This window comes from Arvicanthis niloticus, chromosome 13 (assembly GCF_011762505.2).
Source record: "Arvicanthis niloticus isolate mArvNil1 chromosome 13, mArvNil1.pat.X, whole genome shotgun sequence".
Classification (NCBI taxonomy): Eukaryota; Metazoa; Chordata; class Mammalia; order Rodentia; family Muridae; genus Arvicanthis; species Arvicanthis niloticus.
The window spans coordinates 47,761,812-47,884,157 of NC_047670.1; the positions used below are offsets into that span (position 1 = coordinate 47,761,812).

General features: G+C 42.6%; 1 protein-coding gene and 1 non-coding gene across 4 annotated transcripts; both read right to left on the reverse strand.

The window, feature by feature from the left end:
- Nucleotides 1-60,274: 60,274 nt before the first annotated feature.
- On the reverse strand, nt 60,275-60,339 carry LOC117719477 (U7 small nuclear RNA). Its single transcript, XR_004608195.1, has one exon. It is a non-coding gene; the product is annotated as a U7 small nuclear RNA (small nuclear RNA).
- Nucleotides 60,340-73,834: 13,495 nt separating this feature from the next.
- Kcnk9 (potassium two pore domain channel subfamily K member 9) lies at nt 73,835-114,474 on the reverse strand. Of its 3 annotated transcripts, none has more exons than XM_076911448.1 (3): nt 113,795-114,215; nt 79,945-80,952; nt 73,835-74,820 (listed from the first exon to the last, which is right to left on the reverse strand). In XM_076911448.1, the coding sequence occupies exons 1-2, from the start codon at nt 114,075-114,077 to the stop codon at nt 79,988-79,990; spliced, it is 1,248 nt and encodes a 415-aa protein (XP_076767563.1). In that variant the 5' UTR covers nt 114,078-114,215; the 3' UTR covers nt 73,835-74,820; nt 79,945-79,987. The 3 variants fall into 3 exon arrangements, with proteins under 3 accessions (XP_076767563.1, XP_076767562.1, XP_034373197.1); XM_076911447.1 differs by lacking the exon at nt 73,835-74,820 and adding an exon at nt 74,840-79,813; XM_034517306.2 differs by lacking the exon at nt 73,835-74,820 and having other exon boundaries at nt 74,840-80,952; nt 113,795-114,474.
- Between the last annotated feature and the right edge of the window lie 7,872 nt (nt 114,475-122,346).

Here is a 122,346-nt window from a genome sequence, read left to right on the forward strand (position 1 = left end):
CAGAGCTTAATAAACTTGGCAAAATATCAAAAAAAAAATTTCAGATGCCTGTATAACACTGGAGGAAATACCCTAGAATCACTTTCATAATTATTTAAGAAAATATGACTGCAAATCTGTTGGCTGGGTTTGTATTGCTCTAGGATGCTCCGACCTTAAACCTATACTCATGTCATACATTGGGGCCCTTTTCCATTGCCCTGATTAACAGCATGAGAGGACCATCTGGGACTCACACAAAGTATTTCATAGCTTGATGGGGGATCAAAGGGAATTAAATGATGGAAGTGTTGGAGTGTGATGATGGGAAGTAATGTTCATTAAGTTCAAAAAGACATGAGAAAAGGCATAATGTCTAAGTAAAATCTGCACTCTTCTGCAGGGGTAACAGAGACATCAACAGAGGTAATAGTTTTTTTTGGTGAACAGATGTTTCCATGTTTGGTCCTTTCATTTCTTAAAGGCACCTCTCTTTTCTTTCAACATGTACTTAAGTAGAGACGTGGAGATATTAAGAAAGCAACCTATTTCCCTTTTCTTCTTCTTTTTTTTTTTTCCCCAGGAGACGCGGGAGGAGGCGAGCAGGAGCGAGCAGGATTTGAACACTCGGGGTAGAGAGAGAGCACAGAGGGACCTGCGCCCTCTGCAGGCAGACGCCTTACGTGCTGCGCCACAGCCAGTTCACTCCCTTTTCTTCCTATAATGCAATTTTCTAACATAGAATGGTAGGAGAATTTTCAACATCAAAATGGGGATAAATGGAAGCAACTGCAAGAACATATAAGAGTTGAACTGGGGAAAGTTTCAGGAGAGGAGGCAAACTATTTAGTGAGTTTCTAACACTCTTTCCAAACTCTTCAAGTGTGTCCTCCTTTATGCTATGGTTGGAAACTCCAACCATACATACACTGCAATCTCACACTACACCTAGCACCTGCCTCATGCAGATTATAATTCAACCACACCTTTTTATGTTATGCCAACCAGGTCCCTTGGATATATGATAAGCACCTGAATAAATAGTTGTTTATATTGAGTAATGACCATTTTCAAAGATAATGTTTTAAAATTATAACTTGTATAGATCTCAGATGTATGGTCTATGTTTTGAGCTAATTCAACTATAGTGAGACCAACAGTACCACTGAGGCTGAGAAGAAGCTAGTTATTATTTGGAAAATCAGGAATCCAGATACAGCAACTGGTATGATGCTGGTTGAGAATGTTATGGTGTCTGGAATACCCTCAATGTGAAAAAGCCAAGGTACTCTTGGAAGCCAAAAGGAAATATATTACATTATTCCTGCGAAGACATTAATAAAAATGTCTATTCACCTATGATAGGGAACAAGTGACAGACCAAAATAATGATACCACCGAACTTTACCTGGTTAACCAGTGAGTTGATTGGGGACAGTTAAGAGAAGAATAACCAACTCTCAAAGGCAGCTGGACTAAGAGTCCACCCAGCATGGTTGATGACTCATGAAACCCAGAACCCTCCATTTCTCTGCATGGTTTGCAAGCAACTGGGGTTAGAGACTTTGCTCAGCTGTTTTCTGATGCTAGATCTTTGGGGAGAAAGCAATTGTTTAGATCTTGTAAGTTTCAGGAACTTCCTGAGACTTGTGAATTATTTCCAATTTTTAAGGAACTTCAGCTGAGCAGGAAATGCTAGAAACACTATCTCTATTTCATCTGGCTTTGTCATGTTCATAACTCTCCTCTAAAGCAACCTTCTCAAGGAAGTCAGCAATGTTTTCTTTACTTTCAAAACTGCTTAGTTCCTTGATCAGGTCATATTTAGTATAATAGTCTCTGGTTCACTTGTCATACCACGAGTGATGTGATGGTCTCATTTTTTTTTCTCTACTCAGATTATTGGCAACATAGCGTGTTCTTGACAAAGTACTCTACTCTTCCCATAAAGGATGTCATGGTTCCCTGACACATATAGGAAACACTTGACTTTGGCATCAAGAAGGTACTACCTGAGACTGACTGAGTTTAAGTATCTCAGTAACAGGAAAGGGCTGTCTTACCTGGTACAAAATTGCCAGTTTTCCTAAAGCTATCTTTTTTTTTCAGATTCTAAACATGCAGCTGTGATAGTTTGGATAAGTATGCAGTGGCACTATTAAAAGGTGTGGCCCTACTGGAGTAGATGTGTCACTCTGGGTGTGAGCTTTAAGACCCTCATTCTAGCTGCCTTGAAGCAAGTATTCTGCTAGCTGCCTTCAGATGAAGATATAGAACTCTCAGCTCTGCCTGCACCATGCCTGCCTGGATGCTGCAATGTTCCTACCTTGAGGATAATGGACTGAACCTCTGAACCTGTAAGCCAGCCTCAATCAAATGTTGTCCTTTATAAGTTGTGCATTGGTCATGATGTCTGTTCACAACAGTAAAACCCTAACTCAAACAGAAGTTGGTACCAGGGACTGGAGTATTGCTGTGACCATGCTTTTGTTTGGAAGAATGTGGACTTGGGGACTTTGAATTTGGAAATTGGTGGAATGTTTTAACTGTGTCTTAATAGGCCATACTATTAGGAATATGGAAGACTTTGTTGCTGAGAGTAATTTGAACTGTGCAGACCTGGTCCAAGAGGTTTCTGAGGAGAAGAATTTCAGTATGTGGCATAGAGACAGTTTTTGTGGTATTTTGGTGAAGAATGTGACTATTTTTTGCCCTTGTCTGAATAGTCTGCCTGAGGCTAAGGTAAAGAGACTCAGATTAATTGCATTGGCAAAGGAAGTATCAGAAACCCCCATCATAGACTTTATTCTCTGGTTAAGTCTCAAGAAGAGTGTTTCTTTTTGTTTCTTTTGTTTGTTTTGTTTGTTTGTTTGTTTGTTTGTTTTGGGTTTTTTTAAAGACAGGGGTTCTCTGTGTAGCCCTGGCTGTCCTAGAACTCACTCTGTAGACCAGGCTGGTCTTGAACTCAGAAATCCACCTGCCTCTGACTCCCAAGTGCTGGGATTAAAGACATGCACCAACACTGCCCAGCTAAGAAGAGCATTTTAAACAAGCATAGCAAGCTGAGAAAGAAAAAATATAAAATATATGGTTTGAATTTTTAAAGTGGTACCAGGAAGTGAAATGGAAATGAATCCTGTGTTCAAGGATATTAAATTAAATTAAGGAAGTAAGGACGTTGGGGCAAGATCCCATCCAGCTAAATTTAGGTCCAGGCATGGTAGTATATATGCCTTTAATCCCAGGAGGCAAAGACAAGCAAATCTCTGAGTTCAAGGCCAGTCTAGAGTAAGTTCTAGGTGAAGAAAAACTTAAATCCATTCTTGCTGGACCATAGCTTTAATCGCAGTGTTTAGGAGAGGTGAGCTCATCTGGGAAGTGTTTTTTTTTGTTTGTTTGTTTGTTTGTTTGTTTTGTTTTGTTTTTTTTTCCCCGCAAAAAGAAGCTGTGTTCCAGAGATAGCCAAGTTTGTACCGTGTGTTGCAGCTGTACTTGGTAATGTGTAAGAGTCACCCAGGTGGTGCTGGTTTTGAAGGCATGAAGATGTCATGAAGAACAGCTGGGGCTTGGCACTGTGAGAGGCCATGGAAGGCCATTGGTGAAAGGGTAGCCTCAGTTGCAGTTGATGGCCCAGGACTGAAGGGGTCATGCAAAAGGAGTTGAGGCTTGGTACCCTGAAGAGAGCCTATGAGAGGCTATTGGTGAAGCCTACTTGCAGCAGAAGACTCCAGTGTATTGGAGATGCCAGTACCATGAGATGATCACCAAGAACAGCAGCAGCAGTGGAGTGGATCAACCTGAGCTTAGAGTGCTACAGAGGGCAGAGCTGGAGATGTGACGCCAGCTCATTGGAGGAGCCCAGATTATATGTGGATCCCAGAATTAAAATAGGAAGCTGTAACATTGAAGTTTTCTTGGAGACCCCACGGCATTCAAGATGCCAGAGCCATGGGCTATCTGCTGAGGACAGCTGCTTACAGGGAGTGGAACCAGCCCAGGAGAAAAAAGTTCGTTAGTTAATAAAGATGAAAAAGGAGTTGGAGATCTGAAAATTGTTTTGACATCAGCCATGGAGATGCAGAGTTTGGAGTTTGCCCAACTGGTTTCCTGTCTTGCTTTGGGAATTACAGTTAAGTGATTGGATGAATCTCAGAAAAGACTTTGAACTTTGGACTTTTAACATTGTTGAGACTGCTATAGACTATGGGACTTTTGAAGTTGCTTTGCATTATGCTATATTTAGTTATGACTCCCATAGACTCAGGTTTGGACAAGCTTGTGGAGGCCAAGGAGTGGAATGTGATGCCTTGTATATGCTCAACGCAGGGAGTGGCACAATTAAAAGGTGTGGTCTTGTTGGAGTAGGTGTGTCACTGTGGGTGTTGGCTTTAAGACCCTCGTCCTAGCTGCCTGGAAGCAAGTATTCAGCTAGCTGCCTTCAGATGAAGATGTAGAACTCTCAGCTCTGCCAGCACCATGCCTGTCTGGTTGCTGCCATGTTCCTGCCTTGATGATAATGGACTGAACCAATGAACCTGTAAGTCAGCCCCAATTAAATGTTATACTTTATAAGACATGCAGTCATAGTGTCTGTTCACAGCAGTAAAACCCTAAGACGACAGCCTTCATGCAATGTATTTATCTGGTCAATTTATTTATCCTGAAAAATCTAGTTGTCACTTCAGATCCCAAAATTTTAGTAGGGACAGTAATACTAGACCCCTACCTTGCCACTATTTTGTTCTTTTAAAAAATGTTATTGGTGTAAATTCACAGTGTAAAGCAATAGACTTCAGTGGGCTTCATAATGCCATTATCAAGTGTATTATCTACTTTGACCACAGACACCTTCCTGCCCTTTCCTGCTCCCATTCCTTGCTAATCTTAGTCCCAATCCCCTTCTCCACAGCCTCCTTTCTGCCTTAATGTGTGTATAGCCTCTAGGTCACACACACGTCATTTCTTCTGTCTGGTTTATTCTGATTAATATGATAATGTGTAATTGTATTCATCTTTCTACACATAATCTTGTTCTTTATGGCTGAGTAAAGTAAAGTTCCTACACCCATTTAAACTAACTCATGTGAACCTCTAACCCAAGAGACAGCATGGACCACAGATCATGGATACTTCTCTTTCCAAAATGAAACCATTTCAAAGTCCGGCACTCCTAAAGCTGGATAGGGCTCTAGATACAGGGACAGCATCTGGATAGACCATGCAGAATTGAAGTACTTGTTCTCTTGGGATGGGAATTACTTCTCCACTTAAAGCTATTTCTACTTTATTTTTACTATTCAGAACCAGTGTTGGCAAATTATTTCTTTATTCAATTATCTTTTATTGGTGTGTATTATACATAGTTTCATTATGACATTTTTATACATTGATATTTTATTACACTCACTCCCATGAGCCTCTTGTATCCTACTCCTGGCGATCACCTCATTCCCAGGTATTCCCTTACTTTCATAGGATTTTTTTCCTTTTTTTAAAAAAATGTATTTTAATGCAGTATATTCTGATTCATTTTCCCTCACCTAAATCCTCCTAAATTGTCCCCACCCACCCAAATCCATTTTATTTTTCTCTCATTAGAATGAAAATGCATGTAATGACAATAATGAAGATGATGATAATAAATCAGAATAGAAAAAAACAGAAGAGTCGAAGAAAAAAACCATAAACACGTACAGATGTTGAGAGAAACACATTTGCCCACACTGAAAATGCATAAAAATAAAATTAAAAAAAGGATATATAAGCAAAAGATCTGTAAGGTAAAAATGCCCAAACAATGCATTGTAAGCGAAAAACAAAGGAACAAACTCCCCAGAATACCACTGAATTCATTTTGCGTTGGCTATCTATTGCTGGGCCCTCCCTTGAATGTGGTTTATATACTCAATGAGACTTCCTGGAGAAAACTAAATTTTCCTTTGTGAGTGATTGTCAACTAGATACCTTCTGTTTTAGGAATAGGGCCTTGTGTCCACCTTCCCTCTCAGCACTGGGACTCCATCTGGTTTAGACCTGTGTAGGCCCTGTGTGTGTTGCCAATGTCTCTGTAACTTCATAGGTGTGTGTGTCTTAGTTAGGGTTGATATTGCTGTGATGAAACATGACCAAAGCAAGTTGGGGAGGAAGGGTTTATTTTGCTCACAGTTCCATATAACAGTGGAACTGTTTTATCATCAAAGCAGTGAAGACAAACTCACACAGGGCAGGAACATGGAGGCAGAAACTGATACAGAGACCACAGAGGGGTGCTACTTCCTCATGGCTAGCTTCTCATGGCTTGCCCCTCAGCCTGCTTTCTTGCAAAACCCAAGACCACGACCCATGGATGGCACCACCTACAATGGAATGGGCCCTCCCTAATCAATCACTAATTAAGAAAATGCCTTACAGCCTTACCTACAACTATCCAACACAGCCTCTCTCTCTCTCTCTCTCTCTCTCTCTCTCTCTCTCTCTCTCTCTCTCTCACACACACACACACACACACACACACACACACGCACACACACACAACTGTCTCTTTTTAAAACAAAAAACGAACATGGAAGTCCATGCCTGTAATTCTAGCACCAGAGAGACATGGACAGCTGGCAAGCTCATCTACCTGATAAAATGATCTATTGTGAGATAGCGATTGAGGAAGGCATAAGACATCCCTGACCTCCACATACAAAGACAGCTATTATAACTCTAAAATGAACATTAAATATTTAGGGGGAAAAGAGCCAATGTGAGTCACCCTGAAATTCATTAAAGATTATTAGATCTGTAATAAAGCAAGTATTAGGAAATATATAAATAATGACTAAATGGTAGATTGCTATAAAACTGATTTCTTCCATATGCTAGCATTTTTAGGATATATATATATATATATATATATATATATATATATTAGTGTAAAAAAGGAAATAGTCCAAATAAGTGCCTGGAAGTCAAGGCTGAATGCTTAACACCCCACACATTAGCCTTTCCACACTTAGAATCACAAAATTTCCAGAAACTACATAGCCCTTTTCTAATTGATTGCATTAAACCATAAATCATTACTGTACTGCTGGAAATAAGGAACCTCAGATTGTGTGAAAATAAATTATCGTCATCCATCACCTCAGACATTGTGGGTAATAGTGAAATGGAAATACCAGCCACTTAATTGGCCAGCACTTGACATCATCTTAATTCCTCTAACAGACCCCTAGGCAGCTATTCTAACCCTGTTTCACTCATGTGGAAACTTGGGCACAAATCATTTGAGTTCAAGCAAATTAGAAACAACTCAAGCCTTTCCCAAGCTCTTAATAATTTAACATTTTATGCAAATTGGTAATGCGATTGAATATTACTTAAAAAAAAGTATTATGAGGTAAGTTCCTTTATGGTCAAGATGTGGAAATGTTCTATAGTTTTTTTTCCTTGGATTAATTTGCTACTTTTCTGTACATACTTCATCAGATGTAATGATCATGTCAAAAACTGGTAGCAAAAAATAAAATAAGGCAGAATGCAAATAAGTTGGGTGTTGATTTCCACTAGAATGGTGTCAAATGACCAATGAATTGAAGCAAATTCTAAGTTGCCAAAAATAGCACAGCACTGAATTCTCCAGAAGGAAATTACATGGACCAAGGTGTGGCAATGATACCAGCTGAGCAAGCCTATTTGCAAAAGGACTCTGTAGGGGGTCAACCAGCCTGAATGACATCTTGCCTCTGCTGCCATAGCTGATGCCTGGAGCTCTCTGCCCACCTTAGAGTGGATACTGCCCTTCTCCTGATTGTTCTGGTCATTGATGAAAGGAACTGGCCCATTAGGAGAAAGAGAGCTCTTAATAGAGGCTATCCTATTTTTGATGAGACTCTATTTTGTGGCTGAGAGATTTGCCACAGGATGGATGTAGCTTAGTGAAGAGGTAGGTGGGTCAAGTCCATTCATCTCCAAGTTCATGTTAATTCCTAAATATATGATCTTATGAGACTTCCAAAATGACATCTATGCATACTGTGTATTCCCAGTAAGGAATATAGGGCTGGGAAGTGTAAGGTGAAAGAAACCAGTTTGTAAAAACATGCCAAGGATGTGGATAATCAGACATAACTGGGAATGGGATGTGAGCTTCTGGGCAGAGACAAGAATTCCTGCCACAGTTAAACATCCCAAAGCTTAGGGAGAAAGGATAAAGTTTCACCAGGCCCTGGCTTGGGCAGGAAAAGAGCAGTTTAAAGTACAGGTCAGAGATACTTAGATGATCCTTCAGCTCACACCAATATCTGCTGGCTCTCTCTGCCCATGGTTAGAGGCCATCTTTAAGCAAGCTAACCATATATGTATGGCACTTCCCACTCAGGGTCTTCACAGACCCCTAATAGAAGATGACCAAGATGACGTGTCCTTGTTTTAGGGAGCTCCTTGGCATACAGAAGGCCAGTGTCTCCTAGAGAACTTTCCAGGTCTTTCACTACTTAGCCCCATTCTAGTTATAATAGGCTGTGGTCTTGATACAGAGCTGCTCAGGGAGTCATCAGTGAACAGCTGGACTTCAGAAACAGTAGTATTTCCATGATGTGAGTCCAGGAAAGAGATCAAACCATGACATACTGAAGTAATATTTAAATGTGCTCTTAAGGAGAACAGGTGTGCAAAGGTTGCTCTCTACTACATCTCCACTTTGTTCATCGGTCTTCTACCAAGGTCCAGGCTGGAGTCAAAAGTTACTGACTTTTGGCAATCTAACTCTCTCTTGCTATTCTGGGGCTCAAACAAAATCAATATCTCTCTCTCTCTCTCTCTCTCTCTCTCTCTCTCTCTCTCTCTCTCTCTCCAGAAGCTGATGGCTTCTAGCAATTTAACTCTTGTTGATAGTATCAAGGAATTAAGAAAAGAAGCTTAGATAATTATTAGGCTATTTTCTCTTTGACTGGGGGGATGGGGGGCTTCTCACTGGCCAGGTGAGAAGCTCAGAGTTCATTAATTCTTCCTGAGTTAACAAAAGATGAAAGAAAGAAAGAAAGAAAGAAAGAAAGAAAGAAAGAAAGAGAGAGAGAAAGAGAGAGAGAGGGAGAGAGGGAGAGAGGGAGGAAGAGAGAGAAAAAAGAAAGAAAGAATGAAAGAAAGAAAGAAAGAAAGAAAGAAAGAAAGAAAGAAGGGAGGGAGGGAGAGAAAAAGAAGAAAGGAAGAAGGGAGGGAAAAAAGGAAGGAAGGAAGGAAGGAAGGAAGGAAGGAAGGAAGGAAGGAAGGAAGGAAGGAAAAGTCAGAAACACACAGACATATGCACTCTAGGTGAAGCAGAAAAGGGCTACACCTAAACTTGATTATTGTACACCTAAACTTTATTATTGCTTTCAGTTTGTTATAGCTCTTTAGATAAAAGTTCTCTATGTAAGAAAAAATTACCTCATAAATAAAATGTTAAACAAAAGGGGAGTTACAGAAGGATGTCAATAGTATGTTCAAAGCAGTGTTTCATTTTATAAGCTCTTTATAAGTTCAAAGCAATAGTTTCACGTGGCCTTGCTTTATCATAGTGAACACCTGTGGCTTCATCTTGACCCTGATCTGGAATGAATCACAAATCTGTCCCAAGATTATTGTTCTTCTTAGTGTAATTTATGAAAGTTCATTGTATTACTCATTATGAAGCCTTTACTTGTTATTCTATGAGGAGGGGACACATTCCATTCTTGATTCTAACTTTATTACATCTTCCTGGCAAAACAACTAAAACCATCTCCATAAACTTTCTTCCTAACACTATTTGAATCAAACCAGGAATTCTATGAAGTCATTGATTCATCTAGATAGCATTAATTCATGAATGTTCATCTTCATGTTGATCTATAGGAAATTTTCCCAGTACGGTGAGCTGATGCTCAGGAATCATTAGGCTATATAATAGTGGCAGAAAAAGAATATCAGCAGCAAGAAGCAACCCTAGGACAAAGTCTCTAGGGCTGTGTCTCTCTAGAGTGTACCCATCGCAGCCATGCAAAATAGTGAACCATCTCCAGGAAACTCATTTGCTTGTCATAGCCTTTCCTAGATGGCTTTTTATCAGTCTTCCTTCTTCAGAGAGGGAGAACTATTTACAGAATGACTCTAGATTTCCAGGAACTCAAAGTTAGGGTCCCAGTTGACCTAGGAAATTCTGAAACTGAATTCAGGCTGCAAAAGGAAAAGACAGATTGTAGCATCTCTCCTCTTTACCACAAAGGAGCATATCCTGGTTGCCAGAGGAGGACCAGCAACATTCTCTGAGAGAAGAAGATACTATGTCATCAGTTATCCACTTGGACACAGCTTGGTCATCTTTCCCAGTTTGTGAATAAACAGGTACAAAACCTTAGGCTGAGAAGTAACCAGTCACAAGGGACCTCAAAGATGAAGGTCTGAGCACACCATCTATGCTGAAGGTGCTTAGAACTATAGACTCCAGCACTTCATGCATTAAACCTTGACCTCTGAAGAGATGAACGTGAGAACAATCAGGTTGAAACACCAGTTTTTGCCCTAGTGAACACAAAGGATAAGCAACATCTACGTCAAGTTGTATCTGCTGTGACTGTGTATCCAGAAGAGCATGGTATGAGTTTTTTCATCTTTCTTAACATTACGTTTCTCCTCCTCAATATGTTCTCACTCTGGTTGTGTCCAGACATGATGAAGGCACGACTATTTTAGTAAATCAACTGGGAACTGCCTAATGATAAACCTCTCCTATAAGAGCCTTGAGCAGAGGTGGCCAAGCCGTTGTGCCCCAGTATGCATGGTCATTGGCAGAGGATTCTGGGAACGCAATCTCCAACCCAAATGCCAGTATCCTGGGGACTGAGTTTCTAAACTATGAACTTTGATTCAATCTGTAGCTCCACTGTAAGCCAGTTATACCCCATGTCCAGCTCTAGACAGATACTAACCTCTGTAGAAATCAATTCTGGACACTTAGTAAATTGAATTCTGTAGCATGTGGCCTCTGGTGTCTTTCTTCCACATAACACAATGCTGCTAAAATTCATTCAAGTGGTGACACTTATTTTGCTCAGCCTCTGAGGTCAATGAAACATGCAAGTAATTCACCCCACCACATATTACACAGCTGGCTTTGACAAAGGACTTTTAGCAAGAATTGTAACCTGTCATGTAAAAGAAGCACACAGACCCTGAAGAGCTGGCTGCATCTTCAATTGGAGACTTCTACAACATACCAAAGTGAGTCTATGACCTCAGGATTGAAGCATTCTCCAAGGACAAATGCCACTATGATGGAACCTTTGACTTGTTACTTAAAGGCAAGAAGTACTATTCACAGTCTGAGTCCGGAGTGGGAAATGCCACAGGCTTTTAGATCTCCCAATTAAAGGTCTTTGTCCCACAGGCCAAAGCAGCATGAAGCACTCAGAGAATGATCTAGACTCCTTTTTGGGTGTACCCAGAGAGCCCAACTCAGGGTTTAGGTTCTTTTTGCTATAACTACCACCTTTGCCCCTTCAGTAAGTCCAGAAGCAGAGTAGAAAGAGCCTAACATCTGCCTATAATAATCACTTGCCCTAACGGACTGGACACTGTTCTCTGTGTAGCTGGGAATAGCTCCCTGGTCATAGGTTAGGCAAGACAGAACTTCCTAAGGAGGTTGTTCTAGTTATTTTTCTCATTACTGTAACTAAATAACTTCATGATAAATGGTGTAAATGGTTTTCTTTGACTCATGATTTAAGATACAGTATGTTATGCCAGGAAAGTCATGGCATCAAGACAAACCCATTTGTGGTGGCTGAAACATGAGACTACACACTTGCTCACAACTCCATGGGCCAGCAAGCAGACCAGGAACAGAAAACGGGCTTATAAAGCTATTCCTTGAGCTAAAACACCCTGTTTCTAAACATTCCAAAATAGTAGGGCCAAGTAATCACACTCAAAAAGTTGTAGGAGACATTTCCTATCCAAACCATAACAGAGGCCATGGGGTGGGTTTTGGGGGGCTGTCTAAGCTGGCTAATTGAGGCTGCAGAGTACAAGTATGAAAATTCCAGAGATGCTGGTCCTCAGGATAGCAAGATCAACTGTGGGACCCTGCTGACTTTAGAGCAGTTATTTGGGCCACTCTTCGGAAGATTCAAGAACTTGGCAACAAAATGCTCAACCCAAGTTGGAAAAACCAAAAGAGTCCAATCTCCATGTGTGGGTGATCAGCAGATGAACAGGTAACTCTATAAAGGTCAGTAAAGCTCTGGAAAGACAACAGACTACTTATACACCGAGTTTTGTGGATGACCTAAGACTCTCTATCCAGACTTGACTCCCAGGGCACCTGCTTCAGAGTTCTATAATTGCCTTTTGGAAACACATGCAACATTACAATATCCAAGAACTGTAAATAAATGATGTGTGTCAGGTAATGGGGTCATCCTCAGAATTAGGATTTCTGTTGTGGATTGCTTGAGGTCACAGTGGTATGACCCACCCCCCCCCCCCCTTGCTGGTGTTCTATGCCTTTGGTCTGCTCACTTGTACTGAAAGATAGAGAAGACATGCCATATACTCCCATCTTTTTTGAGGCTTCCAACTTATTTTTCTTATATGACCTTGAAAGTGGTGGCTCAAATCATCTTTTCTAATAGAAATTGAGGCAAGAAATAACAGAAAAAGACTGAATAAAGAGCATGCATTTGGTTTCTCACCTGTGCTTTCTGACAGATTCCATTGTGCAAATGTGGGTTCGGGAAAGAAATGCAGTCTTGGTAACAGGGTTTTAATGATATCCCATTGACTTCAAATACATTTCAGGAAATCATCAATTTTAAGTTATTTCTGATCAAAAGTTGAGAGAGGCTGTAAGAATTCCTATTCATTCCAAATGCACACTCTATAAGAAGAATACAAAAGGATTAAAACAAGATGCTCTGAATGTTCCAACCTCTCATGGACCCTCAGTGGAATGTAGAGCACAGCTTAGAAGTGCCCACCCCAGCCGTAGCAGACACATCTTATATTGTTCTTCACTGACTGCACTTTCTTTCTCTCTCTCTGTCTGGTCTCTAATTGTTTCTGAATAGAAAGGCAGAATCAGCCCATAGAAGAGTCACATCAGTTCAAGGAGGAGGAAACAGATGTCTATGAACATAGGGCTGAAGGTGCAAGCGTGTTAAAACTATTTGAAGTCCCTGGTAGGAATTTAGGCAGCCACACCTTTATCTGAACTACTGCTAGTTCATTATAGTCTTAAAGTCAGGGGCTGCTGGGCAAGGGAGAATAGGAGGGAAAGGAGGTCGTGATATAGAACTCTTAGCATTTCAGTTGGCTTGAGCTGTATTGTTCCCACCTGGCTGCCTGCTCCAACAATGTCTGTCTGGTTAGGACTCAGTCCAGTAAGTTTCATAAACTCAAAGAATCCAGAAGGCTTCCCCTCCAGACCTTCAATTCAGGGCTCCTTTGGGGGAGTGTTGAAGAAAATTGTTCCTTGGTTGCTTTGGCCTGTATTTGAGAAGAATGAAGGTTCCGTTCTTAGTTCCAGGCCAGGTGCAGCAAAGCCTAGCCTAAGTAACTCAGCAGGAATACGAAAATGGATCTCTGGTGTTGGAGGATTTCCTAAAGGTAGGTAGATCCTGTGCCAGGCATCCTAACAACTGTTTTATATACTAGTTACCAAGTATAAACACACTTCATCAACAATTAATAAATGGGACTTCATGAAATTGAGAAATTTCTGCATGGCAAAGGATACCATCACTCAAAGTGTCAGCCTCCAGACTTGAAAAAGATTTTCACCAACTCCATAACCAGGAAAGGGATAATATCCAAAGTATATAAAGAACTCAGAAAAACTAGAGATCATGAAAACAAACAACCCAATTTTAAAATGGGATACTGATCTAAACAGAATTCTCAGTAGAGGAAACCCAAATGTCTGGGTAGCACTCACATCCTTAGCCATCAGAGAAATGCAAACAAAAAGTACTTTGAGATTCTATCTTACACCTGTCAGCATGGCTAAGATCAATAACACAAGTGACAGCTCATTCTGGTGAAGATGTGAAAGACAAGACGAAGGACACTCATTCATTTCTGGTGGGTATGCAAACTTCTACAGCCACTATGAAAATCAGTGTGACAATTCATGAGGCAGCTGGGAATCTAGCTATCTCAAGATCCAGCTATACCACTCTTGGGCATATACCCAAAGGATGTTTGATCCTGTCACAGAGACACTTGCTCAATAATGTTTATTGCTGCTCTCATAATAAACAGAATTTTTGAAATAATCTCTATGTCCCTCAACAGAAGAATGAATAAGAAAAAGTGGTATATTTTTACAATAGAGTATCACTTAGCCATTTTGATGGCATGAAATTGGCAGCAAAGGGATAGAACTAGAAAAAAAAAACATTCTGGGTGAAGTATCCAAGATCCAGAAAGATAAATATGGTCTGCATTCACTTAACTGTGAATATTAGCTGTTAAGTCAATAATAACCAAGCTACAGTCCATAGAAATGCAGAAGGTAGGTATAGAGTAAGAAACTAGAGGTAACAGATATCATTAGGAAAGGAAATAGAATAAAGATTTATGGGTAGATGAGAGCAGTCAAGAATGAGAGAACCATTTGCAAATGAGGAGTAGTGGGAGAGAATAAAAGAGAGACAACTAAAAATCCAGGGGCCTTCTGTGGGGAGCAGAACTCAAGATGGCACCTGGCTGGGTGCCTGGCTGGGTGCCAGACGCCCCTGGCATGTTGGTTCACCATTTCAGAAAGCCTGGGTGGCACGTAGGCTAGGCTTTACTGCACATGCATTTTGCTTGTTCATAGTTTATGTAAAATCAGGCCATGTGACATATGTGCTCAGCACCAATCGTGAATGACTTCGTGGCAGGTTCTGATTGGATAGGATGCAGAGATTTAAGGGCTGGGAGCTAGAGCTTGGGGGGCTTTTGCGGTAATTCAAGGTTCCTGAATAAACCATGTTGGGAAGGAGATCCCGTGTCTGTTGTCTTCTGTCTGCTGGTCGGTTCAGGAGGTGACAGCCTTCAAAGGGTATTATGGAAACCTAATACAGTAGGTACCTCCTAAAACACACACACACACACACACACACACACACACACACACACGAAGGTGATCTAAATAAAAATGCCAAATAATGAAAGAGAACAAAGACCAATTGGTTATCTCTTATCACCAAACATGCTTCCAGCACCAGATTTGGGCTACATCTAATTGTTGTTGACTAAAAGGGCCCCAAAGGAATTCCCAAATAATTCAAGCCATTGTCAAGATGCAAAATCATCTCTCCACAAAATAACAGCAAGGCTCCATTGCTAAACACACCTACGCAACTCGTTGAACGAGAAGCTGGTGCCTACAGAGAGCCTTCACCTTTATGTTCCAGTGTCTTTGTACCAGGAAGATACTCTACAGACTATCAGAAGAGAAACAAAAAAACCATGCCAGCCACAAAGCCTTTCATCTAAAATAGTGTATTGTCTACAAGTGTGCTATTTTATCATTTTGTGCAATGGTGGCACATAGATAGTGGGAATAACCAACCCCACAGCAAAAACAAGTCTGCGTTGACCTAAGGCCCATTCTATAAGATAAAACCCACACCTGACACTGCAGGTGACCAAGAGTCTGAGACTAAATAGCCCAGAGACCTATGCTGAATCTAATATGCACTGAGAAAGAAAGACACACACACACACACACAGAGAGAGAGAGAGAGAGAGAGAGAGAGAGAGAGAGAGAGAGAGAAACAGAGACAGAGACAGACAGAGACAGACAGAGAGAGAGAGAAAGAAGAAGAAGAAGAAGAAGAAGAAGAAGAAGAAGAAGAAGAAGAAGAAGAAGAAGAAGAAGAAGAAGAAGAAGAAGAAGAAGAAGAAGGGAAGGACGGAAGGAAGGAAGGAAGGAAGGAAGGAAGGAAGGAAGGAAGGAAGGAAAGAAGAAAGGAAGAAAGAAAGAGAAAGACAGACAGACAGACAGGCTTAGTGACAAAATGACTCCTAATGATATTCTGCTATATGCATAGATCTGCACCTTGTTTAACCACCATCAGAGAAACTTCCTCCTGCAGCATATGGGAGAAGATATAGAGGTCCACAGCCAGGCATTATGCATTAAGTGAGAGATCTAAGAACTCTCGGTCCTCACCAGGATGTCTCCATCAAATCCATTCCCTCAGGAATCAGGAACCCCATGAAAGAGGAGGCAGAAAGAATATAAGAGCCAGAGGTAATGGAAGACACCTAGAAAATAAGGCCCTTCAAAGCAACATGAGCAAAGCTTGTATGATCCTACAGAAACAGAAGCAGCAAGCATAATATCTTTTGGGGTCTGCACCAGGCCCTCTGCATATATGCTGTGGTTTCCAGTTTACAATTCCTTGGCATTCCTGAGTGTGTGAACAAATGGGACACTGACCTTTCTGCCTTCTTTTGGGCTCTTTTCCTTCTGTTTGTCTTGTCCAACTTCAGTGTGATAGTTTTTGTTTTATCTTATTTTGGGGTTTTTTTTGTTTGTTTGTTTTTGTTTTTTTAGTGAATGAGTGGAAACCTAGTCACTAGAGTAAAAGAGAACTGAGCTGTCTTTTATACTTGCTGAGAGAGGGAAAATCAGTTTTCTCCAAGGGAGTGACACTGACTATATCAACCACTCCAGGGTAGATCTTATGTTTAGGAATATTTAAACAACAAATAATGGACTGCACAGGTGTGTGTGTGTGTGTGTATGTGTGTGTGTGTCCGTCCATGTGCATGTGTGTAGGAGTACAAGATTTTATTCAGTTACAGTTTGACAGTCTTGTTTGTGGTTTTCTTTTTGGTGTATTTTATTTTCCAGGTTTCTAGGTTTGGAGTGTTTTGTTGTATTGGGTTTGGGGGTTGTTTTGAGGAGTTTTGAGTGAGGGTCTTTTGGGGTTTTGTTTTGATTTTTTTGTTTTCTTTTGTTTTAAGAAGGAATTTGGAGTTGAGTCAGTAGGGAGGAAGAAGGCATCTGAATGCACTAGGAGAAGAATATGATCAAAATACATTTAAATTTAAAAATTGTTTTAAGTAATTAAGAAAAAGAGGTCCCTGGCTTATGCCATTCTTTCCATAGAGTTTAGTAGCATGGTGCCTCACAGATGTCAGACTCCTGGATGACTCCAGACAAAACACTGCACAGGGCCCAGCCACATCATCACATTTTTTTTCTGCCACTTACAAAGATAGCTTCATTGCCTCTCTTATTTTAAGACTACAGAGGACCTAAAGAGTGTACTTTGCCACACTATGTTGTCCATTTGGGATTTGTTTCTAAAAACTTAAAATGAAAACAGGCTATGTGGCCTCTCAAGGACTCCCAGTCTAATAATTAAGCCAAAAATAGCTAGGAAGGAAAATTGTTCATAATTGGTCACCAATTTGTGCACCACGTTTGCTTTCTTGGCAGTGCTGTTTTTCAACTTTGTATTCATTTCTAGCTACCACTGAGTAGGTTAGGTATATTGCAGTTTGGTTCACATTCAATAGTTGTCAAAGGCCAGCAGCTGACAAGACCCCTTGCTGACAGTGGCAGGTACCTTACAGGGTCAGCACTGATAGTGCTGACAGGATCGCAACTTAATTACCCGGGGCTGCTTCTCTCTGTGACCAATGAGAAACTCTGAACTCTTTTAAATCTTAAAGTACTGATGAGAAAGATAAGGAAAGAGAGAAAATCACTCACACTAGAAGAAAAGCAAGTTCTTACAAGCCAATTCCATCAAGCTAGTTCTAACGGTTTTACTTATACATACACATACATCACACATATACATACATACGTACACACACATAGACATATATGCATATATACACATATACACATGTATGTATATTTACATTTCACGGGTCGAGCAAACCTCTAACAAGCAGGCTCTAACAACTTTTATTTTTGCCTTTAGCCTTTTGTAGCTTTTCAGACAAAAGCTCTCTATGTGAGAAAAAAAATACTACACAGATAAAATGTTACACTAGAGGGAGTTACAGCGGGATGTTAATAATAAGTTCAAAGCAGTTGTTTTGTCTGTGTCTCGTTCTATAAGTTCAAAGCAACTGTTGTATATGTACATGGCCTTACTTCATCATAGTGCATGCCTATGACCTCATCCTTGGACCTGACCTATAATGGATGTTCTTCTCGATCATTGCTTTATTCCAAGCCCATTTCTTCCTAGTGCAATCTACAGGCTTGCAGTGCATGTGAGCTCTACTCTTCATGCAGCCTTTACTGACTCCTCTCTGAGGAGGGGCCGCATCCGATTCTTGATTCTAACTTTATTATAGATTTCTGGCAAAACAACCAAACCCATCTCCTTAGACTTCCTATCAATTATACTAACTTCCTAAAATTATTTGAATTGGATCAGGAATTCTATAAAATCATTAATTCGTCTAAACAGCATTACTACATGAAAGTACATCATCATATTGATTCTGCAGGAAATCTGCCCAACACAGTGGGTTAAAACCCAGGAAATAGTAAGTTACAACGGACATATGAGGGATACAGAAGTAGCAGGCATATCAGGAGCAAGAAGTGATCCTGGGATGAAATCTCTGGGGTTTGTGCCTCTCCAGAAAGCACCTATCACAGCCATGCAAAATGATGGGCCATCTCCAGGAAACTCACTTGGTTGCCATAGCACCCCCTGCATTGCTCATGCCATAAAGTGGCTTCTGTGATGCTCTTGTGTATACAACTCAACATAGATTATTTTGAGCTCAGTTGTCAAACAATGTATGGTGTATATTTCTAAAAATCACTTACATATTTAAATTTAATGGAGCATTCTGTATTTTTTTATTTACTTAGCCTTACTTTAAATACTAAGACAAAAAAATTAGTTTCTCCAGCCTTTACACAGCAATACCCTCAAAGTATTTTTAAACTTTTTACATATTTTATGTGTATAGAGTTTGTCTACATATATCTCTGTACCACAGGTGTGCCGGGTATCCTAGAAGGACAGAAGAGAATGTTGGACCCCATGGGTCTGGAGTTACAGATTGATGTGAGCAACCATGTGGGTGCTGGGACTTGAATCTGGGTCTCCTGGAAGAGTAGTCACTGCCCTTAACTGCTGAGCCATGTCTCCAGCCACATTATCCAATTTGGGGATAGAGGACTAGATGTCGGTGCCTCTAGTGAAAGGAGGCTCTGGAGTCAGAGGCCATCAGAGGTTTAGTGAGAGTCAGGTGCTAATAGCTCAGGGAACCTAGATAAAGCTCTTTTAAAAACTTGCCATCCAGTGCCCACGTTTCCATTGGGCACTGGTCATGTGGTTTTTAGGACCAACCTGGATCGTGAGCCTCAACCTGAAATAGCGGCATCAATAACACAGTGATCCAGTATACATCTTGGTTCTAAAAAATCAAATGAAGGCCTCTTAGTTTTTCAACTTGGACACCACAAGTTTTTGTTTTACAAAAATTAGAATCTTACATTTTTCATACAATATATTTTGATCATATTTTCCCCCAACTTCTCCTCGCTCACCCAATTTCAGACTTGACTCCACCCTCTGTCTCTCAAAAGTAAAGAAAACAATCAAAGCCAACTCCAATAAGACAAAATAACAAAACAAAAAGTGCACAAAAATATGGAGTCTGTTTTATGTTGGACAGCTGCTCCTGGGCATGGAGCCTGCCCTGTAGTATGGTTGATAAACCTAGTAACACTCCACTGGAGAAAGCTAATTTTCCCTTTGCCAGAAGGTATCAGTTGCAAATGGCTTCTTGGTTAATTAGACCCCATGTCCTCCTCATATCCTTTTTCATGTTGGGATTTTTATCTGGTTTGAACCTGTGCAGGTCTTGTGCATGTTTTCAGTCTCTTTAAATACACAGAATACATACATATGTGTGTATGTGTGTGTACGTACATACATATGTATGCGTATATATACATATATATGTATGTATACATCATATGTATGTATGTGTGTATATATATACATATATATGTATTATACATCCATATATATGTATGTATACATATATGTCTATATAGTGTATATATAGTATATATAGACATATATATGTATGTGTGTATATACACATATATACACATATGTGCATATACATATGTATTCAAAGAATATACATATTCAAAGAATATACATATTCTTTGAATACACATGTATATATATTCTCTAAATATTGTTTCTTTAGCAGAATATCAGCAGTTCTTCCCTAGTGGCCATGACCTATCTATTAAGTACTTGGATACTTTAGCAATGTCAGTTATGGGTTCCATCTTGTGGAGTGGGCCATAAATTCAATCAAAAAATGGTTGATTACTCTCATAACATTTGTGCAGCAGTTGCAGGCAGGTTGCTGTTTTCGGTCACAGAGTTTGCCACTAGTTAATATTGATGATAGCTTTTCTCCTCTGATACTGTGCAAAGTACCATCCAGCACCATGAACATTAGTTCTAGTTGGGTATCAACCAACTTCACCAGATTCAACAGGAGATGTGGCATCTTTAGCAACAGGACCTGACTTTCAGGTTATACATGATAGCCAATTATGACTTAGTATATAAAACATGATACTCTCCACTTTCATTTGTTTCTGGGAGAACTAGATCTTTGCTCCCATGTGGTTGAATTAATTGGAGGGTCTATCCTTTTAAACTATATTTCTATTATTTAAAAAATATATTTAATTTAAATATATTTTGATCATATTCTTCCCCTCCCCAAGTCCTTCTAGATCTTCTCCTCCTCTCTACTCACCCAACTTTAAGTTCTTTCTAAAAAAAAAGGTCCAGAAAAACAAAAAAAAATCCAATATAATAAAAACTCTCAAAACCAAGAAAACAAAACTATACCCCAAAAGAAAAACCACCTAACTATTCTAAATAGACACACACACACACACACACACACACACACACACACACACACACTCTCTGTGGAATCCATTATACATTGGTCAACTACTCCTAAACATAGGCCTGACCTAGAGCAGTTGATATATTCAGTGTCAGTCTATTAGAGAAAATTGATTTACCTTCTCCTAGCAGATAGACGTGATAATTCAGCTCTTAATCATTGGCTAGGTTTTCATTCATAAACAAAGCAAAATATAAGAAGATGAAAACAAACACTATCACGTCTTTCAGATAGATCCCAAAAGTGTGATATAACTGGATCTAGAGGTAGATGGGGTCCTGGAATCTTCTTCAGGAACTGCACACACTGTTTTCTACAGTGGCTGTACAAATGTGCACTCCCACCAGCAATGTCTGAGTGGTCCTCTTACTCCATATCCTCACCAGCATGAGCTGGCACTGGGGGTTTTGATCTTTCCTTTCCAATGAGTGTGAGATGGAATCTCAAGGTGATTTTGATTTTGATTTCCCTGATGGCTAAAGATGTTGAAGATTTAAACGCTACTCAGCCATTTCAGTCTTCTTTGTTGGGAATTCTGTTTAGACCTGTCCCCATTTTTAAAATGGGTTATTTGTTTTCTTCATATCTATTTTTTGAGATCTTTATATATTTTGGATAGTAGCCCTCTATCAGATGTAAAGTTAGTTTAAAAAAAAAAAAAAAAATCCCGTTCTGTAGGCTGCCACTTTATCTGAATGACAGTGGTCTTTGCCATGCAGAAGATACTCAATTTCATGAGGTCCAGTTTATTAGTTGTTGGTCTTAGTGCCTGTACTAATAGTTTTCTGTTGAGAAAGTCTTCTCCTGTGCCAATGAATTCAGGGATATTCCACACTTTCCCTTCTATAAGGTTCAGTGAACCTGATTTTATGTTTGAGGTCTTTGATTGATTTGGAGTTGAGTTTCGTGCAGAGGAATAAGTATATATCTATGTGGATTCTTCTACATGCAGCCATCCAGTTTGACCAGCACCATTTGTGAAAGATGCTGTCTTGTTTCCAGTTGTGTATTTCTGACTTCTTTATCAAAAATCAGATGTTCATTAGTGTGTAGATTTATGTCTAGGTCTTCGATTTGTTTCCATTAATCAATGTATCTGTTTTTATGCCAATACTAAGCTGTTTTTACTACTACAGCATTGCCATGTAGCTTTTAATTGAGGGTGGTAATCCCTCCTGCAGTTCTTTTATTGTTCTAGATTGTTTTAGCTATCCTAGACTTTTTGTGTTTTCATATGAAGCTGAAAATTGTCCTTTCAACATCTGTGAGGAATTATGTTGGAATTCTGATGGGGATTGCATTAAATCTGTACATTGCTCTTGATAGGATGGCCATTTTTACTATGTAAATCCTACTGATTCATGAGTATCCATTCTCTGATACCTTCTTTAATTTCTTTCTTCAATGACATGAAGCTTTGGTTAGAGTTACCCCAAGATACATTATATTATTTGAGGCTATTGTGAAAGGTGTTGTTTCCCTGATCTCTTACATCTCAGAAATGAAGCCTGCTTGATTATAAAGAATAATCTTTTTTTATGTGTTCTCAGATTTGGTTTGCAAGTATTTTATTGAGAATTTATGCATCTATATTTATAAGAGAAACTGATCTGCAATTCTCTTTGTTTGCTGGGTCTTTTATGTGGTTTGAGTATTAGGATAACAGTAGCCTCATATGATGAATTGGGCAATGTTCCTTCTGTTTCTATTTTGTAAAATAATTTGAGGACTTGGCATTAACTTTTCTTTGAATGTCTGGCAGAATTCAGTGCTAAAACCATCTGCCCTTGGGCTTTTTGTTGCTGTTGTAAGACATAATGACTGCTTCTGCTTACCTAGGGGTTATTGGTCTGTTTAACTTGCTTATCTGATCTTGATTTAACTTTGGTAAGTGCTATATATCAAGAAAATTATCCATTTCTTTTATATTTTTCCAATTTGGAGTACAGGATTTTTAAAGAATATCCTTATGATTCCCTGGATTTCCTCAGTGTCTGTATGTCCCCATTTTAATTTATAATTTTGTCAATTTGCAAATACTCTCTCTACCTAGCAGTTAATTTGATTAAGAATTTTTCAATCTGATTGATTTTCTCAAAGGACCAACACATTGTGTCTTAGTTAGGGTGTCTATTGCTGTGAAAGATACCATGGTCACAGCAACATTTAATTGGGAAACATGTAATTGGGCTGGCTTACAGTTGAGAGGTTTAATCCATTGCCATACTGGGAAGCATGGCACCATCACTCAGGAATACATGGTGCTGGAAAAAGAAATGAGAGTTATATATGTGGATACACAGGCAGCAGGAAAAGGCTATTGAACTAGGTCTGGCTTGATCATTTGAGACCTCAAAGCCCGACCCAGTGGCACACTTCCTCCAACAAGGCCACACCTCCTAATAGTGCTTCTCCCTATGAGCAAGCTAAATTCAAATACATGGGTCTATGAGGGCCATTCCTAATCAAACCACCACACTTTGCTTCATTGCTTATTTGTATTGTTTTTATTTCTAGTTTGATTTCAGCCCTGAATTTGATTATCATTTATTGTCTACTCCTTTTGGTCATGATTTCTTTCTCTTTTTTTTTTTTCTTCTGTAGTTTTTGGGTGTGCTGTTCAGTTACTAGTCTGAGATCTCTCCAACTTATTTTTCTTTTTTGGTTTTGGTTTTTGTTGTTGTTTGTTGTTGTTTTTGTTGTTTTTGTTGTTGTTGTTGTTGTTGAGACAGGGTTTCTCTGTGTAGCCCTGGCTGTCCTGGAACTCACTCTGTAGACCAGGCTGGCCTCAAACTCAGAAATCCACCTGCCTCTGCCTCCCAAGTGCCGGGATTAAAGGTGTGCGCCACCACTGCCTGGCTCCATTTTTTTTTTTTTTTAATCTAGGCACTTAGTACTATTAACTTGCCTCTTATAATTGCCTTCATTGTGTTCTATAAGTTTGAGTAGGTACTTTATTCATTTTCATTAAGTTCTAGAAAGTCTTTGACTTCTTTTTTAATCCATTTTTTATTCAGTAGAAAGTTGTTCAGTTTCCATGAGTTTGTAAGCTTTCTTGCTTCTGTTGTTGATGGTGCCCAGCTTTTTTTTTTTTTTTTTTTTTTTTTTTTTTTTTTTTTTTTTTTTTAGATAGGACTTAAGGTGTTACTTCAATTTTCTTGTATCTATTTTGACTTGCTTTGTGGCAGAGTATGTAGACAGTTTGAGGGAAAGTTCTATGAGGTGCTAAGAAGAAGGTATACTCTTTTGTGTTTGAGTAAAATGGTGTGTAAATGTCTCTTAGATCCATTTGGCTTGAAACTCAGATCAATCAGTTTTCTGTTTAGTTTTTGTCTGAATGACCTATTGACCAGAGTGTGGAATACTGAGGTCTTCCACTGTCATTGTGCAAAGATCAATATGTGATTCAAGCTGTAGAATTGTTTCTTTTGCAAACTTGGGTTCCCATGTATGTATGACACAGGTGTTAAGAATTGGAATGTTCTCTTGGTAGATTTTCCTTTGAGTTTATGCTATATCCTTCCCTATTTCTTCTGATTAGTTTTGGTTTGAAGTCTATTTTGTCAAATATTAAAGTGGCTACATCAGCTTGTTTCTTAGGTCCATTTGGTTGGAATATCTTTTTCTGACCCTTTAGCCTATGGTGATATGTATCCTTAATGTTAAGGTATGTTTCATGGATGTAGCATAAAAATGGATCCTGTCTTTGTATTCCTTCTGTTAGTCTGTCTTTTTGATGGGGTAAAGTGAGAACTTAAGGGTTCTTTGGAAAGTCAGTTGTATTTAGATGGTGTTTTATTTGGACAAACATGTGAAGGAACATTTTCCTGAAGTGGACACCGGTAAAAGACTAATGAAGACTCACGAAGAAACATTTAGCTGAAGCAGACACAGGAGAAAGGATGTTCTGCTAAAGCAAGCATGTGAAAGAACATGTGATGAAGGATTCTTCACTAACAACATAGAAAGAAATGCACCAAAAACTTCGGGTAGTGTACTGAGCCTTTTTTTTTTTTTCTCCTGTGTCTGCTTCAGCTAAATGTTGGTCTTACATCTTCCTTTTCCTCTTTCTCTCCTTACTCCTCCCACCTTAGCTCCTCCTATAGTTTTGTGTGTGTGTGTGTGTGTGTGTGTGTGTGTGTGTGTGTGTGCCCATGCATAGATGTGTGTACACATGCTTTCTTTTCTTTGACTTTGCAGATCTGAAATTATTTATTCCTTGTGTTTTCTTGGATGGAATTAACCTCTTTAGGTTGGAGTTTACCATATAGCACCTTCCATAGGTCTAGATTTTCAGATATTGTTTAAATTTAGTTTTATTATAGAATGTCTTATTTTCCTCATCTATGGTAATTGAAAGGTTTGCTGAGTATAGTAATATGGGATGGTATTCACGGTCTCTTAGAGTCTGCATCACAATAATCTAGTCCCTCCTGGCTTTTAGGGTCTCCAGTGGGAGTCAGATGTAATTCTAATAAGTCTGCCTTTATACGTTATTTGATATATACTCTTACAGCTTTTAATATCTTTTCTTTGTTCTTTGTGGTTAGTGTTTTGATTATTATGTGCTGAGGGCACTTACTTTTCTTGTACAACCTCTTTGGTGTTCTGTATGCTTCTTATACCTTTATAGGTATTTTCCCTTTATGTTAAGGAAATTTTCTTCTATTATTTTATTAAAAATATTTTCTGTGTCCTGGCCCAGAGCACTGGTTCCTTCTGATCTGGGCCCAAGCACTAAGCAGATCCCGGGCGGCAGCTCTAACCCCAGTAGTAACACCCACCCCACACAGTTCTGATACAACCAAAATAATAGGAAAGACAGGCTCCAGTCAGAGACATGGCAGGTAGCACTAAGGAGATCCAGATGATGAAAGGCAAGCACAAGAACATAAGCATCAGCAACCCAGGGTAATTGGCATCATTAGAACCTAGTTCTCCCACACAAGAAAGTCCTGAATTCCCCATATCACTAGGAAGGCAAGATTCAGATTTAAATTCACTTCTAATGATGATGATAGAGGACTTTAAGAAGGACATAACACTCTCAAAGAATTTGAGAACACGGGTAAATAGGTAGCAGCCCTTAGAGAGAAAGCATACAAATCCCTTAAAGAATTACAAGAGAACACAACCAAACAGGTGAAGAAATTGAACAAAACCATCCAGGACATAAAAATGGAAGTAGAAACAATAAAGAAATCACAAAGGGAGACTACCCTGGAGATAGAAAACCTAGGAAAGAAATCAGGAGTCATAGATGCAAGCATCACCAACAGAATACAAGAGATAGAAGAGAGAATCTCAGGTGCAGAAGATACCATAGAAAATATTGACTCAACTCTCAAAGAAAATGCAAAATACAAAAAGTTCTTAACATAAAATATCAAGGAAATCCAAGACACAATGAGAAGACCAAACCTAAGGATATAGGTATAGATGAGAGTGAAGATTCCCAACTTAAAGGGCCAATAAATATGTTCAACAAAATTATAGAAGAAAACTTCTCTAATCTAAAGAATGAGATGTCCATAAACATACAAGAAGCCATAGAACGCCAAATAGACTAGACAGAAAAAAAATACCTCATAGGTATTGTCCCTATATAATACATGTGGGAATACAAGGCTTAGACCCAGTCCTTCTATAACTTTCCTAACTGATTTGCTATGGTTAGCCTGTGAGTTAAGGGCCTATAGCAAATTCATGGCTTGAAATTTATTGCTAGGGTGTTTTCTATATTTTATTTAGAAATAGCTGAGAGGAGTTAACAGACAACAGTCCAGATTCCCTTACGTGGATAGTTGGTTTTCAAAACGTCAGAAGTCCACAGAATTGGCATTACAAACATTTCTGTATTAATGTTCATTTTGATTAGAGACCTGTCTGCTCCTGACAGCTTCCTGTCTTGGATTCTAAGAAGAAATTGAGCATCTTTGGAGTTATTCCAGTGGTGGTGAGACAGTCACTAGGCAAGAATTGCCTCTTTTCATCTACAGACAAATCACTGTCCAAAAAATGACACACTTGCGGAATAGTCAACTGATTATATCTGCCAAGACAGTGTAATCAGCCCTTAATAATTCTGCATCACTAGGTCTGTTATTTGATCCTGGGCCAGAAGGCTGAAGATCAGATGCTCCAACATTTTGTAGTATAGGGATTGTCCAGGTGTTCAGTGGTCTCTATAAATTGGCTAAGTTTTAGAAGCTATGCTTTGTGCTTCCCATAATTTCAGTTAACTCAGTCATTCTGGATTTCTGATGGGGTTGAAGACTTATAGTCTCATAGCCAATCCTGGCTATTTACTTTGAGAGAAAAGATTTGAGAGGATGGTTTTCAGCTGACATTCATTTTATAGCCAAGAAAAAAAGCCAGGTTCAGAACTAAGTCTTTTAGTTAGGAGAGATGACAGAGGTTCTAGTTAGTCAACAAAATGATGGATTGGGTATTAGGTTTATCTTGTACCTTACTGACACAAATTGGTATAGTTATGCTCTAATTGTATTTTAAGAGAAAAGTTTTATTTTAACAGAAAGGGTGATATGTAGGAGGAGCTAAGGTGGGAGGAGTAAGAAGATGAAGAGGAGGAGTAAGGAGAGGAGGAGGAGGAGAGAAGGAGCTAGGTGATGGTGGGGGGGACATGGAGGCAGATGTTCATGTGTCTCTGCCAGTCAAAGATAGTTGATATATCTAGGTTGGGTATGGGGTTACACTTCCGATTGTATGGGCATCTTGTTATTGAGCATTACCAAACTTATAAAGTCTTTGATTAATATTTTTAAAAAATTGTATAAAAGCAAAAAGGAGAAGGGGGATGGGATGGGGGTTTTCTAGGGAGGGAAAATGGGGAAAGGGGATAGCATCTGAAATGTAAATAAAATGTCCAATAAAAAATTAAAAAATATTTTCTGTGCCTTTGACATGGGTTTCTTCTCCTTTATTTTTTCTATTATTCTTAGATTTGGTTTCTTCATAGTGTCCCATATTTTCTGGATGTTTTCTACCAGGATTTTTTTTTAGATATTAATGTTTTCTTTGATCAAGGTCTTCATATCTTCTATTGTAGCTTCAATGCCTGAGAAGCTCTCTTCCCATCTCTTACATGCTGTTGGTACAGTTTGCTTCTGAAGTTCTTGTTCAAGTTCCTAAACTTTTCACTTCTAGATTTCCTTCAGTCTGGGTTTTCTTTATTGATTCTATTTCTACTTTCCATTCTAGAATGGTTATATTAATTTTCTTCCACTACTCATTTATGTTTTCATAGATTTTTTTTTAAAAAGAGATTTGTTTCCTCTTTAAGGACCTCTGTCATATACATAAAGGCTATTTAAAGTCTTCTGCTTGTGCTACAGCTATGTTGGAATATTCAGAGCCTGCTGTGGTAGGGTTGTACTGGGATCTAGTGGAGATATAAAGTCCTGTTTGTTGTTGTGTTTATGCTATAATCTAAGCGTCTGAGATTGAAATGATGGTAAAATTCTAGGTGCTGGTATCTGGTTTTGTCTTTGTTGGGTATGTATCTTGTTCCTTAGTTTCTGTTTCTTTTCTTCTTCTTAGGATGGTGTGGTAGCTGTGTATTTTCTGTAGGAAAATCTTGGCTTCTTAATAGGTTGGACCCTGGAGGTTCCAAGTAAAATGGGTTTCTGGGTACTGGGACCTGAGGCTTAGGAATGGGGAGGGGCTGGGCACAGTAGAGGGGATTCACAAGAGGGAGAAAAGCAGGATGTTCCAACAGGATCTGCTTAGTTAGGCCCCTGGGAATGAGGGCAGAGAGTGGGGAGAAGCCACTCCAGAAGGTCTGCTGCAAAGCTAGGGGGTTGGACGGAAAGGAATAAAGGGAAATATGGGCATCTGCAATTATCCTACCTGCTCTGGTCAGTGTCCTGTGGGTTCTTAGGGACTGCCCACTGGAGCCGAAGTTGTGACAATGCAATGAGGGGAAGGAGAAGATATGCACAATCCACTGGAGATGGGTGCAGGAGGGGAAGGGAGGGAGTGCAGCAGGTATTCTGCTGCGGACTTGGAAGCGAGACTCTAGAGAGCTTCAAGGAATAGAGGGAGAAGTAAGTATCTGCTGTTACCCTACTTGCTTCCCTGATTTGTGGTACCCTATGGGTTCCCAGGAAGTGCCTGCTGGAGTTGGGGAGGCGGGACAAAGCAGTGCATGAGGGAGACTAGGAGGGGGAAGACCTATGGCATCCACCAGAGATATGGTTGGCAGAGAGCATGGCTGCCTCCAATGTTCTGCTGCAGAGCTAGGAATGAGTCTGTTAGGGGATTGGACCTGGGGGAATGAAGGGAGAGGTAAAGATCTGCAATTAGCTTACTTGTTCCCTGGCTAGATTGGCCTATGAGTTCCCAGGGAATGTCTGCTGGAGTTGAAGGCGGGGTCTCTTATTTATATTAATTACTTTTCTCACTGTTGCATCAAAATTACTGACAAGAAGAACTTAAAGGAAGGATTAACTTCAGCTCCTAATTTATCCTGTGCATCATGCAGGGAAGGCATGGCAGCAGAAACATGAAGCAACTGGTCATATTACACCTGCAGTTAGGAAGAAGAGAGAGATGAATGTGGATGTTTAGCTCATCTTCTCCTTTCTATTTATGCAGGAACACAAGCCCATAGTTGGGTTGGGTTGGGTCTTGGCGACTTAATTTCAATGAACCTAATCTAAAAACTGCCTCACAAGAAGTTTGTCTTGTAGGCAATTCTAGATCTGACCTTATGGACACTAAGCATCACAATGCCCTCATGACAACTTTAATTAGGGTTACTGCTGCTGTGATGAATACCATGACCAAAAGCAACTTGGGGAGGAAAGTGTTATTCTCACCTTACAGCTAATAGTCTATCATCCAGAAAACTCACAGCAGAAACCTTAAGGCAAGAACTAATGAAGAGTCCATGGAAGAGTGCTGCTTACTGGCTTGCTCTTTATGGCTTGCTCAGCCTGCTTTCTTAAGGACCACTAGCACCCACAGTGACCTGGGCCCTCCCACATCAAACATCAAGCAAAAAAAAAAAAAATCACCACAGGATAATCTTATATGGGTAGTTCCTCAATTGAGATTCCTTCTTCCCAAATGACTGTAGCTTGTGTCAAATTGACATAAAATTAGCCAGCACATTGACCAATCTTCCTTCTACTCCTAAACATTCCACCTATAGCCTTACCATAATCTAGGGATCAAGCATTCTACATGGGACTTCCCCAGGACAAACCATAGGAAATTACTTTTTAATGATTTGACTCAGAGGATCAGAAAAAAAAAAAGATCAGAAGTACCATGGCATCATATTCTGTAAGGTTACATTTTAAAATTCTACAGACTTTTACAAATGAATGCCCTATATCCATGAGTTACAGTATTAGAAAATAATTCCACCACCCTCAGAATCTCCTTTATTTATTTGACACCCCCACTTGCCCTGTTGCCTGGGGGAAATACAACATTTGCTATCTCCATGGTTTTGTCTTATGTTGAAATCATAATTTTAGGAGGAAATGACAACCTTTTAAGATGGACTCCAGCTAGCATTGTTCAAGGTAGTTTCATGTCTTTAAGTATAGATAGCCCACTTCCTTTTATTGATGAATAGTATTATATGAATGTACTTCAGTTTGTTTAATGAGTGAAATCATGGCTGCTTCCAGGTTGAAGAAATGATCACTACAGTTGCTATACACATGCACACACCCTAGGTTTTGTATGATATGTTTTTGTCCTGGCCAGCAGGGCATTAAACAGGGGTCCAGGGGGGTCACCTGAAAGAGACAATGGGGGACTCTGGCAAACACAAAGAACAGCAGCTTGTCTACAGTCTGATCAAACCTCTGATTTTACTTTTTCACACAGGGGTTATACACACAAAAAGGTAGGATGTGGGGAAGGTGATGACACAGGAGCGTACATGTTCAGAGGGAGTACAGATATTTTGCAGAACAGAGTATCGGCTGGGTGAAGGTTCAGGGGACAGGTCGCTATGACTGTATGATTCACTTGTCCTTATCTAAGTTGGTACTGTCCACCAAGGCTACCTATCCACAAGGTCTATGACTATCCACAAGACCTATGACTACTTGTCCTTATCCAGGCTGGTAAATTTCCACCAAAGGTGCCTGTTTACAATATCTTACAGCTATCTGTTTCAGTGTTTTTCCACAGAGACCCAAGACTTTGTGTTAACAAGCTGACTTAGGCTTGTTGCTGATTTTAGGCTTTCAGTATATAAGCAAGGCTGCCTCCGACATGTTTTCATGTGCAATGTCTATGAGAACAATTTTCAGGCCTCAGGCTGTACAATAATAAGTCTTTAAACACTTCTGTAAAACACTGCCAAACTGTCATCCAAAGTAGCACTGTTTGCATCCCTTACAAACAATAAAAGTGTGATCCAGTCTTCTGCAAATGTCTATCTTTTGTATTCATCATTTAATAGTCTATGTCCTTATGCCTCATTGTTTAAATTTATAATTTTCTAAAGACAGAGATGTTGGGCAACCTTTACATAGCAATAAATCAAATGGTTGAATTCCTATTAGTACACCTTAGTTCTTGAAGGATCTATTTTGAGTTTTGCTGTTTGTTTGTTTGTTTGTTTAACTGGACTATTGTTGAGTTTTAAGGGTTTTCTACACAAAGTCACCAGTGTTCTTGTCAATTTTTCAGAGTCTGTTCTTTGCCTTTGGAAGAGTATCTGTGTTCAGCCTATTGATTTCTAATAGTTCTTTCATGTTTTAAAGAGTTAAATTTCTATGTTTAAGCTTCTGGGCCAGTTTTCTTCATATTATTCCATGCTATGGATAAAACTTAGAGCTGAAAGTGTCCATGATTCGCCAAAGAATGATTCCCTGGACTCAAAAATAGTATGTAAGTGTAGAGTGTTTTATTCTGCAGAATGCTGGGGTCTCCTGTAGGACTTTCAGGTCTTTTCCGGTTTAAATTTAAGATGAAAAGAATCCCACTGTCCCAAGACACATCCCAAGAGGGGCACATTTCTTAGTCAGAGAACACTTGCTAGATTAACATTCAGAAGAGGAAGGGAGAGGCTGATTAACATTCCTCAGACCACAGGGAAGAGAACCCACCTGTGGGTTCAGGGTGCAGAAGGCCCAGAGCACAGAGACACATTCCAGGATGGGAGGTGGTCTGGAAGAAAGTAATGTGTGAATCTGAGTCATCTATAGACCGGACCTGAGAGGTCAGCCTTTGGGGTCCTTTGTGGTTGCCCTCGTGTGCTCATGTACTGTATAAGAACCTCTCCCAGTTTTTGTTCAGGGCTCTCTTGCCCGCATGCGAGAGAGTCCTGGTGCACCAGTATCATTAAAACTCATGTTGTTGCAGTGACTCCTCTGTCCGAGTATGATTCTGGGGGAGCACGTCCCCTGGTTTGGATCTTAGAATCCAACACTCCGATTACCAAGATAGAGAGACAACCAAGTGAGCTCGCAAGCCTGATTTAAAACACATTAGGGGGAATTCCAAGGTAGGTGACCTCCATCTTAATCTGTTGGGTCCATCTCTATGAACATTCAAGAGCCATTATCAGGGATGAAAACTGTTGCTGGGGAACTCTGGAAATTATTGCTGTGGAAGTCTGGAAGCTACTGCTGACCCATTGTTCTTGCCTCAGGCCAGGTGGCAAGGCAGTTTGTAACTATCTGCCTGAAGCCTGTGGGGTTTTTCCTAGTAAGTGATTTGCCTGGGTGGCCTGGACTTGCCCAGTTCTTAGGCCTAGTCTCCTAACCTTACAATTTGAGGCCTGTCATAAAGTCAGCCTAGCTTTCTCAGAACTTTAGTTCAGAGTTTGGCATTAAACTCGATCAATACTCTTAGGTGAAATAAGAAAATGAAGAAATTAAAACTAAAAATTTAGGTACGTCAACATAAGAAGGTTTATGAAGAAAAAGTTAAGAAACTGGTCCACATGAACTTCAGGAAGGTGCTCTTACTATTCATAAATTAGATCTGGAAAAAGCAAGTGTTGGGGCCTGTACTAGTTATTTTGCAAGGAGTAAGTACCTGACAAAAAAAAAAACATAAGAGAGGAACTGTTACTTCAGCTTGCCGTTTGGAGAATATAGTCTGTGGTGGCAGGGAAGACCCAGTAGTGGATAGGTCCATGAGGCACTTCTACTCACAAAGAAGTGGACCATGGAAAAGAAAGCAGACAGGAAGCATGACTGGGACTGTACACCTCAAAGAACTATTCCCTCCAATAATGTTCTACCTCCTAAAGGTTCTATAGCCTCCTAAAACAAATACTAGTAGCTGAGGAACAAGTGTCCAATAGGCACAACCAAATTATACCATAATCTAATAGCTACTTTGGCATTACAGTAGTGCTTAAAAGTATACTTGTATTATGTTGGTATGCCAAATCAATGAATATACACACACACACACACACACACACACACACACACACACACACACACACACATATATATATATATATATATATATATATATATATATATATGTATGTATATATGTGTGTGTATGTGTATATATATGAATATATATTGGTTTCTACAAAAAATGTTTAAATATACAGACACAGGATATTATTTACTTGTATTGCATCTGCTCAAATTTTTGCATGGCTTACCGTAGGAGAGACCTGTACTTCAATTTTGTGGGGTTTTTTTTTTTTTTTTTTTGCATTTTTGAAGGTAAAGCAAGTAATCACTGCTAAAATCATTGAAGCCCATTAGCACTTGACTACAGAAAGAAATACTTCCCTAACTCAATTAGCAGCCTCTGGGTAGGAAATTGCCAGAATGAAATCTTAAATTTCTCACTTGAATTATACACAGTATTTTAATCGTTTTTAATTATTCACATTTTGAGTATTGAATATTTTCATTATTTATAGGACTTAAGGAGAATTTTGAAGGTGAATACAGTGACACACATCTGTAATCCCAACAACAGAGAGAGAGGGCCAGGAGGATCAAATTCACAAGGCTATCCTCCGTTACATACAGAGTTTAAGGCTAGCATGAGATATATGAGACCCTATCTAAAACCACAGCATAACAAGAGAAAAATAATCAGACTAAAATCAGATCAACTCCCACACTCTTATTCGTCAAGAGACCCAAATAAGAGTTTGTAAGACTTGCAAATATTTTCACTTTATTTTTTTGTACTGAACCCAAAGCTTTTATCTCTTGATTATAAGCTCATCCTTAATTCAGACTATGAAAGATTGCTCTATAAAAAATGCATTATTGTGGTGATTTGATGTGTGGTACTTGGCCTAGGGAGTGGCACTGTTAGAAGGTGTGGCCTTGGTGGTAGAAATGTATCATTGTGGGGGTGGGCTTTGAGACCCTCCTCCCTGCCTGGGAGACAGTCTTATGTCTGCCTTTAGATCTAGATGTAGAACTTTCTCAGCATCTCCAGCCCACTGTCTATCTGGATGTTGCCATGCTTCCAGCCATGTTGATAATGGACTAAACCTCCGATTTTGTAAGCCAATCCCAATTAAATATTCTCCTTTATAAAAGTTACCTTGATCATGATGTCTCTTGACAGCAATGGAAACCTTAACAAAGACAATCATCTTAAATGGAAAATTAAATTAGGAATCAACAGAATTATGGATATAAATTAAATCCTACCTTGCCATTGACAATTCTGCAAAGCACATTTTGCTCTGGGGTACTGATAAACCACAGATCACTAATTTTTCTGAGTGAATAATTAAGAAACTCATAAGATGTATCAAACACACAACTTGACCAAGACACAAACATATTCTTTTTTTTACTGTAAACATATGTACATGTGTTTATTTTTTAATATTTATAATTCTCAAAAATTAATTTTTAATTACATATTATACTTACATTTCAGATGTTATCCCTTTTCCCCATTCCCCCAACCCCCCATCCCACCCCCTCCTCCTGCTTCTATGAGGATGTGCCCCCCACCCACCCATCCACTCCCACCTCCCTGACCTCAAATTCCCCCATACTGGGGTATCTAGCCTTCATAGGACCAAGGACCTCCTCTGCCACCTATGCCCAATAAGGCCATCCTTCCCTACATATACAGCTGGAGTCATGGGTCCCTCTCTATGTGCTCCCAGGCTGGTGGTTTAGACCCTAGGAGATCAGGTTGGTTGGTATTGTTGCTCTCCCCATGGGGCTACAAACCCCTTCAGCTCCTTCAGTCTTCTCTCTAACTCCTCCATTGGGAACCCCTTGATCAGATCAATGGTTAGCTCTGAGCATCTGCCTCTGTATATGTCAGGCTCTGGCAGACCTCTAAGGAGACAGCTATATCAGGCTTCTGTCAGCATGCACTTCCTGGCATCCACATCAGTGTCTACCTTTGGTGACTGTACATGGGATGGATACACAGGTGGAACAGTCTCCAGACGACCCCTCCTTCAGTTTCTGTCCCACACTTTGTCTCCAACTTGCTCCCTTGAGTATTTTGTTACTCCTTCTAAGAAAAACCGAAGCATCCACACTTTGGTCTTTCTTCTTCATGAGCTTCATGTGGTCTGTGAATTGTATCTTGGGTATTGCCGAGCTTTTGGGCTAATATCCACTTATCAGTGAATAAATACCATGTGTGTTCTTTTGTGATTGGGTTACCTCACTCAGGATGATATTTTTTCGTTCTATCCATTTGCCTAAGAATTTCATGAAACATTTCATTGTTTTTAATAGCTGAGTAATACTTTATTGTGTAAATGTACCACATTTTCTATATCCATTCCTCTGTTGTAGGACATTTGGGTTCTTTCCAGCTTCTGGCTATTATAAATAAGGCTGCTGTGAACATAGTGGAGCATGTGTCCTAGTTATATCTTGGAGCATCTTCTGGGTATATGCCCAGGAGTGGTATAGCTGGGTCCTCAGGTAATGAATGCTATGTCCAATTTTCTGAGGAACCACCAGACTGATTTCCAGAGTGGTTGTATCAGCTTGTAATTCTACCAACAATGAGAAAACTCAAATGGCAGAGAAGCACCTGAAGAAATGTTCAATATCCTTAGTCATCAGGAAAATGTAAATCAAAACAAACCTGAGATTCCACCTTATACCAGACAGAATGGCTAAGATCAAAAACTCAGGTGATAGCAGATGCTGTTGAGGATATGGAGAAAAAGGAACACAAACATATTCTATGTAGGTGACTCTGAAATAAGCATCTGACAAATTTAGCAATGGAAATTTCATGTCTTCAATTGAGTGTTGTAATTGATTGTTGAGAAAATGTCTTTCCAAACAATTACTTTCAAAACTTCACAAAAGCTGAGCACTAATTTCATCCAATTATCTCTATATGTATCAGGACAAAAGGAAATCTAAGATCAAGGCTCTTTAGTTAAAAAAAATAAAAATAAAAGCTTTTCCTTCCTGTCTGTTTTACTTTTTTTCCCCAAATTTGGTGTTTTTTTTTTTTTTTTTTTTTTTTTTTGACCATTTCAGAACTTCTGCATTTTTTTAATCCAATAGACTCCATAAATTATTCTTTGTGTCGACTCTTATTTGCTTAAATGAAACCAGCCAGAATTCACTATATCTCCTGCATCACAGGAACTAGAAGTCTAGAAACTGTATCTTCCAGGACCTCATACCTCTGGGGCCCTGAATGTAATTTACAAGTTTTTAATGAGAAATGCTCATGCTAAAGCCTCAAAGCAAAATTGAACCTGATCCACTTATTCCTTGCTAGTATATTGATTTGCCAGAGAGAAGCTTCACTGTGCTCAGTTCTCCAGAAGACCTGCCTGAGGACTAGAGAGGAGCTGTGACATTTCTAGTGGTAGTTGCCTTAAGGATCTAAACTCTGGCTGGCAGGTGCCACCTAGCTCTCTACAGCAGTGTGCCTCCAAATTACAGTTGGTTCTCATAATATTTGTTTCTCTGTTTACTCAGGTGGTTTTGTAGGTATGTGATTTGATTCCTTGAATTAAATCATTTCTACTTTAGATGCCTAAAAAGCTTTTTTTTTTTTCCTGGTATTTTTGTACCCTAAATCACATGATATTGATGTTATCATATCCACCTGCCCAGAATGATCAGCTTAGATGCCTCCATTGCCTTTGAATGGATTAGTGATCTGAAAATGAGAGCTGTAGCCCTTTATGTTGTAGATACAAAACATTCCTGGAGAATGTGAGTGCTTCTAAGTCTTCTTTTTATTTGTCATCTCCCATAGGTGCACAATTCATGTGTTGTAAAATCAAACCCCAATTGTGGTCCTTTGGGTTGTGAGATAACAGTTAACTTAGCATCCACATTGGAACTCATGTGAAAGTCAGGTTTGTTTGAATACCCTCATTGCAATGCTCAGGATACTAGTATTTTCAAATTAATCACAAACTCCCAAATCCTACTGGGCATCAAGGCTTATTGAGCCCCTATCCTCTTGTCTGAATAGTCAATCTTTCCCTTGCTTCATCTGATGAAGTAGCCCACCGAAGGAGGTTCTCAACCTCCACAGACCCTACCTTTACCAATCAATATGCTAGATCTTCCTCAAGAAAATGTGGAGGAAAAAAAATCCAGAGACTAGAAAGCTGTGGGTGTTGACATATCCATTTCATAACCTCTTATGCACCATCTATCACACTGTTAACCTCCTCTTCGTTTCACTAATAGAAAGATGTCCTAGCAGCATCCCATCTGATGACCCACATGAGCCTAGCCTTCCCTTCTCCTCCAGCACTTTTCAGAGCTGCTGTGTAGATCTTCACGTGTGTTCACATCTCCATGTTTGACTCAAATGCAAACCTGGAATTTTAAGGTAGTTATTACCTGCCAAATAATGAAAGAATTTAGCAAAAGTATAATCCCACATTTCATACAGTACATTCAACTTCGTTCTCTTGTTTCAAAAATAGTCCAGTTTCTAGCAGTGCGAATTCCAGAAATCCACCAGAGCAGAAGCAGTGAATGTCCCCCAACACTAACACATCTGTTTTCTTCACCCACAGCCATCTCCAGCCACTGGAGCCTGCTGTGATTATATGTACCACAGACACACAACACCTGAGACTCTGTACCTCTGGACAGCATCCTAGACATGAACTGATAGTCAATCAATGAGATTTGCAATGCCCTTACCACTTAGACTGAGGTAACCTTGAGCTGCTGATTCTCCAAGTGCTCCAGGTGTAATCAGTCTGGTTACACGTGGATTAACTTGTTTGATAACATACATTTTATACGAAGAATGATCCTAGGAAACACTCATGAGAATAAAAACTGAGTACCTAACTGGTCCAGGAATTCTTTTCTCAGGGCCTGCTTGTAAAACCTTGCAGTAGTTGCCTACCAGAAAGACCCTCAGAGTGAAAGTCTCAAACAGGGTCAACAACTGGCAGATGGCAGTGAGGACCTCAGTACTATAGTAAAGGGGAGTGACCCATGAGGTGCCAGACATCATATGACAAGAATTCTTAGTTGAGGGTCATTGGGATGAGACCAAGGAGGAAGATGTAGACTGTCCCATGTATCTTATTTATATAGTGTATTTGGCAATGTCTATGAAAGCTTGTGTTGTCACACTGGGTAGAGGGTGTTATTGAATCATGTCAGCGGTAAGAATAATAATACAAATTCATATGTTTATAAAAATAAAGAGGCATGGGATATGTTCTATGGGTGTGTGGTAAGGTATGGGAAAGGGGGCTATCTAAGCATGCCCTTGATGAGGCATCTCTTCCCCCTGAGGGACCAGCCATAGGATGGTATAGTATAGAATAGAGTTTATTCAGGGCATGGGGAGGGGAGTTAAAAGTGTAGTAGAGGCAGAGAGAGGTAGAGAGAGAGAGTAGAGAAGTAGAAAAGTAGAGCACAGCCATGACCACGTGGAGAGAGGGGGAAGGGAAGAGGAAAGAGGCAAGGGGACTGAGTGGGAGCAAGAAGGTGCTAGACCTAAAGATCCAAAACTGGGGCACACGCTCCTGCAGAGACACCCACAGACGGGATTTGGTGCCAGAACATGAGGTTTATTGATAAACTGATAATAACCAGTACACTGGGGTTCCCTTGTATGTAGGCAAGAAGAGCCCTGAACTAAAGCTAAGGGCAGTTTATATACCATTTTCACAGAATTCACAAGGACAGTTAATTACTTCTGAAACAATAACCATAGAGGATTTCAAACACCGGTTCCCAAGCCCAGTTTCTAAGTAACTCAAATTTGCACCTTATCTTTATAACAAAGAGGGTCAGCTTAAGTGGCTTCTGTTTACCCCGGTGTACTGTGTTGAGGGCTTATCTTGGGCCCTCCCCCCTCCCCCAATGTTTGTGTGAGTCTTTGGAATGTGCTCCTCCCAGGATGTGCCTGGGGGCAGCTAATATTTGAGTGTAAACCGAAACTCAAACTTAAGGATCTTTAAATTTTAAGTTCAAGCTGAGACCTGAAATTCTTACATTCAAGCTGAGGCCTGAAATTACATTCTTACAAAGGCAAGAGATCAGGAGAGCAAAATAGCAAGGAGGGTGCAAGCAGCCCCTTTTATAGTGGGCCAGGCCTACCTGGCTGTTGCCTTTGTATTGTATCCAATACAATAAAGAGAAAGTTCTTGGATATATGTGTGTGTGTGTGTGTGTGTGTGTGTGTGTGTGTGTGTGTGTGTATGTATACATATATATGTGTATATATCCAAGAACTTTATATATATATATATATATATATATATATATATATATATATATATATATAAAATTTGGATATATATAAACTTTATATATTTGAATATATATATGTATATATATGTGTGTATATATATATATATATATATACACATATATACATGTATATATTCAAGAACTTTCTCTTTATTGTATTGGATATTTTCTTTACATTTCAATTGTTTTCCCCTTTCCAGGTCTCCCCTTCAGAAACCCCCTATCCCATCCTTCCTCCCCCTGCCTCTATGAGGGTGTTCCCCCACACACCCACCCACTCCCTTCATTCTGCCCTGGCATTCCCCTACACTGGGGCATCGATCACCCTCAGGCCCAAGGGCCACTCCTTCTACTGACGTTGGTCCAACAAGATTATCCTCTGCCACATATGTGGCGGAGCCATGGGTCCCTCCATGCGTACTCTTTAGTGGTCCAGTCCCCAGAAGCTTTGGGGATTCTGGATGGTTGACACTGTTGCTCTTCCCATAGGACTGTAAACCCCCTCAGCTCCTTCAATCCCTTCTCCAACTCTTCCATTAGGGACTCAGCACTTAGTCCAATGGTTGGCTGCAAGCATCCACCTCTGTATTTTTGGCTCTGGCAGAGTCTCTCAGGAGACAGTCATATCAGGCTCCTGTCAGCAAACATTTCCCAGCACCCACAATAGCATCCATCCAGGTTTAGTGACTGTATATAGGATGGATCCCCAGGTGGGGCAGTCTCTGGATGGCCTTTCCTTCAGTCTCTGTTCCACACTTTGTCTCCATATTTCCTCTTGTGAGTATTTTGTTCCCCCTTCTAAGAAGCACTTAAGCACCCACTCTTTGACCTTCCATCTTCTTGGGCTTCATATGATCTGTGAATTATATCTTGGATATTCTGGACTTTGGGGCTTGTTGCAGCCCTCTCCACTCCACGCCTGGCGGCCACTGTTTCCCGGCCCAAGCTGCTGCTCCAGTCTTCAGGTCAGGGTCTAGTGAGAGAGAGAGTGGGAATAAATGGGAAGAGACACGAAGAATGGAGACAAGACAGAGGTTCTGACCAAGTCTCAAGTCTCGTTTATTGAAGGGAAATCTGGGGTATTTATACACTTTTACCACATGCCTTGTAGGCTCATGGATACCACGTGCCTTACAGGTGTTGATATGACGTAAGCCTTGCAGGTGTGGATACCACATGCACCTTACAGGCATGTATGACATGGATAGCATGTGGACAGCACATGAACCACATGCCTTGTAGGCATGGCTACCAAGTGCGCCTTGCAGCTGGGGGCAGTAAACAGCAAAACAAGATATGTGGGATATCAGAGTGTGCTTCAGCTGTTGTAGGCTGTTGAAAAACAAGTCTCACGTCAGGGTATATGGCTCAAGATGGCTGCAAAGCTGATAGCCGCTTTCTGCTAAAAGTCGGCTCCCAACAGGGGCTAATATCCACTTACCAGCAAGTGTATACCATGTGTTATAGGCAGGTAGATCTAATTCAATAGCTGACCTATTGGACTAAAGCCTGTTTGGTTTCAGACCCTGGAGCAAGATACCGAAGTGCATATTTTACATAGCAAAACACATCTGGCCTCAAGGTTCTCCTATCTTCCCTCAGTCCTTACTTGGCACATCCTGTCCCCAACCCTGAACTTTCCAGCCCAGATACTCTTCTCTATATAATCAGGTATTTGATTTGCTCCCCACTTCTCTCTCTCTCTCTCTCTCTCTCTCTCTCTCTCTCTCTTTCTATCTCTCTGTCTGTCTTTCTCTCTGTATCTCTCTGTGTCTCTTTCTGTCTCTCTGTCTGTCTCTGTCTCTCTCTGTCTCTCTCTGTGTCTCTCTCTCTCTGTCTTTCTCTCTGTGTCTCTCTGTGTCTCTGTCTTTCTGTCTCTCTGTCTGTCTCTGTCTCTCTCTCTGTCTTTCTCTGTCTCTCTCTCTCTCTCTCTCTCTCTCTCTCTCTCTCTCTCTCTCTCTCTCTCTCTCCTTTCTCTCCCTTCCCATAGCAGCTTCCCTGGCCTCCTTCCCTGGGGCCAGTGAACTCCCTCCCCTACCTCCCCAGAACAGCTTCCCAATAAACCTTTGTTTAATCTAATCTAATCCACCTTGAATTGGCTCATTTCACAGGTGGAGAAATAACTTATCAAAGCCCTATTCTCAATAGGCAAGGTACAGAATCAGCCTACCTGTCAAGAGGAACACATAAAGGCAAAGTGCGTATACACAATGGAGTTTTATTCAGCCATAAAGAAGAATAAAATTGTATCATTTGTAGTAAAGTGGAGACAGCACTATTAAGCAAAATAAATCAGATGCAGAAAGGAAAACATTTTATGCCTTCTCTCAACCATGGGCCTAGGTTTTATGTAGATGCATAAATTCAATCTCTTGCTCAACCCAAATTCTTTTATATCTCAGTGAACTTTGATACAGTTAGATTAATCCTTCTAAGGCCATGGGTCTTTGCTTGGGGGTTTGCACTTTTGCCATCCATTACATTTTTATATACTTAGCCACCACACAAGAAAGAAACTAGAAAACATAGGCTTCTTTCATAGCCTATGTGTCCTTTCACCTGCATTCCGCCCTTCTCATCACCTAACCTTACCTTCCTAAGGCTCCCTTCTAAGTGCTGTGCAATGCCTACACTTACAGCTGTTTGCATAGGTACATGACTACATCATAGGCCACAATCCAAATACAAGCGAGAACATGAAGATTTTTTTTTCTTTCTACATTTGGGCTACCTCACTTAATATTGCATATTCTAAGCCCATCAATTTAGCCCAATTTTAAAGACTTACATACCTATATAAGAAAAACACTTAAAATTCTCAAGTAGGGAGCAGATGGTGTAAGGGTCCAGGATTCTCAGAAGAATGATACCCTAGACTGAAATAGGATGTAAACACAGAATGTTTTATTCTGTGGAAGTCCAGTATGGGGGAGGGGAGAGGTCTCCCATTACCAAGACAGAGATACAATTAAGTGAGCTCACATGCCTGATTCAAAGTACATTAGAGGAATTCCAGGGTAGGTGGCCTTATTTTGCTCTATCTCTTAAGGACATTCAGATATTGCTGGGGTTTGAGGGCTGGAAACTTTGCTGGCCCATTGTTTTTGCTTCAGGACAGGTGGTGGGACAGTTTCTGACTAGCTGCCTGAAGCCTGGGTTTTTAGGCCTCATCTTCTGAACTGCCAATCTGAACACTGTCATGGAGTCAGCCTGTCTCATCAATGGCATGTGTGGGTTAGCACATGGCTGAAATACATGGGGCAAGAGATGTCCACTACCAACAAAAGGTCCAGGCAGAGGACTCAGTAAGACAACAGCACCCTGTAGAGTTCTTGTTAAATCAAGGTCATCCAAAGCTCAGCCTCTGGTGCCTAAGTCAATGAGAACAATGGCTTTTGTTTCCTTCCAAATCTTGCTACAGGGGTTGGGCTTAAACAAGCATGCTGCCACAAAGGGATTCTGGGAAAATGTAGCTTCTAGTCGAAGAAGGAAGGAGAAGGTGTAATATAACCAATAAGGTCATACCTTAAACAAAAATGGCAACCACAGTCAGCTATAATCCAAGATGCAGAAATCTGACAATGCTAATCACTTTCAGGAAGTGGAACAAAGTCACTTCTATTGTGAGTTTGTTTGGTTTCCAGTTGGAAAATGTTGACCCTTACTGCTGGTGTAGTGACTGTTACATGGTCCCTGATCAAGGTTTAATTTTAAGATATTTACAAACACATGAGTTTAAAAAAAATTAAGTATACATGCCAGCATGCTTTATGGTGTTTTGAAGACAGCAAAACATAAATGTCAGTAAATACAATTTAGTTTTAGTAGCTAACCAGCATATGAGTATCCTAAAGCCATTATACATAATGAAAAACACTCATATCTACCAACACATGACTTTTCTGTAATTTATATTGTCCTAAGTTTAAAAACTCTTATCCTTACCTATCAGCACATGATGCCCCTTTCACCTCTCCAACGTTACCCATGCTTTTTTTGGTTTTTTTTTTTTCTCATTTTTTATTGAATATTATATTTACATTTTAGATTTTATCCCCTTACCCCATTGCCCCCCCACCCAAGAACCACCTATCCCATTGCCCCTCCTCCTGCTTCTATGAGGATGTGCCCCCACCTCCCCGACTCCCACCTCCCCACCCTCGAATTCCCTCCCCCCACTGGGACTCAAGACTTCATGGGACCAAGGATCTCCTCTCCCACCTATGCCTGACAAGGCCATCCTCCCCTACATATACAGCTGGAGTCATGGGTCCCCCTCTATGTGTCACAGGCTGGTGGTTTAGACCCTGGGGAGCTCTGGTTGGTTGGTATTGTTGCTCTCTTCATGGGGCCACAAACCCTTTCAGCTCCTTCAGTCTTCTCTCTAACTCCTCCATTGGGAACCCCTTGATCAGATCAATGATTAGCTGTGAGCATCTGCCTCTGAATATGTCAGACTCTGGCAGACCTCTAAAGAGACAGCTATATCAGGCTCTTGAAAGCATGCACTTCCTGACATCCACATCAGTGTCTGCCTTTGGTGACTGCACATGGGATAAATACCCAGGTGGAACAGTCTCCAGACGACCCCTCCTTCAGTTTCTGTCCCACACTTTATCTCCATATTTGCTCCCTTGAGTATTTTGTTACTCCTGCTAAGTAAGACCGAGGCATCTACACTTGGTCTTCCTTCTTCATGAGCTTCATGTGGTCTGTGAGTTGAATCTTGGCTATTCCAAGCTTTTGAGCTAATATCCACTTATGAGTGGGTGCATACCATGTGTGTTCTTTTGTGATTGGGTTGCCTCACTCAGAATGATATTTTCTAGTTCCATCCATTTACCTAAGAATTTCTCAAATTCATTATTTTTAATAGCTGAGTAATACTTTATTGTGTAAATGTACCACATTTTTTGTATCCATTCCTCTGTTGAAGGACATTTGGGTTCTTTCCAGCTTCTGGCTATTATAAGGCTGCTATGAACATAGTGGAGCATATGTCCTTGTTATATGTTGGAACATCTTCTGGGTATATGCCCAGGAGTGGTATAGCTGGGTCCTCAGGTAATGCTATGTCCAATTTTTTGAGGAACTGTAAGACTGATTTCCAGAATGGTTGTACCAGCTTGCAATGCCACCAACAATGGAAGAGTGTTCCTCTTTCTCCACATCCTCACCAGCATCTACTATCACCTGAGTTTTTGATCTTAGCCATTCTGACTGGCGTCAGGTGGTATCTCAGGGTTCTTTTGATTTACATTTCCCTGATGACTAAGGATGTTGAGCATTATTTAAGGTGCTTCTAGGCCATTCAAGTTTCTTCAGTTGAGAATTTTTTGTTTAGCTCTGTACCCTATTTTTAATAGGGTTATTTGGTTGTCTGGAGTCTAATTTCTTGAGTTCTTTGTATATATTGGATATTAGCCCTCTATGGGATCTAAGATTGGTAAAGATCTTTTCCCAGTCTATTGGTTGCCATTTTGTCCTACTGACAGTGTCCTTTGCCTTACAGAAGCTTTGCAATTTTATGAGGTCCCATTTGTCAATTCTTGATCTTAAAACATAAGCCATTGGTGTTCTGTTCAGAAACTTTCCTCCTGTGCCTAGGTATTTGAGGGTCTTCCCCACCTTCTCTTCTATTAGTTTCAGTGTATCTGGTTTTATGTGAAGGTCCTTTATCCACTTGGACTTGAAGGGGATTGATTTGCATTCTTCTACATGCTGACCTCCAGTTGATCCAGCACCATTTGTTGCAAATGCTGTCCTTTTTCCACTGGATGGTTTTAGCTCCTTTGTCAAAGATCAAGTGACCATAGGAGTGTGGTTTCATTTCTGAATGGAATAAGATTTTCAATTCTATTCTATTGATCTTCCTGCCTGTCTCTGTGCCAATGCCATGCAGTTTTTATCACTATTGCCCTGTAGTACAGTTTGAGATCAGGGATGGTGATTCCCCAGAAGTTCTTTTATTGTTGAGAATAGTTTTCACTATCCTGGGTTTTTTGTTATTCCAAATGAATTTGCAAATTGCTCTTTCTATCTCTGTGAAGAATTGATTTGGAATTTTGATGGGGATTGCATTGGACCTGTAGATTGCTTTTGGCAAGATGGCCATTTTTACTAAATTAATCCTGCCAATCCAGGAGCATGGCAGATCTTTCCATCTTCTGAGATCTTCTTCGATTTCTTTCTTCAGAAATTTGAAGTTCTTGTCATACAGAGCTTTTACTTGCTTGGTTAGATTCACTCCAAGATATTTTATATTATTTGTGACTATTGTGAAGGGTGTCATTTCTCTAATTTCTTTCTCAGCCTGTTTATCCTTTGAGTAGAGGAAGGCTACTGATTTGTTTGAGTTGATTTTATATCCAGCCACTTTGCTGAAATTGTTTATCAGGTTTAGGAGTTCTCTGGTGGAAATTTTAGGGTCACTTAAATATACTATCATATCATCTGCAAATAGTGAAATTTTGACTTCTTCCTTTTTATTTGTATCTCTTTGACGTCCTTTTGTTGTCTAATTGCTCTGGCTAGGACTTCCAGTACTATATTGGATAGGTAGGGTGAGAGTTGGCAGCCTTGTCTAGTCCCTGATCTTAGTGGGATTGCTTCAAGTTTCTCTCCATTTAGTTTGATGTCGGCTACTGGTTTGCTGTATACTGCTTTTACTATGTTTAGGCATGGGCCTTGAATTCCTGATCTTTCCAAGACTTTTAACATGAAAGAATGTTGTATTTTGTCAAATGCTTTCTCAGCATCTAGTGAGATGATCATGTGGTTTTTTCCTTTAAGTTTATTAATGTAGTGGATTACATTGATGGATTTCCAAATATTGAACCATCCCTGTGAAAGGGTTAAAATTTTTCAAAAACTCCTAACAGGCAGAGCAGAACCAAGAATGCAGGTCAGCTTGGTCATGAGCTCTGTGTTTCAGGAACTTGGCTGACCACAAGATAGATAGTTGATTATGAATAGGCTCTTAGAGAATAGCCTATACAAAATGTTCCCCATGACTGTTCCTTGGACCCTGTCACAAACTAAATAATGGGCTGGGACTTTCCACGGGTACTCTCCAATAACCCTTTTTTACATCCCCTGGGTTGTGGTTCCCACCCCCTCTGAGTTGTGGTTTTTGATTTTAAATTCTCTCTGTCTCCAATGCCCCGGGGTCAGACCCCATAGCCCCTGCATGGGCTACAGGTCTTGACCTCAACATGTTGATCGAAATATACCTCTTGCTGATTGCACCAAGTTCAGTGTCTTGTGAGTTAATGAGAGGCCTCGAATTCCTGAGGCTTGGGTGAGGTCCTCCCTTCATGGGGACCTTACACCTGCATTCCTGGGATAAAGCCTACTTGATCATGATGGATGATTGTTTTGATGTGTTCTTGGATTTGGTTTGTGAGAATTTTATTGAGTATTTTTGCATCAATATTCATAAGAGAGATTGGTCTGTAGTTCTCTTTCTTTGTTGGGTCTTTGTGAGGTTTAGGTTTGAGCATAATTGTAGCTTCATAGAAAAAATTGGGTATTGTTCCTTCTGTTTCTATTCTGTGGAATAGTTTGAAGAGATTTGGTATTAGGTCTTCCTGGAAGGTCTTATAGAATTCTGCACTAAAACCATCTGGCCCCGGACTTTTTTTGGTGGGGAAATTTTTAATGACTGCTTCTATTTCTTTAGGGGTTATACGACTGTTAAGATGGTTTATCTGCTCCTGATTTAATTTTGGTATCTGATATCTGTCTAGAAAATTGTCCATTTCATCCAGATTTTCCAATTTTGTTGAGTATAGGCCTTTGTAGTAGGATCTGGTGATTTTTTTTAATTTCCTTGGTTTCTGTCGGTTTAATTTCCTCCCTTTTCAGTTCTGATTTTATTAATTTGCACACTGTTTCAGTGCCCTTTGGTTAGTCTGGCTAAGGGTTTGTCTCTCTTGTTGATTTTCTCAAAGAATCAGCTCCTGGTTTTGTTGATATTTTGTATAGTTCTTTCTGTTTCTACTTGGTTGATTTTAACCCTTGAGTTTGATTATTTCCTGCCATCTACTCCTCTTGGGTGTATTTGCTTCTTTTTGTTCTCTTTCAGTTGTGCTGTCAAGTTGTTAGTGTATGCTCTCTCCATTTTCTTTTTGTGGGCACTTAGAGCTATGAGTTTTCCTCTTAGTACTGCTTTCATGGAGTCCCACAAGTTTTGGTATGATGTGTCCTCATTTTCATTAAATTCTAAAAAGTCTTTAATTTCTTTCTTTATTTCTTCCTTGACCAAGTCATCATTGAGTAGAGCATTGTTCAGTTTCCACATGTATGTGGGCTTTCCATTGTTTTTGCCATTATTAAAGACCAGCCTTAGTCCATGGTGTTCTGATAAGGTGCAAGGGATTAGTTCAATCTTTTTGTATCTGTTGAGGCCTGTTTTGTGACCAATTATATGGTCTATTTTGAAGAAGGTACCATGAGGTGCTGAGAGAGAATAAGGTATATTCTTTTGTTTTAGGGCGAAATGTTCTATAGATATCAGTTAAATTCATTTGGTTCATAACTTCTGTTAGTTTCATTGTATCTCTGTTTAGTTTCTGTTTCCATGATCTATCTATTGCTGAGAGTGGGGTGTTGAAATCTCCCACTATTATTGTGTCAGGTGCAATGTATGCTTTGAGCTTTAGTAAAGTTTCTTTTATGTATGTGGGTGCCCTTGCATTTGCGGCATAGATGTTCAGAATTGGGAGTTCATCTTGGTAGAGTTTTCCTTTGATGAGTATGAAGTGTCCTTCCTTACCTTTTTTGATTACTTTTGGTTGCAAGTAGATTTTATTTGATATTAGAATTGCTAGTCCAGCTTGTTTCTTGGGACCATTTGCTTAAAAAATTGTTTTCCATCCTTTTACTCTGAGGTTGTAGTTTCCCTCCTTGTGTTGGAGTTTTCCATCAATTATCCTTTGAAGTGCTGGATTTGTGGGAAAATATTGTGTAAATTTGGTTTTGTCATGGAATATCTTGGTTTCTCCATCAATAGTGATTGATGGGTGTAGTAGAAATAGAATTTTGCTGGGTATAGTAGTCTGGGCTGGCATTTGTGTTCTCTTAGGGTCTGTATGATATCAGTCCAGTATCTTCTGGCTTTTATAGTCTCAGGTGAGAAGTCTGGTGTAATTCTTATAGTTCTGCCTTTATATGTTACTTTACCTTTTCCCTTTACTGCTTTTAGTATTTTTTTCTTTGTTTTGTACATTTGATGTTTTGATTATGTGATGGGAGATATTTCTCTTCTGGTCTAGTCTATTTGGGGTTCTGTAGGCTTCCTGTATATTCATGGACATCTCTTTCTTTAGGTTAGGGAAGTTTTTCTCTATAATTTTGTTGAAGATATTTACTGGCCCTTTAAGTTGGGAATCTTCACCCTCATCTATACCTATTATCCTTAGGTTTGGCCTTTTCGTTGTGTTCTGGATTTCCTGTACATTTTGGGTTAGGAGCTTTTTGCATTTTGCATTTTATTTGACAGTTCTGTCAATGTTTTCCATGGTATCTTCTGCACATGAGATTCTCTCTTTTATCTCTTGTATTCTGTTGGTGATGCTTGCATCTATGACTCCTGATCTTTTTCCTAGGTTTTCTATCTCCAGGGTAGTCTCCCTTTGAGATTTCTTTATTTCTTTACTTCCATTTTTAGATCCTGGATGGTTTTGTTTAATTCCTTCACCTGTTTGGTTATGTTTTCTTACAATTCTTTAAGGAATTTTTGTGTTTCCTCTTTAAAGGCTTCTACCTGTTTACCTGTGTTCTCCTGTACTTCTAAGGGAGTTATTTATGTCCTCCTTAAAGTCCTCTATAATCATCATGAGAAGTGATTTTAATTCTGAATCCTGCTTTTCTGGTGTTATAGGGTGTCCAGGGCTTGCTAAGGTGGGAAAACTGGGTTCTGATGATTCCAATTAACTTTGGTTTCTGTTGCTTATGTTCTTGTGCTTGCCTTTTGCCATCTGGTTAACTCTAGTGCTACCTTCACTCACTGTCTCTGACTAGAGCCTGTCTTCCCATTATTTTGCTTGTGTCAGAACTCCTCAGGGTTCAGATGTCTCTGTGATCCTATGATCCTAAGCTCCAGCTGCTCTGAGTGCAGTGGCTCCTCTAGGATGTCTCAGGATATGGTGTCTTTATGGGAGCAGACCAGCTAGGTGTCTGCCCCAGTCACAAGGACCAAGCAAGGGGCAGAAGGGGAATGGTATTCTGCAGGGGTGGGGTTTGGGTGCCTGGTGGGTCCTGAGTGCCCCCTGCTCCCAGTTGTAGCTCTGGGGCATAGGGTAGTAGGAGAGTGTTCTTACCCGCTGCTCTGAGTACAGTGGCTCCTCTAGGATGTCTCAGGATATGGTGTCTTCACGAGAACAGGATGCTTTTCTTTGTTAAGTAAGGGATAGCTGACTCCATTTTTTTTCTTTTTAGTTAAACATAATGTTAGGTTTTAATTTATTTTTATATAGTTCCTTATGGTGTTTTTCTATTTTCTAATCATACCCTAGCTAAAGGTCAACTGAGACAGGATGACTCCATGACTGGCTTCAAATTGGTAGTTCAGGAAAGTAGGCCTAAATCTCTGTTTCCAATAACCGGGCAAGTCCAGGCATGCACGTGTACTTATATAGTAATACATATACACAATGAGAAAAAAATAGCAAATGAGTTCTTAAAAGATGTGGGTTGAATGGGTCTGATTGCAATACACTTGCCTGGCATGATCAAGGTCCTAGATTCCATCCCCAGCATCATGGAAATAGAAGGAAGATATTTTTGTACTTTTGTTATGCTTATGTTTGTCACTCTACAGAAGCTTATTAAATTACTTTGCAACTCCATGACTGTTAATTTGAAGGTCCAGAAGAAATTATCTGTGCAATTTGGGAACAAATTTTCGTATCTAGTGAAGCAGATGCTTTCCTCTTAAAGCATGTAAGATAGATAGATAGACAGATGATAGGTAGTAATAAATAGATAGTAATAGATTATAGATAGATAAATAGATAGCAATAGATGATTTGTAGATAGATAGATGATAGTAATAAATAGTAATGGATGGTAGATAGATAGATAGATAGATAGATAGATAGATAGATTTCATTCCTTTCTTTCATTTTCTTTTTGAGATCTAATATAGCTCAAGCTGAGATTGAACTGAAAATGTATTCCTGGCCTACCTCAAACTCAAAGTTCTCCTGCCTCAGCTCTCCCAGTTCTAAGATTATAAGTGTACACCATTGTGCCTAGGTAGAAGTTTTTAACCTGGAGTCTGTACTCCCCTTGCCCAAAGACCACACATACAAGTACTTCAGACTCTGGATGGCATCTTTGCACAGTGGCTTTTATATCAGGTCTTTGGTGCAGAGTCACTTGAAGAATCCCAGTATTTTCACCTGGTTGTATTTAATCTTCAACACCATTCACATGACAGGTTGATCACATTCATCTGAAGCTTCCAATGCAAATTTTCCACTTTGGTGGAGCAAAGGGAGCAGAACTAAGGTACTGTTCTTAGATTTGAATTGGGCTATTGACTCTGGCTTCAGCCTTCAGTGCCACAATCTTGGGATTGTGGTCCTGGTCATCATTTCTATTTCTTGAAGTCAATTTTGCTATGGGAAAAGAGAGCCAGTTATCCCTGGCTATGTGCTTTTTTCAGAGCCAGAATTTCCCTAGGAGTACATGGAGAGGTCTCAGATTTCATCACAGTTTGAACATCATTCCAAGATCATTCCAAGGACACTCACAAAATGTTTGATGTGCCATCAAGAAAGCCAAGTCCCTGAACAAGCCTGTCTATCAGCTCTCAAAGTACACTTGTACCACTTCAAAATGTTTATTAGCTGCAGTCAATTTACAATATCAGATGTATTCACTCCCCCTCCCACCAATTCCATATCAGCTTCTAGGTCTTTGCTTGTTTCTGAAGGAAACAGTTTGGTGGATTCTTGAGGAAAATTCTTCCATTGATGATTCCTTTACTTCATTGTTTATGGATTTATGGAAGAATGTTAGCTTTGACTTGAAGGCACATTCCATCATGGTGAGGAAGGCATGATGAAGAATAGGAAATGCATCTGTACTCAAAAAAGGAAAGAGATGAATGCCCACCACCACCACCCCATGCCCACAACTTTTTAACATTGTAATATGTGTGAATCCTCACACTGCCTCTCTCCAGACTCACAACCATGCACACACACTCACTAAAGTTACTGTCACAGGAACTCTGCCAAGCAGGGCCCACTCAGCTGTACCTTGTCAAGTCCCAGAACCAAAACATATAACCTGAGCTGCTCTTGTGTGACTTATTCTGTGGACAGGAATAACTATCTATTTATTTAGACAGGGTACCAATGTCAAACCAAAGAAATAATTCCAGCCATAGCTTAGTGAACCAGTATGTTTGCTTGGAGTTCCTTACAGGAGTTTGGGTGGTGCTAGGTTTTAGGGTTGGAGAGGGGAAGATTGGGACTTGAGAAAAAGGAGTTAAGTTGATTACTCCTTCAAGCAAAAGCTGTATTCATATTGCAGGTAAACAGAAAGCATAGCATAACAGGGATCTAAATAATAATTTTAAGCTCACCACAGAAAGCAGAGCCTGTAAAGTCACCTGTAATAGAGTAGAGTCAAGGGAGATGTTGTCATAAGGAAATAGGTCAGTTGTTATCACTTAAGCAGATTGAGACACTAGTTTCTCATTTTTCTGATGGAGGTAGGTATTTAAACCATTCCAAGGACAGTTCTAGAGAAGGGACATCCAGAAGAACAATGAACCTAGTTAGTCTATAATGTGACAATAGTTATTGTCCTACCTGTATCCCTTCTACATTTATGACTTTTCTAACAAGAAGAGCCCATTCCTGGGACACAAGGAGATAGATTCACTCCCTGTGTGATCTGAAGTTTTCAATCTTTTTTATTTATTTGAAGAGAAAAGAAGATATGATAGAGAGAACCTAGGATTGGGGTGGCTAAAGATCTCTGACTACTTCCTGTTGAGTTGGGCATCACTAAGTTAGGGAACTCCCCTGCTCAATAATGGGTAATTAGGCCTCCTCTGGGATAGAGCATGGTATCTGTGTCTGTGTACCATCAGGATATTGTCCACACGAGTGTTGGGTGGTGGTATGGGCAAATTGGATCAGCGGACAGACTAGTGAGGAGGAGCTTGTGGATATTAGAATCAAAATGGCTATTAAAAGAGTGGCCACCACTATCAGCCAACAATTCCAAGACGAGCTCCAAAAACATTTATTTTGAGATTCCAGTGACCATTGTACAGAGAACCTGTTCAGTCAATAAAAGCAGAGCCCTTTCTTTTAGGGTCTAATGCAATGCCTGTAAATTTTACCCAAACCATCAATAAATCTGTGTATGGAGATGAGGGAAGTGAAGACCTAGTAGGTGGCTCCAACACCACTTTGACCAACAGGCTATCAAACAAGTACTGAGGCCAAGAGCACTTCTGATTGTTGAGAATTGAGCTCTTTAATTGGGCCTGTGTATCCAAAGTGAAGAAAAGAGGGAGAATAAAGTCGGGAATGTCCATATATATTCAGAATAGTTTGTTCACAATTTAGGCTGAGCTCTGGCACGAGGCAGGCAATGTTTCTCAGTGGTTATCATACCATAATCTAGTTAGAGTCTTGTTGCTGTCCCCTTATCTTCTCTGAGACCTTGGAGGTTCACTTCGAATTCGAGAGTCTCTGTCACAGTAAGCTTAAACATGTAATGTTTTATTTAGCAGATTTCTGACAAGATTAAGAGCCAGTATCTATTAAGCATATCCAAGTTAGACAATCTGTGTTTGTTTTTAATTATCTGTTCTAGAACATACTTAGTAAACAAAGAGCGTATATTATAACTTAATGACAATAACAAAACCAAGGCTAAACATACCTTTAAGGCAATAATCTTTAACCTTTTTATTGTTATAAATCTTTAAATTAATATTAAAATTATTTACCAAGGCAGGATAGAAATCCTATGAAAACCTTATCTTAATTGAAGTATCTTTAGAGCCCTTAAGTTAGGCTGTTCTAAAGTGTGAAGGCAATGAGGTGGGAACTGCCCATAACAAAGATGACAGACAACTGTGCGACTGCCCTTAGCTAAGTTGGTGCTGAAGCAATAGCTCCACCTGTGGAGGAAAGTCACATGTTGTACCTTAGAATGAAGTGACAGAAGTGTTGCTATGTGTCGGCAGAGACAAACAGACATGTTTTGTCTAGTGGACAGGAGTTCTCTCCCTGTCACTGCAGGCAGCCTCTGTCACTGTACAGGGAGCAGTGGCTCAGCTGATCCTTGCTGTGCTTAGAGATCCTTCCTCCTGCCACACCTGGCTTAGAGCTGGTGGGGCCCTGAATGGAAGGAAATTAAAGATTAGAGATAAAATTTTCCCAGGAAGTAGAAATGTAAGACTGCCCACTAGAGCAAACAGCTGGCAGTGGTGGAGGTGGAGGTGGAGGTGGGCAGGAGCGGGTGCGGGAGCTCAGGGGAGCAGAGGCAGAGCAAGTTAAGTTCAAAACAAGATCTGGAGAGTGCTTTTTAAAAGTCAAAGGGGAAAATCCTGGAGTAGAGAGCAAAGCAATGAAGTAGTTGGGAGTGAAGGTGGGGAAAAGCCTACGGAGAAATCTTCAATTTTTTAGATCACTGGTGAGAGCTGTAAAAGCTTTTTTTTTAAAGAAGCTCTGTTAAGCAGCCATTTAGAGTTATTATCTAGTGGGTATTGGGGACAGATTTAGCCTGTGAATTTGGAAGCCTTTATGACCAAGAGGCATCCCAGTAGGGAGTCTGTAAGTAGCAGTGAAGACCCAAGACCCGTCCCTTTGAGTTGAGGATGGAGGCATCCTAGTGGGGAGCCTGAAAGTACCCATTGGGTAAGAGTAGAGGCTATTAATTTTATAGCTTTCACTGTCCCAAGGATAAATTAATAGCTAATAACGAGCAGTTGGACTTGATTTACCAAGTCATCACATGGTAATCTAGAGGCTGAGCTGTGGGACCAGAGCCCAAAGGAGAATGGTTTACATAGGCCTAGGATTTTCCAGCAGTGTGAGAGAGAAACTGTCCTGGAACCATCTTAAGGAGAGAGAGAGAGAGCTCAGTCAAGGGAAAAGGTCCAAAAACAACACTATGGATATGGGAAGCTTATCAATTTGTCGGTGTTTCGATGGAGAGTTCTAGTGATCCAATGGCTAGAAAGTCCATGTGGCAATGGGAAATATGAACTCATGCAACTGGAGAGTTTGTAAATTTGAGTCATGCTACAAAATGTTGTTTTATTAAAAAACAAAACAAAAAACAGCATATGTTTTCTAGAGCACAGTGTAATGTGGTAGAAGGGGTGCCTCGGCAGGCCCATTCTGAGGCATCCTTTCCCCCTGCGGTACTAGCCATATGATGGGTCTAGTATAGGGTACAGTTTAGGGGCATGGGAAGGGAAGTTGAGAATGAAGTAGAGGCAGAGAAGGAGAGGGGGCAGAGAAGAACACAGAGGGCCTTTGTATGTGAGCATCAGTTATAAAGACTAGCAGTTGGGAAATTTTGAAAACTGAGAATATGTTATAAGAGAATATCTTAGTTCAGGTTATCATTTCTGTGATAAAACATCATGGCCAAAGAAACCTGGGAAGTGTTTATTTGGCTTACTCTTCTATATCAGTGTTCATCACTGAAGGAAATCAGAACAGAAACTCTAACAAGGCAGAAACCTGGAGGCAGGACCTGATGCAAAGGCCATGAATGAGTGTTGCTTATTGGCTTGCTCAGCCTACTTTCTTATACAACCAAGGACTACCAGCCCAGGGATAACACCATAGGTTGGGCATTTCCCCGTCGATCAGTAATTAAGAAAATACTTTACATACTTGCCTAGAGCCCAATCTTCTCAACTGAAGCTCCCTCTCTTCTGACTCTAGTTTGTGTCAAATTGACATAGAAGTAGCCAGCACAGAAAGCTAAAAAAAATATTATCTGGAAGGTGGTTTCTGTCTAATGATCTAGAGACATAAGAAACATTGGAGGCAGAAAAAGAAACTTTAATCCAGTTGTTCTTGAAAGAGGGTATAAGATCTTCCAAAAGGACACAGGAGTATATGGAATTATCTATAGAGTGATTTTCCAGGGGTGACTCTGGGATTTAGATCAAGAATTGAGTTGTATCTGGTTCAGGAAGAGGATTATGCTGTCCTTGTGAACTCAAAGCCAATCTCAATCTAGAAAAATGAATCCAAGAGCTGAGACCTAATAGTGTAGTAGCAGTGGGGATGATAATGGGAATCCGATGGGGTTGGAGTCATGGAGACGGGAGAGATTTGAAACCCAATAATTTTAAAAAATAGGCCTAAGGTACAGTAACAGGATAATTGGGCAGGATGGTGAATCAGGCTTTGGTAGGTATTCCTGATGCAGAAAGGCAGAGAAAGACTTAGCTAGGATGAGCTCCAGCATGCAAAGAAATTTTATCCCAGAAGAAGTAAGCAAGCCTTTATGCAGAGATCTAATATAATAAGGGACACTCCAAGAAAAATTATGACCCAGAACAGGGTGTGCCTCAGAATGTCCTGATGAATCACCACTTGATGAATTACCACTCATCTGTTTGATTGGAGTGTCTTCTGAAGAATTTCATATCTTTTACTGATTCAGAGAAGTATTTTGACTGAGAGAAGCTTCTAGACTCTTTCAGAGCAGAATTCTGTCATAAAATGTCAGATCACAAACAAGGAGGGGGGCAAAAATGGCTGTTTAAAGAACTTTCATACCCAAGATAATTTGGCTTTGGATCTGTTAACATTTTGATACTCCACGATCATGGCAATGTTCATCAGCCTTGGCTATTTAGTCCAGGTGTGGCTTTTGTTGGGAACCTTCCGTTCACAGCACCTCTGTTGGCCAAGCATCACATGCAATGTGGAAGCTGTAGAAACTGACCTAATGGCATGACTGTTCCTTGAGATGGTTAAGGGGAAGAAGAAAGAATAAGTAGCTGTGAGGAAAGAAGTCTGTGAGTGGGAGGAAGTTTAGGGTAGGATAGGAAGTGAGAAGGTTTTTGAAGTGTATAACAGATATTTATTTGTAATACTGAAGAAGCCTGGTGTCACAGGTAGCCATATTTCCCTTCTCTTTGTATAGAGAGTAGGCCTCATAAGTTTTTGAGGAATTTTTGGCTTTTATCTAACTACCAGAAATCCTCTTATAGTCCAAATTGAGCCCATTTTTGGATATCTGGAGTGCCTTTTGGAGTTTGAGGAATTGGAGTTTCCTTTGGGCCTGACAAAGGCCAAATATTGTATGTCCTTTTTGCTATAAACTCATTCTTACAATCTGATAAAAAAGAAAGCTGCTTGGGAAAGAAGGCAGTCTTCCAGAGAGAGGAAGTAGTTAGTAATACCACTGAGGAAGAAATCCTGGGGTAATATCAAATCTACTCTGCCATTATGACTCAGGTCTGACTTATTTTTACCTGGCCTTTGGCATACCACTTGCATAATGACATAATGTAAGTATTACATTTAAAGTTAGAATAAGGAACATCACTGTGTAGCTGAAGAAGTAAAGGCATCTTAATCAACTGATACTGTGTTCACTCAAGCTCCAGTTCTATCTCAGGGTATTGACTTTTGACCTTAGGAATGTTAATGATTCTTAATTTGAGTCAACTTCTTGATACCTAGATTATCTAAGTTTTAAATTCCATAATACTTTTACAGAGTAATTTAATCTTTTAGTGGTGTTCTTTATTGTCTATTCCCATGTTGGAGCAATCCTTTATCTTAGGGGATAATCTTATCACACAAAAATTAGTTTCTTAATTGTTATCAAAACCACATTTTATACCTATAAGTTTATATTCTAATTAAATGTCCCCTTTGTTTTTAAATAAGTTCCTTGAAATTTACACACACACATATATATACATATACATATACATATACATATACATATACATATACATATACATATACATATATATATATATATATATATATATATAATCATTTCCACCAACTATTTGCCTCCTCCATCTCTTCCAAGGTTTTTCTCCAACCCACCCTCTCCCAATTTTATGTCTTCTTTCCTTTCTTAATAACCCACTAGGTCCCATTTACTTCTACACACATGTACATGAATACCGGGGCCAGTTACTGTCTTATTTTTGTTTACAAGATCCTGAAAATACTTTTACTTTCAATAAAACAATTATAGTTAAATGAAAGCCTGGAAAGCTGGGACTGAAATTGGGAAGCATAGACATCATATTCCAAATAGCTAATATTCATAAACACAGACAAAACTGGTTACATCTGAAAGTACACACAGTTAAGTCAGTGTAAAAGAGGAAATATATTGAGATCATAATGAGGCACGTTAGTGTCACCAGATAGTTTTGTATGTCTTTAAGTGGGTGAACCAGGTTTTTTTTTTTTTTATTTTTCAGGGCAGGAGGATGAGGCAGGGTCTATCTGCATCAGCCTAGCTGTCCTGGAACTCACCAGGTAGACTTCTGTCTGTCTACCACTGTTCCCCAAGTGCTAGTGCTAGGATGTGTGTGCCACCATACCCAGGGTGCTGCTGTTTTTTTTATGACCATTTTTCCAGATTTTAAAATTGTATCATGTCTTGGCTTGACAAAGGTAAGAACCCTGAAAAATCTGTTGTTGGCAACTAAAAATTATCTTAGAAGGATAGACTGATGGCTCATTGGCTTAGAGCACTTTCTACTCTTGCAAAAGAAGCAGGTTTGATTAGAACACCCACATGGTGGCTCACAACCATCTGTAACTCCTGTTCCAGGGAAGCCAACACCTTGCTCTGGATTCCTGGGCCCCAGATGTACATGGAACATATGCATACATGCTGGCAAAATTACAAACATAGAAATAAATCTTTAAAATTTTTTAATCATTTAAAAAGTATATATACACATACACCCAAACATGCATACCTCTTAAAATTAAATATATAACAAGACTGGTACTCAATAACTTTTAAAAATGTTTAAATGAAGTAGACACAGATTTTGTTATTCAGTTTTTCTTAGAATGTAAAATAAAAACAGTTACATGAAATGTTTGCAGTTACAATTACTGCAAACACATTCTAGCCCACTAGCATGTGGAAGGGCTTGTAAGCATTTGTGAGCAATGAAATAAGAAACTCCAAAAAAACAAAACAAACAAACAAACAAACCACCTAACATCATCATGTTTCATTACTGTTCCATTAATAAAAATAAGCTACAAGATTTCTATCTAAAAGGCACCAAGCTTGACTCAGACTTTGAGAGGGCCCAGTGAAAAGAAAATCTTTTTTCAAATTTTTTCAAATTCCAAAATTTGCTGTGAGAGGAGTAAGGAAAGTTTTCACTTTCACAAAGAGGGAGGCAGGAACAAGAAGGGGTGGTTTTTAACATGAAGTTCTCAATTATGTAAGTGGGTCTGTGTCTACAGGGGGACAGTCTTAGCACTTCAGATGGCTCTGCTGTGGAGAAGTGTGACCTTCTTAAGCTGGAGGCATTTCTGTACATCATTGAGAAGCTATCTGGAACTCTTCAAATCAACTGAGGTCAGTTTTCAGGATGTTTGCTGTCAGCACTGGGGAGCCGGGCTTGCAAATTGTAATCAGCTATAAATCAGCTGTGAGGGAGAGTGGAACCTGCCACCCTGGGGAGTGCTGAAACCTGGGGTCTGTGGAGTGATCTAGCAGGAAGTCTGGCTGCAAAAATGACAAGTGTGAATGCTGCCAGCCATACACCTGGCTCTCTCCCTCCCACCACAAATAAAATAAAATATAAAAAATAAATAAAAATCCCACCATCAACATTGCTACCAACTGATGAATACCAGACCAGAAAAGATAAAAGACCTGAGTGAGAGAGTGATTTCCAGAAGGCAGCAAATCAGCCCTTTCCCCTCCAACAAGGGCCAAATAAAACTTAATTTTACCTTCCTTCCTCAGGTAACCAAGGAAGTGAAAGAAGGAAGCTTGACTGTAAGAAGATCACTATCTACTACACAGAATGTAATCAATAGAAAAGGGGTAGATCCTTAGACAGACAAAGTTAGCATCCATTAAGGATAGTAGAGACTCCTAATGGTGGCTATCTACTAGGGATTGACCTCCTATAGTCTGAATCCAGAAGATCTGGAGAAAAGAGAGAGAGAGAGAGAGAGAGAGAGAGAGAGAGAGAGAGAGAGAGAGAGAAGAGAGCAACCATTTTGATAACTTTAGAGTTCCCCCACTGGAAGTATGGTCACACCACAGTAATCAAACTTATATTCTAAGCATTCCAAGAGTCTGATGTTTTGAGCAAAGCATAGACAGGCTACTGACTCAGAGGTAAGGTTTGTGATCAGTGTTATGGAAAGAAGTGTTCTGGTGAGCCTAGGGAGACTCACCAAAAAAGTCTAGGGCTGGAGAGTAGAGTAGACTTAATAAATATATTAAAAGAGGGATGATAAGGACCAGCCTTGGCTTGGAGAGGGGCGCTTGAGGAAGGGGTATTTGGGAGCGGCTGAAGAAATTACTCAAAGTCAGTGATAGATTCAAGCTGACAGCTCTGTAGTCTGCTCAAGATAGCTCCTTAGACAGCTCTGTAGACAGCTCTTGGCTCTGTAGTCTGCTCAAGATAATTCTCTGCTCAAGACAGCTTTCTCTACTTGAGATAGGTCTTGAGTTTTCTAACCAAAATCAGAAAACCTGTTAGAAAAAAATTCTAAAAGAGCTGTAAGATCTCTCTAGGATAGCTTTTGGGTTTTCTGACTTTGGTCAGAAAATTTCTAAAAGAACTGCATTAGTTCTCCAAACACTTCTCTCTAGGTAGCTCTCTCTTGCAGACCAAAGCCTGGTCTTTTATTTGCATATCAATTCAGTCATATACCCCAGGTTCCCTTTTGATTATTCCACAAAATCAGCATTTTATGACCTTAGCCCCTTGATTCATAGAAAAAAGATAACAAGTAACTTTTAAAAAAAAACACAGCAAATGAACTCAGAGATCTACCTGCCTTTGTAAGCACAAACAGTAATCGTAACTGGGTGAGATCCTGCTCTGAAATCACCATTCCCACCATGCCTGGACCTAAACTCGATCTGTCCCAGGATGACTTTGAACTCAGAAGTTTTCCTGCCTTTGTAAACACTCCTTCAGTTCCTGGTGTCCCTTTATTACTTGAGCCATGAGCCTTGCTTTTTAATTATTCCTTTCCCTTTATTGACTCATTAGTGCAGCTGTCTCTGTTCTTTCAGGTCTATGAAGCCCCTCATACAATTTATATTGTATCCTTGCATTTTGTATAGTTGAGAAATCCTGTTTATCTGTCCTTGAACTCATGTTTTCAGAGTTCTTTCCAACAACCTTAAGGGCTGGCTCTTCTGAAGTTCACTTGTTGAGGAACACCAGACAAAACTCTCACCTCCTGACTCAAGCTGTTTCTAATATTGTAGAATCATTAAACTTAGCAGTAACAACATTCCCTGATAACATTGGCAGGGAGAATATTTCCCAAAGGAAGAACATGAAGTGAAATATATGCATTATTATACAAACAAGACTTATACCTAGCTACCATCAACACTTGTGAAGGCCCATTCCCTGCTGGCTCTGCTCCAGGAGTGGGAACTCTGCCATGCCATCCCTTCCACAGCCATGCAGGACTTGGCAGAGGGATTATTTAATCAGCCTATGAAATATTTCTGAAATAGTCCAGCAAGAGCTATCTTGAGCCTAAAAGGCTAAGATTCAGTAATTGCTCAGTCTATGAAGCTAGGTACCACAGCAGTCCTGATACAATACCAAAGGCCTATAGACTTCCTGGATAGCACTAGTCATTAGTCCATAGGAAAAGCCAGGAAAAGACTGTTCTAGCATCAGTGAAGGAATTAATGGTGGCAGCAACAGGGTAAAATGACCTGGTGGGTTGGAAATCAAGCAAGTGAAGAAGGTTCCTTCTTCTACAACTTTTTTTTTTTTTAATCTAGACTGCAGCAATCAGAAGTCTCTATCTACATTTGGGGTGAGTCTTCCCTCATCAATTAAGCCAGCCAAGACAATTCTCCACAGAAGCACTCACAGGCCAACCTGGTGTATATAGTTCAATTGTAGCTCCCTGCTATGTGACTCTAAATTGTGGCAAGATGATATTAGAAATCAAGTTTCATGTTCACTGGATGTGAACATGTATATTGTTCACAGGATGGGTGCTAAGACGCTCAGGTGTCTTGTTTTAACTTGCTTTATAAGAACTAGATATAATAATGTGACTATAGTAATCATTTCACTACATCAAACACTACATGTTTTAAATGCACTCAATAAATTAAAAATACTATCCAAGATCAACATGCAAACAGGTGTTCCATCTCAATGCACTAACAAACTATCCAAATGAAATTAAACACTTACAATACAACCCTAAAAAACAAAATTCTTAGTAACAAATTTAACCAAGAGAAAGATCTGAATGTACCCTTAATATCTATGAAAGAAAATGAAGATACAAAAAAACAGCCCTAAATGTCCAACTGATTGGTAGATACAGAAAATATTAAATAATAGTTGGTTCTGTATTAACATTTCAATATTCTAATATGATAGAATATTCTGTTAAAAATAATTGCAAGAGAGTGAGTAGCATTTATAATTGCTGTATAATATTCCCTTATTATAATATATTGGACAAGCCTATTTAATATGATTACTTATATGTGTGTGTATACATACAAGAATGTTATTCATCCTTAAAACCCTACCATTTACAGCAGTGCAGATAAGAACTTAGAGAACAACATTACATTTAGTGACACAAAATCTTAGAAGCATAAGTATGCATGTGGGTGTAAAGAAAGCATTTTAACTCACCAAAGCAGAGTAGAACAGTAGTACTGGGAGATGAGGGGTCAGCTCTACAGCTAATTAAGTTCCAGAGAGCAAACCTTTGCCAGAGCAATTCTAATTAACACTGTGTTGTATGCTTGGAGTCTCTTAAGAGGTGACCAGGTTTTAAGTATGATAAAGGAAGTATGTGGGATGATGGGTATGTTAATTAGCTTCATTGTGGTAATGTATTTTTATAAAGCCATGTGGTTTTCATGTGTGTGTTCTCATCTGTCAAGTAGGTCTCAATAAAACTGGGCTTATGTTAGCATACAGGCATTACTGTGTTTTAAATTCCTTTTTGAAACTGTACAAGGGTTTTGTTACTGGCCTTTTAGGATCTGTGTTGCTTAGCAGATGTGTGCAGCAGGAACCAGATAAACCATGGCTGGAGACCTGCAGGGTCTTTGAACCCCAGGCATTTATCAGTTCACATGGGTGTACACAAAGCCATAAAAACCTACTTTTAATATCTATGCATACTAATTTTGAGTTTGGCATTTGAGTTCAGTCTTTTGAGTTATTTCTTGCTAGTTGCACCTATGCCCAAGAAGCCAACAATGTGGGTCACTGCAAAGAGGTGGACTGACAGAGAATTCAGCTCCACACTCTGGGTATCTGCTTTGGATTTTGTGAGTAATTTTGTGCCAGCCAGGACAGTGAACAACTCTCTGCTGTGGAGACCACTGGATATTTCTGTTTGCCCTTGAATCATGGCTGACATTGTAAACTGAAGCCTTTGCTTTCTTCCTATCAACAGCCATATCAGTAATTCAGAATATCCTTTAGCTCTGATTACATAAGTAGGCAAAGTTCTGTGTCCAGATGGAATTAATAAATTAGATTACTGTGCCTCTTGAAGTCAATGAGTTCTCTTCTAATTGGCTTATAGAGATAAAGAAGCACTCATATGAATAGGCTACCCTTCAAATATTCCAGGAAAACCAGAAAATTGAAATGTAATACTTTTAATGTACTCAATACAAAAGGTATTCCTACAGAGGCTAACTCAAAGAAAGTAAAGAGACAACTGGAAGCTTCTGAGAGACCTGCAAACCACATGTCCAATAAGGGAGCGCATGCCCCAAGTCCATGAAGGCCTCTTACAACTCAGCAATGAAGAGACAAGCCAATTAAAAATAGGCCAAGGACTTAGACATTTCTTCCAGCTGTTGTTTTTCATTGTCCACAGGACCAATAAACACATTGAGAGATAATTAATATCAGTTATCAAAGACATGTAGATTAACATCCCAAGGAGGTAACTGGATATCCACCAGTAACTGATACCAACGATAAGGAGAGAGTATGAAATGACATGTGGGCCATATTAGAAAGGAAGTTAGTCTCTTCTTTAAATCTTAATCTGTGTAATTTATGACCCAGCCGTGTTCCTGGCTGTTTCCTAAAAAGAAATAGAACAGCATTTGTATGCACACTCTACACTGGTATTCATAGCAGCCTTGTTCATAGTAGCTACAAAGGGGAAATGGCCCAGGTGTTCATCCACTAATGAATAGAGATGCCAAATACAAATGCAAGGGAATGCTGTCAAACAATAAGAAAGCTATAATGCCAACTCTAGTGCACAGATGAACCTTAAAGGAATCTTAGACCTAGACAGATGGCTCAGCAGTTAAGAGCACTGGCTGCTCTTCCAAAGGTTTGTTTGCTTGGTTTGTTTCCCAGCATCCATATGGTGGCTCACACCCACCTGCAATTCCAGCTCCAGGGCATTAGACAGCCTTCTCTGGTTTCTGAAGGTACTACATGCATATGGTGCCTAGGTATGCATGAAAGCAAAATACCCATACACACAAAATCAAAATAAAATAGGTGTTAAAAGGGACAGAATCAGATGTGTATATGTAAGAAATAAGTCTGTTCCTATAAAAGGTTTGCAAGAGGAGGGTCAGTGGAAGCAGAAAGAGTTTAGGGGTTGCTCAGAGTTGTGGGTAGGTATAGAGTTTCCTTAGAGTGACAAAATGTTACAAAGTTACATTGTGGCCATTTTTATACCACTACATGGATATAACAAAACACTACTTTACACTTAAAACAGTAACTCTGTGTTATATTTCAAAATACTAAAAATATTTTAAAAGTTAGTTTAAATAGGCTCACATTTAAACTATTTTTATCTTAATAGGAATAAGCTTTATATTTTGATTTATCAGTATTTGATAAAATTAAAATATATTTTTTAATTCTACTTGGAATATGATCTTCTTAAACAAATATAGATCTACTGACCAAAGAATTGACATCCCTATGTCCATGAAAAACATAAATCAGTGTAGTGCTTGCCTGGATGGTTTCACATAGCCTAGGCTGGTCTCAAACTTATTTTATAGCCAAGGATGACCCCAAACTCCTGATCCTCTTGTTTGTAACTCTCAAGTGTAGGAACTACAGATTATGCCACCACACCAGGCTCAAATCTGTGTTGAAATCAAATCATTACAATTATGAAATTACATTTTTGACGTTATGTTGTACTTTGTTAGTTTGATGGTACGTTCTGAGCTCTTTAGGTTACTAAATTAAATGGAATAAAATAATGAATATTCAGTGGGATGTCTGCATTATTCCTAAAAAAAAAAAAAATAGAAATATTCAAACACAACATGACTTACTTAGCATTACTTTGAACTTGAAATTTTGCTTGTTTTTGTTTGTTTGTTTGTTTGTTTGTTTGTTTTTCAAAAGAGGGGTTTCTCTGTGTAGCTCTGACTGTCCTGAAATTCACTCTGTAGACCAGCCTGTCCTGGAACTCACAGAGATATGCCTGTCTCTGCTTTCCAAGGTCTGGAATTAAAAGCATGCACCACCACTACTGTCCAGCAAGGTTTTGCTTCTTAAAATATTCAAAGATCCACTCTTTCTGTAGTATATAAAATCGTTTTGGGAACCTTGAGTATATAAGAGATTCATGTGCTTCCTGGTCTCAGCCTGGAGGTAAGAGTAGGTGTGGCTAGGTAGCAAGGTTGAATGGTGAACAATCCCAATGGCCCAGCACACAGACATGGACTGTAAACATGCTTGTTCGCAGAAAAGAGTGATTCTTGTCCTGGAACAGTGTGTTCAGGTTATTTTTGTTCTCCAAACTCCTTTGCAATCTTCAACTTCTTCTGTTTTATATGTCTAAATGCGTTTTGTACACATTTTGCCTGTGTGCAAGGGCTAGCAGTTGATGTCAGGAGTCAGCCTCAATCCCTCTTCCACCATGTTCACTGAGCCAGAGTCTCTCAATCAAAACCCAGGCAGCTTTCCTAGGAGATCATTTGCCTCTGTTTTATAAGGCTGGAATTACAGATGAGCTGAGATATCCATTCTGCCCCTGAACTCACTATATAGCTAAGGATGACATGGGTTCTAGGAATTCAAATTCAGGTTCTCAGGCTTACAGCAAGTGACCCATCTCTCCAGTATTTATTCTCTTTAAAATGTTTCTAAAGAAGCATTTGTTTTATGTGTGTGTGCCTTGGTGTGTGTATGTGCACCATGTATGTGCAGGTGCCCACTGAGTGCCAGAAGAGGGCATCAGATCACCTGGAACTGGAGTTATAGGCAATTGTGAGCCCCCTGGTGTCAGTGCTGTGAACTGACCCTTGATCCTCTATAATAGTAAGTACACCTAATCCCTGACTCTTTTCTCCAGCCCCATTCTTCACACTCTTGATAATTCCCTTATGAAAAGTCCAATCTGTGATTCTTGGGGAAATTTTCTGACAAAACTTGTGGCTGATGGGGCAAATAAAACGTCTTTTTATTACTTCCAAGTCAACAGGACCAGCCTGTCTCTGGAATTAGAGTAATATTTTGTTGGAGATAATTCGTTAAAAGCAGAGTGTTGTTGGGATTTGAAACATTCCTCGAAGGCTGATATGCTAAAGATACAGCCCCTGGTTATTGGAAGATGGTGGAAACTTTAGCAAGTACATGTATTTGGAAGACACGAACCACTGGACATGTGCTCTTGAAGGGTCCCTGATCTGTTCCCTCAGCTTTTTATGCTTCTTGGCCAACCATGAGGGGAGAAGATACTCTACCACTCATTCCTACCATGATATTCTACATCAGTGCTATCCAGAAACACAGAAGTCAGTGGCCTTAGCCCTCTGAAAGCATGAGCCAGAATAAACTTTTTCTTCTTCAACTTGATTTTCTTGGAAACTCTGTCACACTGATGAAAAGCTCTCAGTGGGAGGTGGTCAGGAAAACTGCTTTGGAAGAAACTTGTGGGAAAGAGTCTTGGACACTCCCTTATGAGTTGCATTCTGATTCTATGAAACAACTTCAGAACTCCATTGGTGCTAGGTGGCTGGTAGCAATGCTGGTGTGCAGAGGTGTAAGCCAGCCTTCAGTACTTAGCTCTCTGAAGTACAGAATTCACTACTGAAAATATAGAGACACACTTTAATGCAGTGTGAAGAAAGGTCACCCCAACACTCTGTAACCTTGGCTGTCCTGAAACTCACTCTGTAGACCAGGATGGCCTCAAACTCAGAAATCTATCTCATGCACTACCACTGCTCAGCTTCCTTTTGGATTTTAAAATTCGCAAAATGGGTCAAATTTTAGTAAGCTTGCAGCCTTTTGGTGGGGCAGGAAAGCTCCCCCAACCTGACAGTGAAGAAGCTAACTCTTAACTTCTGCTTGTATCCTATAAGTATCCCGACCGTTATATCTGTGGCCTAAGGATGTGTTTGTCCTTGGACCAACATTTATCTATTAACTGTATACTATTTATTTCTGCTCAGAGTTTTAAATGTTTTAGTCAGATTCATCTCCTTTGTTGTCTGGCTTCTGGGCTTCTCCATTAGTCAGGTTTGCGCCAGATTAAATTGTTACTTCTATCTGTGCAGAAAGAGGACACTTTATAAACATGTCAGAAAATTATGGAGCAAAGCTTCATGGGAACTTTATTCTACCAGTAGAATTATGGACAGTTTTATTCACATGACTACAGACAGGATTGCAACCACAAACGATAGACAAATAGAAGTGGAGAATTCAAAGTTGGGCTCACTTTTTGGTCAAATTAATTGCACAGGAAGTTACTGTGTCTTCACTCCTCAATGTGATGTCAGTGCACATGCTGCGGTTATCTTTAACGTGTTAACCAATGAAAGCCCAGAGCCCATCTGCTCTCATGAACAGATGGAAAGCGTCTGTCTTTCCCTCCTCACTCCAGGGCAGTGCTCAATCATGCTAAATAACCAGTTCTAGGACTTCATGGTGGGGTGACATCTCTGAGCAAACCCCTATTTCATCTAGAGATAGTGTAAACCAGATCCAAGCTCGGCACTGACCTCCTGAGCAATCCACATACTCAGGAACAAACATGGGTCACTTGTGTCCCTCCAAGACCCCAAAGGCACAGCGATTGGAAAACATAATGTTCTCTTGCTGGGTGTGTCCTTCAGTGGCAAGGTCATCTTGCTTCAGGACGTGGGCTTAGCAGCCTCTATCTTATAATCTTCTTGTCTGTGTAACAAATAAAAGTTCTGGAAGACTTCATGCTGCTGCTACTTAATACTCCATCATGGACAAAACCAAGTCACTTCACTCATGGTTCATTGGGCAGAGTGAGTCATGCGACTATCCCCACCCAGGGAACCAGGAAGTGCTGCTATCTGCCCGTCCCTGGAGGATTTAGGGTTTGATCAATGCAAACCCATCTGTGAAAAATAGATCCATTCGTCAAATATGTCTGAAGCTTTGATCTGAGAAAGCTCAGTTTCTCCTGAGCAGCAGACTCTGAGAAATCCTACAGAATGGTGGAAGAGGACCTGCAACATGGCAGTATGTATGTGTGGCCTTTGGTTACATATGCATCTTTCACTGCAGTTAGGGCTGAGATGTGCAGCTTAAAGGGATAGTCTATGGAAAGCACTACCAGAAATCCACATTTTCACTCGGAAAGTACCTACCCCACAACCTGGCATGAGGTCTGTGTCCATGTGCTCACTGAGAACTACTTGTGACATTACTGACTTATCTAGCATCCTCTCTCTCTCTCTCTCTCTCTCTCTCTCTCTCTCTCTCCCATCCTTCTCTCCCTTCCCACCCCCACTGTGTTCTTTCTCCCAGGACGTGGCTGATAAGACAATGTACTGTAACTTTGAGGCTCTCAGGGAGCTAACCTCTCCTCCTCCCCTAACAGAAAGAAACTGAAGGATGTCTCCTTTCCATGTAATGTTATATATGATGGCTATCCCTTCTAATTGTCCAGAAACCAAAGGGAGCAAATGGGTCTAGCCCTCCCTTCAAGGCACCATCATGGCTGCCTATGGCCATGAGACTAATTCCTCCCAACATCTCCTCTGCTGCTTCCCTTCAGCTTCCTGTCTACAAACCATTGTATCATTTATTCATCTCCTCGTATTTGAGATTTTATTTGATGTAATTATCTTCGTGGTTGTATTTAACTCACCATCTTGCTGTTAACCACTCCCCGCCCCCTTTCCTTATATTTATGACTATAGAATTCCCATTTGTACAGAGGAAGAACAAGAGCTAGGATGTCTCATGACCTTCATGCAGTGGCATGCTGCTGTGAATTCCAGAGTCACCCTGTCACCTTACTCTCTTATATCCCACAGTATATGAAACTATACTTCCCTCTTCAGAACCCCTCCCCCCTCAATGTGAGTGGTGGCTCTATCTGGGAATATCATCTGCTGGATGTGGTTCTCTGGCTCACCTCAAACCATCACAACCCTGGTGAAAATATAAGCCTCAATAGCCTTGAGAAGATGCATTGCCTACTACCCTAGAACCAATATGGTAGGGTATGGGATGCAAGGATTTCTGTTGCTTCTGTCACCAGGATGGGGTCAGCTTTGGAACGGAAAAGGTAAGCCAAGAGTCCTCAAGTTCATCCACAGGAGCCACTGGAGAGGGAGTTGCTTCTGGTGAGTGGGAGCATGAGGGGGATTCATTTGTGTGCAAACAGAGATGAAAATGCTGATTGCAAACCAGGGGGGAAACGTGACCAAAGCAGTTGATGGTGTCAAGTGGAGTCCTTAGGAAGATATGGGGGACTGATTCACAGTCCCCACAGCTCCAGTATATGTTCAAGGCCCAAGATCCTGGGTGCTTAGCTGCTCCGGTGGCTGTCATTGCATGAAGGAAGAGAAGACTGCTTTGTCTCCAAAATATGAACACAGGAGTCTTTGCGGGCTCTGTGCAGTAGGAGAAATGAGAGCATGCATGAGTTGCCACCAAGGTGCTCAGCATTGGTCAGCTGCTTAAGGAAAAAAGGCCAGAACACAATGGGATCATGCCAGAGACTTTAATTTAAAAAAAAAATAGAAAAGTGCATTAGTTTACAATGCTACAACAGTGGGTGATTTTCCTCTAAACACATGTAAAATATATACAGCTTGTTTATGGCATTTGTTACAAAAAGACAAAAAAAAAAAAAAAAAAAGATGTAGTCCCCGTATAAGGTACATATTTTACATGAGCTAGATGGCTACTAAGATGTGTAAACATTGGTGATACAGGTATGTTTGTTCATTTTTTTCAGGTAAGCTACATAATAAATACATCTTATATTCACTCGATGGTTGTGTTCTAAGGCCATTTGTGAAGGTGCTCTCTCCCGAAGGCTGAGCAGGCAGCGAGGATGAATACCGGACACACACAGGAGTGCAGATGACTCTGTAGTTGGACAGGGATCGCTGGTGTTGCCTCTTCTGGTGCAGGGTTCCACCAAAGGTCTGCTATCTGTGTTGGACCTGTCATGCAAATGCACCCACCAACCCTAGGACAAAAAGGTAGATTCCCACCAAGGCTCAGGATGCACTCTGGCACCCTCCTGGACAGTGACACTGGCCAGAGAGTACTTCAACCCCACTTCCTGAGGAACTCTCCAAGTCTTTATCGCCCTTTCCATGAGGGTGTTCTAGCCAGCCTTTGGCAGCTTTACTTTTAGAACCAAAGGTATTACACTGTAGCATACCACACAAAAACACCCAATAATGAGACTTCCCAAACCAACAAAAGAAACAAAGCACATAGATCCAAAGATACCAAGTGACTATGTATATGTATGTATTCTCTCTCTTTCTCCCTCTCCCTCTCTCTCTCTTTCTCTCTCTGTGTCTTTCTCTCTATGTATCTCTTTCTTTCTGTCTCTCTTTCTCTTTCTGTCTCTCCCTTTCTGTCTCTGTATATCTTTCTCCCTTAAACACACACACACACACACACACACAGACAATTACATGAAGGCCCACATTCCCATGTTCCCACCTCCCACCCCAGACCCCTCAATGAGCCCTGTGAATACATGCCAGTTATTTTAACAGAGATGTATTTGACACTAATTCAATCTGCATGTCTATGCCAGGGGTCACAAATGACAGGCATTTTGATTTTTGCTTTTCGGCTGGTTTTGTTGTCATGAGGTACACAGATACACACTGGGCTGAGGTTAAGACTGTACAGCTATGAGGGGAATGTTCTACCATTTCTTGACATGCTAGGATAGGCTAAAAAGCCACTGTCCCCATTTATCAACTGTGTGATAAAATTCGGTTCTTCTTCGACACCCTTTGTTCCTTATCTTCTGTGTGTAATTGTAAACCTTTCTATCAGTGTAGAAAAAAATAACAAAATACCCCAGATTTCTCCCTATGGGCCTGATCTAACTTCTTATGCAAATTCTGCCCAGTGGGATTCACAGTGTCTGCTGCCCCCTTAGCTCAGTGTTCCTTTGGTGGAGGCTTCTGATAAGGCAGAAGATGGGCCAAGATGACCTCAGAAGGGCCTTCCCAACCCAAAACCAGCTGTCAAAATGCTATTTGTGGTCTGAATAAACAAATGTATAATTAGCCCCTTTCTGGAATATGTTCTTCTCTGAGGAGCCATCAAGTTATAGAGAAATCTTGTTAATTGTGGGTTCTGCTTCACTGGGTTCCCGCTCACTGCATTTTCCCCGTTTTGTTTGGTTTTTATTTTTCTACCAAACTTCTAAAGTTCCAGTTTGAAGAAATGAAAACAATGTCAAGGCATGCTCTAGTTCCTATCTCTACTCCCTAAACCTACAGTTATTGTTCACACATCTTAGACTGAATTTGGTCCACTGAACTCACAGCCTCATGGGACCAGCGAGGACACTCCCTGTGGAGTGCTCTCAGTATAGCTTAGATACAGTTGCTCTACCTGATCTGTGAAGGAAGGTAGAACCAGTAGGTAGACATCAACCAGTACTACACAGAAATATCCCCAGAGCTGCAGCTCACATCTGGAACTCTGTTGTGCTCTCTAGGTGAAGTTCAGTAAGGACCCTTTAGGAGAAGAAGAGCTTTGATTGACTGTGGTGACTGTCCCACCCACAGCTATACCATTGTTTGTCGGGTAGGGGGAAGAGAGTCCACTGGATGGATGGTAACTGGGTACAGACCAGTTTTTCAATAAGAAATCTACAATACAGCGCAGCCTAGGAAAGGGTAAGTCCCTAGGAAAGGGTAATTGGCCTATTCATAGGAACCTAGCTCAACTTAAAATGACTTGACATTGTCTCTCCTCTGACCTCTACCACCAAAATGTCTAGAGTGGGGTGACATGGGTTTCATCTCTTCTGTACCAGTGTGTATCTAAGAGATACCTGCTTCTGACCTGGCTGTTCCATCTTCTATAGAGGAGATGAGAAATGACTTGCCAAGCCCCTGTGACCCAACCATATATTAGAAAGAAAAGGGAAGAAAGAAGGGCTAGTTCTTAGGAAGATGCTCAGAGGCCCCTCTCCCCACTGTCTAGCAAGCTGCAAAGGCAAACCAACAATGTTTTCAGAGCCAAAGCTATGCTTGAAGTTTACAAGACCCTCCCTTAACCCACCCTAGCCCAAATCAAGCATGCTGTCCTGATACCAAGTCTCCCCAGAACTGGATTGGAGCCTGTAAAAAGGTCAGGACTCAAGAGCAAATGGGAAGCTATAAAGCCAAATGAACCAAGTTTACTCAAGGTCCTTCCTCTTCTCCCACATCCCTCCAGACCATAAGCTATCCCCCTCTGGCAGAGCTCTTCAATGTATCAGTTGTCTTCATATTGAAGGTAGGATGAGGGGAAGATCAAGCCCACCCCTTTCCTATCCACCTTTGTGTTACCACACAATTTCAGACAAAACCAAGGTATCCTTTGAAGTCAGATTCTCAGCCCCATGTTCTAGAAGGTCAGTTACAGCAGCATCTGCAGCATAGAGCTCTACCCCAATCCTTCCAGAACCATCCTTGGCTGGGGTGACAGAATTGAGCATTTCTATGCTCTAAGTCATTCTCAGGTCTACCTCTCAGGAAGGGTCACCTGTCAGGGTCACACAGTGTTATTGGAGGGGTCCATCAGAAAACCTTTGTCCTGTGCAGTGGAAGCCACTTTCTGCCACGTGCATGGGCCTGCTGGCCACCTTTCGTGCCAGAAAACTCACTACCGTTGGTCCTGGGTGTGTCCTCTGGGATCCACTGGTGCAAAGATGACGCCTGAAGATAAACGTCTACAAGGTTAATAATGACAATTACAGGCTTAAAACAGCACATGGTTTCCATCTTAGCATTGAGATTATTAATACAGGGGAAAAGAGCTGGCACATCCACCAGGTACATTCCTGGAAGTTTCTCCCCTTCATTGGGAATCCATGCAAAGCCTCCTCCCCAATGTGAGCCCCACCCATGTGATTTCCTCTGATCCTCCCAACCCCTCCCTCCTCTCTCTAAGGCATACCCTTGTGTCACTTTCTGTGTTTGAGGCTCCCATTCCAGCCCACCCGCACACTTCAGTACCAGCCCTCTGGGATCTGAAGACACCTGGCTTGGAGATCCAGTCTTGCAGCTTTTCTGAACCTTGTCAGCCACCTGCTGAACAGAAGTACTCTGGCTGCCCTCCTGCCCACCACCCACACCCCTGCCAGCAGCAGAGCTTGCTAGTATAAGAAGACTTGCTTGATGTTTCCTCTGTACAGTGCTGCACCAGAAATCTGGAGTTACATTTAGTTCGGTCCCCCACAAAGCAACAACCAGTTAATGTGAAGGGCGGCCCTGTGCTGGACCAAGTAGACATACTTTTCCGGGAGGAAAGCAGGTGCTCAGTAAACATTCACATGCACCATGTGCAGTGTGAAAACAGACGTGGAAACGAAGGGGTAAATCCACCACCCACTTGTCAAGGACAGAGGTTGGTCTCAGGTGTGTAAAATACCTGCCCCAAGCAGCTTTCAGCACACTCAGCTGCTCTGGAGATGGGATAGGGAGCAAAAGTAGGTGTTCTTGTCTCTCCCAGGGCTCCAGAGGTGCAGAGTCTTGTGTCATTGCCCATGATCCCCCCACCCCCAGTCACCCCTACCACCCTACCACTGCCCCACCAGATTCACTTGTGACGTTCCCATCACTAGACCCCACCTACTACAGGGAGAAATATCCGAGCATGCTTCTATAGTCTGTAGATGTTCCCACCCTCCGATGCTGAAGTGCCTTGTTGTGTGGATAGATCCTGGGTCTATTGCTAATGGCTCACTCAGTTCCCAAGGCACGTGCAATTGAATAGCAAGCAATGCAATGCAAACCAGGATTTGGGTTGTTTCCAGGGATTTGCATTGGAATACCCCATATCTACTTCAGCCAGATAATTCATGCTTGGGCCTGCTTTATCCTGGGGCCTCCCTCCCCTCTGTAGGCACTTCCTAACTCTCTGCATATAAGGCTGACCCATCGGGCATTTGCTTCTCAGTGTGTTCACCCATGAGAAGCAAACACAGAGGAACACAGAGAAGGACATTGCTAAGTCCACAAGGGATCAAAGAGGAAAGGAGAGACTTTGAAGGAAGGACTAAAATGTTTCATCTCTACCTCCATGTTGCTGAGCAACAGGGATACCCTCCAGGAGGACAAGCAAAGGTCACATAGCCATAGCAGGTACATGTCATGGGTTGGAAGGGAAAGAAATGTGCTCTAGAATTAGCCAGAGCAAACATCTCAAAGACAAATAACAAATGATAGCCCTTTGGTGGGCAGGGCAGGCCAGTGACATGACAGGGAAGCATGTCTTCTACTGGAGTGAATGAGGAAATTATGTGGTGGTCATCGCCACTCATGAGGTTGCTGCTAGGTGCCAAGGTGGCCCAACAGATTTGCAGGCAAGGGACCCTACAAGGAGCATGTCTCTGTGCCTTCTGTCTAGGTATAGCTGGGACATTCCCACAGGTATTTAGGGGGAAGGGTGCTGACACTCGCCCCTCGTGGAAGAGGTCCCCGGGAGAGGTCAGAAATCCGAAGCCTGCTTGGGCTTCACAGTGAGACCCAGCATCCATGGACGCTTCTCTTGAAGATGCAGTTAAGTCCCCTAACAGAGGAAAACAACATTTAATATGACTTATTTATTCACAACAAAAGCAGTAACCACAGAGGTCCCCAGAGAGACAAACATCAAATGCATAAATCAGGGCTAAACAACATCAACTACATCATTTTCTTGTCAACAGTTCCTCAAGCCGAGGGAACAAGCAGACGACAGCAGATCATAGGCATTCTACAGGACTACGGGCCTGGGGTCCTCAATAATACCAATTATCAAGAGACACAAACACAGTGAGGGAGATGCCCTCAATTTGGGGGTTGGGGAACAACAAGACAAGCAGGTGTGGGGTGTGATCTTTGATGGCATCTTAGATTCACAAACAAGTTCAGTAGGACATTTTAGGGACATTTGGGGGAATTCTTTATACAGATTATATTATTATATTAGATATTCTTATGCTAAGTTTCTTAGGTGTCACAACACCACTACTATGTAAGAGAATGCACTTTTTATGGGAGATATACAATGTTATCTTTGGCTGAACCACCTAAAAGCTGTAGACACCATGATACCTTATCTTCCAACCATCTCAGTATTGAGGGAGGGTACTGAGGTTGGGGCTCTGGGTGAGAGGTCTAGGGAATCCCATGATGCTAGTCTATCAACTTCTCTGTCACCCTCAGACTTTTTTTTTCAAAGTTGGTGTTAGGGGAATCATGATCATATACTTTCATTTTCCTGAAGCAGCAACATCTACCAACATGTGGTCAAGATGGGACCACAGAAAGTCAATCTAAGCCTAGCACTTTAGGGAACCCATGATGCATTACACCATGGTCCAATATTCTATGCCAGAACTTGTGTCTCTTCACCTTCCCAGCTCTCTATCTCCTGCCACAATTTTAGCTGAATTTTTTTTTTTTGGTGCATCAATCTTCAAATGTGACCAGATCATCCAAGCCAAAGGTCCTTGTGGGTCAAGCTCATCTTGCACAAAGTGCCTCTAAATCCCCACCCTTACTGTACCATCAGATTAAAGAAAAAGCCACAGAGGCTCAAGGAGTGAAATGACTCCCAAGAACCCAGTGAAGCAAGGCAGAAGAACCAGTCCCTGCCCTACCAGTCTTCCTCATCTACCTTCTGGTCCTGACAAGACCTTGACTCTGGAGGAAATGCATCTACCATTTTCAGAACTAAGTCACAGTTCACAGATGCTGACAAGCTAGGAGCTGGTAGAATGAACACATTCCAGCATATCTCAAATCTCATAGCTCTGTAGACACTCTCAGTGAGTCTCTGACTTGGTGTTCATTAATTTAGAAAGGATACACAGAGGTGAAGCTGGGAGCCTCCATGATGGGTAATCATTTTCTGATCTTTCTTTCTCTCAAAACACAGTCAAAGAAGATCTCCAAGGAGCCCTTATCCCTCTAGATTCCAGCTGAGATAGATTGGCACTGGGATTCAAGATCTGTAAAGCTTTCATATCTGGATGAAACTGATAAAAGTTACCTGTCTCAGCTTATCTACTCTCTAGATGTCTCCTTAATCAGGTACGCAGAGAACATACAGGTGTGCCCATCTCACTATGGTCGTACTGAAGCCAGCACCTCTGTCAGTCAATCACTCATCATGGGCTCAGGTCTTAGAAGTTACTGCTTTGGCCTCAAGACTAAGTGGGGCAACCAGGAAGAACAGAGCTAGTTCTAGTTCAGGGGCTAACAGAGAATCTTAAAACCCAGAGAGAGAAATTCTCTTGATGTTCAAAGTCTAACAGGCAGATGGGTGAGACAGCACCTTCTTCCTGGGATGGTATTTGGGATCTTTAAGGATCCAAATGGGATGAACACTAAAATCAGCAAGCCCAGAGCTCTGGGTTACTCCATATCATTGCCTACTTCTTACTGTCCTTGATGAAGTAACGATGGAGATCACTTAGTGAAGAGTTCAAGTGAGTCAGATATCTTAAGTATATATATATACAAGGCAAATTTAACTTCCAGGAACTGGACAGCAAGCCAGCCTCCAGTTCCTGAGACTGAATCCCTTCTGCAAACAACCTGCCATGAGGTCTGTTGAAGGGGTTTGGTTAACTGCAGGAAAGGATACAACAATCACTTGGCTGAAATAAGGTGCCAAGTGCATGAGAGAGGGAAAGAGAGGCCACAAACACAATAAAGTCCAGTAACAGGGAATCTTTGGAATGCTGTGCAAAACATCAACAAAGCAGCTAGGACAACAGCAAAAGGAAGCATGAAGACCTATATCCTTTACACGTGACCTCAGATATGTTGACCCTCCTGAATCTCAGTCTCCTCCTCATAAAATGAGGGAGCCAGTAGAGCTCCCCCTGCTCGGAGCCCCTTTGACTCTACCGGTGTAGTCTTCATAGAAATGTCCCACTCCCATCTTGTAAAAAGGAGAGTCCTTCAGAATTTGATTTCTCCCTGCTCTCGCCCCAAGAGAGCACATCACTGGATGTGCCCAGAGAACAATCTCATCAGATCCTATGCTAAGGAACAAACTGACCATTGGAAAAGATCCACTTAAAGGGAGATAAGCCAAGACTCATTCCCTCCTTCAGTGTGCTTATGTTGAGCTTGGGAGAGACAATCTGGTGCCCTTCCTTCCAAAGCTGAACTGGCAATAAATAGCCAAAGACATGGGAGGGTTACAAGGATGATAACCAAGTACAAGTTGCTTCATTACTTCCTTCAGTGGCTATCATGTGAGGAGTAAAGAGACTTCACTCTACAGCCTTTTACCTTGCAGAAGGGGGGGGGGTGTCACCTCTGTGAGAATATAGAAGGTGTTGTCTATATTTCTCTGGGAAGAAGGGATGTACCTGTCATTCAATCCTTTCCACACAATGGTCACTGTGTGACCACTTTGCACAGATACATGAATGGGAAGCCAGCTCTAAAGATAGGCTGAGCCTATGTCCCTCTGACTTGACTCCTGGGCCTAATGTTTGGCCCTGTGAAGTCACCGAGCAGGATTCCTCCTCCACCACCGTAGGGCTGATTTAGGACACCTTGGTGTCAGGAAGTCCACCTTCTGGACCCTTCTGGGTAGGGACTGAGAGTGGATCCTTCGTTCTCTCAGTGCCACAATGCCATGTACAGATCAGAGGTGATCACACATACCTACCCACCATTTGAGGGCACAGTTTCAGGGCAACTCCTACATATGTCCCAGGAAACCTCCTCAGAGGCATAAAGTACTCTGCATATAGGCATCAGGATTGTCAGGTTTGTGACCCAAAAGAGCCAACAATCTCTTTGCAGAGCAAAAACATTCAAGAAGAGTGATTGCTTCTATTCTCTGGACAGACTTGAGAGCCCTGTACAGGGCATTCCACACAACAAAATCTCAAACAAGTGAACTGATAAAGACCTCGAAGTTGGAATGTGTCAACTTTGGCCAAGAGAGTCTAAAGTTCACAGACTTATTTTGAAGGTCCCGTGTCCTAGACGAAGGGGATATTTCAACACGGGGTGTAGCATTAAGTGCATGCATTGACTTTCCAGAGGAGTCCTGGATGCTCCTGGTTTCAGCCCAATGGCACACATGCTTGGGACTGGTGGCATTTGGATGCTGTGTCCTTTAAGAAATCTTGAAGACCAGTAAGTGCGCTCCTTGTGCGTGCGTAGTGTAGCCAAAACCCATTTCCATCCAAAAGCCAGGAACTTCCAGTGTACGAAGAAGAAGGAGTGGGAGGATGAGTGAATGGGAGTGACTTTTAGAGATGGCAGGGATGGCGATGAGAGAAATTAGAGTCCCTCAGTGACTATAGAGGCCGAGCTTCCCTCGGACTCCTGCAATTGAAAGGGCCTACATACGATGTGCCATACTCTCTATCCTAAACTTTCCCCTACAGGGTCATCCTTTATTGAGAGTGGGGAGGAATTTCTCAGCTATCTAGACAAAGCATCCCCTGAGCTTGACAAGTTCCCAGTAGGCCAAGATACAGCCTCTAAACCTCTTCCTGAGACCAATGTGAACTTCTCCCTATTTACAGATCAAATGCATTTAGAGACACCCTTTCCTGAAATATATACCTCTCTATATATATTTAAACAAGGAATGCCCTGTAGCTTTCTCATTAGGAAAAGAAACCACATCATCATTCTGATACCCATTCTCATCCAAGCATTCCAAAACTGGGACTCTAATCCATGCAAGTAGAGACTTCGCAGAGCTCATCCCATCATAGACATCATTGTTAGGAAGAGGGAAATAATAAAATAGATGCTCTTGGGTACCAACTATTTTCTTGTTTACCCTGACAACTTCAGTTGCAGGGAAAACTGTTGGAACTAGAAATACCAAAATTCAAAATGTCTTCAATAATTTGACACTAGTGGCTTTGGGCTACTCCTTTGTGACCTCTGCTTTCTCGTGTCAGCGATGCAAACTAGTTCCACAAAGTGCATGATTCTTCAAGATTTAATTTTAAACTGGCTAGGTAACCTGATCCCTGTGGGTTTACCCACCTACATACACCCTGAAGAGAAGTGAATGAAAGATTTAAAAGCTACGGCCATCTGATACATTTTGGGTTAAAAGTGCTTTGTGGGATGTGCTCAATTTGGCAAGGTGTTAAATCAAACCTTGCAGGGTTTAGTTTGTTTGGAAGCAGCCTCCGAGGAGACTGAAATTGTATGCGTGAGAAAGGAAATGAATGTCTGATACTTTCCACCTTGTCGCACAACACACCTGCACACAGAAGCACACACACTCATATTGCACGCTCATACACACAGCCACCCAGTCCTTGGGGGAAGAAGAGAGGAGTTAGGTCGGAGACATCACTATGGGTAGGCAGTCAAAGGCTTCGGTTGGGCATCCTTTCAGCTCTGTCTTGGTGCTCCTGTTCTCACACCTGTCCTAGGAAAGCCACCCCAGAGGAGGCAGGGTGGGGAGAAACGTAAGGCATAGCTCTGGTGGGGAGAAAGGAAGGAATCCATGCTTCATGCTCAGGTGCGAGCTTCAGAGAGGATGGGCCTCTATTTTACCTTTGAACAGCTCTGCCTGGCTGGAAATGCCGGAAAGAAATGAAACCAGGAAAGGAGGGAAGAGAGAAAGGAATGATGATGACCGTAAGCACAAAAAAAGAGAATAATAATAAATAAGGAGGGAAGGAGGAGTTGGGACAATGAAACTTACATCTGCATGACAAATGATTCTTCCGTGTATTTCCCTCCCACACTTAGATGGACTTGCGACGGATGTGCAGCCTGTGGTCCACGCAGGTGTGCACTCCAGGAGGGATGATGCCGAATGTGGACCGGATGTAGGTGTTCCTCAGCATGTTTGTAGGGATCTCTTCAACCCTGCAGGAAACGGAGTGGACGGTAGCCCGGACATTTCTGATATTGGGACCAGCAGCAACAGCAGCAGGAGCAGGAGCACGAGCACGAGCAGGAGCACGAGCAGGAGCAGGAGCAGGAGCGGGAACAGGAGCACGAGCAGGAGCGGAAACAGGAGCAGTAACAACAACATTCTCGACGACATCATCATCATCATCATCGTCATCATCACCCCAGTTGGCACCAGGGAAGCAGAGATAGCACAGGGTTCTGCCGTATTTCCTGAGGAGATACATGGGGTAGTGCCTCTTGCGTCTCTGAGGTACACGGACAGTCACACCTCTCGAATTTCCAGCGAGTATCTCCGCAACTTCTCCCTCCAGAAGCTCCTCATCCGTATTCATGGTCAGGAATCGCAGGACCACAAGATTGAGGAAGGCACCGATGACGGTCAGGCCCACCAGGATATACATGAAGCTGAAAGCCACATAGAATGGCTTCCTCTGCAGGGCTCCCTTGGCCTGCAGAGCCACAAAATCGCCAAACCCTATAGTAGTCAGTGTAATGAAGCAGTAGTAGTAAGCATGGAAGAAGCTCCAATCTTCGCACTGGGAAAAGGCAGCGGCCCCAAGGCACAGAGTGCCCATGCAGGAAAAGAAACCGACGGTCACCATGTTCTCCATAGAAACTTCAGTGTTGCGCATGCCACAGCACTTCTTGATACGCTTCAGCAGGTAGCGCACGAAGGTGTTCATGCGCTCGCCCAGGCTCTGGAACATAACCAGCGTCAGAGGGATACCCAGCACAGCGTAGAACATACAGAAGGCCTTGCCAGCATCGGTTCCAGGTGCAGCATGTCCATATCCTATGAGAAGGAGAAGAAGAGTGGGGACAATAGTGAGGAAAGGTTCTGTGGAGTTCAGGAGTAGATGTAGAAACATCAGGCATTTCTAACAGACTGGAGATTAGAGCATAGAGAGATAAAGACAAACCATTTCAAAGAGTCACATGAGCGCTCGGGTAGGAGGGATTCAGGGAACCGTCACTACAAAGGCTTCATGTACCTCTAATCTCAAAACGTAAAATGAAAAGTGGTACAAAACCCAAGACTTTTTGTTTTGTTTTATGTCAGGGTGTCATGTAGTTCGAGTTAACCTCAAACTCATGTAGATGAGGCTGGCCCCGGGACACCTGATCTCCCTACCTCCAATAGAGACATATGCTCTCAAGACATTATTAGTATCAACATGATGCCGCAAAAAGAAATTTCCATACAATGAAACTTTGTTTGATCTAAAAATCTCCTTAAGCTATTTATTAGGTATGTATGAAACGCAAATGGAGTTTCTTTACCCTGGAGTTGCTTCCCTAAAAGATTTCATTTATATAGATACAAAAAAAAAAAAAAAAAAATGTGAAAAGATCCCAAACCTCAAGCCCCCTCCCAAAAAAATGGGCAAAGAAGACTCATTTGAGAAGAATCCCTCATAATAGTTTGATATCTGATAGGCTGAGGCAGGTCAATGTTCTTAGAGTAATGCAGCATATTTACTACTAAGTACAAAAACCCAGGAGAGAAAATGGAATATCCCTACCACAGATCTACATAAAGAGGGAACAATGAAAGAACAGACACTGTGGCCAGCAGGAGGCTGACTCTTCAAGTGCCATCTCTGACTAAAACTGTATAATGACCCTAAGCAGATGGAGTAACGACTCCAAGCCCACAAACAAGAAAGCCAGTAAGTGACTTAGCAGGTAAACTAATCTGACATCTTCAGAGCTGGAGCGTGAGCCTGGTATTTTTGTCTGCCAACAATGAGGCTAAAAGCAAAAGTTGAAATTGAGAGAAGTCATGGCAGAGCAGGGGGAACTTTTTCTGTTGTTTACTTTGTTCAGTGATGTACCCCCCACACCTAGGCAGTATCTCTAAGGTAGAAAGTTAGTCTGGTAATAGAATTTAACCTTGTATTAAAAGTAACCTTGATAGAGAGAGAACACACAGCCCTCAAAAACCTCAGTACAAGTTCATTCTAGTCCAGGTTCTGAAATGAATATTGCCTTGGGGGCAGGGAAGAAAAATACATCATGGAGAGTGTTTGGACTGGGAATTTGGAGGCTAGAACTCATCTTCAAACCCAACCCCATTAAGGAAGGTGACATGTACGTTTCCCCCAAGTAACATGATCATGGCCACATACCTAACCTTTATTATGATACATCCCAGAGAGTCTCTGTCAACTGATATGTGGGATGATGATGTCTCTAGGTGGATTGTTGGGCAGATCTTCTGAGACCAGAGCCATAATAGAACCTACCAAACTCAAGTCTCCCTCCCACTCCGATTTCTATTCTACCGACATTCCTCTGCTGTAGTTTTCGGTCTCTCCAGAAGACGTGGTCTCCTTCTCTCTAGACCCCAACCCCTCTACTCCATCCATCACTGAACTCTGCTGACTCCGATACTCCTCTTCTGTTACATAGCATGGTGCAAAGTTGGAACCAGGCCAGAGTAGGGAGGCAGAAAAACAGAGAAGGATCTCGATGTATATTTTGATACAAATCACCTGGTGTGAAGAATGAAGAGAGGAAAGGATTGAAAAAAAGCAAGACACAAAGCTCCAGGGACAAGAAGATATTAAGAGATATTCCAGAAGGAAAGATAAAATGGAAATGGGAGAAATAGTGGCTTCAAATCAACCACACTTGGTAAAAGACAAATTGACAGATCCGGTAATCTCTGCAAACTTAAGTAAGATAAATGTAAAGAAAACCACACAACAGTGAAGTTAAAAGAAAGCTAAAGGGAGACTTGCTGAAAGGCAGACAGGAAAAAATGGCACAACTGATTCTACAAAGCCAACACCTCTTAGACTACTGACATCTAATCATAAGCAATGAAGGCTGAGAAGCAATTGGAGCCGTGTCAGTACAGAGTCAGGGAAAAAAAAAAAAAAAAAAAAAAAACATTAACCCAGAATCCCATGTCCAAAGGAAACAACCTGCATGTTCAGCTTTTCAGAGCTGGAGAGTGCAACACCATCAGAGTGGCACAGTACACCTACTGGAGGAGGAGGCTCTTCCCCAAAGAAGACACCAGATGAAAATTTAGGACTTCAGGAAAGAATGAATCACGCGGTGAGAAATATAAAACGCACAGCTGTTATTTCCTCTCCCTCTGCACGAAGCTCACCTGCGAGCAGACACCAAAGCCAGATGGGGTGGACTCAGTAAGCACTTAACAGTTCTACCTGGGATATATTTAATGCAGGAAATAAAACATGACTCAAAAGCTGAGTGCTGGGTCCCCTTATCTGTCACTCGTGTTCTTCAAGTTCAAAGAGTGTTCCCCCAAAACCTCCAACAGAGGCCTTTTTTCTGATTTTTTTTTTTTTTTAATTTAGACAAGCTCTCACTCTCTAGTACACTGTGACCTGGAACTCACTACATAGCCTCCCCTTGAATTTACAGAAATCCTCCTGTCTCCATCTCCCAAGTGCTTGGATATCAAAGCCACTCTGGGCTTTCAGAAGCCATTGTTGAGTTTGCACTACAATGCAGTCTTGCCCAGCAGTTAAGATTGGACCCTGCAACAGGCCAGTTCAGCTTGAAGCAGATTGACCCCTTAGGGAGAACAGTCAGTATCCTTCATTCCCCAGCCTCATCTTTATGCTTGCCATGTTTACTGTGACTGCCCAGGGCCTGGTGCCAGCTGAGGGTACAGAGAGAAGGTAGTTGGGGAATTTGTTACTGGATAGAAATAAAATATTTATAAATGACAGAAGCTGGGGGTTGATAGTAAGGATTAAGGCAGGCACAGGTCCCAGTAAAGAATGACTCGGGGTGGCTTTGAGAAGAGACATGCTGGGGAAGGGAGCTAACCTTGGCCCCCTGTGCTTCTGAGATGGTTCCTACTTAAGCCCATGATGCAGCTAGCCTCCCATTTATCCTCCCATAGCTTCCGAAATTCTCTAAACTTTCCTTCCCTCTCTGTAAAGAGGACATGAAGTAAAGCCATCTCCCTAAGTCATGTAACGTTTTATAGTGTGCTTTCCTGCATTTAGTCTTTCCTCTGGAAGGAGCTATCATGTTTGTGGCATTCTATGCTAAGCCTTTGCTTATTCACAGGGCCCTCTGTGTTCTGCAGAGGGAAACCTCTGTGTTCTGGTAGATTGTCTTTAATAATAATAATAATAATAATAATAATAATAATAATAATAATAAACACTCATTCCTTCATTGTGCTTCACTGATTCCCAGGAGGAACTAGGCTTCCTGATCAATTTCTTTTACCATTGTATCTTAAGGGAGCAAAGAAACTCCCAATATACTCTTTTATACATGGAAGTGTGCAAAACATAAATTTCTCGTGGAAAGTAGGCAAAGGGAAGGGCTGAGATATCTTCCATCCGTAAAGGGGCCACAAAACCCTTGTCTCATAGGGCAGTGTCATGCTGCTAAGGCACCTGTCAGTTCCCAGACTGTGATGTGAGTCTATGCCAGACGTAAAGTTGCCTGGGGGGTGGGACACATTTTAGTCCCCAAGTATCTCAGGCGTGAATCCACAGTATCTCTATGCTTTTAAGGAAAGCTGGAGCTGCCTATCCTCCACCATACAGGCTTGGATTCACAGCCTCTCACTATGCTTTTAAGAAAGCTTGGGGCCCACCTCTCCTCCTCATAAGCTTGCTTTTAGAAGCAACTGAGGAAATGCTGTCCACAAAGAGCCCACAGGGTGGCAGGATGGTGGAAGCCTTGGCCTATGGTCTTTCTCAGCCTGCCACCAGAGGTGCAAGGGTGCCCTCTGGCGGGCGATCTGTCACTGCAGAACATGAGTGCAAGCATAGGTCCCACACCTGCCCAGGTTCCCTCCTGGGATGTGTCCAAGAATCACTGAAGTTTTTCACTGGCAAAACTTATGTTACCTGGTGGATTTATCTCTCAGAAATATCATCAGCCAATGGAATTTTGGCATAGATAAAAAAATAAAACTAGTAATGACTAGTGTTTACTGATAGCACATGGAACCAGGAACTAAGCTAAAACCTTTCTACACTCAATAACTCATCTCCGGTGGAAAAGAGGGGGTCCTTTCCAAGTAACCAGCATCTTCCTTCACATGGATGTGGCAGTGTCCATGATCTTGGGCTTAGCATGATGGCTTTCTAAGCTCCCATATCAGACTGATCTGGGCCTTGTTCCTAATTTAGCCCCTGTTGTCAGCCACACCCACAGTGCAAATGAGGTGTCCACATTGTCCCCTTGGTTAGGAGATGGAAACCCAGGTTCTCCTATTAGTCCTCATGTTGCACCCGCACAACACCTTCCCTTTCTGCTATGCTTTCCTGTATCCTCCACCATCCAAAAAATTCTCTAAAAGAAAATGTAGAGAGGCAAATTAAAAAGACTCATAAGAAAAAAAAAGAAGAAAGAAATCTGGCTGATGTTTGAGAAGTCTGTGATAGAATAAGAAAATCAGTAATAGTTGGAAACCACCAGGCCTTGGGTTGGGATGGTTCAGCAGGAAGAGGTACACTCCCTCCCTCAGCTAATAGTGTTAGGCTCAGATGGCTTTGGGTCAGTTTTAGTAGAGCAAGACTTGTAGGTGATCAGAGGTAAGCAAATCTCTGACCTTGACACATGGAAAGCCTAATATATTTGAGAGAAAACCTTGCCACTTCACAGTATCTTTGGTTATCTCTCTACAATAGTCCATTCTAGAAGCTAGCTTGTATTATTTGTACTGACCTCTGTTTTGATGGTGTGCCCCTCTTCTCAGAGCCATGAGAGCACTGGATTGTCAAACCCCCAAATGAAGACTTAAGTTTACAGCCTTACTATATGCTGGGTTTATGATGCAGTGCCTCTTTGTGGGCTGTGGTAAGGCAAGGAGTTGAATGGATTCCCAGGGGGAAAATAGTTCCCCGAAGGTAAACATCTATCTATTTAAGCTTCTTGGTTGAAGCTTCACAGAAAGAAAACCATGCTCAAGTAGAACATTGTCCTTTATATCCTTCCCCAAAAGGCAAGAACGACAGTTGCTGTGGTGGACACTTGTGCATCTGTCACAGTTAATTCCCATCAACTAGCATTGTGAGACACCACGAGCAAAGGGTACAGGCAGGCATTGCCGGGGGATGCATGATAGCCATAATTGCTGCATGATAACAGTTAGAGATGGATGACCCTAGTCCTAATGGACTTCCTCCATGCCTCAGCTGTATAACCTGGACAAGTCATCTAACTATGTAGGAATGGAGACATCAAAACCCAAGCAAGAAAAGAGATAAAATTATACCCACCCACCCAATCCTGATTATCTAATTATTTTTACTATCCTTTCTGCTTTTTAGACTTTCTTACTTTGAAAGTTACTGGCTATAGAAATAAAAATTCACATAATAGAAAGAAACAAGAGAAAACAGAAGGGAGTTCAAAATTGAGGAACGTCTATTTAGCATATTTCCACTCAGACTTGGGAACTTTTCCTTATGTTTTCCAAATACTATTCCTAAATACTTTTTCCATGGCTGAGAGAAAACGGCATATAAGCAATTATAAGAAAATGCTAACACTTGTCTATTACCAATAGCATTCTTCATAAGCATCATTTTAAATTCATCAGCTCCAAGTAGAGGCACCACAATTTCTTCACCTAAATAGACTAAATGCAGAATGTGTTGGACTCTAATTCGCTTCTGTTGCTAACAAGCATTTGTATTTTAGCCAAAAGCACACTGTTCCTGGCCTCAAAGATTTTATTCCAAAAGTAAAGAAGAAAAACCAGGTAAGTGCCAGCAAATGGGCTGGACTAGGTCCTAATATCTGTGAGGTATGTCCTCCAGTGGCATGCCCAAAGTTGTTAGGTGATCACTTCTACTTCCTAGAGGAAGAAGTACTTGGGAAAATCAATTATTTGCCCTGTTCCAATAAATTATAATCAGTGAAACTAAGATGGCCACCATAGGTTCTCTTCTCAGGGTGGTACATGCATGGGTGGATAGATGCAAACAAAACTATTCAAATCTGTAGGTATGCAAAATGTTCCCTTGGGAAAGAAACTGAAAGGAATGGAGAAAACATCTTGGAGACACGCAATGTTTCACACTCATGGGAGATTTGGAGGAAGAGCAAAAATGGCAGAAAGAATACCTAAAGAAATAATGAATAAAACCTTTAAAACTTTAATGAAAATGATAATCTGAACATCCGAGAAGCTTAACATAATGCCAAGAAGAATGAATGCCTAGATGTATCACATTTAAACTACTGTATGTGCACAAAGACAATGATGCAATATTAAAACAAACAAGAGAAAAACAAGTCAGTGTTAGGACTCCTCAATAAGGTCAATGAATGACTCTTATTCCAAAGCGAAGTAAAGAACACAATGAAATGACATGATTAACATGCTGAAAGAAAGTGTCAACCAAGAATTTTACATCCATTTAAACTATCCTGAAAATTTAGGTAAATTAAGATGTTCTCAGACAGTGTAATGACATGGTCAGGGAGCTGAATGAAAGTGGCGGTCAATCAAAAATTTTATATCCAACTAAACTATCCTCCTTAAAAAAAAAAAAAAAACCAGACATTAAGACATTTCTACATTTAAATAAATAAATAAATAAATAAATAAATAAAAGTATTCTTTGCTAGCAAACTTTCACTGCAATGAATATTTTTAAAAGTCCTTCTTATTGAAATGAAAGAACTATGGCCAGTAGTACAAATCCATAAAAAAGAATGAAAGAATGACAGTAAAGGCAACTACATATGTAAATATACAAGAGCATGCGATGGCTTTATTCATATCCTTTCTCCTTCTGTATAAAAGGCAACCACTTAACTTATAAAACAGTGTTGAAGGCAGTGACTTAATTATAAAGCAATGATAGATAGGTGCATAAATATTTTACTTGTACAATAATAACAAGAGAAGAAATGGATCTACGTTAGGGGGAAAAAACTTCTGTAAACCACTGAAGTTGTAAGATACTATCATCTCCAACTAGCTGTTTTTAAAGAGGCCCATTGTTATTTCCAGAGCAGTTACTAAGGAGCTAATTCAAAACACAAAAGAAGCAACAGGAGAATGGAAATGACACACTTTCCGGTCTACTTATCACAAAAGAAACCAGTAATGGAGAAATGAAGGAACAAAGGAACACAGAACACAAGCAGCATAATGACAGATTTAACACCTTCCAGATCAGTAAGTACATTAAGTGTAAATTAACTACACACTCCAATCAGCAGTTGGAGGTTGGCAGATAGACAAAAACAAAAAAAAAAGCTACAACGCAAATGCCATGACCCAATGCTGCTGTCTATAAAAGACACACCTAAGTTTCAAAGACATGAGCAAATTTAAATAAAAGGATAGACACAAAGCATGCCCTGCAAACTGGCCCCCCAAACTAGCATGTCTGTGTTAGCACCAGAAAAGAAATTGGGTCCAAAATGAATACTATCACTTGAGGTTAAATACATAAATTAATGAATCTTTGAAGTGATAAAAGAATTGGTGTTTCAAAAGGTGCCACAATCATAAGTGTGCATATATCCCAAACAGAACATCCCGATACAATGGCTACCTAACCTTGTCCCAGTCTCAGCCAGCAGCCACATCATTGAGATTGCCCTTCCCATTGTCCTTTGAGGAAGATCTGAAAGTCTATAATTTTTATTCCCTCTCCAAGGTCCTATATAGAATATGAATCTAGCAGGTGCTTTCCATGCTAGACAGGAGCTACAGAGAGCTCAACTCTGGGCCTCTGGCCATTGAATCCATGACTGGCACAATGCCTAGTGACCAACAAACTTGATTTTTCTTGCCTTATTCTCCAGGGCCCAGAATGGGGATATGTGCTATATCCAGTACAGTGTGGGATGAGGCCATCATAGATAAGTTGCCCTGAAGTAGAACCTGGGTCCTCTTCCTTCTCTGGGGTGGCCATGAGATTCCTTTGGTTTAACAGTTGCCAGAAATCCTGGTTCCATTTTTTTCTCTTTTGGAGCTATGTTGGCCAAGCCAGTACATTAATTCTTCTACAGTCTCATACCACTATCTTTATATCTTCTTTGCACTCCAGCCTTGAGGTTCCCACTGTACCTCTTCCCCCTCTGAAGCAGGCTTATCTATGGCAGATAAGAAAAATCTAAACCCAGAATTGCCATGAAACCCAGCCACCCCAGTCCTAGGAGCATAACCAAAAGAGGCAGAGAGCAGGAATCCTGGTAATAAGTATACATGCATGAACACAGATGCATTCCTGACCAGAACTAGAAATCTCCAACCTCTTCAAAACCAGAAACATACAAACAAAATGTAGCATATTACAGTGGAATAGCATCTTGATGTAAAATAGAGTGAGGAACTAATGTTCACTACATGTGGGGGACCCCAAAATACCCTGTTAGTGAACAGACCAGACTCCAAAGGCCAAGTACTACAGAATTCCTCCTTATTCTCACATGGTAAGTGGGAGCTGCAGCATCTTCCACTCCTTAGATTATAGACAGAATACCACTCCAAAAAGCACCAGTCTAGAGATCGGGGTTCCTCCTTATGCTCACATGGTAAGTGGGAGCTGCAGCATCTTCCACTGTCTAGACTATAGACAGAATACCACCCCACAGAGCACTAGTCTAGAGATCGGGGTTCCTCTTTATGCTCACATGGTAAGTGGGAGCTGCAGCATCTTCCACTGTCCAGACTATAATCGAAATACCACTCCAGAGAGAGCCAGTCTGGAGATCAGAATTCCTCCTTATGCTCACATGGTAAGTGGGAGCTGCAGCATCTTCCACTCCTTAGATTATAGACAGAATACCACCCCAAAAAGCACCAGTCTAGAGATCGGGGTTCCTCCTTATGCTCACATGGTAAGTGGGAGCTGCAGCATCTTCCACTGTCTAGACTATAGACAGAATACCACCCCACAGAGCTCTAGTCTAGAGATCGGGGTTCCTCCTTATGCTCACATGGTAAGTGGGAGCTGCAGCATCTTCCACTGTCTAGACTATAATCGAAATACCACTCCAGAGAGAGCCAGTCTGGAGATCAGAATTCCTCCTTATGCTCACGTGGTAAGTGGGAGCTGCAGCATCTTCCACTGTCTAGACTATAGACAGAATACCACCCCACAGAGCACTAGTCTAGAGATCAGGGTTCCTCCTTATGCTCACGTGGTAAGTGGGAGCTGCAGCATCTTCCACTGTCTAGACTATAGACAGAATACCACCCCACAGAGCTCTAGTCTAGAGATCAGAATTTCCCCTTATGCTCACATAGCAAGTGGGAGCTGCAGAATCTTCCACTATCTAAAGTCAAAATATCACTCCAGAGAGTGCTCGTCTGGAGATCAGGATTCCTCCTTGTGCTTACATGGCAAGAGGTAGCTACAGCATCTTCCATTCCTTAGTTTATAAACAGAATTCTACCCCAAGACCACTTGTCTAGAGATCAGGATTCCTCTTTATGCTCACATGGCAAGTGGGAGCTGCAGAATCTTCCACTATCTAGACTATGATCAAAATATCACTCCAGAGAGAGCCAGTCTGGAGATCAGAATTCCTCCTTATGCTCACATGGTAAGTGGGAGCTGCAGCATCTTCCACTGTCTAGACTATAGACAGAATACCACCCCACAGAGCTCTAGTCTAGAGATCAGAATTCCTCCTTGTGCTCATATGGCAAGAGGGAGCTGCAGCATCTTCCACTGCTTAGATTAAAGACAGAATACTACCCACAGAGTACCAGCTTAAGAGAAGACAGAAATGCAGAATTTAAATGTTTTTGCCAAGCATATTGCTTTTTATTTATGATAAAGTTGAACCATCATAAGTTAGGACTGTCTGTATGGCTAAGGAAGAATACATATATGTCAAAAGGATCTCCCCTGCTCTGTCCTTGGTAACTACTCATGCCTAACATTTAAACCTCATTCCTGCATCATAGGAGACTACTAAGGCTACCTGCCCTAACGTTCTTCCAGGGAACCTCATGCTGAGAGATGGGGGCAGAAGTGGGAGTAGCTAAATGTCAACTTGTCTGTCTTCCAAATGGAGGAATATGGGACTTACTGGTCTTTGGGGGTCCCTAAGAATAAAATCACTGGTATTGCCAAATGTTATAGTCTACTATGCCCAGGCGATCCTGCCTATATGTGGTAAGTTCTGAGGCCTGTCCAGACCTAGTTGTCCAAACCTCAGTGGTCACCTGGGGCTCTCTAACTCTGATGCTACCAAGATTGCAGAGCCTGGTCTGGGCTCTTACTCTAGGCTCATGTTAGCATCTGAACTTGATATGTCAAGATCTGAGGATGAAGTTAGCTGCCCACACATATGTATGTACTGTGAAGATAGCTTACTGCTCTATCTCATGAAGTTTGCAGGGTCCCCATCTGTTGTCTCCATAAAAGCACTCCTCAGTTACTCATGGATATCCATGCAATGCTATACAGAAGCAGTGGTCCATGTGTCTATCACCAAGTTCAACATATACCAACTACTCATGTATTAGTGAAGTCACAACTATCAGCCCTGTAGTTTCCAAAGGGGCAGAGCAGAGGTCATTGTCTTAAAATGTATTGTATCTCAAGTTTACAGTTTAGAATGGAAAACATTCTGTGTCCATTTTTTATCATAACAAAATAAGAAGAAAACAGGAGATGTTTTCTGTCCTTGTGCTGTTATCTGCTTTAAGATTAAGGATTATTAAAGTTGCCTTTTTTTCATCCCAGGCCCTGGACTAGTCTTGATTTACCCACTTTATGCAAATTCTTGCTTAGTCCACATTCAACATTCAAATCAGAAGACTTATGAGGACACACTTTCAAAACCTACAAACCCCTCTGCAAATACAAAACAGCCTTATTAGCACAAAGAGGCTGGCCTATGCTGAGTATACCCCCCTACCGTGGCAGCTGGCCTCACTCTCAGGTAACAGACTCCTGAAATTTTCTGCTCTGTGTTGTGTGAGGACTCACCTAATGCCCAAGCTCTTGGACCTCAGAGCACAAAAAGACAAACTGAAATCCCAAGTGCTCTCCTATTACCTATGGGTAGTGGAGGCTCAGAGTTGGAAAGACAATGGTGTAGAGGCCATATGGCAATCTACGTAGAGACCTAAAATGTGCCTAATCCAGTGTCCCCAGCCTGTGGGAGGTGAGGATGCTGTCACTGAAGAAAATGAAACCACCTTGTTGGAGCTAGTTGAGATTGACTCAAATTTTCTGTATAAACAGCAGGGGAGCTGGGGGTGTTTCTATTATTTACGTGAAAGGCATGAGCCATCAAACTTTTGGGCCCAAGGTTCATAGCACTGAGCTCCCATCTCTGCAGTTTTCAAGGAACAGAGCTTATAGAAAAGAAGCCAGCTTCAGAGTACATCCAGATCCTGCCAGAAGTCTGAGCCAACACCTGTGTCCAACATATAGATATGTCCAATGGGCAGATAGACAGACATTCTCCTATCCCTTGGCATGACATTGTCTGGCTCTCCATATGGCTTTCCCCTTTTCATCAATTGTCTAGTCCCATATCCCTCAGTAAACCTCAGATCCATGACTTTCTGGATGGTCCCTATAAGACCACAGAGCCCTTCGCCACTCAGGCCATTCCCCAAAGCTCTTCCCTCAGCTACAGTGACAGCAGAGAACAGAAAGACTTCTAAGTGGTCCTCAAGCTGAAAATTGATCTTCTCCAAGAGTCTTTTGCTCAGGTGTCTATTTGATCCCTGCCATCTCTTGTCATAGAACCCTGTTCAAATCTTTCCAAGCCTCTAGGGATATTATGAGATTAACATAGTTGACTGTAGATGCCAAATTCATTGTCAGTGATGGTCTCTAGTAGGGAAAGCAGATTATCAGTGTACCATCTATTTTGGGACTCAGTACAACAGAAAACACAGATTACAACATTGGGTGCAAATGGGTAGATAGATGAGGGATGAAAGAATGGCTCCTTGGAAATTGATGGGTGGGCCAGTAGATGGGAAATGGGTGAATGGGTGATACATAGAAGGTGAATTGATAATGGATGGATGATGTTTGGAATATAGATGGTATAATAGATAGGGGAATTGATTGATAAATAAAAGTTTGATGAAAGATAGAGAGTGGGTAGACAGATAGATGGATACATGGATGGATGGACAGTGGATGAAGGTACAATGGATGGGGAATTGGTGGGTAGATGAGATTTTGATGGAAGATAGAGAGTGGATAGATGGATAGACAGATAGATGGATGAATACATGTGGATGGATGGACAATAGATGAACAGGTAGATGTATGGAATAGAAAGCTGAGAGGATAAATGGGTGAACTGATGGTAGTTATGGGATGTATGGAAGAAAGATGGATGAATAGTGGACACACAGATGAGTGGATAATGGATAGATGAATGGGTGGGTGAACAATGAATGAAAAGATGAGTGAATGTGTAAACAAGTAATGGAAAGACAGATGATAGGTGTGTGTTATATGGATGGAGGACGAATACATGGATACATGGGATCAAGCTAGAAAATGGATAGATGAAAAAAGGATGGACAAATGAAGAGATGGTTGGTAGATAATGAAGAGATGAGTGGAGTTGTACACAGAATATGGGTGGAAGATGGATAATGGAGGAGCAAAAGTAGACAGATCAGTAGATGGACATATGGAATATGGATGGAGGATAGATGGGCAGATGGGTGGATAGAGAGAGGGTTGTCTAAATAGTTTAAATAGGCAAATGGATGGGAGGGAGAAAATGAGTAAGTAAATAGGTGGGACAAAGGTTTGTTGGGAATGGCCAGGGAGGTGAGTGGGGTCAGGTGGAAGGAAGACCTAAGAATGAGCCTACCACGTCAGAATCAAAGTTTCCCCCCATCCTGTATTCTCCTCTCTCAGATACTTCTGGTGAGCCAGCTGGCAGTGATAAGAGGTGAGGGTTGGACTTGTGTGGCCTCTGGCTGTTATACAGTATACCAGTCCATCTCCTTCCCCACTCGATCCCTGGCTCGGAGCTCACTAGTTGTCCAGGACAGTCGTGCAGGGCTCCACCACCTCTGGTAGTCACGAGGAGCAAACAAAACAGAGCACTCTTTCCCTGACTTGCTCCCAAAAATAGCCTCTCACCGCCCAGACACAAGGCTGGCTGGCTCTCCCCGACTCAAACCTGACTCTGCAGATTTCCCAAGCCCTGAGCTGGGTTGGGGGGACAAATGAGGCATAAGGTTCTGTGACTTCAGCAGGCCCAGGTGAGAGAACACCAAGGATGTCATGGCCTTAGGAGGAAGAGAAGGACTCAAGAGAAGCCCAATCCTGTGTTGGGGACTTTGTGATCATCTATATTTGAAAAAAATCCTATGACAATTTCCTACAGTCTCATGTACATAAATTCAAAGAGAAATTTCTGAAGAAAAGGCTACATGTGCTAGAATGTAAGCAAATGCAGCTAGCCCCAATAGCTCACTTGAAGATGGAGAACACCCCACACCCCAAGGCTCTGCTAGTGAGAGTAGCCATCCTGGAGGCTTCCCTGAAGAGAGGACAGAACTCAGAAAGAATTCTACCTACAGCAAGTGAAAGATAAATCAATGACATGGAACCTTGGAAAAGTCCCTGGAGCTCTTTGAGCCTCAGTTTGCTCATCTACGGAATGGAAACAGGAAGGGAAAAGGCAGGCAAATAAAGTTGTAATCAGAGCTCTGCTTTGGCCTCAGTCCCCCAGGCTTCTCTTTGTCATACTTCTCATGAGGAGGTTGGAGATGGTCCCTGGGTGTGTAGGTGAATTAGCCTCATCTAGTGAGTGCCTAGAAGTGAGCTGAGCAGATAATAAATGCAAATAGGAGATGGGAAAGGTCTGCATTTAGAGCCTAGCAACCTCCAACTGCGAGCCTGCACCTCCTTGCTTCCTCTGAACCAACCCCTACTCTCAGGTGTCACCAGCCCCTCCATTTCTGGCCTTCACCGTGTTATTCTCTCTGCTAAAGGGTCCCTCCCCCTTTCTTCTAGGGCATCTACTGTTCCCTAGCCATCTGTAGATAAGACCAGCCAGCAGCAGTCAGCTTAGTGAGCAGCAAGGAATGCTCAATCTTGGCGGAGGACATCTCCTGCAGGAAGGTATCCCCCACCTCACCATCTCCTGATCTTAGAGACACTTGTGGGCCACTAGCAGGTGCATACTGGTCAGCCTGGATGCTAATCACCTGTCTGTCACATCAAGGAGTAGTATCTCCGTAGCAAAATCATTCTAAACTCTCTAGCTAGTCATTGGACAAGCAGTGAAACCAACAGGCAGCCCAGACAGAACTAAAAAATCACACTCTAACATGATCTCAAAATAGACTCCAGCTCACAATCCCCATGGCAACGCCCTGGGCCTGAGGACTGTCTCTAAGGAAGGAGGACAGAAGGGTGTGGGACAAGGGTGGCCCAGACTCTGAATACTCTATGTAAGAGTCCACAGCTGGCACACAGACAGAGAGGGGTCTGTCAGGTCTCAAGCTCCACTGGATGTCAAGGGAAAGGAGCAAGAGTGGAGAAAAAGCTTGATGAGTCCAGTGACTGGAGAAGCCCTTGCATTGTAAGGGACATGACACTGGGAAGGGATTCAGACTGTAGCATCTGGATCTTCCCTGCCACATCTGGATCCCTCTCAGTTTGATGGTATCCACAATGCTGTGCTTAACCAATCCCAGTCTAACCCACTCTGTTCAGACTAGGATGAGGTCAGCAAGGTTTCCTAGGTACTTAGGTTTGAAGACCTAATTGTCCACCCAGCACAGGTTCAAAATATGGCCTGGCAGACAGAAGGCAGCCTTGGTCTTGCTTATAGTGCCTTTGGGAGGTAAGATGTCAACCCTGTCTTTGTGTCTAACTTGTCTGCTCTTGGCGTGGGCCTTCTAGCCTCCAGAATTGCAGTAAATAGACTGCTGATATTTATAAGCTTGTTAGTGTAGCCTGAACTAAGCTCCCCACACTGAGACACCTTCCAAAGTTTACCCCTGCTTGGAAGCATATGTCTCTCTCATGCCCATTTTCTGGCCTTTCTAATAACTAACTACCCTATAATGAATGGAAGAAGTGAGTGTCATCACTTGCTAACACTAGTCTTCCCAGACACAGACTCTACCCCATTGGCCTCTTCCTTTGAGCCACCTGGTCCCATCCCATGACTACAGGGACCTGGGAGTTGTGCCTGAGACTGGCAGGAACTGGCAGCCACTCTTCCTGCTGGCAGCAGTGCCTCTGCCTAGATCAGCCAAGAACTCGGGCTCAGCACTGGACAGCAGTGGTGGGAAGCAGGGGCCTGAAGTCGCAATGTCTGTGCCCTTAGTGTGGCAAAGAGGCAGGCGGCCTGGCTGTGGTCAAGAGCTCTACGGCCAGATCATAGAGCACCTTGTCTGGTCTCCTGCTCAACTCCCTATTGCCCTAATCCAGCAGGTAGCAGCTCTAAATGCTTGTGAGTCACCACACAAGAGTAAGACTTGGAGGGGACACAAGAGACAGTCCTGTGCTGGAAGAGAGGAGCAGCAGGACAAAGCCTCCATCTCCCCAAGCATAGTTCTGACATTCATGACCGTTTCTCTACTTTTGGAGCTGTAGCATGTACCACTGCAGGCAATTGTGTGAATACCAAAGAGCCATGTACTGTCTGTCTGTCTGTCTGTCTGTCTGTCTACCTGGCTCTGACCCAGAGCCCAGCTAAGTGTCTCATCCACTGTCTCATCAGATCTCACAGAGCCTCTGGGACACAGCCAGTTTTACCCACTTTACAGGTGGAAACACTGAGTACGGACAGGAGTAGGGGAGGAAAGGGGAAGATGTGACAGGTATCCTGTATCTGCCATAAGTTTGGACCTGCCTCTGCAGATTTTCTTATGGCCCTGAAGGTTTATTTGGGACTGAAGCCAAGGCTACTGGTGGAGGAAGTTTTCCCCCAAGCAAAGGGCACATGATACAGAGCCACTGACTGCCTTCTGCCCTCAGATCCAGAACCCTTGTTAGGGTCTGCCTCTCTAGGAACCATACAGAGTCAACAGCCCATGGTAATGAGGTCCCCAGCAACCCACAGTGCTGCCCTTCCCCTCTGGATTCCTCCTACTTGGCAAAGATGCTAGCACACTGACCCCAGAGCTGAACTGACAGATGGATAGTTGGACAGTTAGCACTGTACCAAAAGCTCAGAAATAGGAGCCATAAGGGGAAGGGGGACCCTTTTCTAGGGCTTCTCCTTCTGTAAGTTCTAGCAGACCCTGGGAGGCCATCAGGCACCTTGGACCATACAGAGAATCAGAGGGGCATGGGATGAACTCAAGTCTCATGGGAAACAGACAGCCTCCTGTTAGACCACCCACAACTTCTTGCAAACACCTGCTGTTCAGATTCGTGGGCTGCTGTTTTTCAAGATTTGCTTTTTTTGAAAGACCCAGAGAATATTCTCGAACAGTTAAATATAGCTCTCGTGAAAGCTGTCCCATTTACATGCCTATGTTCATTCAACAAACATTCTCTGAGGGCCTCCTTAGTGCTAGACACGGGTGGGAAGACAACTCAGCCACTGGCAGGTAACAACATGGTCCCTGGCCAGAGGTGCTGGGGGCAGTGCACAAAGTCTGGCTTGAGAAAGCTGACATGACACAGGTTGACAGGTGCTTAGCTGGCCAGAGCCCTGAGGCTATAAAGACATAAGAGGCATCTAACAGCCAGAGAAGGATGCACAGAGAAAGGGTGTTGAGTGTTGAGCGAGTCCACCATAGCCTGTGACTCAGTCTGCATGGGGCAGGGGGTGAAATGAGAGTCAAGGCTACATCTCAGCAAGAGTTTGGACTTCAAAGGCCATGGCAATCATTTATGTGGTTCACAAAGAGGCACTGATGGCTCTCAAGCAGAGTAGTGAGTTGATGTATATTAATACCAGCCTTGAGCCACCACAAATGCATGCAGCTGGGAGGAGGCCAGGTGTGGAACATCGTCAGAGTACAGTGTTGCATAATGCCTGTGTCCCTCCTCCCCTGCCAGCCCTTTAAAACAAATGCTTAGATCATCCCCCAAAGGAAGCCAAAAAACCAGACAGGGGACTTACATATGCCCAGAATGGATCTAGGCTGAGCTAGAGAGCAAAATTCAGAGCAGGAGAGGGAGAGGGAGAGAGGGAGAGAGGGAGAGAGGGAGAGAGTGAGAGAGCGAGAGAGAGAGAGAGAGAGAGAGAGAGAGAGAGAGACACAGACAGAAGAAGAAGGAGGAGGAGGAGGAGGAGGAGGAGAGGAGGAGGAGAAAGAGGAGGAAGAGGAGGAGGGGAGGGGAGAGGAGGGGAGGGGAGAGGAGGGGAGAGAGGCAGGAGAGGAGAGGGGCAGGAGGGAGAGAAGGAAGGAGGGAGAAGAAGGGAGAAAGAGAGAGAGAGAAGAGAGGAGCAGGAGGGAGGAGGGGAGAGGAGAGAAAAAGAGAGAGAGAGGAGAGAGGGGCAGTAGGGAGAAGGAGGAAGAAGAAGGAGAGAGAGAGAGAGAGAGAGAGAGAGAGAGAGAGAGAGAGAGAGAGAGAGAGAGAGAGAATGCACAGTCCCAATGACTGGGTCTCCCGAGTGTGGGAGAGGGGAAGACTTCAGCCAGGAACATTAGGAACCAAAGGGAGCACAGCAGCTCCCTTCGAATGTATGGAGAGGGCAAAGTCCTGGCACTAATGGCAATTGCCACCTGTAGGAAGGAGAAAGCATTTAGAGGGAAATGGGTGCTTAGCACATTGCTTTATAAAGAAATACTGCTGGGCTCAGGACAGATGCTTAAGAGGATGGAAACAATAACATCCTGTTAGATTTTGAGTCCTCTCCTGAGGGGTGGGGTACAGAACAGATTTCCTACAGAACAGGAGGAAAAGAAATCAGCCAGAAAGAGGTTCACCCACCCCTCACCTCCCCCTTCTACTCCCAAGTACTCTCTGCCACCAGCTTCTTCCTAATCACCCTCCTCCCCTCCACACACAGAGGTGCTCCCCTGCCAGCACCTATTTTGGCTCTATCATTTATTCTCTCTTTTATGAGGTTCCTGAAGATATACTGAGATAGCAAAACAGCAGCTGGTGGCTTTTGCCTTTGGGAGCAAACCCTAGGGCTCCATCACCAGTCATCACATTTAATAGTCAAACCTGTATCCAGACTCACTTCATAATCAGAGTCTAAAGCTCAAAGTGAGAAAGTAGATGTGGCCATATGACCCACTTCTAACCTATGGGATATAGAAAAAAATACTGGGTAGGACTTTTGGAAAGATGTTAGGATGATCTTGGCTAAAATAACCCTTTTGGCATTTCCCATCCTTCCTGCCTTGAACAACAATGTGCTTGGCACAGGAACATGTCAGGGAAGATGAAGTAGAAATATCAAAGGAGCTTAAGCTCCAAATAATCCTTTGCAGTGGTCCCTGAAGACTGATATGACCATCACTCACCTGGGTACTCCAAGGCCTCTGCTGCGTCTGCATAGCCTGGTCTCAGTGTGGTCTTCATCCATGTTCCACGTATGAATGCAATGGCAATCAGTGAAGTCACAAGACTACATACCTGTGCAGCTCAGCACCATTTGTTTTTAGTGATGGCACCTAGAACATTTGTTTCCTTTTTTGCCCCTTTTAGCCAAGAAAACGTGAACTCTTATCACATCCCTACAGGAGTGAGTATACATGGATACCCAGATTTTCACACTGACTTTTCACCTATATTTGTATCTTTTGTTACAAGCCATGTCAAAATCTTCCTAGAAGAAAAAGTGTAAAAATAAGCTAAAAACATTAACATTTACATAACAAGTACTAATGAAAGAAGCAGACTCCAGAATCATCAGGACAGAACGGGAGGTTCAGACAAAAAGCATCACACATAATAAAGAATCTTGTCTCTACCAAGAAAAAAAAATCACAAACATGAACCTCTATGCATCTAACCACATAGCTTCAAAGCACACACACAAAAACCAAAGTTTTCCCTACTCAAGGAGACAGTGATAAACCTCGGTGACAAAGCATCCCAGTGGAGCATCCTCAGAGTCAAGCAGACTTAATAATAGCAATAAACAGACTATAAAGCAAGGAACACACACTGAAGTATCCAAGGAGCCAAGTAACTGGGGTGTGTGAGTAATGAGGCCTAAAGTATGGTGCTCCTGGAAGAGTAGCTACAGAACACATGAGCCAGGTAGACATATGATAGCCTGAAACACTGTGTGGAAACTCAGTGTGTATAATCCAATAATCTTTTCCAACTCTTGAGAAAGAAAACATGCATGAGTTCAAATTAATAGAAATGTATAATAGAACTTTACATACGACAGAGAAATAAATGTTCTTTTCAAGTAGGTGTAGAACTCAGCAACAGATAAATTTTTAGCAACAACGAAAACCCACCAAAATTTAGAATCCAGAAACTATGAATTTGAAATGTGCTTATCGACTATGACACACAGTACGTGTTAGTTGTTTTAAATGTTTAGACTGCAATAAAAAAACCAAATCCAACTATCCCAAATACCATATCAGCCATTTTGTAATTATTAGTCTCTGTATTTTATAAATGACAAAGGCCAAAACACAGAGAGGTCAAATCTCATGCCCAAGGTTGTTCAACAACCAACAGCTTATGGCAATCAGCTTCAAAGCTCATGATTCAAATCTCTCTGCTAACAAGCTTTCATGTGCATGCATATTGTATGACTTTAAAACTCACACACTTAACTCTTGAATTAAAAAGACAAACTCATAAAGAATTTATAAATAATTGATTATAAGACTAAAAATCTCATTTGAAATCATCTGAAGATCATTAGTCATAATAAAAACACCCATTTACAAATTCTTTACAAATAATTAATGATAGGATGCAGCCAAAGTGGCAAACAGAGAACAACACATAGCCTTTTGTATTTTAAGGGGGGAAAAAGTGGCCTATACTTGAAGCTAGAGGGAAAAATAAAGTAAAATAAGTGTTTATAAATGGAAAAGCAAATATCAAGGCAACCTAGTATAATAAAATCAATAGATGTTGTTAGCTGATGCTTCATATTTTTGAACAACATAAGAGCCAAATAAAACACGTATGTCAGTCAGAGCTTTTGAGCTAGATAGCTGAGCTGGAAGACATAAACTGGAGCTCTGTAGGTATCTGCTTACCCAGGCTTCCTAATTTACAAAGACAATTACTATTTTCTCAATTCAGTTTCTTAGACTCTATGCTATAAGCAGATGTGTACAATTACTGGCTGATTCTAGAAGCACACATGGACAATGCCAAGAAGGGGAATGTGGAAAAGTTTGTATATACCATCACTTACTACTTCTCCCTCCCAATGATGAGAGGTTCCTTTTGTAACCCGATACACACTGGCTTCCACTTCTTTTGTGTTTAGGTTCCCCTGGCCTGAACATAGTCCCCAACAAAGACCATACTAATCTTCTCAGCAGCCAGAATTCCTCATCATCCAGGTGTTGTCAGAAAAGAGCTTATCTCCAGGACCTTCCACCACGGATATCTCTTTAAACCAGCCTCCTGAGCCCCATTACATCCTTACTCTAGGAATCCATGCTCAGCTTTCACTGCCTTGTCCTACATCAGCTGCCATCATATCCTACCCAGAATCAACTATAAAAAAGTGACCTAAATACCACCCTGGTTTGTGAGGGAGATTGACTGGGTACATCTGGGACTTACTAAATGAGGAAGTGAATGAAAGTATCAAAGTGGACAGAGTGCTTGAATGGTGATGGGGAAATGAATATATGGAGGGCTAGGTGATATAGAAGGGGATGTCAGATGAGTGACAGGTGCCTGAAAGCATGACACCATGGCAAATGAGGGAAGAAATGACATGAAAGAACTTAGGAATTTAGTGACAGATAAGGAAGTGGATGATGAGTGTAGAATAGACCTCGAATACAAGGGAGGCTTGGAGAAGACATGGCAGGTATTTGAATGACAGAATAATACAAAAGCAGATAAATGAAAGGTGCAATTGTGATACAATGGCTGGTGCAAGTGAGGAGTGAGTAACATAACAGTAGAGGGTAGATGAAGATGAGGTGACACAAATGGCCAGAATGAGGGGTAATAAGAAAAACACCAGACTGAAGAATTAGTGATACATTTATGAAGGAGAGAGAGACCAGAGGTAAGAGGATGAATACATTTACAAACACAACAGCAAATGTGGAAATGGAGGAGATGAAGATAGTGATGGATACAGTGTCAGATGCTGGAGATAATGACAGGTGACTAGAGGGATGAACACTGGTGTAATGTTGGAGTAAAGAAGGGATGACTGGTAGACTGACAACCCAGTGATATATTGGCAGAAGAGAAATGAATGGCATAGAAAACTGGGTGATACCATGTAGAGGCTGAAAGGATGGTGGGTATAGGAAGACTTAGTGGTGCCCTGATGAGTAGGAAGTAAAGGGCAGATGTGGAGCATGTAAAAGACTGTGATATGCAATGTCAGAAAGTAGAATGAGCCACAGACTTAAGGACTGAGTGAAACAAGACACAAGAGAGAATGGTTGAAGGGTGTCTAAAGAATTGAGTGACACTGGGCCCATTGGAGAAATGAATAGTACATGGATGAAGAAATGAATGAGGCAAAGTCATAAAGCAGAATAAAAGACTAGTGTGTGCATGGTGGGGTGTTATTGTAAATGGAATGATGACTGGGTAGTGCACAGAAGACTGATATAACAGAGGAAGGACTGACTTACAGGTCTATAGAGGACTAGGTGAGACAATAGCAGATGGAGGAGTGAGATATGGTGGGAGGTTAGAGAAGGGATGCTGTGCCCAGACAGTGATGATACAAGCAGATGAGAAATGACTGGCTCATATAGGGATGCATGAAGGCTAAGGCTCATTTAGAGATGCAAGCTACATCTGCAGAAATGAAAATAAATGATAAAATACAATCATGGATGGAAAAATGAATCACAGATGCATGTATAATTGGGCAACAGTCAAGCATTGGTGGTGCATGGCTTTAATCCTAGCATTTAGGAGACAGAGGCAAGTGGTTCTCAATGAGTTTGAGGCCAGCCTGGTCTACAGAATGAGTTCCAGGACAGTCAAGGCTACACAGAGAACCCATGTCTCAAAAAAAGAGTTGGGCAACATTCTGGAACGTGATGAATGATAGCAGGTGTATTGAGCATGGTGTGATACAAGGGATAATGAGGAAACAGTGACACTTGAATGGAAGAGTCAGTGACACCTTAACAAATGAAGGAAGGGTAGTAAGCAAGTGTGTGGGTAAATGATGCAATGTCTGATGTGTAATGAATTATGGTTACATGGAGAACCATGTAACAAAAAAGTCCATAAGAGAATGAATAGCAGGTACATAGAGAACTGGATGATGTAATGATATATAGAGAAATTATTGACTGGAGCATAGAAGATGGAGTGAAATCATTGGTTCTTAGAATGAGTGACAGGTTCATGGAGAACTGGGTGACATAATGGTGTATAAGGGAATGAACAACAGGAACATGGAGGGAGGAGTGGCAAGCACATGGAGAACTAATGAGATGCTTGAGAGGACACTAAATGGCAGGCAGGAGTGAGTGAATAGTGTGATGTATATAGGAAATGAAGAGACAGTGCATGGAAGACTGATTTTATGGTGTATAGAATAATTAATGAAAGCTGCATGGAGGACTGAATGAGAATGTGATGTTTGGAATGAGTGATGTCACAGCATATAGGGGGATAGAAGATGGGTACAATAAGGACTGAGTGATGCAATAGTTTTAGTGACAGAACATGGGCCACCAGGGGATGGCATGGTCCATAGGGAAGTGAATGGTGGGCGTGTGAAGGACTAAATGATCCAACGATTCTCAGGGGGATGAGGGACAGTTCTTAGGAGAACCAAATAAAGAAGAACTGCATGATGTAATGATGCTTAGGAGGATGAGTGACAGGTGTAAGGTGGACTGAGGGATTGATGGTATATAGTGGAGTAGATGGTCTGTGTCCTGAAGAATGAGTGATGTGGTGCATCTGGGAACAGATGAAAGGTACATAGAGGATTAAATGATTTAGCAGTGCATAGCAGGTGCACTCCTAGGAGTGGAGGATACACTAGTAGATAGCAGAAGGACAGGATGTGTGGGGGTGAAGTATAGGAAGTGTAGAGGAGTGTGAATGGTAGGTATCTGGACAACTGAGTAACACAATGGGGGATAACAGAAAGAGAGACAGGTTTGGATGACAAAATGTCAGGAAGGGAATAAATAATAGGTGCATGACAGCTCAATAGCACTGTGATAGGCAGGAAAGAAGTGACAGGTATAGGAAGAACTGGATGGGACGATTGCAAATGGAGAAAAAAAAAAGACTGGTGGGAGGAGGAACTACCTGGGCCATGGAAGATGGAGAATGAATGCCAAGCACTTGAAGAAATGAACCAGACAATGGCAGGAGGGAGAATGACTCTCAGGTGGACAAGAACTGAACAATTCATGTGATGAGGGGTTGAATGGTGGAATTAGAGAGATGCTGACACTGGTGAAGGAGGAGTTTATGGAGGTTGGAGGGGTTTAGGTTCCAACAGAAAATGAATAGCAAGAGAATGGAGGAGTGCATGGTGCAGAGGTAAATGAGGAAATGAATAAGAGTGAGTCGGAGAGCTGAGAGTTCATCCCCCCTCCCCAGTGGCAGATGGGGGGGGTGAGTGACAGGTAGCTGAAAGTTCAAGTAACACAATAAAAGATGAGGAGATGGATAACCCATCTATGGGTGACTGAGAGGATGGTGGGCAAGGAAATGGGTGATATGTGTGGAGAACTAAGTTACAATGGGAGGTGGGAGTGTGGACATTTCCCAGATACATGAGTGATGATATCTCAGTGGGAAACTATATGAGATTATGGAACGCTAAGACAATGGTAGGTAGGGGTGTGTGGAGAACTTAGCCATGCCAAGACAGGATAGGGGATGCATGGCAAGTGGGTAGAGAACCGAATGACGAGATGTCAGCTGGATGTTTGAGTGACAGTTGTGGGGAAGACTGTGCAAAATAAGTATGTGAGGAGGAGATAGTTGGAGAGGTAATGGTAGGGAGGAAGGGGAATGGAAAGTTGATAGAGATAAAGAAGTGGATGGCAGATGCAGGGAGCACTAAGTGATGTGGTAGTGAAGGGGGAGCACTAACTGAATGGGGATATACATGGCATGTGGGTGGAGGGACCAAATGCTCCAATGAGGGGACAGGAGTGAGTGGCAGTTCTATGAAGGACCACATGACATGATCATCATGTAGAGGAATGGACAAGAGGTGCCCAGTAACTGAGTGATAGTTACAGTGTCAGGTTCCAGAATGAATGACAGAAGAACAGAGGCTCGAATGACACAGTGACAGATGTGTGCAGGAATTGTATGTGTGTAGAAAACTGTTCGATACAATGGTTGATGAAGGGGGCGGATGGCAGATGTGCAGCAGACTGAGCAATGCAAGGGTGACAACTGATGACAGGTTATGTAGGACAAAGCAACACCGCATGTCAGATAGAGGAGTTTCATGGGAGAATGGTGATATGAGAGTGGGTGGGACAGTAAGAGGGGCTCGTGGAGCAGTGAGTCTTCACTGGTCCAGGCTAATGGGAAATGAAGGGCAGGTGCATGTAGGACTAAGCAATACTGTGGCTGGTGGGGGAATGAATGACAGGCTCACAGAAGAGGAGTGACATGGTGTCCGATGCTGAATGACACACGCACGGACCACGGTGTGCATCCATCAGAGAAGTTGGATGGCAGGTGAGTGATGTGATGTTGGCTGATGGAATGGCTGTCCAAGTGCATGGAGGGCTGGATGATGACCGGCTAATGGGGAATGAATGATGTGTGGGTAGGGATGACAGGTGTCGGGTGGGTGAGGCAATGAATGACAAAGTCCACAGATACAATGGTGGGTGGCAGAATGATTGAGTGGCTGTGAGGTTACAAAGTGGATGAGTACATGTGTGCATAGGCATGGGTGAATAGAGGTGTCCATAGTAAGTACATGGGCAACCATTACTAGGATAGAACATTCTAGTACCTCATAGAACATTCACCTCCTGATCCTACTCTCCCCTCTCTGGTCTTCTTAGGTTAGGTGAGCCAGAACAGTGCAAGTGAATGTGGCAGGTGCCTGGGGGGGGGTCCCTGCCTCTCATCTCATTCTTGTTTCAGAACACCAGGGTGTCTCTGCACATTTAAAGACAAGTGTCTGTGGTGCTACCCCAAATCAACAGCCCTATTCCCTGTTTCCTCCATGGCACCTGTAAGCAGGATGCTTGCTAGAGAGCCTTGAGCTGAGTGAGGATGGCTGGGGCTAGGACTCGAAAGGACCCAGGGAAGCAGAGCTGTCTATAGATATCGCCTGCAACCTCAGCATGATAACTACTAGCCACCTAAATGTGGAGAATTCAGAAACCTCTTGGTCCCAGTGTTACTCATCATCTGGGTTTGGCTAAGCAGGCTTCCTAAATAGTGAGGTGGGGCACACAGGCCCACCATGACCCTTGGGATGACTTCCCAGCCATAGCCTGCAGTAAAGAGGCCCTGTTTGCATTATGGCTTTCTATGCCACCTCCCTTAGTGTCCATTGCCTTATCTGCCTCAACTTCCGTATCTGTCGAGCAGAGCAGTGTTCTCACCAGTTCGTGGGTAGATGGATGGAGAGGGAGGGGGGAGAGAGAGATCAAGCTTCATAATTCCTCAGGCATCAGCCTATCCCATTGGTCCTCCTTCAGCTTTGCAGTCCTTTGTGGGATCCCTACTCTATGCCAGGTTCAATGCTGGACACTGTAGGTTCAGGAAACAAAGGCAGTTTAGGCCTAAGGTAGAATGAACAGAATCCACAAAGCTGAGATTGACTGGAGAAGAGGAGGTCAAGGGTGGAGCTTGAAGGACTGGGTTGGATAAGGATGCTGTGTGTGTGTGTGTGTGTGTGTGTGTGTGTGTGTGTGTGTGTGTGTGTGTAAAAGATGCTGTGTGTGAGTGAGTATACATGTGTGTGTAAGGATGCTTTATATGAATGAGTGTGCATATGTGTATGTATCTGTGCATGTGTGCATGAGCATAGCATGCATGTGCACAAGTACATACAAACATGTGTGTAAGATGTACTTGTGAATGAGTGTGTTTGTATGTGAGAAAGGGTGCTATGCATGTGTATGCTTATGTATAAGCATGTTGTGTATGAGAGAGTGTGCATGTGTATTCATGTGTGTATAAGGATGCCATGTATGAGTAAGTGTGCATGTGTGTATGTGTGCACAAGTGCACACATGTGTGTGTAAGGATGCTGTGCTTGTGTGTATGAGTATGCATGTATGTAAGGATTCTGTGAATGCATTTATGAATGTTCATGTGTGTATGAATGCACAAGAGCATGCACACATGTGTGTAAGATGTTGTGCTGTGTGTGTGAGTGTGTATGCATGTGTGAAAGGATGTTATGCATGTGTATAAGCACAATGTGTGTGAGTGAGTGTGCATGTGTAGGTAAAGATGCTGTGTATGAGTGAGTGTGCAGGTGTGTATGTGTGCACAAGTACATACACATGTGTGTAAGGATGCTGTGCGTATGTGTATGAGTGTGCATGTGTGTAAGGATTCTGTGAATGCATTTGAGTGTTCCTGTGTGTATGAATGCACAAGAGTATGCACACATGTGTGTAAGATGTTGTGCTTGTGTATATGAGTGTGTATATATGTGTGAAAGAATGTGATGCATGTGTATAAGCATGATGTGTGTGAGTGAGTGTGCATGTGTGTGTAAAGATACCATGTATGAGTGAGTGTGCAGATGTGTATGTGTGCACAAGTACATACACAAGTGTGTAAGGATGCTGTGCTTGTGTGTATGAGTGTCCATGTGTGTGTAAAGATTTTGTGAATGCATCTTTGAGTGTTTGTGTGTTTGAGTGCACAAGAGCATGCACACGTGTGTAAGATGTTGTTCTTGTGTGTGTGTATATGTATGTAAAAGGATGCTATGTATGTATGTGCATGTGTATAAGCATAGTGTGTGTGTGCTTGAGTGTGCATGTGTGTGTAAGGATGCATATGGGTGAGTGTGCATGTGTGTATATGTGCACAAGTACATTCACATATGTGTGTAAGGATGTTGTGCTTATGTGTATGTATGTCTGTGTAAAAAGATGTACATATGTGTGCACAAGATGCTATATGTGAGTGTGTGTAAGGATTCTGTGAATGTATCCGTGAGTACACAAGAGCATACACACATGTGTGTGAGATATTGTGCTTATGTGTGTGAGTGTATATGTGTGCATGTGAAAAGATGCTATGCATGTGTGTGCGTGCATGTATAAGGATGCTGTGTGTGACTGAGTGTGCATGTGTTGTGTGAGTGTGCCATGTATGAGTGAGTGTGCATGTGTGTGTTTAAGAATGCTGTGTGTAAGTGAATGTACATGTGTGTATAAGGATTCTGTAGATGTATCCATGAGTACATATGTGTGTATGAGTGCATAAGTACATGTACATTTGTGTGTGAGGATGCCATGTATGAGTGAGCATGCATGTGTGTATAAGGATTCTGTGCATGTGTGAATGAGTGTGCATCTGTATATGTGTGCACAAGTACTTGCACACATGTGTTCAAGAATGCTGTTCATTTGTGTGTGTGCATGTAAGAATGTTGTATGTTAGTGTACATGTGTGTAAAGATTTTGTGAATGTATCCATGAGTGTATATGTATGTATGAGTACATAAGTGAATGTACACATGTGTGTGGATGCGCTCTTTGAATGAGTGTGCATGTGTGTAAGGATTCTGTGCATGTGTGAGTGAGTGTGGATGTGTGTACGATTGCACAAGTGCATGCACACATGTGTATAAAGATGCTGTGCTTGTGTGTGTGTGAGAAAGAAAAGATACTGTGCATGTATGTGTATGTGTGTATAAGAATGCTATGTGTGAGCATGCATGTGTGTGCTTTTGTGCATAAGGATGCTGTATGTGAGTGTGCATGTGTGTGTAAGGATTCTGGGTATGTGTACATGAGTGTCCATGTGCATGTATGTATTAGTACAGAAGTGCATGCACACACGTGTGTGTAAGGATGCTATTCTTGTGTATGTGAGTGTGTATGTGAAAGAGTGCTATGCATGTGTGTGTGCATGTGTGTGCATGCATGTGCATGTGTGCATATGTCTGTGTGTGGAATAGAGGGCTAGCCTGGTGGGTGGCACAGGACAGGTAAAAGCTCTCACTCAGCTTAGCTGTGCCTGATTCACACTGGACTACAACCAACTATCTGGGCTTCCAGCACCTTCTGTGGAGGCCAGACTTTATCTTGTCATCTATACTGTCCCCAGTCTCAAAGCAGGCAGCACAAGCAAGTCAGGGCAGATGCTTGACATGACTGTGGATCGTGACCACCTCCAAACCTGTGATGAATGCTGTCCATTTTGTGAAAAGTCTGTTCGGTGATCTGCTTCTGACTTGGGGAGGAAGGAGTTTGATATCTGTCTAGAACAGGGGGGACCCCTAGGGATTCTCTCAGCAGGCCCCACCTCTGTCTGCAGACCCCAATCCTAAACCAGTCACCTTCACTCCTATGACAGCAACCACAGTTTCAGATGGACTCAGAGAGTCGGGAAAGTGTGTGCTTTTTCCCTGTTCCTCAAAACTGTAGCTAGACAGAAAACCCACAAGACCACCCTCCTTCCCCCATGATAAACCAGCCTTTAGATTGTCCTCCACAGCTTGGCAGATGACATCTGGTGTCTTCCTTTTTAATGATCCTAAAGGTAACCAACCTGGATCACAGATGTTAGACAGTAAAAAAAAACAGTGTGATGAAAATCCCATCTCTGGTACATTCTGCAAAGAGGCTGACTGTGAGACAGTTTTAGCTTGAACCTCCCACTGTGGGAGGTGATAAGTTTATACCAGTCATATATTATGCAAGCTCCAAGACCTCATCCCCAAGCAGAAAAATATCTAATAAATCCCCTGTACCCATGCAGACTCCACTCAGCACCATCTACTTCCCCCACTTGCCTAGGCAGCCACTGCACAGCCACAGTAGCCACAGATCAGTGGGCTACAAGGAAGGGGGTCTCGCCCAAGTTCAAAACCAACCAGTAAAACTCCATTCAGGAGAGTTGCAAGTGACAGCAACATGAGAGCAACACGAAAAGGCAGTTGTCGTTCCCAGGACTCCCAGAGAGCTAAGGCTGGAGTCGACATAATGGTCCAACGTCTTTCATGAAAGCATAGTTACAGATTCAGAATAAAGCGGTAATTATACATATTTTGAAGCTCCATTCCAAAGAGTGAGTTAACAACTGCATCTGAGAAGCAATGTTCATTAGCCAGCTCCAGGGGCTCCTGCCACAACCAGAGTCTTGGGTGCAAAGTTGATGTGCACACACCCAAGAAATCACTCAAAGTTAGGCAAAAAAGTGATAGCTGTGAAGATGAGCTCACTGATATTATTGTTCATTAAAAGACAATTCCTTTGACGACATGGATTGGGCCGCTTTTTATCCTAGGCCTAACAACACTTTCACTTGTACTTGTATTTTAGAAAGAAAAAAAACAAAATTAATTGCAAAGGTGTTTTATTTCCTATAGATCTGAGTACGTCTGCTGCATAGTTCTCTAACCAGACACCATGAGGCTCAGTCAGCCAAAAACAGGAGTGTAGATGTGGCGTCTACTAAGTGCTTCAATGTACAGGGCTGTGGGGTGATTCTACATGCCCACAGCTGAGGAGAAAAGGCAGCCTGTCAAGTGGTTGTTATATAATAGCCCTTCTACAGGTGGGGAAACTGAGGCTGGAAGTCAGAAAATGGCATCACTGTAGTCTTTCTGCATGGAAGGCTCCAGATTCCAATCTTCCCACTCAAGCTCAGCTGTCTTAAGGTGTGTGTGTGTGTGTGTGTGTGTGTGTGTGTGTGTGTGTGTATGTGTGTTTGTGTGTGCATGCATGTATGTGTGCTTACATGTGTGCATTAAAGTATGTGTGCATCTGTGTGTGCCTATGCATGCATATGTGTATGCATGAGTGTATATATGAGTATGTGTGTATGACTGTGTGTGCCTGCATATGTGTAAATGTGAATGCAAGGGACTATGTATATGTACATATGTGTGTATGTGTGTATATGCCTGTGTGTATGACTATGCATGTGTATGTGCATGCATGTGTGTATATATGAATGTATATGTATGCTTATGTGTCTGCCTACATGTGTGTAAATGTGCATGCAAGTAGGTATGTGTGTATATATATATGTTTGTATACCTATGCATGTGTATCTGCATATGCATATGACTGTATATATGCATGTATATGTATGACTGTGTGTCTGCCAACATGTATGTGTTTGTATATATGTAAATGTGCATGCAAGTCGGTATGTTTATGTATGTATGTGTGTATGTATATGTCCATGTGTATGTATGCATATGAATGTGTATATATGTGAATGCATACATATGTGCATGTATGTGAGAGTATGTCTGTGCATGTGTGTAAATGTATGTATGAATGCATATGAATATGAATGAGAATGTGGATGTCTATATGTGCATGTATGTGCACATGTAAGCATGTATATGTGTGTGTGTTTTCAACCTTTCCAAAAAATCAGTTAAAAAATCCAATAAAAGAAATTAGAAAAATTATCATTTTTCTCTTTCTCAAGTGGCCCTGATTGTGTACCAATGACAGCACCCTTCTCCAGGGGCTAAGACAACAGTTGCATTTGCTCCTCTTTTGTCTTTTTTTTTTTTTTTTTTTTTTTTTTTTTTTTTTTTTTTTGGAGTTTCAAGCATTAGAAACTTATGTCCAGAACTGCCAATCATATCAATGCAGGAAGCATACCTTAGTGAAAAGCTATCTCAAGCTCAGTTACATTTTTTTTTTTTTAAGAAATACCGCAACATGGCTATGCTAGTTTGTAACCCAGCTCCTCACAGTGTCACCCACCTCTTGGGAGCAGTCAACAGTTTTCTGTGCTGATTTCACTACAGGAAACTAACCTGAAAACCACAGTCCCTATTCCAGACCTAGCTCACAAAAGGCACCTTTTAGGGGACCTTGAGATTTCTCCCCTCTCTCTGTGTCACAGGCAATATTCTTGCCTTCCAGAAAATATACCTGTCCCCAGAACACATCCATATATCACCACCACAGTTCAAAGACAGAAATGACGCAGTGACCACTGGCCTCTCCTCCAACCTGGAAATGACACAGGGTGGGAGGTAGGAGCTTTGGGGCCAGCAGGGACAACATGTCCTTTATGTTATATGAATAACATAAAGGTGATGTCTTTTCCCCCCAGAGATGAAAACTTATTCAGTGCATATTTAAATAAAGCAACTCTCAAAGTCTTTTCAAACAAGACAGAAAGATGGCTGCCCCGGGCTGGTGATTCCTGTTGCATATGGCAGGCACTCTCAAATCCTGTGTACTCCCCCCTGCCCCAACAGCACAGAGCTTTTCAGACCAAAAAAATTAATTTTTAAATTAAAATGCTTGGAAAAATTAGAGGCGGGAAGTCCGGGAAAGGAAATAAGTGAAGAGGTTTTTTTTTTTTTTTTTTTTTTTTTCTTTAAATCAGAACACAGGGGCAAAAAAAAAAAAAAAAAAAAAAAACAAAAAAAAACAAAAAAAAAACAAAAAAAAAAACAAAAAAACAAAAAAACCACCTTTGAGTCCACATTCTGATCATCACAAGTCCAAATGGACCAAGGCATTGTGCCATGACAGGGCAAGTGGCCAGCCAGAGACACCATTCTGCCTTCTACCAGAATGGCATCTACTGCATCCCCTGGGATAAAGTCTGACATTCCCATTCCCACAGGTTTCCATGTGCAAATCTAGGGATGTCTCCCAACTGCCAGTTTCAGTGGAATGCAGTCATAGGGATCCCACCAGAGATTGATGGGGGGGGGGGGGGGAACTACATACAGGCATCTTGTACTAGACGGACTCTTCCCCAGAATGGGTTAAACTCCCCCAGTTTTCAAACAACATCCAGACTCCTCTGGTCCACAGTCGCAGCCCACAAGGGCAAACAAGCACTGCCCCATCCAACCCACCAGGACCGCATTGCAGGTCACCTGCTGCCACCCCCATCCCAACCATAGAAGAGAAAACTCTTCTCCCAGGACCTAACACTCTCCACAACCCAAAAGAAGGATATTGGGTGCTGAAATCTTGGTTCTCAAAAAGGTCCCCAGGTGAGGAAGGATCAGTACCACCCCTTCCTGTAGCCCCATAAGCAACCTCCTGTCACCTTGATGTCCCGTCAGCTTTGTCCCAAATTGCCCAAGAGATAGTAAGTTTAAGGCTTGGAACCCACTCAGGGAAGCGCAGCCAGCACAGGGGCGTTAGGTGGGTGGGTGTTCGGCTGTGGGATTATTCTTAGCGCTCCAGCTCCACTCTTCGCAAAAGTGGCGCCTCCACCCTCAAGACAACAGCACTGACTCGGAGTTCACAAGCCTGGCCCAAACACCAGAGCAGTCTGGGACACCAGATAGGATGCCCTGGAAGAGTGAGGTCATGTTCCTGGGGGATGAGACACTGAAATAGGGTTTGTCTTGAACCTGGGGAGCCCCACCCCCACCCCAGCCTTGCTCCGTGTGAGATACCTCTCCTGGACCCCTCCCGTGTCTCCCACGAGCCCGGTGGCGGCACACACACCCCTTACCGATAGTTGTGATGACAGTGATGGCGAAGTAGAAGGACCCGGCGAATTTCCACTGGACACCAGCGCGATGGGGCTCAGACTGCAGGATTACCAGCTCGAGCTGCTGGTAGTCATCGGAGCTGATGTTGTACTTGCCTCTCAGACGGACTTCTTCGGCTTTAAGTTTCTCCTCCTCGCGCATCTCATGGTCCGACTCGAGGGCGTCGAACACCGCGGCACCCACCAGCAGGTAGGTGAAGGTACAGGCGATCAAGGACAGGGTACGCACGTTCTGCCGCTTCATGGCCGCGAAGAAGGAGATGCTAAAGGGGAGCTGAACCAGACCTCGAGAATCCCAATGCAGCGCCGCGCTGACCAAGCCTCCTCTACGATGGAGTCGAAGTTGCAAGCGATGGTAGCAGCAGATGCCACAGCTGATGTTGGAAATTTCGGTCTCATCTTGGGGGTCCTCACTCTCACGAACTTCACCACTTGAAGGCTGAGGGGCCTCCCCGGGTGCGGCAGGCTGCTGGGACACAACGACCTCAGCGGGCTCCCCGGACTCTGCGGATTCTGCGGGACCAGCGGACGCCCCGGGCTCGGCAGGCTCGGCTGTCTCGGAGGGCGCAGCGGATTCCACGGGCGCAGCGGGCTCCGCGGGCGCAGCGGGTTCCGCGGGCGCAGCGGGCTCCGCGGGCGCAGCGGGTTCCGCGGGCGCAGCGGGCTCCGCGGGCGCAGCGGGTTCCGCGGGCTCCGCGGGCTCCGCGGGCGCAGCGGGCTCCACGGGCGCAGCGGGTTCTGCGGGTGGAGCGGGTTCCGCGGGCGCAGCGGGTTCCGCAGGCACAGCGGGCTCTTCGGGAGCACCCAGTGCAACGGATTCCGCGTACACAGGGGGATCCGCGGGCGTGGTGATCACCACCGGAGTGCGCGAGATGGTGGACATGTTGATGACATTGCTATGGCGCGGAGGCCAGCGATCCTGGACCCGGGACACCCTATGCCAGGCCTGGGTCAAGCGGTTTGCCCCAGTGCGGATGGTCGAGCGGATGGATGGCCCAAGCTCGTTCCGCGCGGGCTGCCTGGTCCTCGGCACCTGGCCCCTCGAGCCTGTGGGCTCGGCTGGGGCAGGGTCGGTAGCCGGGACAGAGGGAGACCCTGGGAGGGGTTCCCCATCCCTGATGCGTTCCCCGGTTAGCGGGGCCCAGCTAATCGCCTCCAGTGTGGCGGTTGCCCCGCGGGGACCTGCTTCTCCCTCTAGTTTTCTTCACCCCCTTGGGTTGGGGGAAATAGAAAGTTTGGCTAAGTGAAGGAGTCTCTAGAATCCCTGCAAGCAGGGAGAAAGTCTATCTAGCAGGAGCAACGGGCGGGGAAACCCGATGCCCCAAGATCCGAACGCCCCGTGCCCACCTGGGCGCGCGGGGCACGCGGGGTGCCCACCGCGCGAGAGCCGATCTGCGAAGTTTGTTCAGCTCAGCCTCTGAAGCTCAGGAACACGACGAAGCCGAAGACAGGAGCCGCGACGGAGCTACCTCGGGGACGAAGAGGGAACTGCGCGGCGGCGGCCGGCCAGCCAGCTTCTCGCCGGGTGGCGGGCGAGGTGGCGGCGGCGGCGGGAGGGGTCCCGCAGCCCTGGAGGAACTGAAGGGTAGGGATGGGGACAGGCAAAGGCGCATCAGCTGCCAGAGGATCCTGAGGCTCTGGCGTCCAGGAGTCCGGAGAGGCAGCCGCCGCTCTGGTCTGCCTGAGGCGCTGTGCGTGCGCGCCGGAGGGAGCCGGAGTGTATGTATTCGCGGGTGTGCGTGCGCGCGTGTTTGCGTTTGACGGCCCCGCTCCGGCGGGAGGGACGGGGGGTTGGGGGGGGGCAGGCTACTCCGAGGACCGGCTTCCCTCCCTCCTCTCTTTTCTCCCTCCCTCCCTCCCTCCTGCAGCCTCTGGGTCGCGCCACCTCCCGCCTGGTCCCCAGCCAGCTGGTGAGGCGACAGTGGCAGAGCTCCTGCAGCAGACCCAGTGCTGCGCAGGGTGCACACGAAGGAGCCCAGGAGTGATGGCCAGAGAGAGAGGGAGAGGGGTAGAACTAGGTACCCGCTAGGGTGCAGGGATGGGAGCCCAGCCGCTAGAGGATTTGGGATGGGGATGGGATGGTTTCCTTCTAAAAAAGTACGGCTCACCTAAGAGCGCACACAACCTTGGCAAAGTGGAGAGTTTGAGGGTCCTGCAGGTGGGGATGAGAAACGAATTCGGCCAGTGGAGGCCGATTAACCTCTTATCAGAAAAAAGAAAAACCAAAAACCAAAAAGGGGGAGTTGGGAATAGAAGGGGAAGGGGCTATGCGCACTCGAGAGTGCGACAGCAGTGGACACACGCTCCCCCTCTTAACACACACACACACACACACACACACACACACACACACAAACTCCAGCTGCGACAGCCACCTGGCTCAGCAGCACCCTACAGTCTGGGACACTGCCTCTTAGAGTGTTGGGATTTTGACAGCCTCCTTAGTTCGGATAGTGGCTTGTGTCCCGAATGGTCTTGCACCTGCTAACCCCAGCTACTTCTCCCTAGAGCTCTAGCGAATAGCGCAGACCACTACTCTTAAGAGTTACACCTCAAGAAAGGAAGGACGGAAATTCTCATTTTTCCCATCTCCATCAGTACACAGCCCTCCCGCCCCCCCCCCGCGCCCCCCTCCGGGCACGCGCTTCTTCACTGTTCATTCTTGCTTCCTCTGCTGAGGAGCAGAGGGCAGGGGCACTCCCGGCACGCTGCGCCACCCCACCCCCCACCCCTCCAGCCCCGCGAATCACCGCGAGGCACCCTCCAGGTTCAAGCTTGGAGATGGAACAGGAGGCCAAGGAGCAGCTAGTCTTTGAGTAGAAGGAAGAAGCCAGGATTCCTGTTTAGACCTTCTGCCCCCCCCCCCCCCCCAATCTCTCTTTAGGTTGCCCAGAGGTTTTCTCGCTCACAAAGCTCCCCTAGAGCAGTGCTGCTGCGGACTCGGACTCATAGAACCAAGCTTTGGAGACACCCGGGTTTGGTTTGCTCGGCCGGGCTATCTTCTCTGTCCCTAGCCAAGGATGCAGATGAACAGATCTGGTGACCACCAAGCAACAGCTAAGAGGCGGGAGCTAGAAGCTGTCTGTGGAGATAGGAGCAGCCCCAGCTGTTGAAGAGTTGGAGATGGAAAAAAAAAAAAACCCTGTGTTCTTCAGCATCCTAGATCATGCCCCAGCCTCTGTCTACCCCGACTCATAGCCCGGAGGACTAGGGGCTTCATGTAGGTTCCCAGGTAAAAAGCTTTTCACCCAAATTCAAAGGATCGTGGATGCACCACAGGGCAGGGGCGTCGGCGCTGTGAGCTATGCCTGAACAGTCAGGTCTCCGTGTGGTCTTCCAGGTACCCGGATGGGAAGCTCCACTGGAGCAGGTGCGCTCCCCAAAATTCATTTTGGAAGCCAAGGCCCCAGTACTTTGCAAGGCAGCCTGGCTGCAGGGTGAGTCACCACAAGCGAACAACAAAGATTCCCAGCAGCTGGTAATTAATTGAGTCGTGGCTCAGCCCACGACGGAACCCCAGTCAGGCCTCCCGCTGCTTTGGCAGCGGTGGCACCCTGAGTCACGGCTTGACCGTCGGGCCAGCAAGAGGTCCGCTAGGGCTTGTGTCTCTGCGCCACCAGGGGGCGCTGGACTCCGACCCACAGATCTGCCCATGTTTGAGCCAATGAGACTGCAGCGAAGTCCAAGCTGTCCCCAAAGGGGGGTGCAGGAGCTGGGGGGATGGGCTGAGCTCTGATAACTGGATTCCAGGCTTTGCACAGAGAAGCTTCAGTTCTATACAGCGTTTTAGAAAGATGGGAAGGAACTTCAGCTTGTTTTATAGGTGAAGAAAAGGTCTCCTGTCCAAGACTCCCGTATAGAACCATTTGTCCCCAGGCTTCTTTCCAGAGTTTCCTCCAGGATCCCAGTTATTTTGCAGTCCCAAGTTTCCTGTCCACATCCCACAACCCAATTTTTGAATGTCTTTTGACTGAAGGTGGAACTAAAACTCCTTGGGGAGGAGCCTGGGTCCTGACTATTCTGCCTGCATCCCTGGTACCCATTCTCTCGGAAAAGATGCTCAGCTCCAACTCCTGGTTGATGCTTAGTGTGTGCTAGGAGGGTGGCAACACACACACACACACACACACACACACACACACACACACACACCCCAGGGGTGGTTCTGAGAGTCTCACCTCCCAGGGTTGGGTGCTAAACCCATGAATTTTTTTTTAATGCTCAAAAAAAAAATGGTACAATGTCCTTGTCTGTTGGATAATTGCCAATTAAGCTCAGAAATTCTTCCTGCCATTGTCTGATGTCTGGTATGGGCTCCCCCTGTCCACCTTTGAGTCAATGACAGCTCTCCTCCCCCAGTAGAGCTGCAGGTTCATAGGTGTAACCCTAGAGCATCTTGGCTAGACTTGGGAATGAGTAAGAGGTTCAGAGAGGAGCTGAGACATGGAGAGAAGGGCCGTGAAGACGTCAATAAAGGGCATAGCTGTGGCCAGTCAGTGGGCTCACAGCCTCTCTGTGCCTCTTCGGGAGTCAGTCCCTAGACCTCTTTCCACTTTGGCTTTCTCTTTAATAAAAGCAGATGCATCTTATTAGCTAATAAAACACATCCTGGTTTTATAACTCTGCCGCCTACTTGTTTGTTCTGTTCTGTACACACATGTCTGCAGCCCTTCCTCCAGCCCTTTCACCAGAGAGGGCATATCCTAACCCCACAATGGATGAGGACAGAACTCCCAAGCCAGTACTTCTTCACACCCCCACTGTGTGTCTGACCACAGGGGCTACTGCTGAGGGGAGGGAAGGAGGAAGGGAGAGAGGAAGCAAGAGAGGGAAGTGCAACACTCTGGGTCAAGTATCCCAGACTGATGCCACTGCTAGCCCAGGGCAATTTCTTTTGGCTGAGAAGAAGCTAGCACTGTCAGCGGCTCCCCGGACATCATGATGTGCCAAGTGCATTGTCACAATCATAATCTTCATCTTTGAATGCAGGCAGAAGGAACAGAACTATCTGGGGTGAAGGGAGGGGAGTTTTCTCACAGCCCCAGCTGGAAGCAGGAGCAGAGTGGAGTCTTCCCACCAGGGAGCCCTGGGATGGTTAATACTAATTGTCAACTTGATAGAATCTAGAATGGGCTAGCCTTTGGGCACAGCTGGGAGGGATCATCTACAGTAAGTTGATTGATAGAGGAAGACCCACCTTAACTGTGAGCAGCGGCTTTCTTTGGACTTGAGTTCTTGGACTGACTAAAAGGGAGAAAGTGAGCTGAGCGGAGTCCTGGCATTTCTTTCTCTCTGCTCCCTGATATGACCAGCTATCTCAAGCTCCTGCCAGCAGGCTGTGCTCATAATGATGAGCTATCTACCCTGGAATGGGGCTGGGGGGGGGGCAAAATAAGCCTTCCCTTCCTCAAGGTGCTTTTCCTCAAGAGTATTTTATAACGCCAACAGGAAAAGTAGCCAATATAAGCCCCCTAATCAGGAGCTCCCTCCAACCTTAGACATGCTCCAAAGCCATGCAATCTGTACAGTTGGTAGTCTGCCTTCATTTCAGCCTTCCGGCCATGTCAGATTCCAGAGAAACGCACCCTCCCCCCATGTGGAACAGAAAGCTTACCCAGTATTTCCCAAACTATTTCTCATATGTGAGCAAGTGTGTTCTGTGGATACTCCATTTTACCAACACTGAACTAAGCAGAGGAGAACATGGGTCTTCTGAAAAGCTTTGGTTTGTTAGTCTTTTGAAAAGCTTTGGTTTGCTAACAAGGATTCTCTCTCTCTCTCTCTCTCTCTCTCTCTCTCTCTCTCTCTCTCTCTCATACACACACACACACACACACACACACACACACACACACACACCATGGTAGCACTGTTATGGGAGATTCCCAAACTCACTCAAGGATGGAATTACCTATGGGTGAAGCAGCATCAGGTCCTGGAAAGCCATTTCAGAAGCCACTGCCTTAGGCTAAAGAGCTGCATGCACTCTTGGTTCTGGAGACTAATTTAGACTTAGCATCTCTTTTGATTTGAACCACCTCCATAGCATAGTCTGGGGCATCTGTTGAGTACCAGGGTCTGGCAGATTCCATCTTCCTGGGTTCCCACCAGCAATTGAACATGTCCCCTTCTCTGTCAGGGAGCCAGAGCTCTCTGTTGAATGGACTGACCTTGCATGTTCATGCTGAAGGTCTGCCAGCAAGGCTGACCCCTCTTTTCATCATTCCTAGCCTCATATCCAGGCTGCAGTAGCCCCTCTTGTCTGAGTTGCTGCACTTTGCCTACCAAAAATCCACTCTGGTGCCACATACGGTGCCTCTAAGAATTTTCTTGTTCCCGAGGCTGGAGTGTCATGTCTGAGGAAGACTCACCTGTTGCTGTAGTTGGAGAAGTCCCAGTAAAGACCATGGAAGGCCACTCTTATTGTCTCTGCTTAGTTAAAGGAGACGCGATATCTGAAATTAACACAAGAGTTGGTACTTCAGGCTATGGTAGGCTGGGAGCTGTGTCGTCTTCTTCTTCTTCTTCTTCTTCTTCTTCTTCTTCTTCTTCTTCTTCTTCTTCTTCTTCTTCTTCTTCCTCCTCCTCCTCCTCCTCCTCCTCATCCTCCTCCTCTTTGTCTTCTTCTTCTCCCTCTCCCCTCCTCATCCTCCTTCTTCTCCCTCTCCTTCTTCTCCCTCTCCTCTTCCTTCTCCTCCTCCTTCTCCTCTCCCTCCTCCTCCTCTCCCTCCTCCTCCTCCTTCTTCTTCATAACCATCATCATCATCATCATCATCATGATGCAGGTACAGGCCACAAGGGTGAGAGGCTATATGCTTATGTGAAGACATAAAGACTGAGAAGAAAGATGGAAGCCTACAGACCCTAGTACCCAACATGTTTCCCAAACGTTTTTGTGGTTACTGCATTAAATTCAAAAGATACTAAGATGAATTTGCCAAGTTTGGTTCTGATGATGCAAAGACCTGAGGTAAGGAAAAAAAAAAGTTTGCTTAGAACTTCTGAGACACAAGAGGCAAGCCAGTGATAGGAACACAGAAACTGGGTCTTACAGAGGCTCAGAGAACATGGCCTGCGACTTATCAAACTCCTGGCCTCAAAGATTGTGGGTGTCATGGGGACATAAGTTGCCAAATCCTGGCAATCTCACTGGAGATTTCCAGTCTTCAAACTTGTCAGCATGCTGTTCACGGTATTCCATATGGGCAGAGGATATTCACATGTTCATTTTCGGAATGAGATTCTTTGGGGTAGATGTGATCTATCGGAGGGTTAGAAGATCTTTAGTGGTAGGAACACCATTAATGATAAACAAGACTTTCTTGGAGTCAAGGCCACTTGGCAAACGGGGAAAATGGCTAAAGGCAAAGCCATCTTATGGCTCTCCCCACAAAGCTCTCTGACCCAGGTGACAAAGCCAAGGTACCCCAGGGCACCATGCTGTCCCATGCCTTTCTTCACTAGAGAAAAGCAGATTAATATATTCAAGTTTCTCACGATGGCCTAATCCTTTGCCCATCTCCCACCTGACTCATAAAGATCTGTATTGTGTTCCCCCATGGAGCCCAGGTTCCTGCTAGGATCAATCAGAAGCTGGCTGGCAGCTCCCAAGGAGACTGCTGCAGTCAGCAAACCTGTGTCCATCATCTGGGTCTTATTAACAGGCTGGAGAGGTGGGATCAGTGCCCCCTGGAAGCTGTTCTGAAACCTGGACAACAGGATGGAAGATATTACACAAGCTTTCACTGCAACCCAGGTCTGTGTCTCCTGAGCAGCAGAGGACATCCCTGACCCCAGGCTCCATGCTTGGCAAAGATTAAGATTAAGGAGCATTTTCTGATCCTATTCATGGAATGGGCACAGAGCAGTGGAGACACTGGTAGACAAGAGATAACATTGGTAATCTTTCTCCCCATCATCTCCCCACAACCCAGTATTGGTACTAGTTGGGCAGTCAAAGTCAAGGTCCACCTTTTGACCCATTCTTCTGCCTTCTTAATAAAACTTAATGGGGCAAGTGAGGTGATGCTACATATAGAGGTGCTTGCCTCTATGCCTTTGATCTAAGTTTGATCCCCAGAACCCTCATGGTGAAAGAAAAAAGCTGACTCCCACAAGTTATCCTTTGACTTCTATGTGAATGCACATTATGACATGCATCACACACACACACACGCACACACACACAAATAAAATATATTTTTAATTAGGAAAACCTTCTGCTCTTAAAAATAAGCAAACAACCAGGGGGAAGAAGGATTAGAGGAGCCAGAGGGATCAAAGACTTCACCAAACTAAACTAAGGGAAATTTGGAAATGAAAGCTTATGAACTTGAACCAGAGGCAAACTTCACCAACAGAATACAAAAGAGGGAAGAGAGAATCCCAGGCACTGAAGACATGATAGAATAAATGAATACCCCAGCCAAAGAAAATGTTAACTCTAGAAGAACTCTGGGCACAAAACGTCCAGGAAATCTGGGACACTATAAAAAAGACCAAATAATAGATAA

What these genes read in the sequence shown, in the direction of transcription:
- Kcnk9 (XM_076911448.1), bottom strand. Translation starts at nt 114,077, where the DNA reads ATGAAGCGGCAGAACGTGCGTACCCTGTCCTTGATCGCCTGTACCTTC. An exon ending in CACTGTCATCACAACTATCG is followed by an intron (nt 80,953 to 113,794) that starts GTAAGGGGTGTG and finishes TCCTTCTCATAG; the next exon opens with GATATGGACATGCTGCACCT.